Genomic DNA, 106,188 nt, shown 5'->3' on the forward strand with positions numbered 1-106,188 from the left:
TGGGGGCACCCGAACCATTTTCTAATTCACACACACAAAAAAGTGATTGACACGGGGGATTGTTTTTGTACTTTTAGTATCCAGAAGGTGTCAGAGTGCATAAAACAGCATCGAAAATAGAGCTTGTTTATCAAAAAAGTGCCAGTGGAGGATCCCCCACACCCCCCGACAGAGGTCCTAGCTAAGGCCCTAATGTCCTAAAAACCTAGAAATATGCTAAAATCCTAGAAATGTTCTAAAATCCTAGCAAAGTCCTACAATCCTAAAAATGTCCCAAAATCCTGGGAACATCCTAAAATCCTAAAAACGTCTTGAAATCCTAGAAATGTCTGAAAATCGTGGAAACGCCATATGCCTTTATGGCGTTTCCACGATTGTCCTAGAAAAGTCCTAAAATCCTAGAAATGCCCTGAAATCTTTAAAATTACCTATAATCCTATAAACGTCCTGAAATCAGAGAAAAGTCCCAAAATCCTATAAATGTCCTGAAATCAAAGAAATGTCCCAAAATCCTAGAAACGTCCTAAAAACTACCAAACCATGATGTTTTTTTTCTCAACCCTACAACGTGCTTTTATTTCTTAAATTAGTAAAGTAAACCTTTTTTTGGACAAACATAAAATTAAATGTCAGAGTCCATCAAATGATGCCATCGGACCCAAAATGACTTTTTCCAAAAGACTTACAAAAGAAAGAGACATCTGTGAATGAGTGGAAGCATTTTTTGGGGTTTATAACCCCTGCAAAATTATTTGACTCACTCTTAGATTTTTATCCATTTGCCCTGATAATATTTTTTAAAAACTCAGTTGAGTGGAAGGCTAATGGGGAAGTTAGCCGCTCAGCTCACAAAAGTCTGCAGTGCTGCTTCTCTGTGCAACTCATGATGTGCAAGATCCAGGTAATTACCCCGCAAATCGAGCTTTTTTGGCTTCATGCAACTCTGAGCAACTTTTATTTCAATGAACGAGGCCTGCCTCCAAGCCTGTATCCAGTTCTCCTTATATATCCATTGCAAATACCTGCAGAAGTAACGCCAAAAACACCAAGCAGCAGTGGACTGCAGCTTGCAGCAACAACTATATTTTTCTGCAGCTGTTGGAAAGTGGAAAGAAATTGTTTTATAGTGTAGGTCAACATGTGACAGGACTTACAGGACTCACTGCGAAAAGTTTAACAAACCCCATTATTTTTATCCATTTTTTAAATTTTTTATTTTAATTTCTAACTTAAAAGGATTTCTAGCGGAAGGGCCACTCGCTGGTAATTTTCTATACAATTTGGCCGCATCTCGTGGCCTCTATCAGTGGATGTAACTTAGCTCAATCGTTTTTAGGGTCTGTCCAATGCTGCGCTAAGATTGGCCAGTCTGCACTGAGGGGTGGGACTTAGCAAAGGGTCAGCATGACATAATGATAATTTGCATGGCAATACTGTTTTGATACACAAAGTTTGGATTATTTTGTTATATAAATTAGTACTACTGCAAATATAAATAAAACTTTTGATAGCCTTCTTAATAATGAATTCAAGTGCTCTTTCAGTCCACTAGTTTAATTTTCTGCAATAAAAACGACTGAAGTGGAATTAACAGATTTAAAACTTTATCTGACGAGATAAAACAAATTATGACAAAGGTTTTCTTTATAATAAAAAAAGGTTAAAAAATAACAGTATATGTTATCACAAGAAGTAGCATTTAAAATCACATTTATATGGTATTAATACTTAAGTATTGGGATAATATCATACTTTGGTGATGTGTATTATTTTATTGGTTGGCTTAGATATTAGATATCAGATATTTGCATAAATCAAAACTGCAGAAAACACTTTAAAAACTTTATTAAATTATGGAAAAATTTTAACTGACATGGTTCATTTACACAAAACATTTAGTCTGAAAAGGTCGTTTTTGAATGGAGGACTTTTAACCATAATTGAGTGTATTTTTTTTTGACTGAGAAAAAGATGTCAATACTAGAAACCAATGATGCGTTTTCTGATCCATTTGTATTTTTTATTTTTAAAAAAAATTAACTTGATGATTTTGTACAACATCACATTTTCATGGAATGGGTGCAGATGTCTGAGAAACACTATTGATCGTGTGAGTATTGGTTATTGGTGAACTTGTTTTAATCAGTATCCACAAGAAGTCGAAACGGCTGCAGAAGAAAAAGCACCGTGAAAAACGAAAGTTACAGATTTGAACTGAACTGGCTCATGGAGATAGATCTCTATTATATTAGGGTTCATATTTTTTAAAGTGTTGTGTGATTTATTTGCACAAATAATTTATGTTTGTCAAAAAAACATTCTTTTTTAATGATTAATTTATTAATTTTGTGCGCCACAAAATGTTTTCATGGAACAGATATGGATGTCTGGGAAACTATTGATTACGTGATCAAAGGTCATTATTTATCGGGTTGCTTTTTTTCACTGGCATCCAAAATTGGTCAAAACAGCCGCAGAAAATAGGCGTTTGATTCATTTGCACAAATTATCCTTGTTCAGTCTAACACAAAAAACTTAAGATTTTGAATGCAGGAGTTTGACCTGTTATTGATTTTTGTTTTGTTTTTTTACTGAGATAGATCTCTACACTTCTTCCATCACTAGAGACAAATCACTAATATACTGTTTTTGATTCATATCTACTTGATGATTTTGTACAAAATGTTTTTTCCTTGTTTTTTTCTTCCACTACATTTCCAATCTTTCAATGAATGCGTCAGTGACAGGCATCAAAACTACGTTGCAGAGATCTGCATGTCAAACGTATAAAATCTGTCTCCATTCACAAAAGCATCTGCGTAATTGATCACCAGCGATCTCCTCAGACCCGCCCAACAGTCGAAGGTGTCAGCGGCGTTTTAAGCATTTAGCAGGCCAGACTATAGGAGTGACGGCTGAGGGCGAAAAGGTGGCGACGGGTCTGAGTGAGGCGCAGACAGCGGGGATGATCGAGTTGGTGTCATGCGGGGAATGTAGCGGTGGAGGGCGATGCTGGGGGGCTGCAGAGCGGTGGGAGGTCGGGTTCATGGTTCTGTCAGAGAGACGGGCTGGTGTTTTCTACTCGAGCCTCTGGAATGTTCTAAACGGCAGGTCCGAGAAGCGTGTGGCCTTTCCTCACTATGTGGCAGCATTAATAACTATATGTGTATGTTTACATGGAGTTTGATTCATAATACTGAAGGAGTAGTAGTAGTTTGTGTGGATGGATGCACCATCTGGCTGTGTTTGAAGCGTGGACCGAGAGTCCGTGTCGCCCCCCACAGAGACTGTTTGTGGTAAGATTTACTGCCTGTCACGAAGGTTTGACAGATATAAACATACAGTATGCATTACAATATGCCAAAAGTATTACAGCCATTGCTCTATACTCTTTAAAAATCTGACACTGTTAGCGGTATTTTGAATTATTACACAGAGAGAAATACTGTAACATTCATTAAACCTGTCTAATCAACTGTACAAGTACATTTTTTCAGTTAGTATACTACTGAAGGACACTTTTTTTAGATAATTGTACTTCATTTTATGTTACTTTATACATCTACTCTTCTATTGTAGTTTTTACTCCACTACATGTCAATATTTTTCACAGAAACAGAATCTTAGCTTTCTGTGTCCCTCTGTAACATTCTGTGTCCCCTCTCTAAGATTTTTGCAGGTCCATAAACAAAGCGCACAACAAACTGCTACATGATGCAGCTGCAGATGCAAAGCTGCAACTGGAAGAGGGGGGGGGCTTTCATATAGTGACTTTCATATTTCAGTCAAATCAGATCTTCAGCATTGGTTAATGTTACATTTTCAAACTGTAAATGGTCAAAATTAGCTGTTTCCTGATCAGACTAATCATTCACCTCATTAATTATGGCACACTGCATTCCCCTTCATTTAAGTATAAAAGCCATTTTTAATCATTTTAAAAAATCAATACAGGTATCGAAATCGGTGATTCTGGCCCTGCATCACTCTGTATTGGATGGAAACTAAATTCTTTAGTATCGCCGACCCCTCACAGAAATGTTAATGTCCTAAATCAGCTCACATCTGCAAAAGCAAGGCCGTATTATATATATATACTCCTTTGAATATTTAAGGTGGGTTTATCACTGGTTGTACTATCATGAGGAGAGTCCTTTAGTAAACTCCAGGTCAAGTTGTGTCTTTGTTATTTTAATAAACAAATGACATTACATCTGATAAAAGTTTAGATATGGTCTGCTGGTTCACACCTTTTTCATCCGGACCTTTTATTCTGGGCGTTTGGACTGTAACTGGTTAATTTTACACACAGAGGGTGAAGTGTGTGATTGGCTGAAAGCCCCATCATACTATTTTCTAAATGCAATAAAACCTGCCGTTTTATTTTGGCTTTTGACTGAACTTTATCTTTTTATCTATCGATACATTTTAGTCTGTTTCACTGTTTTACTACTTCATATATGTTTTTAGTAGTGCTGGGCATAGATTAATTTTTTTAATCTAGATTAATCTCACTGCAATCCTGTAGTTAATCTAGATTAAAATTATAGATTTGAATTTTGCCAAAGACATTCAAAATAATATCTATCTATCTAAATGATGAAAATGCATCACAAACTGCTTGAGAAAGCTGTGCTACTATAATATTTGGTAAAGAAAAATAATGTTCCATAACATTTACTTTGGTGTTTAACTTTTTTTTATTTTGTTAAACACAGACATTTAGGAACACAGGTTCTGTCTCCATGTGGAAAAGCTTTTTCCTGCTAACTGGAATGAACAGCAGAGGGTGCAGCCTCTGATAACATGACCCTAACTGAACTGTGGGCCTACATTAGAGGTCATGAAGAAGACCATTAACGGTCAGCAGCTTTGTGACACGGCTTGAGCCAATCACTCCAGTCACTCAGGCAGACCAGCTTCCGCCTTGTTCGCGCCCCCTCCGCGTAATTCGACCAGGTATACATCCGCGCTTAAACAACAAAGTGAAATTGGTGCCTTGCTCACTGTATAGACCCAACTTAGTGAATAGTTTATCGCGCGATAATTTGCTTATCGCGCGATAAGAATCCCGCGTTAACGCAGCACGTTAACGCCGTTAACGGCCCAGCACTAGTTTTTAGCATTCATCTATTATTTTATATTGTGCTTTACCCTATCATTTACGTTTTATTTACATTTTGAGTATTTTACTTATTTATCTTTTATTATTACTATTATTATTTTTATTTTTATTTATTTATTTGATCTTTTTATTTATAGGTTTTATCTTGCCTCTGGTGTTTCCTCACTTATAGCAGCTTTTCCTCAGCTCCTGGTTTTCAAGAGTACTCATATTTTTAAGTGCTTTACTTGGCACTCTGTGTTACACTATGTTTATATGAAAAGTCCTGTACAAATAAAGTCTGATTGATTGACAACGAGGATTTCAGAAACACAAAGGCACTAAGTTTAAGTAACCTGTTCAGAGCCAAATGTGCTGAGGGAGGATGAGTGTTGCATTCCTGTTTCAGGAGGGTGAGGTTTTTCACTGTCAGATTTTTGGGAGCTTGTAGTAGCATCTAGTGGCCATGTGAGGAGCTGCAGCTGAAGACAATCACATCGGACTGATGGCTGCTGCTCTGTGTATACATCAGTGCCCACACATTTAATCATGTAAGGAACAACTTTCAAAAAGTAAATGTCTAATAACTGACAGAATTTATAGAAGTATATGAGCTGTGACATTAAATGACACCGACGTCCTCATCATGTCCCTCTGAGCGGACTAACATGATATCTTGTTTAGACCAAAAACTTCTCCCAGCAGGTGCTCCCAGTATGTGTCTGATGTCAGTTTCCACCTTCAAAAGAAGACGCTCACCTCTGTTTTAACCTCTGCCAGCCCTCTTAATCGCCTCAGGTTGGTCTTCATAAATTCAGCGCTGCTGAGCAGGAGGATCTGCAGTGTCCTCTGAAATGTAAATAAAAGTGAAATTTATTTAAGCTGTTTTGCCAATTTTAAAGATGTGAGAAATGTTCTTAGTTCTGGCATGTTTCACCAACATAAAACCAGGAACATTACACACCATCAACACAGCAAGAGTCTCAGAACAGAACATTTAAAGCGTGGGAAAAAATGTAATGGAGCATCTAAAATGTCTTTGTGATGGAGGCGCTGGAGTCTTTGTCACATATTTGTCACATTTCACAGTTATTAAACATAACTGTAAAGTAACGCTTTAACGCCAACACTTGTTGCAGCATTACAAGTGTTACAGGATGTGACAATCAGAGCAGCTGATTTCACTGATTAACAGCCGTCTTTCAGACAGGAGGAACTAATCAGGGAAACTGCAGGTTTTTTGTGTTTATTTTCTATTCTGTAGCTCTTTTTTTTTTACTGCATTTAAATGTTATTTTATAATACGTTTCTTTTGCACTTTGTCTTTATGCTGTGTATGCATTTGCATTTCCTACATTTATTGAAATAGCTACATAATGTTAAAATAATGTATTTTATGCCTGAATTCCATCAAGCTCAGAAGGCTGAAGACAGTTTTCAAAAGTCAAACAGGAAAAATAAACTTTATGGCTCTATTAGAGCAGCAAAGTTCCTACAGGGTCACCCTCTCACTGAGAACATAAATGTTTATAACCCCTGAACCCGTGCTCACCACGGCACCCCAAATGGCCTTGTTTATTGCTGACTTTTGAATGTGCAACCGATTCAAAAAACTGCAGCTGTGCCAGATGCAACCTGAGAGCCGAAATCCTGCTACCTGCTGCACAAATGTGTACTGAGCTTGACCTTTTACATTCAAGATGATTGTCATCTGCACAACACTGACAGAGAGACACGTGTTGGCAACGAAAGTCTCACATCTGTGTCTTCAACAGTATCAGTTCAAGTACAAAAGAGAATCTAAAATCTAAACATAATAACATTGTGCAAAAGTTCAAACAAAGAGATGAAATAAAACATTTGTTAAAAATAAAATAATGTCTATCTTGGTGGATGGTAAATGCAAAGTGAAAGAACGCTTATGTTACAGGGATGTAAATGTATATCTGTAATGAGAAGTTATACAAACAGACATATATGGATCAGCTATGTAAAGAAGACACTGTTCACTATTTCACATAGGTTGACACTGTTTTTTTTCTTGGCAGTGATGGGGAAATTAACAAACAAATATTTTTCAATAACTTCTTATTGGCTGTCTGGCTTTTGGTTGGTTGGCCATATATATCTGAGTTATGTTTTAAAAAGGGGAACTTTTTTGCATCAGGTTTTGTCTTTTGGTTGGGACAGAAGGCAGAGAGTTCGTTGGTTACTGAGCGATAAGAAAACATGCATTTAGGAATGATCACGGCAACGATATAATCAGTCAGTCAGTCATGTACATTATGGCCGGTGATGCATTGAAAGGAAATTTTGTGGGGCGGGCAGCACTCGTCAAACAACAGTGTCACAGTGTCACAGAGAAACCATATTTTCCAAAACGCATCAAAACTTGAGAGATTTGATACAATAACATGTCAGTTTGAAGTAACTGCTACTTTTGTAGTTAACTCGTGTTTTATCTCTCATCTCTTCTAACCTTTTTTAGTGGAAATGATCCTCAAACTGTCAGCTGCTTCTTACCTGGAAGTCTTGAAGACAGTTTTCATTCATGTTCAGGGCTCTAAGATAACCTTTCACCTCCTGCCTGAAATAAAAAAAAAAACGTATCAATAAAGAGTAAAGAGATGTTTTTCTGAAGTTTTCCACATTATCACAGTGTAAAGTGTCTTCCCCACAGGTCAACAGCACAGCGGCCATTGTGAGAAGCAAACTGCCGCAGCTCTCTCTCTCCAGACGGCCCTCCTGCTCTGTTCACTCATTTCTAAATCTGGCTGGTGTGAGCCGAGGAGAAGAGGCAGCTGTTATCTGAGGATATGATACAGCCGTCAGCAGGGGTCATATATAACCTGCATTAACTCTGAGGAATGACATGCCAAACACAAGACATTGTTGAGGCTGTTTACTGTTTAGAGAGGTGTGAGCAAAATGGGAGCAACGAAACAAATCATAAAGATTATTTACCGCCCGGTGAGCCATAAAGCAGAGGCTGTTTTCGACATGTCGATATTACCTGTCAGTGCAGGTCAGAGGCCGACGTGATTCACACCGTCATGACTCGAGCGCTGTAACATTGTGCAGTAGAGATCAGGACAAACTCAGGCCTCTGGACTGAATCTGGCTTCATATTCTACAGCAGGGAGCCTCAACGTGCTTTGATTAGAGGGCACTCTTAAAAAATGACAGGAGGCCAGTTGCAGCAGCCCCATATTTCTAGAATTTTAGGACATCTTTTTATTTTAAGTACATTTCTAGGATTTCAGGATATTTCTCAGACTTTAGGACATTTCCAGGATTTTAGGACATCTCTAGGATTTTAGGATATTTGTTGGATTTTAAGACACTTCTGGGATTTAAGGACAATTCTTGGATTTTAGAATGTCTCTAGGTTTTTCGGACATTTGTACATTTTTTAGATATTTCTGGTAATACTAAAAGTACAAAAGAAATTACTAGAGTGAATCACTTTTTTTTCTATTTGTGAGTGAGATAATGGTTGGGGGGTGGTTTGTATTGTAAGATGAGTAACGCTGTTCCACAGGCATCATTATATACAAGATATACGACTGTTTGTTCAATACAGAAACAAATCATTATTTTTACAAGTTGGGAAGCCAACCATTGACAGGCCAAGTCCCCCACCCACCTTCTGCACACTGACTTGTAATTTTAATCTGTGACACATCCACAAAACACTCCATCTGTCTTTATGGTACTGGAAACAACTGCACCTCTCACACCCAAAGAACGGAGCAGCTGAAACTGAAACCAGCACCCCCTCTGCATACACAGAAATAACTTTTCGACATTGTTATGCTTGTTTTTTATTTCACTGGCTGTCAAACCACAGGAATGGCTTCAGATTTATGGTGTAACTTACCAAAAATGACCCTTACTGTTAACCTGTTATATTTTTGACTTTGTGTATATTTTTTTACACCATATATATCCACTACTTCCTACTTTGTACTGCAACTGCTGCACAACAATTTTCTTCAGAATGAATGAAATAATATTTTATCTGTCTTATCTAACTGCAACAAGAAATTGAATAAACATACCTCTGCAGAAAACCATGCCAGGTCACATTTAAGTTAATCTGTAAGCAAGAAAAGAGAAAACCAAGTAAATACTGTGGGAAAAAAAACACAATTTTTAACATACACAAATGATGTAATAACTCACCTTATCTGCTCCAACTGGAAAAGGGTATATACATTTCCATTTATAGGTTTGAACCAACAGCAGATATATGCAAGGGCTTAAAAATAAAGAAACAATAATGAGGATTCTGCTGTCACAGATAGTGTCAAATTTTCTCTCAGTATCACAAATGAAAAACATACAAGTACTGGGGGCTCTAATACATTAACTGGACTTTTACTTGTCTAAAATAAACTTTATTTGCATTCCTATGAAGGTTATTGTTTTTTTACAGGAATACAGTTACCAAGTTTGCATAAAGATTGGCACCAAAATACTTTGTTTTCTTCAATCTTCTTCATAATCTGTTGCTCATGCTAATGGGTACAGGTTTGTTAATGGTTAGCTGCAGTATGAAAACCTTTCAAAAATAGTAATAACAAAATTTTAAAAAATCACAAATAATTAGCATTGTATTATATTCTGTGACTATACATTTTAGCACAAAATCATTTCTGTCTCTATTGATAAATAAAGAGTAATGTATTTTACAGATAGGCCTATCTATACCTGTATTGCTCATGCTAACGGTTACAAGTTCAGTAACGGTTAACTAAAATAATTGAGTGTAAGCTTAAGTAACCTTTCAAGAATCTTAATAAGATATGAAGAAAAAACTTTCGAATTATTACAATGGTTTTATCTTCTGTGACTTTACATTTTTGGTACGACAAGACTTTCTGTTTTTGTCGATATCTGTCTGTTGCTCATGCTAATGGTTACAAGTCTGCTTATGGTTAAAAGTTCGCTAACTGTTACAAGTTTGCTAACGGTTACAAGTTCCCTAACAGTCACAAGTTTGCTAATGGTAAAAATTTCGCTAACGGTTACAGGTTTGCTAACGGTTCAAATTCGCTAACGGTTACAGGTTTGCTAACGGTTACAAGTTCCCTAATGGTCACAAGTTTGCTAACGGTTAAAAGTTCCCTAACAGTCACAAGTTTGCTAATGGTAAAAATTTCGCTAACGGTTACAGGTTTGCTAACGGTTCAAATTCGCTAACGGTTACACGTTTGCTAACGCTTAAAAGTTCCCTAACGGTTAAAATTCGCTAACGGTTAAAAGTTCCCTAACGGTTACACGTTTGCTAACGGTTAAAAGTTCACAACGGTTACAGGTTTGCTAACGGTTACAGGTTTGCTAACGGTTACAGGTTTGCTAACGGTTAAAAGTCCGCTATCGGTTCGCTTACGGTTAAAGGTTCGCCAGCGGTTGGAAGTTCGCTAAAGGTTACCTTTATGCAAAGGAGTGTTAGATTATTTATGTAAACCTTTCCAAAATCCTGACAACGGATGAAAAAAAAAATCACAAATTATTAGCATTATTTCATATTCAGTGTCTTTAGGATTTAAACATTTTGGTACTAAAATATTTTTTGTTTTCATAGATATCTGTATGTTGTTTATGGTTACAAGTTAGCTAACTTTTACCTAAGGTAACCAAGTGTTATCTGTGTGTTAACTTTTCAAAAATCCCAAATTGTAAGTAATGTTACACAGTCACAATTCATACATTAAAAACGTCTAAATCACATCACTGAGCTACTATAAATCACAATGATCTTCTCCATCATAAAATCTCATTAGCTACGGTATAGCATAAAGTTAACGTTAGCATAACGAGCATAGTAGCCTATTAAACCGAGGGCAGTTCAATTGCGCCGAAAAGGAGAACAACCGGTAATTTAAGCAAATAGTTATTTACCAGTCGTCCTACTGTACAGAAGCGTGGTGGATTTAAATGCCTTTCGACTGCTACAGGTTCGTCTTCACATCCGCTGTTTTTACTGATGGACAACTTCACTGTAGCCATTTCCGCGATATCGAGTTCCGCCCATACACCCAGCCGACCAATCGTGAGCAGCAGAATTGAACATACGCACACTGATTGGCTTCCACCGCTGTCAACCAAAATGCTTTTTCTAGCATCTTAAAGCTAATCAAAACCAAACGTATAAGAAAAACAAACACTTAAACAAACATCAGGGCGTCAGAATCGATCTTAAATGACTGAAACTATAGTTGTAAAAATGTATTTGACGTGTATTTATGCGTTTTTAGTGTGGCTCGTGTCCCATTGGCTAACGCGGAGGGGGCGGGTTTATGACCTATTCTGCAGCCAGGCACCAGGGGGCGATAGAGATGTTTTGGCTTCATTTTTTGGTGGCTGTCACGTCTTGTCATACAATGATCAGCTCATGTGCGTCGTTACCTAAGGGACTGTTGGTTATTTATGTGAAGGAGGGGGTGGTGTAAATACGGGGAGGCATATATTTTTGAAAGGCTGTATTTTTTGACAGATTTCTTTTAAATTCTTTTTTTTAAGAAAACATACCTTGAAGTAAGAGTTAGATGGAAGCAATTAAATCACAATTAATGTCAGGTGGATTTCATGCTTGTTTAATGTTCTTAAAAGTCCTCATCTGTACAATTTGTTTTTTCTTCTATGTGTTTTCTTTTTAATGAAGCCATATTAATTGATGTATTGATTTGCTGTTTATCCCTCGTGTTTTGGGGTTAGGCTGAGTGGATTTGTGTGCTGGATTGGTGTTCATTTTTTGTTTTGTGTAATTTAAAAAAACAAACAAACAACTAAGTCATAAAAAGAAAACATGCCTTCAAAACTGCTGTTTTCATTAAAAAATCACCAAAATTACAGTTTTTCATACCCAGAATCTATAAGTAGAAAGGAATTTAAAATTTCTGAGTTTACTTGGACAAATTATGCAATGAATGGTTACATCAGAAAAAAAATCGTAACCAAATCTGGGCTTAAAACAGTACTGTTTCATCAAAGTCGCTTTATTCTACGTCTCATTTAAGCCAAATCAAGTGGTCCAAAATAAACCACTTGCACTGATTAACCAGCATGCACGAAAAGAGTGAGGTTTTTTTCAGCTCCATGATTTCATCTTCAACTTTTAACTTTCAAACATCAAACACTATTTAAAAACCAAATTCATGGTGGAGGGATGGTCATGCATTTTCTGCCGGCCACTCAGGGAAGATAAAGAAAAAACAATATTTGTGGAGGGTTAAAAATAAAACAAAAAAGATATGAAGTCAGACCCAGCCAAAATGAACCTGTGCGTACTACACAGCAAGCAATGTGTTTACAAATTCAACAAGACTATGAACAAGATGAACATGAAGCTTTTTGTATTTAATGTGACAGCAAGAAGAAGAGAAAAGTACATCACATTTCTGTTTGAACAGTTTAGAAAAGACGACATGATGCCGTTTAGTACAGACTGAAGGCTGAATTACACTCCTGCAGCAGAGAAGTCGTTTCTTTGAAGGTGTAGCGATATTTTTACGCCGCAGCGTAAGTCAGCCTTCACAGAATAAAAGCAGGTTTGATTCACCACGTACTAATACTGGCATCAGTACACAACTTGGAGTACAAATACATCACAGTACAGTGTAAATACAGGCAAAAGCAGAAGGAAGCTTAGATTCAACTGGAGAGTTTTGTTCCAATGACAGATATCCAGAAACGACCCAAACACTGCCTCAGGTTTTACTACAGGTTTTCTATATTTGAAAATAAAGTGTTTAACTCAACTCTGTCTTTGGAAGAAAAAATGGCCACATTAAAAGGTAAAAAGATTTTAAAATCCTGTAAACCAACTGAGGAGATTATCATTCATCACTTGCGGTACCAAATCAAAACACCATCTTTTTTTGTAAGATGTGTTGAAATATTATTCAACTGTTTATCGATCAAACCTCCACTTCAGTCATTTCTTATCCTCACATCTTATCTTCAGTAAAAGTAGTTCTTCAGTGGATATGCAGCTTTTTTTGGGAATAAAACTCTTCAGTTACAAACGACATCAGACCTGAATTCTGTCCTGAAAAGCGCTCGTTTAAGCCCAACAGTCGATGACGGATCACATTTAACTATCAAACATCTTCTTCCTATCAGACTTGTCTTCGATGTTCTTACGCCAGTCGCCCACATCGCGCAGCTGCTTGTCCTGTGAACACAGACGATATTTCATTTAGACCAAAGACAGAGAGAAAGAGGCGGCGAGTGTATAATAATCAGGGCTTCTACAGCTTCAGGCATGTTAGATTTAAGACTTTTTAAGACTTTTTTAATATCACCAGGGATGAAATTTAAGAACAATTTTACAGTAACCAAAATAAAAAAAAAATTTAAAAAAAATTAAATTAAAAAAATAATTATTTATTTATTTAAAATAAAAAAAAAGTAGTTTAAAAAAAAGTAATACATTTTTATTTTAGATTACAGTCAATTTCGTCCAAATGTTTATTGTTAAATGAAACATTCAAGTCCAGCGAAAAAAACTGGGAAATACCTGGCTTTTGTTGGCGAGTTTTCTTTGTGACTTTTTTTAAAATAGATGTTTCCATGTATTTTGAGATATTACAATGCAGCGTAAAAAAAAAAATTGACTCATGCCATGTCTAAGCATTTCTAATATTTTTGAAATACTGATTTAAGACATTTGAATACCAATTAAGGCCTTATTTATAAAAGAATGAATTCAATGCCTTTTAAGACTTTTTAAGGATTTGCGTGAAATATGATATTTCACACAAAATAGTGGCAAGCTTTATTTTTGACGGTTAAATCTTTCAGTATCCTCGGCCACAGACGTTCTAATATGAATTGAATTTCAGGTTTTAATCGTTATTCCCGGTCCCGTGGCGTGTAATAGCGACTCTGCATGCACCCCGATATCTCCTTTGACACGGCCGGTTCATGGCAGGATATCACGCTGTTAAAAAATAACCACTGTGAAGTAGATCGACTTCTCTCGCCTTTAAGCCGGCGGCGAAGTTAATAACAACGCCAAACTGAGGTCTATGTGGAGTTTTTGACGGCGATTTAAAAAGCAGCTGATGACAGCAGTTAGCAGCTAGCTCAGCGGACGTAAATGTCCGCAAACACAATGACAATGAATAAAGTGCTTTTGGGGTTTTGTTACTCTTGAAAAGCAACAAGTAGCAGTGAGCCGCTAACGTGAAGAAAAAGAAGATCAGCAGCCGTACGTAAATGTCCACAAATTGGACCAACATTGCGGTCCAGGACGAGAGGACGAGATCCGCCGCCACATAACGGGGACGCCGAATGGTTGTTACGGACATGTTGATGTCATCAGCTGTGTTTGAAACTGTTCACCATCACGATAATAATGCACTATATGTTGTGTTTGCCAATATTTGTAGTCGTGTTCAAATTCTCAGTTTCATCCACTATATAGTGCACTATAAAATACCCACAATGCAAAGCAAATTAGAACGTACGTATGATGTACCGTACATTTAACTCCCAATTCTGAATCATTTCCAGTATAATCTAAATATATTTACAGATTTCTTGCAATTTGCAGAGGATTTTTTTAAGCTTATTTTTTTCGAGTTTCTCATTGCCTTCCAACACGTTTTTCTTGCTCGGGAACCAAACGCTGAAATACTTGTGAAAAGCGTCTGAATGCAGCACAAAAAAGTGACGTTAATCAAAGGGTTAAAGCTGATGTAAAGGCAGGATAATAAAAAGGGAAATGAGTCAGAGGACCATTGAAGCTCACCTCCTCTTTCACCTCCTTCTTGACCTGCTTCAGGTTGGCCCTCAGGTCCATGTTGACGGTGTGTTTGGAGCCCAGCAGAGCCTTCAGCATGGCGTCAGCAGACATGCGCACTTTCTTCAGACGGGGCCGCTTGAATTTTCCCCTCAGATCCACAATCTTTATGTTGAGGTCTCGGACCTTCGGGAGGATTCGGGATTATTACAGGTCAAATTATCATACGTCGTTACAGGCGTGACAAAATAATTTAAGTTCTCACACAGAGAGGTGTTTGACTGCTGACACGTAACGTCACGATACATTCACAATTTATTTCAAACACTTCCAGACAGTGGCGAGCTGAAACACGACATAAGAGAACGAATGTCAAAGTTCCTGAACAAGAAAAAGATCCTATGTGAGAACAAATTCACCTTAACACGGTGGAAAAATAATGTTTTAATCAAAATATTACCTACTTTTTTAAAATAAATTTAAATATATATATATATATATATATATGTATATGTGTGTGTGTGTGTGTGTGTGTGTGTGTGTGTGTCATTCTGGTGTTGTTTGTCTTGCTTTTATTTTATTTTGTTCATTACGCATGTTTGAAATAAAGAACAAACTTACTAAAACAGCACATCAGGTATTTTCTTGCCCTTTGAGTGAAGTTCATGTACAGAAGTGAATCACGGTAAACACCTCACAGAGCTGCACTATATTAACCCTTTGAAACCTGAGCAAAGTGACTTGATTTATTCAGGAAGTACAGAAATACGAAAAGGAGACAATAAGCAACATCACAAGAAAAGGCCCAAAAATGTGTGAGAAATCTTTAAAACAAGAAAATTTCCTTCAAAATAAGAAAAAGTTTTAAAGTAAAGTAAATTAAAAAGAAAAAAGAAATGAGTGGATTACCTTGAAAAACTGCTTTATTTTTTTCCCTGCAGCAGAATTTAAAATATATAATAATAAAAAAATATGAATATAGTTTTCTTGGCACTTTTTCCTTAAAAAAAACCCCCAAAAACCCTAATAATCTCCCAACAGCTAATTTTCAAGTTAATTTCTTGTCACTTTACACTCATTTTTTGCAATTCACTGGACATTTGTTGCCAAGTTACTCATTGCCTTTTTTTTCAAGTTTTCAAAAACCCCCAATTTTCTCAGGTCCCAGAGGTTTTAATGCTTCAACAAAACTGCCGTAAACCCAGTGTGTAAAGGGTTAACTTCAGGCGCAGGGGAAAGTGCTGTGAAAAGCGGAGAGTCTCACCTCATTCAGCACCATGTTCAGTTTGAACTCTATGCAGTATCTCTCCTCCTCACTGATGTCGATCTGCTCATGGAGTTTCTTGCAAAGTTCCTGCAGAGAAAACGATTTTTAAAAGTCGTCATTGTTGCACCTGTGAGCTGATGCAAGCTTTTATTATTAATTTGACTTCATTTTGACAAAAAAAAGATCTTTAACAAGACTTAAACCAACAAAACAGCCAAAACTGAGTTAAAATGTGTCTCAGGATTTCCTCTGCGCTTTTGTTTCGGCAGGTTACAAACGTCTGAGCAGTGATGTACGTGAACTCTTTTCCTCGTAAAGACAATGCAGAGTCCAGTTTGTGTCTCACCAGGAGCTCGTCCCTCGAGTACGGCAGCTCCAGAGGAGGACACTTGTCTGCCAGGAACTTCTCTCTCTCGTCCACCTTCATTACTGATTCGGCCTCCAACAAGTTAGTCGCCACCAGCAGCATACATCCCTGTTAACGAAATTTAGCATTTTCAGCCAAAGATTTCAAAACAGCATTTCTGCTCTTTTTTGTAGAGAATAAAAAAACTAATTTCTTACCTTCAGAGTATGCTTACGCCGCGCAGACAGTCTCTTTCTGCAGGTGAAAACGCAAAATATCAATCATTTTATTCACATTTTTTAAGTCAACAAATACAGACAAACCATTAACATACAAAAAATGTTTAACAAAGACTATATATTTGTATAAAGCTCGGCAGTTAATTACTTATTTTTTAAATAATTTCTGAAGTTGTTTTTTTCAAGTAATTTCCTTTTATTTAATTTTAATGTTTTTTTTCAGGTATTTTTTTACACACACACACACACACACACACACACAAATATATATATGCACATATACACCAGTGATGCATGATAATGATCATTTCAACTGATACAATAAACCGATAATTTCCAGCTTCTCGTGACCGATAAGATACCGATAACCAATCATTTCTTTTTGTTTGTTTTTCATTACCTGAGGCTATAAAAGGCTGAGATGTGGTCATTTCAGACAAAAAGCTGGGACAGTCCAATTTTTGTAAAAGAGCAAAATCAATTTGATTTTTATATTTTTGGGTTGTTTTTTTTCCCTTCAACTTGAATTGTACAAAAATAATGCCGAAAATAATATTGTCTTTGAGTTCTAGTGGATCTATAGAGAGGAACGCTCCCCAAAATGTCAGGAAGCAGCAGCTACAGAACTTAATATGACCACACACATCCTTTTATAAGGACAACCATAGAAAGGAACTGGCGTGGAACAGCGAAACCATGGCAACACGGGCGAAATCAAAGCCATTTCTGCTTATCATTATTGGTTCTATTTATCAGCCAAAAATGTTGTAATCGGAATTATCAGTATGACGTCATAAGTTCCATTATTGGGCTGATAATTATCGTGCATCCCTAATATATACATATACATATAGGCTATATATATATATATATATATAACTATAACTATATAACTAAGTAGGAAGAAATATCAACACACTGTCAAAAACAGTATATGACAGTAGCCTATATATGACACGCTGCTAACTAACTAACTAACAAAACAATAAGCACAGTGACACAGATCAAACTGTGAACTCACTCAGTGGCCATCTTAGCTGCAGGATCTGGATATTATCTGAAAAAAAAACAACAAAAACACACACAGACACACACACACACACACACACACACACACAAAAGATGCCATTAAAATTACAGTTGTACCTTCACATAGGCCTATGTGACATTTAAGTGTTTCTGCAGCATAAAAAGTAACACACATCACATACATGACCCCATACGTTTTAGTGTTGCCAAGCAATAAATTACCTCAAAAAAAAGCAACAAAGGAGAAAAAAAAACAAGCAAGTGGCCTGGAAAACATTCTTTAAAATTAAAATATAGAATTATAAAAATATTTTGTTATTTTTTTCCTGTAATTTTATTATTACAATAATTCTTTTTTTTTGGACATTAAATATAAAATTTTCTAGTAATCCCATTTTTTAAGAAAGTTTTCAGGAAAAGTTTCTAACACACAAATTTATCGCAGTTTGCTCTACATTTCTTGTCAAATTGTTTACCTTTCCCCCATGTGTTTGGAAAGAGTAAACCTTTCTGCTCAGTTTTCAGAGGTTTTAACGTTTGTTTCAGGCGTCTGAAAGCAGCACAAGTGAATGTGACGTGATGCAGCTTTTCTGCCGACGGCTGTAGGAAAAAGCATCAGGTTGGTTTTGTTTTTTTCTTATAAAGTCTGTTTGTAGTTTCACAGAAAGGTAAAAGTTAAACTCGACACGTTCACTTTCAGCTGTTCTGAGCTCGTTCTGATCCCATCCTGCTGCAGAGACTCATCTGTCTCACATTTCATGTTTGGATCATATTAATTCTATCTTAAGACTTCAATGTTGATTCCAGGACATTAAATGCAACTGAACTTTGAAACTGAGGCCGCGTTAATGCCTTAAAGGACCAGAAGGCTATTTTTAGCTACGTGGCTCTGGGGACGGCGGTCCAAAATCTGTTTGTGGTGCAGAGCAAATAACTCCACAACTGTGAGATGGACTGGCACGAAATTTACTTTCAGACGTTTTAGAAACCAGAGGATGACTCGTGACGGCTTAATCCTCTGACTGTTCTTTCAGCGACACCAACAGGTCAAAACTCCTCACTTCATGGCAGGATAAATAATCCGGATTTTTTTTATGATGGCTTTTTGATCCATGCAGGTTTTGCATTTGTAAAACTTGTCTCAAGCACAGCGGAGCCAGCGGGAGAAACACTGCTGCGTGTGTTCAGCGGGCAGCGCACAACAGCAGTAAACCCAGAAACTGTGTTTGGCATGTGCACCAGGTGAGCAGCTGTTGAGCGATCCAGGGGTCCAGTATGTACTTATTATTACACCCAACCAAATGAAAAAACTCCCCCACACTGTCCGCATTCAAAAAGGTCCTCGAAGCTCACCGCAGCTTTAATATTCACTTTATTTTAATGATCACATTAAAGAAATGACTGTTTTTTCCTGCTGTCTTTTTCTTATGTATTTATATCTCATTTGAGGAAAAGAAAAGCACTATATAATTCTGATTTATTGTTATCGTCATTATTAATATTATTAATACTAGTTATGCAGTACGCAACATAGTTTTCTGGACACTTTTCCCAATTTACTTATTTTTTGTTATATTTTTCTAATATTGCTCCCTTCTTTTTTTTTGGGTCTTGGCATTTTTTCCTATTTTTCCACAAAGATCTCCCACAAATTAGGTTTCAAAAGGTCAAAAAGCTTGTGAAAGGCATTTAAACGTACACAAGAAAAACTATGTTGATCCAAACAAACAAAGCAAACAATAGCATGTTAGCATGTTGTCTATGCTATGCTAGTTCATAATGCTATAGCACATATAGCAAGGTAGCATGCTATTGTTACCATGTTACAATTAGCCTCAGTTAAGGTTGAAGGAAATTCAGTCTAATTTTAGAGGTTCTCTGCCATGATGAGAGAAGTTAGCATAACATGCTAAATTTCAATAATAGATCTTAACAAGCTAAATGACATTATGGCAACATATGCTAAATAACATGTTAGATGTGACATGCTAAAATGTAGAATTGTAGTAAACTAAATGCTACATATTAAATGTTAGCTTGATATCAGTTTACATTTCAGTCACTGAACTCCTGCTTTACGTGTACTTTGATTCAATTGCTAACATGACATGCTAACATTAGCATGTTAATATGCTAAACGTTACCTGACTTTCTAAATTTTATGTTGCTATAACAAATATAGGCAAGAAAGTATGTTAGCAAAGGTAAAATAAGCATGATAGAATGGTAGTTATGTCAAAATAACATGCTAAATAACATGTTAAATTTGACACATAGCATTATAGCACAGTAAATTCAACATAATACATGCTAGCATGATAACAGTCATATTTTTAGCATTTTAGAGCGACGTGCTATTAGCAAACCAAAATTAACACTTCATTTAATGATTTAATACCTCTAAAATTCAAATCATGAATGCTAACATGGCATGCTAACACTAGCATGCTAAAATGCTAAATGCTACCTGACTTTCTAAACCTTATCATGTCACAATAGCAAATATAGGAGAGAAATTATGCTAGCAAAGTTAAAATTAGCATGATAGAATGCTATTTATATTGACATTAGCAAATCTAGCATGCAAACATGCAATTGTGCTATATTAGCATGAGCACAATAACATGCTAATGTTGCTCACATCTGTCTGGTGTTGTTAGAGCATCAAACAATCTTGTTTTGAGGTTTATAATTAGCATTTTAGCCTCTACAACCATGTAGTTTTTGTGTCTTTTTGTACTCTATCAACTATTAATGATCTATTCTAAACAGTAATACTGACCAAAGGCTAATTGTTAGATTAATTTCTAACTGTTCAGGGAGATTTCGATTATGTTTCAGTTATTCAGCCGGTGTGAAACGTGGACGTGAAACGTGCCTGCGAGGTAAACATCGTGTCTGCAGCTGCTGCTGTCAGTTCTGTTATTGGTGCTTATTTAAGTCTGCATGACCACACAGCAGTTACGTAATCTTAAAAACGGCTTTTCAGTTTTTTCTTTTGATACGTGGGAGCAAAGATTAGACTGTGCCTCTGTGCATGTTACTGTCACACACACGCCAACCACTGCAAATTTAAAGATATGGAAGATAAACAATGTTTTTCTTCAAGCACCACAAAGGAAATGACATTCACGTTTGGGGATAAAGCAGAAATCTGACTCACAAGTAAATAAAACCAAAATTTTGATCTTTTACTTGAAGTTAAAGAACCAACGCTGCAAAAGTAGATCTAACTTAACCCTTTGAAACCAAAGTGAATGGGCTTAATTTAAGTTACTTTTATTTAAACACCAAAAAGCAAAAGCAAAATAAAAAACAAACAAGAAAATGACCAGAAAAAAGTGCTTAAAAATTATAAAAATTCTGTGCCATGTTTTAAAAATGTAATTATGACAATTACAAATATAGTTTTTCCCAGGCTTTTTTCGTAGTAAGATCAACTTGTCAGATTTGACAGTTACTGTGACAATATGAAAATACTCCTTTACAAGTAAAAGTCCCGAATTAATTAACTTTATTGGAGCGACATTATTTTCTTGTGCTGCTGTCAGATGACCTTTGAACCTTGAGAAAAATGATGCAAATTTCTTTCAGAAGCCTGAGGAAAAAGACAATGAGCAAATTGGTATGAAATGTTGCACATTTCGCAAGAAATTGGTAGATTTTACAAAATAATTTTACAAAAGCTGGAGAAAAAAGCTAGGGAAAAACTATGTACAGTTGTTGTAATTATGTATTTAAAATTATTTTACAGAATTATAAAAAATTTTGAGCGCTATTCCAAGTGTTGTTTGCCTTATTAAAAGAAAAAACTAGGGAAAAACTATAATTATAATTATCATAATTATGTATTTTAAATTATGTTGCAGAATTATTATAATTAAGTGCTATCCCAAGTCTTGTTTGCCTTTTTTTGGTATCCCCCCCCCACATCATTTTCCTGTACTTTTTTTTTTACTAATTTAATGCTAATTGGATGATTTCTTCTTTGGTTGCTCATTACCCATTTTTTAAAAGAAACAAAGACAATTTAAAAGGTTTCAAAAGGTTAAAAAAAATCCCTCTCAAGTAAAATCATGGAAATATTAGTAGCTACATACACTTGTAGTATCACAGTAAATATAAACTCAGTAAAATATCCCCCCATAGAAGCATAAAGTAGCATCAAATGGGAATATTTAACTGCCAAATAACTCAAATCAGTACAGTGCTTGAGTCAATAAGTTACATGCCACCCCTGTATCCAGCAGACGCAGTAACAGGATGAAATAATGTAAATGGACCCTCTGAGGCCGAGCCCGGAGGACTTTGAGGCCACTTCCAGAGGTACCAGGAGGCCAGACCTGCTGTAATGTTTAGGAGCTGTGATGGAGCGGTGGATTAAAGCTCTATTCCTGGAGCCGCAGCTGTTCCCAACATCTTCATTATGGAGAAAAAAATAAACGACAGCAGGCTCGTCTTAAAAGAAAAGACGTCTGACAACCAGCGCAGGCATCCTACAACACATAGCTGGCCCGGGAACAAATGGCTGTAAACCAATAACGGGCAGGGGGCATCTCCGGGGCTGACGGGGTATTTTTAGGACACTCGAAACTCGCTGGACATAACAACATGTTGCTCTGGAGACGGGATAATATCTAAATCTGGGGCCTGATTTTGTCTTAAGTAAGTGCGAGTGTGTGTTATGTGCAGGATTGTCTCCAGAGGGACGATGAACGGGTTCACAGTAACTCAACACTGCAGAACATCCCTCAGGCGGACAAGACGCTATTGCAAAAATAACTCGCTGCTGGGCTGACGTCAGATGCATCTGCTTCACACAGACAGAAATACAGACAAGAGAGCACAATGGCATTTAAACCCCGTGCAAAAAAAAGAGCTGAGAGAGAAGAGATATCGCAGAGAAAACGTGCTGTTCACGTCTGTGAAACTACGAATTAAAAAAATTTAAAAAGCTCCTCTATTGAAATAAAATGTTTGACAATCTGACAATTAACTCTTTGAAACTGCATATTTTCTTTTTTTTCAAAATCTAGGTAATTAGCAACTTAAGAAGAAATTAACCCAAAAATAGCAAGAAAAACTGCAAAAAAAGACTCTAAAATTTTGAAATGAAAGGTTAAAAAAACAAACAAGTGAGAGTGAGAAAACAAAAATAAACAAGGAAATTACTTAAAAGTTCCTCAAATGTCCACTTGCATCAAGCTCAAACACACAGTCAGTCCCCAGAGACCTCCATGTAAAAACGGCCAAGAAATAAACACGTTAACAACCTGCTACAAAAAAACGTTTAAGATGAAAACGGCCAAAATGCTAAATTTGAGTCTTTAAAACTCGGCCCCTATAAGTGCACTGCCTTAGAGGCCAATTTCCGTAATGGCAAAAAAGCAGAATTACAACTCTAGAGTCCGTCACTTTATGCCATTTGGCCCAAGAAGATTTTTTCCCGTTGATAAAATAGCAAAAAATTTCGAAAACTTTTTTAGTGTCACAGTCTCCACAAAATGTCTCTTATCTCCGTCAGAATTTGATGCATCAGGTTCGATAACATTTGGAAAGTCTGAAAAAGCCACAAGATTAAATCAGTTTATTTCCATTCAGATCAGAGTGTTAAACTAAAAGTAGTCAGCTCGAGGGTTTTGGCTTCGTGCATCACTGAGCGACTTTCACAGGAATGAACATGGCCCCCCCACCAACGCTGTATCCACGTCTCTGAAACAATCCACGTTCAAAACTAAACCAGCAGGTGACATCGTGGAAGTTACGTCTTTATTTTCAGTCTGCGGTGTAGACCAGTGGTCAGAAGAAGTCTAGCGATCTTTTACTCAAGTAAAACTAACAATAACACAGTATAAAAACACTGCATTTAAAATGCCGCCCAAGTAAAAAAGTCTAAGCATTAAACAGTACTTATAATATCTAAAATAAAGGTACTGCTTATGCAAAATGACTCAAGTAAAGTACTTGAGACTCAAAAGTACTTCGCTTTATAAATTAAGTTCTTGTACATTACTTAAGATACGCGCTTGTACCTTAAAAGTGTACACAGATACAATACTTAAATAAAAAGTTGCATTCAACAAGGTTCAACGAGGTTTAGGTGAGGTTTCCCTCCAAAGATTTGTCACTAATTACTGACAATTTAAGTCACTCATTATTTTCTGTTTAAGGTTTGACTGGGATTTAAGGAAATACATCATACGTACATTAATTAGATTTTTCTGTATATAATTATATTTTAAAAAACTAATCTCTTTAGAATTAAGACTTGAAATGACGACAGGACTTGAGGGCAAACGACAAGGTATTAAAAATTGGAAACCATCCTATGTGCTTCATGTTTTCCTCTTCACTTTGGGTTTAACCCTTTGAAACCGGAGCAAACTGGCCTGATTTCTTGAGCAACAAAAGACGAAATTACCCAAAAAATGGCAAGAAAATTGTTTAAAGGGGAAGAAATTTAGAAAGATTTTTTTAAAAACACAGAAAAAGTGCACAAAACTTATAATGATTTTGTAAAATAATTTCAAATATATAATTACAATATTTATGAATATAACTTTTCTGTACCCTTTTCCCCTAGCTTAAAAAAAAATAATTTTCTAAATCTAGTAACTTTTACTAAAAAGTTTTTCAGGGTTCAAAGGTCGAAGTACTTGTGAAAGTCATCTGAAAGCAGCAAAAGAAAAGTGATGTCGCTGCAGGTTACAAAAATCATTAAAATTTTCTCTTTCTAAAAAATTAACCAAAATGCAGACGATGTGGAAGATCTCAGGTGTAATCTTGAGAATAAATATGAAACAAAATTTTCATCATCATACTCGCTGAATTAAAATCAAACACCATTAAAATGCTCCCTGAAAGACTGAGCAAAAAACAAAAATTAAAAATTAATGTTTGTCTACAGAATGTACTTTTTTGTTTGCCTGTCTACTTATTTTTTTTTTTACCTTTATTTTATTTTATTTTATTTTATTTTATTATTTTTTATCTACCCCCCCCCCCCCCATTTATTTGTATTTATTTTATTTTATTTATCTATTTATTTTCCATTTTTAAATGATTGAAAGGTCCTCCTCATGTTAAAAAAAATACTGTCCATGTAATTTCTTTCCATACAACCTAAAGCTACAAGTTAAAATAAAAAGAAAAGTTGCCGTTCAGGGCAGACGGAGACAAACTTGGTAATAAAAGCTCCTCTGTTAGGTCCTTGTGTAGTAAATCACAGCTTTAACATCTGAACGCTTGAGAAGAAAACAGTCTAAATTTGGTGAGCGGGGATCAGAGTGAAGACGGAGACCGGGTTTGGCAGCCGCTGCAGATTACCGCAGGGTCTCCGCTGAAGCCCCTCGGCGCTGACAGGAGGATAAACACTGACGGGTCCGCTTTCACGTTCATGCCTTGTCGTGGTGTTTCCTTTCAGCGTGCCACTATCACCAGGCCGTACATCACCGCTTTGCTACCACAGCACTTCTCCAAAACCCGCACAAAAAAACCCTAATCCTGAAGAAACCAAAAACTTCACACTTTTTCACCTGATTTAACAACAAAAGGACATGAAAGTAATAAAATATCTATCAAACGTCATCTAGAGAGCGTGCAAATTGCTTTAACGCTTCCTAAAATCCCCCAAAACATCAAACAGTCGTGAATATTTGGCATTTTACCGTCACAAACACATCAAATATCACCTCCATAACAAATTTAACAAAACCAAATATTCAGCAGACTTTTTTTTCTAACTCACAACCGTCCACTGACAAAAGATTTAAACATACCGACAACATGAAGCACTTACAGCTGCTGCCCTGCAAACACTGCGCATGCAAACCAACACACACACGCACTCACACACACACACACACACACAAAAAGAGGTCTTACTCGAAGAGAGCAGAGCGGTCGGCTTGTTAGAGACGCAGACTGAGTCCCGGACACACCGAGTGTTAAGAAGGTATATATTGCAATCTGTGATAGCCTCTAAATCCTCCACTTTCTCTTTATGGAAGTGGATTACTGGTCAAACCAATGAGCTGGCAAGGTCATGAAATACAGTACAGTGTCATCTGCCCCCTCTCTCTGCTGCCTCATTATAAATAACCCGCCCTTTAAGATTGTTATCTGTATTATCTTCCAGCTTCTGACGGACGCAGCGCAGGAAAAGTGATTAAACCACGCAGGCATTTCCTAATCAACAGTCCATAAATTAATGTATTAATGTTCTCTGCTGTTGGAAAGCTTGTAATCAGCTGTTATATTTATTATTTCCTTTAAAAATAACCACGTCATCGGCGATAAAAACTGTAATTCAGACATCAAGTGTAAAATTTACGCCTGCATGTCACATCACATGTAGTGTTTTATATATAGAGAGATTTACAGGAAGGAAACGCTCGCGGACACGCTGCTGCATGAAATCTGAGCCTGCGGAGAGTCCTTAACATTTTCATACTTTAGGATGTTTCTAGGATTTAAGCACATTTGTTCTTAATTTTGGGATTTCAAGACATTTCCAGGATTTTTAGATATTTCTGTGATTTTAGGATACTTCTAAGATTTTAGGACATTTCTGGGACATTAAGACAATTTCAAGTAATTTAAGCCTTTCCCGGGGTTTAACCACATTTCTACAGATGCTTCAAGGATTTTAGTACTTTTTTTTAAGGATTTTAGGACATTTTTAGAATTTTAGGATGTTTCTAGGATTACTGGACATTTCAATAATTTTAGCACATTTCAAGGATTTTAGGATATTTCTAAGATTTTAAGACATTTACAGGATTTTAGGACATTTGTAGGACATTAGAACATTTTTAGAAATTTAGGCCTTTGCTGGGGTTTTTAGGACATTTGGAGTACTTACAGATGTTTGTAGGATTATAGGCAGTTTTTTTAGGATTTTATACATTTCTAGGATTTTAGTAAGTTTCATGAAGTTAAGGATGCTTCTATGATTTTGGGACGTAAGTGTCTTAGCTTTAGAGTTTGATCATGGTGCAGCACTTTTTCTTCACATTTAAATCACAGACTGTACCTTTAATAAAAAAAAGTTGCACTCACAGTTGTTGTTGCAGCTCAGCAGCAGAAACTGAAACACTCATCTGAATACCTGAAACGCAAAAAAGAAAAGTGAGACAAAACAGACGACATCTCCTCGATGTAAAGTCATGAATCAAACTAAAACATATTAAAACAATAAATAATTTAAGACTTCACTAACCTCAGATCTGTTTCTCCTTTTCTGATTCAGTTTGTGTGTTTGATGTTCAAGTTCAGCAGCAGGAGGATAAATACGTTCAATTTAAGTTGAAGAAGTTGAGAAACTTTAAAAGAAATGATTCGGGTTCATATTTCTCTGCGTCTCCATCAGCGACGTGCTGAAGAGGACGCGTCTTAGTGGGAGTCCAAGCTTCACTCCGTCCGTCTGACACCATTCGAGGCTTTGCACGTCATAAAACGGCAGAAACTGCAGCTCAGTGACACACACACACACACACACACACACACACACACACACACACACACACACACACACACACACACACACACACACACACACACACACACACACACACACACACACACACACACACACTCATTCATGTCCATCAGCCCGCTGTATCGACCCTCGTCTTCAACACTCACAGATTAATTGTGCACAAATCATCCAGGCTGGGACTTTTTTAAAATTTGTTTTGACAATTTTGATTATAATTTTTGTTAATTAAAAACAATAAAAACTATTGTTTTATTTTTGTGTCTCTACTTATTTTCTACCCTTGTTTTATTTTTATTTAATCACCCCTCCTTTTTTCCATTTTTCTTACTAGTTTGTTCATTCTATTTTATTTTTTGTTATTTATTTACCTTTTTATTTGATTTATTTCTATATTTATCTGTTTATTTATTTACCTTTTTTTTCTCTTTGCCTCCATTTGAGCTTCTAGCCGACGTTACTTTCACAGATTCGTTATGATGCTGGACATCAGTCACATTTCAATCAATTTTAAATATTGATGCAAAATATTTCACATTTAAGAGGGAAATTCCACATCTCGTTTGAAGTGTTGACATTAGCGTTTGTCGGTGTGTTGAGCTGCTTCTGCTTCACGCATTCATAAAATCCGTAAAAGCGACGATGATGATGAATATATAAAGCGGATTGGAGTAATCTGATTTTTTTTTTAGTACTGAGTCTCCATGTAAGCATCACAAAACAGCTCCTACACCCTGTTTATTCAGCTTCTGCGGCTCACAACAATCGTTTCATTCGTTTTATCTAAATGTGTCTGATGTGATCAAACCGATCAGCGACAAACCGCCGCAGCTTCGTTCAGAGCCAATCATTTAAGCCTCGGCCTCAAACATCTTCTTCCTCCCGTCCATGCCGGCTTTGTCTTCGATGTTTTTACGCCAGTCGCCAACGTCCCGCAGCTCTTTATCCTGAAACACCAAAATCGAGCAAAAATCTCAGCTGGACCGTCAAAGTTTCTCTGAAAATCACAGATCTGAACACACCATAACGGATCTGCTGATCCGACTCTCCGACGCCTCCTCACAGCTGATGATGAGGACTCAGTTAGGCTCAGTTTGGCGCCATTTTTTTAAAAACCGTTTTTCTTTTTTTCTTAAATCTCACATATGAAGTAGAAATAGAAGCTGTGAATCACAGCTGATGGAGCAAAAAATATGATATAATGTTTGTTGTGAAATACTACGACGGAGGATCAGGGCCATGTTAAATTTATTAAATTTTATTTTATTTAGTCTATATTTAACCAGGTTGGTCCCACTGAGATTAAAAATCTCCATTTCAATTTTTAAAAAAAAAATAAAGTCATAGTACGAGAAAAAAAACTTTTATATAATGAAAATAAAGTTGTTATATTATGAGATTAAATTTACAAAAAAAAAGTCACAATATTACGAGGTTGAACTTGTACGTTTAGGTGAAAAGTCAGAATATTATGTGATTAAACTCGTAATTTTATGAGAAATAAAGTTGCAGCTTGAGACTGGAGAGTAGGGTTACACAAATGATCAGAAGTGATGGATGAATGGTCAAAATTATGAGATAAAATGTTGGAATTATTAGATAAAAAGTGGAAAATAATCTTCAACTTTATTCCTCATAACAGGACAAGTTTAGTCTCATGAAATGCCATGGTTGGTGCCGCTGGATTCCTCAGGTCTTTGAGTCTCATGTGTATCATCACTCTAGCTTTAAAAATCAGCCTGCTGCAGCCCCTAAAAGACACGAATGTCGGCCGGTATCGCCGGAAATAAACGTGATTCGACCCTTAACTGCATCACGATTAACACATCAACACAGACGGCCCTAACCCCCCCCCCCCCCCAAAATCTTCTGTTTCTATTCAAATGTGCAGAAATTCAAAACAAAAGCAGGCGAATACAACACACTTACAAACCTTTACTCTTCTTATAGCTACTGTTTTGTCTCCTCCTCCTCACCTCCTCTTTCACCTCCTTCTTGACCTGCTTCAGGTTGGCCCTCAGGTCCAGGTTCACCGTGTGTTTGGAGCCCAGCAGAGCCTTCAGCATGGCGTCGGCAGACATGCGCACTTTCCTCAGGACGGGCTTCTTAAATTTGCCCATCAGGTCCTGAACTTTGATCTTCAGGTCGTCAATCTGGAAAGTGGAAATTATTCAAAGGTCACAATGGATGAAAATAAAGTCAGCTTCAGGGTTCCCACACATTTTCATGGACAACATCTCATTTCCATGACTTTTCAAGGAACCATATTTTTTTCCTTGGCCCACTTGCCCACCATTTTTCAAATATATAAGATTCAAACTCTATTTTAACATAACTTCAGCTTCCCAAATGATGTGTTGAAGGACCATCGAAAACTAAACTTTGCTTTGTTTCAATACGTAGTGTAATTTGGCCAATTTTTAAAGAAAGCTTGCCTTTCAAACACCTTTTCTTGGGGGGAAAAAAATCACCATTTTTTTTTCCAGTTTTGAATAAAAAATGAAAATGCCGAAAAAAATCAGAAGAAAAGAGAAATCACCAAACATTAATAATAATAATAATAAGAAAAAATCAAGTACTTTTAAAGAAAGATATTTGATATGAATTGAAATTGAATTGAATATGAATATGAATTTGATATTTTTTTAAAGAAAGATTTATTGATTAGGGTTTATTTATTTATTTTTTTAAGTAAGCAAAAAAGGTAAACAAGAATTACTAAAAAGAGCGCTGAAAATAAAAAATATTTTTATTTATTATATTTATTTTATTATAATATATATTATTATAAATGCAAAAAGAGTTTTCAGGACATTTTTAAAACTACTTTTAGGCCATATTCTTGGCAACTTTTCCTAATTTCTTTCAGTTTGGGGGACTTTTCTTGTTATGTTGGTCACTGCCTTCTGACAGAAATCAAACCGAGTCGTTCAGGTTTTCAAAGGGTCAAATAACTTCAGTATATCAGTAATTTCCTGACGTACCTCCTTGTTGGTTTTATGGACCTTCATGTCCAGGTCGTACCGCTCCTCGTCGATCACTTCGATCTTGTGGTGGATCTCTCTGCACAGCTCCTGAACACAAACATCAGTAACATCGTCACGACACCAGAATCACGGCGAATCGTCGCGCCGAGCTGAGAAGTGAATCACAGGACACACCTGCAGCTCCTGCATGGTCCTGGGCATGACCACACGAGGACAGTTCTCAGCCATGTACCTCGCCCTCTCCAGCTCTCGCTCCCGCTCCTCCTCCTCCAGTAAACCTTTGGCGATGGACAGCATCAAACTCTGCGAGACGACAGAAACGCAGTGAACATCTGTGGTTAACTCTTTGCAGCCAAAGGCATCTCTCTCGTCTTGTGACTGCAAAGATTTTTGTACGTTGCTGCTAGGGCTGGGGATATGGAAAAACGTCTTTAAACAATAATTTTTCACATCAGTCGATATCAATATATATCACGATACACATCAAATCACTATTTCTGTCGAGCTTGAAGGTTCCCTTTGACTCCTAAGTGAGATATGAAGATATCATCAGGTTAATTTTGGTTTAAATATGCATTTTCTGTCAGACATTGAACATGACAAATATACTGTAGAACAGGCGTCACCAACTGGAGGACCTATTCTACTAAAACTCACAGAGGTCCAGTTACTAAAATTTCCTCCTAGCAAAGGACCGAGCCACATACCTAAAATCAATATCACCATCAAACTTTCCAGCATTATATAAAAATGAAAAGCTCCATCTTAAACAAACTTCAGGTAAATTTCAGCACATTGTGCTGATAATAGGCCAACCTCTCCTGACTGCAGGACTCTGACTTCAGCTTCTATCAAACTTCTGTGCTATTAATCATTTTACTCAGGAATTAAAAACTTTTGAGTCGGCCTACTTCTCCTATAGCTGCCAACAGCCTGCCAACATTCACAGTTTCAGACACTTTGGTGCTGTGAGGAGAAGCTGTGCTCTGTGCGTCTGTCTCACTGCGCTGCTGTCGGACCATCAGCTGTTTGATCCGCCGTGATGAAAAGCTGTGGCTGTCAAACACTCAGCTGTTCTACAGTCAAAGTCCTTCACTGCATTTGGTTCTCCGCGGCGCTATTCTTATTATCATTGGCTGTTCGTGTTGTCTGTCAAAACATGGCTGGAATTCGTTCTATCGACATTCAATCGACAACGTCTCATATTTTTAATCGAGGAAAAGTTATACTGCAATTGATATCGTTTTCCTTTTATCGCCCAGCCCTAGTTGCTGCAAACATTTTTCATATGCACATTCCTAGGATTTTAGGATGTTTCTAAGATTTGAGGACATTTCTTGGTTTGCAGAACATTTATATGATTTTAGGATGTTTCTATGATTTAAGGACGTTTCTAGGATTTAGGCACAGATTTGGCCCGTAGAAGATGTAAAGGAATCTTTTACCTTCAGATGATGCTTGCGACTCGACGACATCTTTTTCCTGAAGAGTGTGAGAAAACATCCATTTGTTATGATGCATTTCTAATTAAATTATTATATAGTTTATATTGATAACAAACCCAGCATGCAATTTAACTATTTCTTAAAAAAAAAACCAACAACCCTGAAATCAATTAATTTTTAGAGGAAAAAGTTGGAAGCAGTTATTTTTTACTTATTTTCCAAAAAAATGCAAAAAGGTTTTTGGGACTCCTTCATGGACTAACTGTGATGACAGTTCAAAAATCACTTTAAAGATACGTGTGTTTTGTTTTGTTTTTCAATATAATATGTGGTTCTTCCAGTGGGATAATTCTATAAATATTAAAACATTCTGTAAAAGTTTGACGTGGATGTGGCATTTAGAAATGTTGCTGTGTTTGTGATTAAAAAATGAAATAAAATTGAACATATGGATGAAAGAGGCCCAGAATTACTCACTCTGACATCTTGGCGTTTGTTTGGCTTCAAAGCCTGCAGAAAAAAACCAAAAAACATCTTAAAATATTGTAAAAGTAAAAATGTCAGAAAAAAAGAAAAGTCATTAAGTGCACAGCTGAAACAAACACGGGAACATGAAACCAGGTGAAGGTGGGGTCACACCGAAGAGGAATTCCTCTTTAAGAAATAATAACTCCACTTAGAGGAAACGGGACACCGAGCATCGGAAAAACATCTCGTCTATATTAGGACAAGGATCTGGAGTCCCCAGTTGTCCCCCCCGGGCATCCCTGTCATCAAAGATCTGTCTTCTGGAAGATTATCAGAAAACACCGGACACCTCCTCTGTTAGTTCAAACATCTCGGACATGACTGAGACGGGATACGACTTCTCTGAAAATAGAGACAGTCCAGAACAGTCCAGAACAGTCCAGATCAACCATCCGTCCGCCCAAACCGAAAACTGAAGGCTCTGCCATCTTTGTCAAAATGTCTTAAATACTGCAATATTTTCTCCGCCATGATGTAGAGTCAGTAAACACAAGGGGTGTTGACGTCATGTTTTCTTTTAACAATGATTATCTGCCAAAACTGTTACGGAGTTTGATCAATTTTTTCTTTTAAAAAACAGTCAATCTATATTTTAACCCTTTGAAATGTGGATCAGCATCATTTTTCTGCTGCTGCTTTCAGACGCCTTCACAAGCATTTTAACCTTTGAGCAACATGGTTTGTTTGCTTTTTTTAAAAACATAGGGGAAAAAAGGCAATGAGCAGCCTGGCAAGAACTGATCCGCAAATTGCAAGTAATATGTATATTTAGAAATTTATTTTTAAAAATGCTAGGAATAAAAATTCAGAGAACCAAATTCATAATTATTATAATTACATATTTAAAATTATTATTTTCAAATTATTATTTAACACTGAAACCTGGAGAATGTCGAGAGAACTATATTCATAAATGTATATTTAAAGTTTTAAATCAACAGAAAAAAATATTAATTTAATTTTTAGCACTTTTTCAGGTAACTTTGTTTTTTTATTTTTTTGCTTATTGTCATATTGTTTTTTTTTTTATTGTTGTTGTTGTTTTACTTTTAATTATTATCTTGATAATTTTTGGACCATTTCTTGAGGAGCTCATTGCCATCTTCCCATAATTTTGGAAGAAATCAAGCTTATTAGAAGCTAATGGGTTTAAGGCTGTAATAGTTGATTATATATAGTCATATTTGCTTTAACTGTTGCTCTATTAGGAAATGTTCCACCATTTGCAGAAAATCAGTAGATTTAGAAAATTAATTTTAAAAAAGCTAGAGGAAATGTCTGTAGAAAAAGATGTTTAAAATTATGTTACAGAATTTCTTGCTTATTTTTTGTAATTTCTTCTCTGATGCTCATTGCCTTCTTCCCATGATTTGAAAGAAATCAAACAAATTTTCTCTATATTTCCACAACATCACTCACTGTCCCAATATCAGTTGAAACCGCTGAATGATTTCAGTGGAGACCGCTGGTGATTAGCAAGCCAGTGGAATACAAACATGCACTAACATGCAGAGAAGCTCGTATCACGACACAAAGACCTGAAGCGCGACTTCATTCTCCGCAATATCGTCACATACGTGTTACACATGTAATAGTGTTTTGCTGCTAATAATGCCCTGAATATCCCATAAAGCTTCTTTAAAGATACACTCCCTGAACTTTTGCAGAAGCAGAAAACAGTCACTTTCCCAAATTTCCTGATCAACACCGATGTTCAGAAACTCAACCAAGTTCACAATGAAATTTTTAAACATTAACAATGAACTTTTGATGGAGTCGGGGGGCAATGTCTCAAAATCAGAGAAAATATTGTCCAAAAGACCATCAGCTCAGTCCAGATCACAGCTTCACACACAACAGAAGAAATTAGACAAAAATGAGCCAGAACACGACATTTTTAGTGATTTTCTTCTTTTCTTTTTTGTGGGCCATATAGAAAATTTTAAAATTTTTGGCAATTTTGCTTAATTTTTAGGGGTTGCTTTTATTGAAAACTTTAATATAGAATGTAGAAAACATAAAAAAAGAAAAAAAACAAGGGTTTGGAAGCCAAGTTTTCTTTAAAAAAATGTAGCTTTTCTTTTTCCTTTTTTAAGGATATATATGTATACATATATATATATATATATATATATTTGAGGGAGAGAGACAATCATGATCTTTTTCTTAAATATCGATGTTGTAATGATATTGCAATGATATTCAATAATAATACTTTCATATTATGCTCACAAAATGAGGATTATGATAAATAATTAGTTACAATATGGATATTATGACTAAGTGGGCACAGGGAAATAATAAAACAGCTTGGATAGTGGCTTTGGTAAGTTCAGAAAGAGCCTTTACAAACAGGAAAACACAACACACACGTTACCATATCTTAACTCTAAGACAATAGCTATTCTCAAATCACAATACTGATAAAATATCAAATCATTGCCCAGACTTGAAGACCATTTTATAAATCCAAGCCATCAGCCTGAGCTCTGACACGTTAAATCTATTCCAACAGTTGGTGGTGACAGCGATAAACACTGGGACTATCGCTTTCCAACTCCAGAGACCATTTACAACAACACACCTCATCATGCTTCACTTAACACCTGCAGCATCGACCGCTTCAACCCCAAAAATGAACCGATTAACATCAAAAACTGGACATCATCACCATCATGCCACCGTTTCACCAACCTGTCGATAACAGTTTTAAACATCCAAAAACAGCTAAAAGAAAACAAACTAAAACTTCAAAATCAAATCTGTGCAAAAGCAAGAAAAGAGAGAAGCTTTCTCACCACAGAAACCGAGCGGAGCGACAGATTTGGGAAGCAGCTCCGTTTTGGCATTATAAGTTGGTATATATTGCATTCCCCAAAGGCAGAGGAAACCCCAGCTTTCTGTTTATGGAAGTCGATTTTCTCACAGACCAATGGGCTCACCATCACGTGAAATATTATATCTGACCCCCCCTTCACCCTCCTATCTCCTCCCTATCTGACCATTATAAATATAACCCTTTCCCTCTAGATTGTTTCATTACATTATTCCCCAAATGACCCCCCCAAAAGGTGCTCGAGAGCCTGGAGGTGACAACAAAGAAAAGCAGAGCGGAGATCATATAATCTGACTCAATATACAGATTATTAACATTGATGAACGCTGTGTGAAGCGTGGCATGATAACAGAAACCGGCGAGCGGCAGTGATGAAAGTTGAAGGGATGGCAGCTGGGAGGGAGTTTCAGGGCGATCATTTCAGAAACACAAGCTAAATGGATGCTATTAAGAAGCTGTTAACAGAAGCCCAGAGAGAGAGAGGAGGAGGAGGAAAGTGAGAGGAGGGAAACTTTCTGACGAAGATCACACAGGATTTTCTGTGCAGGAGGCGGGTTTGTAACCATGGCGATGGATGTTCAAAACATTAGCAGCTTTATTTCTACAGCAGCCACCGCACTCTGCGTCATTATTTCAATCCAAGGCCCCATAGGCGTGTTATGGAGCCATGATGGAGCATGAGCGATAAACAACGATAAATACGTTCTTTCCGAGGAGCACATGGAGGCAGCATGAGGGATGATTGATTTTTCGACAGTCAGAAATGTAGCAAAGAGTAAAAAAAAGTTTATAAACATGCAACAAATATATAGAATAAACAAAAATATAAACATGTATAAAGAACATAAATAATAAACCAAACAAAATGAAACAATACTGCTGCACCCTGACAAAAGACGAAAGATAAACCTGTTTTACTTTAAAGTGACGCAGCAAAGATCTAAATACAGCTGTTATTAATATTATTATATTACACGAAAAGCATTCGCTGTGGTGTTTCTCTAAGAGTGGGGAGAGCCGGACAGACGGAGGTCAGTCATGGCTGCTGGTGACAGACGAGCTGCAGCATGTGAAGCCGCGAATAAATAAATGATGAGAAAAATAATTCTTAAACCAACATCCCCTCTAACACAGCTCATCACGGAGTCAAAGCTTAATTACACTGGAAAATGTGACGTGTGCCTGCTGCTTGTACGAGGGATCTTTTTGCTCTGAGCAATATTTTTCCATTTATCATCAGACATTCAATGAGGCACCAAAAGCACTTTTCTTTACTTTAATACGGTCATTAATTTTTCATTAAATTTAGAAGTCCTCATCTGTAGAATTCACAAACTAAACACTGACGTCATCTTCTTCCTTAATCACTTTCAAAACTCATTCAAAAAAGTGCATATATCTAAATGAATTAACTATATGCAGTGCAACTCTTGCACACTTAAATTATTTATAGCATTTTCTTTTTCCATTTTTTAAATTTATTTTTTCTTGATTTTTGTTCTATTTTTAATTTACTAGGTTTTAATGACTTGTTGATTTGAAATTCACTTTGTAGTTTTACTATTTAATATTTAAATTGTTAAATTTGTGCAAATAAACCAAACTTAACAGTTACTGCTGCACTTTTGAATTGTCAGCTGGTGAGTCTACAGGATGTTTGTGATGATGTTTGTGGTTTTTACACGTGTTTCAATGCATAAATTGTTTGGTCAGTAGTTTGATGCAAAGTGTTTTTTAGGACTATTGGAGGACAACTGCTGGAGCGATTTTAGTTAGTTTTTCAAAGCGTTCCACCCCTGCCCAGGACTAAATCCATCAAATCCTGTACCAAAGACGCGTTGAGGGGACAAAACCAAAAATAGAAAGAACAGATGTCACCTAACAAAGTGGATAACAAATTACAGCGATGACAGAGTTAAATCTGAACTCTGCAGCTCTCTGATACTGATTTGAGGGTACTGAGCTATTTCCACTTACAAAAATAAGGTAAAATTCATGATTCATGATTTCTTCCTAAAAAAAGCATCAAACTAATACCCATAACATAGAATAGAGTACATTTAACAAGTTAAAGTTCCCTTAAACATTTACTTACCAAACAAGCAGCTCCTCTGATGTCTCTGTGTCAGCATCGTCCCAGAAAACACCTGCACCTGCAATCTGGACACAAAACCACGAGACTGCATCTGTCTGCTGCATCATTTCAAACATCTGACTTCACTTTCATTTTTTTAACGATCACTTTGGTACCACGAGCTCTGTTCCACGTACTGCAGTTAACTGTAAAGACGAGTACGCTCAAAGTATTTTACTGCGTCTGAAACATGTTTAACCCTTTAGGGCTCACTTTACTATCACACACACTCTGCGCACAAAATGTGCTTCTCGAAATCAAGCTTTAAAAAATATTACACATAAATATTATTTTCTACTTTCATTTAGTTATTTTTTTAAACCAAAATCAGTCCTAATCATAAATATCTGTTCATTTTCAGAATTTTAACCCCTAAATTCTAGGTTTTTGTCATGATGCCACTTTGATTTTAGATGAAAAAAAAAATTAATTATTTTCCATATACTACATGCTATGTAGATTATTATTTGACTATCAGGCCTGGGACGTGATTAGCAGCAACATTGATAGTTTTACATTATTTTTTATGCAATGTCAAATATTCACATTCATACCGCTCTGCAAACAAATTGTGCTTCTCAAAATCAGGCTATAAAAATATTATTCCTTCATATGATTTTCTACTTTGAGTTCATTTTTTTAATCCAACATGAGTCCTAATATCATTATCAAATGTGAATTAACTTTCAGAATTTTAACCTTTTGAAGGCAAGGTTTTTGTCAAGATGCCACTATGTTTAAGAAATGAATGTATGTAAAAAATTAATTATTTTCAATATAATAAAAGCTGAGATTTTTTTGTTGCTGATGACAGTCTGGGGATACGTCAATGATGAGCAGCAACGCGGATTGTGGCAGTGCACCGTGTGGAAATAGCACGTATTTTCTCAGTATGTCAAATATAGTAAAAATGATGTTATCAAATTACATATCCCAAGTCCAAAATGACGCCCAGAAATAATACAAGTCGTGTTTTTCTGCTCTGATGGCTGTGGGATCAAAAATGTCAGTTTGAATGGGTTTCAATGGAGCATTTTTGACCTTAACAGTCTGAATGTAACTATTTAGTTTCCACAGTGTATTTTAGACTTATTGTAGGAGCTGAGCTGGAAATTCACTGATTAAACAAAAATACAATATCTTGACAAAATGTATGCCATCTGCATGAACACAGCCAAAATGATCAAAAATGGAGTATGAAAAAGCGAGTAAAATGCGCCAAACAGTCACCAAGGGTTAATGAAGTATCCTGTTTTGTACTTTTACTGCTTTGTCCTGCGCGGTCGGTTCGCTAAGTCATCACCAAAACAGCAGTTCAGTACATCCTTTTTTTTTTTTTAATATTTCAACAGTACAAATTATATCCGACTTACGAAACATGACATGAGAAATACATCGCTTCACATTTCTGAATATCATATTCATTGAGAACATTCTGGGCCACTGAGAAATTACCTGAGTGAACGAGTTAAGAAAACCTATTCAGTTTGATATGACCTTGCCTTGGAGCACGGAAAAACAAAAATATGCTGATACTGTTTACTACGGTGCCTCGCATGAACATGTCGAGAAATATATCGGTTTCTTTAGTCTTATCACCGCCTGCATTAGTAAAACACCGGTACTGTGTGACTAGCAAATATATTACAGCAAAGACCACTTCACAAAAATGTCATGTTCCTACTTTTTCTTTTTTTTTGCTCAAAATAAAACACCAAAAATATCCCACATTTTACATATCCAGAGGAGTTCAAGTCATACAAAGTGTGCAAATGTCACCGTACGGTCACAAGACGACTCCAAATGAAGGCACCATACTTTCAGCTTCCACTCCTCCCACACTGCTGGGGGTTAATGTCACGAATATTCGAAATATCCTGTACAACTGATTCTCACTGAGGCTGCCCGTGAACTCAAAACACATCAAAATAAAAATAAAAAAATCCAATTAAATCATAATTTCAGTATTTGCATGATCTTTATGGTCCAAAGGTTTTGTCACGCGCTTAATATCATGATGTTCAAAATTATTAGATTCAGAATTTTTTTTAACATTAGGGATAAAAAACAAATGTTAGGGAAAGACTATAATTAACATAACTACATATTTCAAATTGTTACATCATTTTAATTTTTAAGCATTATTTAAAGTCCTGTTTGCCATGTTGCTTTTTTTTTAAACTTTCATTTTAATTTTTTTGTTTTGTTGTTTTTCTAATTTTCAGGGTTTTGCTTTTTTTTGGGTCATTTCCTCATATCTCACTCAGTGCCTTCTTCCCATGATTTTGAAAGCTAAGGAAGTTAGGAAAAAGTCAGGGAAAGACTATATTATAATTAGCACACTACATATATAAAAAAAATATGTTAAAACAAAATTATTAGAACTTTTAAGCACTTTTCCCAGGTAATTTCCTTTTTTTTCAATTTTTCAGGTAATTTGCTTATACCTTTTCACCAATTTGTTGCAATTTTTTTAAATAGCACCCTCCAAAACATAAAAATTGCATTTTCAATTATTATCCCTATGCAATTATAACAGCATGACAAGCCATGATAGTATTTGCAAAGAGTCTGATGCATAAAATCAATCTCTCCTATTAGAGTACAGGCTCAAGAGCTAACCTTACTAGCAGCTAATAACAGCATCCCACAAGTTAACCCTTAGAAACCGGGATCAACATCATTTTTTGCGCTATGTTCAGATGCCTTTTACAAGCTCTTTGACCCTTTAAAAACTGAGAAAATTAGGGGGAAAAAAATGACCAATATGGTGACAAATATCCTACAAATTTCTAACTTTTTGTTTTTTAAAGAGGGCAGGAAAAAATAGGCAACAATATCTAAAAAACTATATTTTTAATAATTTATAAAAATTAAAAATAAATCCATTTCATTATTATTTTCTGCTTTTTCTTTTCTTTTTCACTTTTGCTTATTTTCAGGCAATTTTCTTCTAACTTTTCTACGATTTTTTGCTCATTTTAAGTTGCTTGTTGCCTTCACACTGCATTTAAAAATAAAACATTTTGCTTAGGTTTGAAAGGGTTAAAAAAAATATAAAAATCTTTGTCATTATCCCTTTCTGTTCTCTAGCCGCCATCCGAACAGCATCGCTCTTGTTCTGCATCAAGTTCTTATTTAAAAAGGGGGTTTACCTTCTAACTGTGAGGAAAAACATTATCTCAACTCAGAGCCCTACGATCCTCTTCACCTCCAGACTCATGCTGCTCTGTCTCACCGCCATTATTTGGCACCATGGCTGCTCTCACCTGGACAAACAAAAATAAAGCAGGATGAGTTTAGAGTTGAGATAATCTGGTGTAAAAAAAACAAAACACAACTAACATGTCATTTTCAAACAATTCACTACAGATAGCTGAAGTTTAAAAAAAAAAAAAAACATCCAATGTGAGGATTTGCCGATCTCATGTTTTATATTAATCTAAGTTGAACATTTTGGGGTTTGGGGCTTTTGAAGATACCTCATTAACTGTGAGGGCCATTTTTTTCCTATTTTCTGTCATTCTCTTCACCAAGATACTGAATATGTCATGAAAAAAATAATAAATCGTCTAGTCAGCACTGGTTATGTGTGACCAAAAATCAGCTGTATAAAAAGAAACATGTTTGTATACAGAAAAGTCTAAGACTAAAAAAAAGGATTATGGTCTGAATGAAGCGTGTATTTTTGGGTGGCGGGCCCACACATCAAAAAAAAAAAAAAAAAAGTAAACTCAGATGATCAGGGATATCATAAAAAAACATGTAAACACTTTAATTGTACCAGCTATCCTAATAAGCTTGTAAACATCTTCCTTGTGTGAAATGTCATGAGCCATACTCCCAAAATAACAATAATTCAAACAATATTAAAATCAAAGGCAATAATTAGCATGTTGGACAACCCTGTGAGTAGTGCAAAATCATCTCTTGCAGTGTAAACCCTGGATCGCAGTTCAGTGGCACGACACTATAATACTGATAATCCACAGAGATGCACGTCAACCCAGCGTCACTGCATACACTAAAGTTCAAATTCACAAAGCAACAGTCTGAGCACCACCGAAGAGATTTAACCAAACAAACTGTGGCTGAAAATGGGGCTACAGTCTTCCTCACAGAGGACAGGTTCGGCCGTTCACCTTCCAGCGACGATGACCTCGGAAAACACACACACATAAAAAAAGAAAAAATGGCGTGAAAAGGTCACAGAAGAGAAGCAGATTTAAAATGTGTGTCCGTGTGCAAAGTTCCCTCCTGCGATAGAAGCAGAGTAACCAGTGATGTAATCCTGTCAGTGGCGATCGATCCGACGGTAACTAATCACATGTGCGTCCTCCAATCTTCAGAGTGTCAGCAGCAAAGTTGCCGCTTTGTTTCATCAGGAAAACAGCTCCTTTTTTTGTTTTTTTTGTTTTACCCACCGACCACAACGGCTAGTACATCCACACGACCATTTTACCAGCAAGATAGATTTTTAGGAAGAAAAACAAAGCTCCAAACAAATGGTGGACAGTTACTTGCTTCAGATCTTTGCAGACTGTGTCAAAACTCATCAAACTGTTCACACCTGGCATCAGAAATATTTGTAAAATGTATCTCTGGTGAGAGCTTGTGTCAGTTTTACTTAAAATTTTTGTTTTTTATCTGTGAGGTCCGTAAAACTGCATGTAAAACGGTATTCAGCATCAATAGGAATACAGCCAGAGAGGAAGGTTAGGCTGTGTGATAACTCACTTAAGAAGAAGATCTTTATTTAAGATACAAACTCAAAGGTGCTCTGAGCTGTTTTTGATCATGTGGTGCTACGGAGCCATGTTTTGAAGAATAGGTCCTTGTTTTATTTCCACACAGTGACACTAGGAGGGTTCCCGTTACAGATTTGCGCAAAACTTATGCGATATTTTTCAGAATGTCGATAAAATGCAATTGCGAGATGACTGCTTTTCTCCTCTGGTGATAACATTTCAAGAAGCATAGCGATGGATGTTCAGAACATTAACAGCTTTATTTCTATTGCGGCTAACCGCACTAGCTGTCTTTATTTCCAATCCAAGGCCACGTAGGCGTTTTATGGAGCCATCATGGAAAGACAAGCCCCTTATACGTAGGACCAACTGGATTTGTGGATTCAAAACTTCCGGATGATCCGCTCAACTTCCTCAGAGTTATGTGATGCAATAACAGCTCAATAACTTGTAGCTCCTGCTGCATCATGAGGGAGCCAGTTCCTACTGACAAGCACATAGCCATAGCATCATGTGACCTAGAAAAACGAGATAATTTTTGTTAAGTTTTTACTGACTATTTGAAGGCAGACTACATTTATGTGGGCATTTACGACTATAACACTTATTTTGTTGTAATTATGTATTCTTGAATTTAATAAGAACATTATCTCAATATTTTTGTCAAGAATATTGTTATCGGAAACCCTGAAATATGATATTACTTTACAGCCATATTGCCCATCTCCACTGGATATATTTCCTAACCTTAGGTGCTAACATAGGCTGTATATAAAGATGGACAACATGAGTTCACCCAAAGTGAATCGTTGGGAGTCAGTGTCGCCCCCTGGTGTTTCCCAAAGATGGTTTCTGTCACCGAAGGTAGTTCTCGTTATTCTGATGTTTGTGCAAGTGTTTGTTTATATTTTAAGTACTGATTTAATTCTACAAAAAGGGGATTTTCCGCCATGATTGACAGCTGGGACGGGACAGATGTTTTGGCAGGAGCTCCCCCACCACGGATATCGCCACTGCGCAGACTCTGGCTCCGAATTATGTCACCAGCGCACAATGGCAGCAACCTCATCCGGGATATTTTAGCTTTACTTAAACATGGTGGGGGGAAGTGGGGACTCATCATCAATCTTTTTATACAGTCTGTGGGTGCTACACACACAGCTCACAAAGACGCATTTTAGTGCCAGGTGTGAACGGGGTCGCAGACTAACCTCATGAGTAACCTCCCACCCTGTGCTGGAATGACATCAATAATCTCCTGAGATCTCCCGTTTAGAAATTCCCCTGATATAAAACACCACTACGATGGCATGGCACAGAACTGAAGCAGGACTATATCAACTATACAGCCAACACGATCACATCGTTATACCGAGAGAAGCCGAGTATATTACAGTGAAGTCTATTGCGTCTACTGTTGTGAGAGGGGGGATCGGCGTCACAGCCAGGTCACATTTACAGGTTTGAAGAGGAAATACATCAAATTCCTAACTTTTACGACCACTGAACTCAGGTGGGGACGATAACATCCAGGTGATCAGTCTACAAGGGAGAGTACAGCTGCCCTGGGTTGTCATGAGGAAAATATCTAACACCGTGGGAGGGTGGAGGAATAAAGAGAGCAGCGGCCGAGCACGCTGGGAATCAGGTCCACGCCACTCTGCGGGAGATGGCCTGTTTGAAGCACTCGGGGTCGACGTTGCCTCCGGGCCGCAGCGCCCTCTCCAGGCTCACCAGCACGTTTTGGTGGCACTCCCTGATGTTGACCGGGTACTTGGCCCTCAGGAGCTCGTAGGCGGCGATCAGCCTCATGTTTTGTTTCACCATCAGGTATTGGATGATGCACGTCGGCGCCAGAGAGAAGCCATCGCGACAGTGGACCAGGACGCGCTTCCTCTTCTCAGTGGAGGCGTCGATGCATTCGTTGATGTCCTCGAAGCAGCGCTGCTTCAGCGCAGGGCCGTCACCCAGAGCGTCCGGCACATCTCCGATGTCCACCTTGAGGCGGGACCAGCTGTGGCGGGCGCCGCGGGAGCAGGTGCACGGTATAAGGATGAGGCTGGGGCCCGGTTCTCCCGGCACACTGCTCATGTCAATGATGCTGTCAATGTTGTTGCGGCACAGGGTGCGCCCGTTGTACGCCGCATTCAGGTTGCCGACATAGATGTAGTCCGTCACCTTAGAGATGACGGGTTCAGAGTACTGGAAGTGTTCAGGGCCGCTGGGTTTGGGCTCAGGTGTATCCGGGCCCCTGGCACCTGCCGGCCCCGTGGCGGCTCTCCTGCTGTAGTTACGCAGCTTTTTCGAGCCTGAGCGGGAGGGTGGGTTGGAGTCGGACTCGGAGCTGCTGTTCCAGGGCGGAGAGAAGAGAGAAAAGCGGCTGGAGGATTTGCTCTTGTTGAGGATCTCCACTGGGCTGGACAGGCCCGAGCTGGACGCTGTGGTGGACGCTGAGGCGCAGAAGAGAGACGCTCGCTCCAGAGATCCTGTGCTGCTGGCTGCTCCCGCACTGTGGGCCTGCTCCATCTGCAACAAACACACACGCCCGACATGTACGCAACTGAGTTTCTCACGCTTCATGATCCAGTCGTGACAGTTTAATGACCCAGCAGTCAAAATGTCACAGTTATCTGAAGTTAATTATGGCACAGTTTTGCGTTCCACTTTTAGGAGCATGGAGTGAGCTCGTAAATAACTGCTTGGACAGGCGAGAAATCTTACACAGAGTTATGTCCTCCAATAACATTCAAATAAATTACCAAGGCATGTACTTTAACCCTTAGGGACTGTTTGGTGCATTTTACGTGCTTTTCATTCCTCTTATTTTGATCATTTTGGCTATTCTCATGCATATGGAAGAGTCCGCTCTGAGTCCTAGTCATAACGTCAAATATTCATTAATTTTCAGACTTTTAAACCTTTTTTTTAAACCTATTTTTGGGGCTTTAATTGCCTTTAATGGACAGGACAGTTTAAGCATGAAAGGGAGAGAGAGTGAGGGGGCGACATGCAGTAAAGGGTCGAGGCCGAAATTGAACCCGCGGTCGCTGTGGCGAGGATACAACCAGGTGCCCCAGACTTTCAGGCCTTCAAATGTCAGTTTTTTGTCAGTTTTTGTCTATTACAGCCTAGAATACATCAATAATTAACAGCAACATTAATTTTTATACTTTATCATTTAGTGTCAAATATTACACTCATACTGCTGTGCACACAAAACATGCTTTTTAAAATCAGGCTATAAAAAATATTATTTTCTGCTTTCGGTGAGTTTATTTTTTTAACCAACGTCAGTCCTAATCATAAATATCAAATATTCATTATTTTCAGAATTTGAATCCTCGAAATGCGAGGTTTTTATCATGATGTCACAATGTTTTTAGATTGAAAAAAAAAAACCAAAACTGAATTATTTTCAATATACTAGATGCAAAGTAGATTTTTTTCAACTATCACAGTCTGGGATATGTCAGTGATTAGCAGCAACACTGATTGTGACAGTGCACTCAGTAGAAATAGGACATTTTTTCTCCATATGCCAAATATGGTAAAAATGACGCAATCAGGTGCAAAACAGTAAAAATTACAAATTGCATTGCAAAAATTGCAGTTTTTAATTGGTTTCAATGGTGAATTTGTACTCCAGCGGGATTTTAAACTTTTCTATGAACTTTTTATTATGTCTATCTTTTTTTTCCAATAGTTACATGTTTTGCTCAGTTTAGTCCTGCTGAGGACCAAACAGGAGCTCAGCGACAGATGTGTTTGGACATACCTGAGCTTTGAGGTTGTTCTTCCACTCCTGTGTCTCCAGAGCTTTGAAGCGTCCGCTGCTGTCGGAGGAGACCGACATGCAGAGGGGCCGGTGAGCCCTGGGGGGGAGCTGGGGGGTAAGGGCCACAGGGACGGGCCTCCCATCGACGTGCTCGCTCCTACTCATCATCAGATTTGGACAAGAGCCTGCGTCACACAGGAAAGACAGGTCCAACATCAACAGCCAACACACAGATCATCTGTTCTTGGTGGATCAATCAGTAAAAAATGATCAGCCTTAATTTTCTACAGTTACATACAATATTTAACCCTTGCTTGTTTAGGACAACATTTTGCCAAATTTGGAAAACAGCTGTAAAAATGTATAAACTTAATTGATATTAAGCCATTTACATTACAGCGACGACACTCACTGGGCCTGACTTTATAGGTTCTTGACCCTTTGAAACTGGAGCAAACTGGCTTGTTTTCTTCAAAAAAACAAAAACAAACAGGGGAGCAACAAGCATCTTAACAAGAAATTACCCATATATTAACAAGAAATGAGTAAAAAGCTACAACAAAATTACCAGATAATAAGAGGAAAAATATTATTAAATATTGTTTTGCTTTTTTACTGTATCATAATTTTAGATATACAATTAACAGATTTTTTATACAGTTTTCTATTTTTTTGATAATATCTAATTCATTAGATAGCTCATTTTTAGATACGATTTTTTAAGTCACCTTTTATAACTTTTTTTGAGCCCCAGGGTTGTGGGACATTTCTTGCCAAGTTGCTCATTATATCTTTCATGTGTATCAGAAAGAAATCAAACCGATTTCTAGGTTTCTGAGGTTTAAATGCTTGCCCATCACACTGAATGCAGCGAAAGAAAACTGATGTCAATCCAGGTGTTAAAGTGTTCGTATAGAAAATATAGCTTAAAATATTATATTACACAAGCCAGTCATTTTAGACCTAAATCATGTCTTTACAAGTTTGGTTAAGTTGCAGCTGGAAATTACAGGTGTCTTTGTACAGCGTGAGCCACAATTAGAAACTTTTATTATCCATCAGTATCTTTCCGCTTATTATCTTTTTGGAAAGTCCCTTTGTATCTATGGCAACTGTCAAACAAACAATTATATCAAAACTCTCTATAGTTAAAGGCAGACATTTAACACCTGAGTGCACTGTTATACAACATCATCAGCAATCAAGAATTAAGTACAACAAAATGCAAATGACAGAAAATTTTATGCTCAGCTCTGTGACTTGAATGTAATACATGAGAGGCACAAGCTGGCATGAAACCATCAAGTTGGCGTCTCCCGTAAAATTATTCTTTAAAATACTCTGACACAGATCTCACAGGCCTCAGATAATGCTGAATTTAATCGCTTTATGTCTACAGCTGTCGATATGGAGACGGATTTGTCTCGATTTTTTTTTTGTGAGGACATCAACAATCCCTGTGTGCATGTTTTGAGACCATCGAAGAAAAAAAATCCTAAATCCTAGACATGTCCTAAAATCCTTAAAACATCCTAAAATTTGAGAAACTTCCTAGAATCCTAGAAACATCCCCAAATCTGAGCAATGTCCTAAAATCTGAGAAACTTCCTTAAGTCCTTTTAACAACCTAAATTTTCAAAATCTGTTAAATTCCTAGAAACATCCTAAAGTCATTGAAATATCCTAGAAATGTCCTAAAACCTTTGAGATATCCTGAAATCCTAGACACATCCTAAAATCCTAGAGACATCCAGAAATCCTAGAAATGTTCTGATATCCTAGAAACATCCTAAAACTTCAATTTAGAGTCCCAAAAACCAGGACGTTTTTATTCTGTATGCCACTTAGGCAATGGACACAGGATAATTGTACTAGGAGAACTATTATTTTGTAAGATGTGCTTTCTTGTACTATTTATTTATATTTATATTAATTGTTGTCTCAACTGCCTGTTTGCACTATTTTGTCTTGTGTATTGTACATTTGTGTTTTTAATGTTGTATAAATTTCCACTGAGGTGGACAACAAAGTCTATCTATCTTTCTATCTAAAATCCTAGAAATATTCTAGAAATCCTTGAAATGTCCTATAATCTATGAAAAAAATCTCCAATAAACGTCCTACAATCTAAGAAATGTCCTAAATTAAGTGGTTATCAGTTGTTTGTTTTTGATGCCATAGTGAATTTTACCTACCAGCACATTCTGAGCGGGTGATGGACTGAATCTGCAGTTTGTTTTGGGTTTTCAACAGGCTGTGGAGAGTTCGCACTATACCTGCGGATAGAGAGGTCACCTTGCAGTCAGCGTGCATGGAGAGATTTAGGATTATTTACATTTTGGAGAGAGGAGCATCAGTCTCACCGATTCTGCCATTCTGCTTGCAGAGCACCTTTTTATCCAGCAGTTTGTGTGCGCTCAGGTCTTTCTTCCACTCTTCCTCGGCTTCCATGTTCTGCCTCCTGCTGACAGAGGCACAAAAACCCGGCTCAGGCGGCCCGTCATCTTTGGCAAGCCGAGCGACGGTTCAGCTCCATCGGACAGACATCACTCAGCGGCTCGTAGACTCGCACTGCTGCTAGCAGAAGTTAGCCGCTAACGGGCAGGCTAACCCCAGCCCGGCTAGCTCACTGAGTGTGAGTCATGATGTCGGGCTGGAGGAGGCGCTAACTGTCGGTTATTTCTGCCCCGAGGGGAGACGTGAGGCCGCGGCGAACTGAAGCACACACACCGGAGGACGGAGCGAGCATGACGACTCAAGCAGATGTGCGTTAAATGTTAGCTGCTAGCGAGCTAACTAGCCGCCGCTGGTTAGCATAACCGCCCGCCGCTGCTCTGCGGGCACGCGGCTCACTGCGCGTGCACACCGACTACCGCCGCATCTCGAGTCCCGTTAAACACAAACACAGCGCCGGTTAACGTCGCGGAAAAATACCCCAGGACAGTTTTTATTTACCGGAGCTCCGGTGACCAGCCGTCCGGCTAGCAAACGGCTTCAGCAGCATCGCCACCGTGAGCGCGAGCCCGACCCCCTGCCGCGCGGACTCAATGCGGTTTGAGAAGATGAGCTTTTCCCCCTGATCTGAGCCTTCCAGGTTGTATTAAACCTCAATTAAATCTATTAAAACACTCAGGTAAAAAGTTATTAACACGGAATGAGATATGGCTCGAAATTAGGACTTTTAGGTTAGTATGATAAAAGTAGAATTGATAGCATTTAGAGAGGGTAAAAACTACCTTGAAGGCTAAACTCGGCGCAAAAAGACTCATATATTTAGTGTAGCTCGATAAATTCACTGGAATCTTTCAGACGGGCGGATTTAGTCCGTTTCTTATTAAATTGTACTTTACGGATGATACAGAACAATAAAACTAACGCTTCTCTAACAATTGACGTTTCACTTATATAAACACACTCAGACTGGTGATCATTTTTGATTTCTTATTAAATACAAATATTTAGCAAGTACTGATTATCAAAATACCACTATTTTATATCACCACTGTAGTAAAGCGACTCAGGAGGAACAACAGATCATTTTTTTTTATCATCATTATGACTTAATATGACACTTTATTAATATATATGTACTTAAAAAATATTTCACATGCCTTCCCCCTTTATTGCACCACCAATAATAATAATAATAATTATATGTCCAATACTGTAAAAAATAGTTATTTGTACTTAAATCTGTACACGACCAGCTGTAGTCTGGTTTCATGACCATCAGTGTCATTAAAGTGTTCTTAACAGCTCTTACATTAATTTATACCAAATACATTTTTCCTTTTCCCCTTTAAACTCAATTTACCGAACCAGCTTCAATACATTGTCACATAAGTTGCCTGTTTAAATAAAAAAAAAACATACTTTAAAGAACCATTTGATGAATAATTAAATCCCACATTTGTGTTTAAAAAAAAAAAAAAGCTCGAACATTCACAGCATCAGAGTCGTTAGTGTACTCACCTTCTGTGTGTGTGTGTGTGAGGGTGTGTGTGTGTGTGTGTCCGGCTGTTTCTCGGTGTGTCAGCAGACCGACTGAAGCAGCAGCAGCTCAGTCTGAAAACAACAATTATCTGGGAGCTGATTTGGAGCCTGTTTTTTTTCCTCTTCTTCTTCTTGTGTTTAATTGGATGGCCGCGGCCTCTCTCCAGGTATCCTGGTAACCCACCGACCTGCTGATGTCACTGCTCTCCATAATGAAGTGTGAGTGTATCTAGCTGCCTTTGTCAATAACCAGGCAGGGAAATTCACAGGAGATAAGGCCGGCAGCGAAGGCCACGTCTGCCTGGACAGGACACGCTCGGCGCCTCTGACGATTATTATAACAGATTATAACCTCAGATTATTTCATTCTTATGAAATATTCTCAGTTCTAGTCTCTTTTTTTTACATTCAGATCCCCTTCAGACAAACAAAACAGCACATTAAAGGACCATGCTGGTGGTTTTTTGACAAGCTTTACCACAAATTATTATTTGTATTTATTAATACATGACTTTAAACCGACCAAAGTGCACATATCATCCTCCCTTTCAGGCTGCCATCAGTTTTCATTCCCCTTTCTCACTAAAAAACTAAAACTCTTAATATTTTACCGTAAAATTACACAAAACATACACTGAAATAATGCAATTTAGCTTTTTTTAAATGGGTTAGGGTTTTTGTGTGGGGAGTTGATGTTTAACAGGTAAGTAAATGGATTATATTGAGGTTTTTTTTATGATCATTTTTTGTTTTCACTCAGTAAATCTGTGAGCAGTCAGCAGGACAGTGTGCAGCAGTTTCTCTCTCTTAAGATTAGACTTAAAAAAAAAAAAACATAGCTAAGGTGACGGGGAGCTATATTAATGGCCCTGAAAGCTATTCGGGTTTAAGGATAAATTGTGCATATTTGATATATATTTGCAGATCTGGAAGACTTTATCAGCACAGTCCTTTAAAACAGGTTTTAACCACAAAATAATATGCTGAGTCTCATCTGAAACTCATTACACTAAAGCCTCCAGCTGAGAATAATATCATTATTTAAAATAGCTTTAAAAATGGTGTTAATTGTTGCATCAGAGCCGGACGGGTGGGTGGGACATTTGCATTTCAAAGAGACCTCTTGAGCTCCTCAGCGCGTCACTGTTGGGTCTGTTGGACCGTCGCTGACCCTTTAAATCCTCTCTGATGCTGCCAAACACCTGCTGAGGTAACAGCAGCATCACCGCACCGAAAGACACATTAATGATCAGCACGCAGCAAGAAATTAAAGGTAAATACACCAAAATACAGCTTTGCTTTTCTCTGTGATCTTGACAACAGTGGCATGAGAAGAGTTTATCCTGAGCGTGGCGCCAGACAGAAGATGATGATGTAATTTAATCAAAACCAGTGGCAGAAAATTCAAAAAGTACATTTATTCAAGTACAAATTTGAGGCACATATAATTAATTTGAGGGTTTAAACCCCATGCTCCACTACATTTTAGAGGCAAATAGTATATATATTTACTATGTTTAACTGATTTTTTTTCGTTTACACCACAGTTAATCCAAATGTTTAAAATGTTCCTTGTTTGATTTTTGGTCTATTGTCTCAAGCGTATTTATTTGTTTATTTCTTTATTTAAGTGGGGAAAATATTCTGCCTGCATCCACAATGTGGAATGAAAATTTCTTATAGAGAGTTTTCCCCTACATTTTTCAAAAAAATTTCCTAAATCTACAAATTTTTGTGGAACATTTTGAACCGAGTTGCTCATTGCGAAAGGTGTCTGAAAGCAGCACAAAAATGCTTGAAAATAAATTTTAAAAAAGAAAATAAAAGAAATCAGATAAAATGTTATAAAAATACAGTAACATAATATTAAATGTGTAATTATGATAATTATAAATATACTTCCTTAGTTCCTTAATATTTCCTTAGCTTTTCTTTTTTCTTTATACATTTTCCCTAGCTTTTTTAAAATCATTTTTTCCCCTAATTTTTCTTATTTCTTGCAATGCCTGGAATATTTTTTTACCAAGATGCTCATTGCCTTTTGTTTTTTCTTTCTTTTTTTGTGTATTTCTTTTTTAAGAATTTGCACCTCTTTGCTCAGGGTTCAGAGGTTTAAATGCTTGTAAAAGGTGTCCGACAGCAGCACAAGGAAAGTGATGTCGCTCCAGTTTTCAGAGGTTTAAAGTTTTCTGGGGTTGTCTCCTGTTAGCACGGTTATTTCCTGCTCCAGGTAAGATGAGATCACGTCGGCATCAGGTGCAGACAAAGTAAAAATCAGTTTCGCTCAGAGCTCAGAGAGACTTTAATGAGGCTGATCTCTGGAGGCCTGAAGCTGCAGGAAGCTGCACCTGCTGAACTCAGCTTGATTGGTCTCAGCTCTTAATTTGAATCCTTCATCTTATTTCCGGCTGAACGCAGAGCACAGAGGTGAGGCTTTGCTGCTTTTGAATAATGATTTTAATTGGAATATATTTGTAATATGTTGAGCTTTAAGAAAAAAGAAAAAAAACTTGAATTCTTGTCAAATTATTATTATTATGTTGCTTTTATTATTTATTTGTAGGCTTGTTTTAATCTGAGATGTATTTCAGTATGTGGAGAATATTGTGCTGTAAAGTTATAAAATCGATTTTTTAAAAAAAAGTATTAATGCTGAAGCTGTGACTTTGGACTCTGCCTCATTTTTGACAAACATTTTTCACCATTTTCACTGTTTTTAAAAAACAAACGAACTCCAGTAAAGTATAAGTACCTCAAAGGTATACATAAGTAGAGAACTAAGCAGATGTACCTAATTATATTCCACCACTGAGGAGAAATTACACTGATTTACGACTCCGCATCACATCCTAAAACTTACCGCGGTTATTGGATGCACGTCAGACTGTGAATTTGAGCCGCATATAAGAGACTGTTCTTTTAGAATATTCTTAATTTTTAATACTTTGAATTTAAACTATTTATTTTATTCAATTTTAATGTAATTCTAGCTTATTTATTGGTGTTCTTATATATCAGCTTATTATTTTACGGTTTTTATTAATTATTTTGCACTGAATTAGTATGTGGTGGATGTAGCATAGAAATGACAAATAAAAGGAATCCGAATCTGAAACACTTTTTGGCTTTAACAAAGTGATTTTGAAGACATGACATTTCTTTTTCTTTCCTTTTTTTATAGTGGAAATGAGAAATAAACTTCTGTTTGAAGAGGTGATTTCATTTAAAGATAAAATGCTTTGTGTTGGGGTTTTTTGGGGCTGAAAGTTAGAAATTATTTGTCATCAAAAAGTGTGATGATTAAATTTTAAACACTTTTAAAAAGTATTTAAGTTGTAACAGAACTTTTCTTTTTTTTCCTTTTTTTAAATAGCAGAAATAAGAAATAAACTTAAGTTTGAAGACGTGATTCAGTTAAATGATAAAATATATATTTTTTATTTTATTTTTGTTTTGCTGGGCTGAAACTATTTATCATCAAAAAAGTGCCATAATAAAACTTTAAACATGTTTTAAAAAAACATTTAAGTTGTGTCAGATCTGACACAAACAGACGTCGCTTCAAATAAATAACTTTCCAAAAATCTTTCAAAAACCTGATTGCATAAACATTTGAAATCAGCTGAATATTTTTAACAAACTGATTACATGTTTACATTTTACAGCAAACTTTATAATATTATAAGTTTGAGGGTTTTTGTATGATACAATTCATACAGGAAGAGCAAAGTGCTTATAGGTTTGAAATTAAAAAAGGATTTATCTCTTAAATTTCACACTAAAATATAATTCTTAAATGTAAAATATAAAGTGATCAGGTAGATTTGAGAAGAGCAGCAAAGAAATTATGTTTGAACATTATAAAAATCTTGTACTGACGCATCTGAAATGTTTGGATGTCGGCGTGCGACGCCGTCAGAGGGGCAGTTTGGGCAGTTTGTGCTGGAGGGGGATCTTCTTCTTCAGGGTCAGGGTGGAGTTGACCTGCTCGGACGACAGCAGGCTGTGCCACTGAGCGACCGGCCGCCGCGGGTTGGACAACATGTCGGCCCAGTGCCTCAGCTGGTTCCCCGCCGCGTCGCAGCCCAGGAAGATCTTCCCCATGGCGTCGTTTCGGGAAATGGCGTCGTGGTCCCACACGGAGATCACCAGGTTCACCCTCTGTGGACGACAGCAGAACAGATCACAAGTTCCTAAAATTGTCGTGATAACCCTTTAATCCTGGAGCTCGACACTTCTGATGCGACTTTTTTCAAAAACACAGGAAAAAAAGGAAATGAGCGACTAAAAAATGTTCCAGAAATCGCAAGAAAGTAGTAGATTTAGAAAATATATTTTTTTAAAAGCTAAGAAAACAGAAGAAAAAGACAGGGATAAGCTATACTTGTGAATATCACAACTTCACATATAAAATTATGTTACAGATTTTTTTAAATCAAATTTTATTTGATTTTGTAAACTTTATCCCCCATTTTTCATTTTCTTTTTTAAAAACTTATTTTCAGTCACTTTTCTTGTGCTGCTTTCAGACACCTCTCACAATAAGCAGCTTGGCTAGAAATGTTCCACAAATGGCAAAAAAACAGTAGATTTAGAAAATTATTTTTGGAAAAGCTAGGATGGAAACTCTTTAAAGCTAATTATCAAAATTATATATTTAAATGTATGTTAAAAAATATTTTAAATATTGTTATAGCTTTTTATTTGTCTTTTTATTATTATTTTTTGTCCAGAAATCTATATTTATAATTATCATAATTACATTTTTAACTTACATATTTAAAGTTATGCTAGATAATTACTGTCTTTTCCCCAGTTATTTATTTTATTTTATGCTGTTTTGCTATGTTTTTTTTTTTTTTTTTGCAGGTTTTCCAACATTTGAGGCTGTGCGCATCTACTGTTTGTATGTATAGCTCTAAAAATTAATTCACCAGAATTATATATAACCCACAAAAACATTATAACAGCCACCCTCAGATTATGTTTTAAAACTCAAATTTTAAGATATTAAAGTTTAAAACAAACATTATTGCATCTGTCATGATCCTGTTCACTCACCTGGATTTGTTCAAATGTCACGTCGAAGGTGAAGGACTCGTTCCAGTACGGGTTTAGAGACTTCTTTTTAATAGACGTCTTCCTTTTCCTCCACTTTCTTTTGTCCAGAGCCAACTGCACCTTCACGTAAGGATCTACAGACACCAGGCGCGCGTTAAACCCACGCATCGAAAATAAAAAGATGACGTAAAATTTGCTGTAAAAGATGAAATGTGGCTTTACTTGTCTTAGGAGTTAAATTGTCTGTAAATACAACGAAAAACAGAAAAATACACATTAAAGGTTAAAAAATAATTTGAAATATTTTTTCGATTTATACCGAAAACTAATCATTTAGACCAAACTTTACTCTAAATTTAACTAAAATCTGCTGATAGATTGCCGAGAAATTAAAAAATCAAAACATCCCCTTGCTGGAGGCGATAATTCATGTCTTTGCTTTAACTCACCATGTCAGACCACCACGCAGTTATTATGACCCACAGCACAAATTAATGAGTTCAATTACGAAAAAAAAGATACTTTAAAGGTCCGGTGTGTAGGATTTAGTGGCATCTAGTGGTGACATTGCAGATGGCAGCAAACTGAAGTTTCAATTGCGTGCTAAGCGTGCCAGAGAACAGAGGCTGGCACGAAAATGTGGATGTCGCTATCAATGCCGTACACAAGGTTTTAGAAATACCGAGGCCCAAAAACTGAGCTTTCTAGTGGGGTTTTGGGGAAAATTTTCTTGCATTTCTACTGCAGAAATGCAGCAAATTTAATTTTTTTGTGTGTTCTTGATATATCATATTCACAGTTCACACACCATTACCTACTTGAATGTTTGTGCCAAATTTGAAGAAATTCCCTCAATGTATATCTGAGATATCGTGTTCACAAGGATGAGACTGATGAGGTCACAGTGACCTTCACCTTTGACCTTTGGCCACCAAAATCGAATCAGCTCGTGCTTGAGTCTACTTGAACATTTGTGCCAAATTTAAAGAAATTCCCTCAATGTGTTCTTGAGATATCACATTCACAAGAATGAGACTGACGAGGTCACAGTGACCTTCACCTTTGACCTTTGGTCACCAAAATTGAATCAGCTCACCCTCGAGTTCGAGTGAATGTTTGTGCCAAATTTGAAGAAATTCCCCACCGGCAGGACCAACAAACAACCCAAAACATAATTCCTCAGGCCTCGGCTGATGCTGCACAGAGGCATGCAGATTTGTAAATAATTAAATTTTGTTTTTATTTATTTATTTTATACAGCGTCCCAACTTTTTGGGAATTGGGTTTGTGTATTTTCTTCAATTTCTGCCTATATATCCCCTAAACCCTACACACTGGACCTTTAAAGGTATAAATTAAGACCAGTTTGAGTGAAAAAACATGATTTATGATTTTGTTTTTAAATTAATATTATCAAAATAACCCAACACCAGTTTGATTAATATTTCCTGCATTGCTCAAAAAAAAAAAAAAACAGATTAAGAATAATTATTGGTAAGCAGCGGTGGCTGGTGATTGATTACCTGGTTTGGCACTGAGGACGTCTGCTAACACTAAACAGTTTGATGCACTAAGATTCAACTACAGAAGACTGTTAACGTTACATTTACGAGAAAAAAATCAGACACACTAACAGCTGCAGATTGTGGATAAAACGATAAAAAACGATAATCCCGATTATTTTGATCAAGACTGAAATCACGATTATTCATCTCGATCATTTATTGTTTTTAGGGATGAAATATTTTCATTACACTAAAGTCACTAAATTAATTAAGTTATGCTAGACGTTTATTATTACTATTGAAGCACTTTTTTCCAGGTTATGCTCTTATTTTATTTTATTTCGTTTTGACTAATTTTCTGGTAATTTCCATGCACTTTTTACTCATTTCTTCCAATTTGTTTTTTTTTTTTTTAATTTAGCCATTTTTTTCAGGTTTCTTCCATGTTCTGCTACATTCCTGCTTCTGTAAAATTTTTCCAACATAATTCGAGCATTTAGTGCGTCTCGTATGGATGAATATCTACTGATGGTTTTTTGTTTGTTTTTTTACAGCTGATTCAGAGAGCTGACTGTAGTTATGTTATTATTATTTTTTAATATTATTATTAGTTTGTTTGTTTTGTTTTTGTTTATTTGTGTTGTATTACGACGCAAAATAAATATAAACGCTGACAGTAAATGTATTTCTGTTTTAAATAAACATAATAAAACGCTTTCTTACAGTCGGTTTCATTTTCTGCTTCTGTGATTGTTACAATAATGCAAATATTCATCTACATATAAAAAGTGTCAGTGTTTCGTGTTGTGTTGTCGCCGCCTGCTGGACCTGTCGAGCTGGAAATGGCTGACAGTGACGAAAAGGTTACTGGGCGTCCTACAAAGGCTCCCAAAATACTTTCTATTAGATGTAAACATACAGAAGCTGAATAAAGTACCACAGTTTTACCCCCTCGTGTTGATAATAATAATATTTGATCGAGTTATTGCTTAATTTCTTTACAGAGCAGGTAGAAGTCTCTGAAAGACTAACTTTTGTGATTAATTTCATGAAATAAAACTTGTGTTTTTGATATTAAATATTTAAAATAAATCATTATTATCGTGCCTTTTGTTGCCTGAGGGTGACCCTGAACTAAGTGTTTGATTTGGATGTGAGATCTGGTCTCAGTCTGACCTGAAGCTCCTGCGTAGTCCATGCTCTTCAGGTTTTTGGCCTCCAGGATCACCACGGTCAGCTTGGCGGCGGTGGGAACGTATCGCAGAGAGAAGCAGATCTCGCCCAGGTTTTCTTCCTGCAGCACACACAAATCTTTACAGCGACGATCATCAAACTGTTCACTGAAAAATGAAGTGATTCTTCTGCTGTGGTGCTTTTTTGTGCTGGAAGTCGTTAAAAAACACATATTAATAAGACATATTCCATTTGTGTGTGAGTGTTGGAGGGATATAATAATAATAATAATAATAATAATAATAATAATAATAATAATAAGAAGAAGAAGAAGAAGAAGAAGAAGAAGAAGAAGAAGAAGAAGAAGAAGAAGAAGAAGAAGAAGAAGAAGAAGAAGAAGAAGAAGAAGAAGAAGAAGAAGAAGAAGAAGAAGAAGAAGAAGAAGAAGAAGAAGAAAAATAATAATAATAATAATAATAATAATAACAACAATTCTATTACTATTATAATAATCAATAATAATAATAATAATAAATATAATTATTACATTATTATTATTAATAATACTATTGATATAATAACAACAACAACAACAACAACAACGACAACAACAACAAAATATTAAATACGTTTGAATCTAACTGAAAAAATTAATTAAAAAATACATATTAGAGGGAAGACAGAGGATAATGAGAAAAACATGTCAATAAAATAATGAATAATAATAAAGGTGAATATAATTAAAGCAGTAAACACAGTAAATAATAATAATAATAATAATAATAATAATAATAATAATAATAATCAGCAGGATCAAAACAGAAAAGAAAGATCAATTAGAAAACAAAATAAAATATAAAAGATGGTCTATGACAAAGTTTTAAGAAGTGATTTAAAGGGAGAAACTGATTCTGCTGGTTATTATGTTATCATGTTAATTATTCTTGCTGGAAAACACAAACATGAGTGACGTCTGAACGCCCCTCCAGCTGCCGTAGTTTGCATCGAGAGTGTGAAAAGGGAAGAAAGACAAAGAAACCTCAAACTTGGCGGGCCCGGCGAGGTCCCGCCACTCCTCGATGACGTGGTTCCAGTCGACGTTGCAGAGCTGCAGCCGCAGCTCGCCGATGATGTTGTGTTTGGAGAATCTGTTAAAGTCAAAAACCTGCATCACCACCGTCGACTTCAGCAGGGAAGATTTAGATATCTGCCGAAAAGAATGAACACGGTCAGAAGCAGGAACAAATTTAGGTTTTTAATCACCTGCTGATAAAACAGGTTAAACATTATTTTAGTTTTATGTTGGCAAACTTTTCTCCCTTTTTTTTTTTTTTTTTTACAGTTTTCAATATATATATATATATATATATATATATAAATATTTTGTGCCTTACACTGCAATATATTATATATATATATATATATATATATATATATATATTGCAGTAATATATGTATTATATTACAAATTGGAGAAGTAAAGAGTTGAGATCGTTCAGTATCTCCAAAACACAACATGCTGACCAAACTTAAGACTTTTCAAGACTTTTTAAATTCTTAAATTCAAATATAATAAATAATAAAATTATAAATAAATAATTTAACCCTGAGAAAACTCCATTTCTTTCAAAAACATGGAAAGAAGGCCATGAGGTGTTAGATAAGATATTAGTAAAAACTTACAAAAAAGTGACAATTAGCAGAGAATAAGGAGGGTAAAAAAATAGCTAAAATAAAATAAAAATAACATAATAATTCTCACTATAATTTTCTGGAAATTTTCCCCTATTTTGTTCTAAATTTTCTCTGCCTCTCTCTCTAATTTTCGAGGAATTTTCTTTTCACCTTTTTATATTTTTTTTGCAATTTGCAAAAAGTGCTTGTGAAAGCCGTGTGAATGCAGCACAAGGAAAGTGATGTCAGTCCAGGTTTCACCGTGTTTATATTTGCTTCACAGCCATTCTGTCCAAAATCTGACATATAAAAAATAAATAAAACCTGTAATTATTCATCATTATATCACTTTTTTTCAGCACTTAGTAAAATACAACAGCAGTGACCTTGACTGGATCTTCTCTGTGTAATTTATAGATCATAAATTTTTCATAAATTTTTGATTCTTGACGTTTATGACACCTGTTTTTAAGTTTTTTTTTCTGTTTATTTTATGCACTAAAACACTGAGGCAGATTTCTTGCCGTCTTTATAAACCTGCGTGTGATTCAGCACCTGCGTCTTCTCTGCACCGCCGCCTCGTACCTGGAAGCTGAACTGCTCGTTGAAGACGGGGTTCAGTGTGTTTCTGAACACTTTGGTCTCAAAGGTTTTGGATTTGTTGGGGAGGATGTAGACTTTGACGTACGGGTCCGAGCTCCCGCCCAGGTCCATGGCCTTCAGGCTGTCGGCTTGTTTGATCCCGACTGTGAGCTGTGAAGACAGACGGAGAAAAACGCAGATGGGTACCGACTTTTAGAGTTAAAGGGGAACCCTAAAACTCTTAAACGTCAGCGTGTTTGCTGGTGTTGAAAATTGGTCTAATTTCTTTAAAAGCAACTTCCCAAAACAAATGGAAAAATATCAGGAAATTTGTAAGAAAATTAAATGAAAACAAGCACAAAAAAAGACCCCAAAAAATTGTTAAAAGTGCTATATTTTTAAAAACATATGTATATTTTTTCTGTAATATAATTCTAAATAAAAAGTTAAAGTAAACATAAATATAGATTTCTGTTTAAACATTTTTCTTTTTTTTTTAGAATATTTTTCTGACCCTCCATTCCTTGTTTCAACTAATTTTGAGGTGCAGTAATCTAATGAATCAGAGCAGTAATCTGATGAATCGGTGCAGTAATCTAATGAATCAGAGCAGTAATCTGATGAATCGGTGCAGTAGTCTGATGAATCGGTGCAGTAATCTGATGACTCAGAGCAGTAATCTGATGAATCGATGCAGTAATCTGATGAAGCAGCGCGGCAGAGTGGAGCTGGATTAATCACCTCAGACTGAGCCGCGTTGTAGTCCAGAGAGTAGAGCAGCTTCCCTCTCTGCTGTTTGGTCGAGCCGTAGCCCACATCCGTCACATCGGGCTGAACCTGCCGGAGCACAGGAAACACATCAGGTTTGGTTAAACCAAAATTGAACCAACAAACCATCTACCACTTATTTAACCCCGAGGGACTGTTCGGCACATTTTAAATGCTTTAAATTCTGCTTTAAATTCATTCATTCAGTTCTTTCTTTAAATTAGTACATTTGATATTATTATATGATAAAGACTAATGTTGGTTAAAAAATAAAATTCAATGAAAGTAGAAAATTTATATTATACTGTACATATTATAAATTTTATTTTATTTTTTAATATATATTCTAAATAAAATTAGAATATATTATATGCTACACAAAAAATAATAATGTATAAGAATCAATGTTGCTGCTAATCATTTACATGCCCTAAGATGTTATAATAATAATTAAAAAAATCCACTTTGCATGTAGTAAATTGAAAATATTTATAAAATAAATAATATTTTTTTGTTTTTTTAAATCTGAAAAACATAGTGGCAATATGACAAAAACCTGGCAATTAAAGGGTTAAAATTCTGACAATCAGTACGTATTTGATTTTTACGATAAGGACTGATTTTCAAAACTGCACTTTTATAGAAAAATGAGTTTTGTTGTTTGTTATTGTTGTTTGTTTTGTTGTTTGTTTTGTTGTTTGTTGTTGTTTGTTGTTGTTTGTTTTGTTGTTTGTTGTTATTGTTTATTTTGTTGTTTGTTGTTGTTTGTTGTTGTTGTTTGTTTTGTTGTTTGTTGTTATTGTTTGTTTTGTTGTTTGTTGGTTTGCACTGACCTGCAGCTCCGCAGGGATCTCACCTTTTTGTCTTCATGTACTGTAATACAGTTATTATACTTTTAGGATCTCTGAGGAATCCTGAATGCTTCTGAAGTTTCAGATTAGAGTGAAGCTGCAGGATGAAATTATTTGTAAAATTATTTGTAAATTATTTGTAAGTGTCGGGGCTCGTATTTACCAGCTTTGATCGGGTGTTCCAGTTCACACGTCCAATTTTACTTCAAATCATGTTTGTATTTACGTTTTTTATGGACTGGTGAATAAACTATGATTTGTAGCAGACAGACGTGGCGAAATCTCTGACCAGAGCCGTGGTGGTTTTTCCGTTCACTCCGTTCAGACTGATGTTCTCCTTCTTCTTCTTCTGCCGCTTCTTCTTCTTCCCTTTGCAGCAGCACTTGATGTAGATACACAGACAGCACAGCAGAACCAGCAGGACGCCGGTCGCAAACAGGAAGAAAACCAGCCATTGAGGCACTGCGGGAGGCAAACGCAGCACATCGCGTATCTTATCACACTGTAAAAACACTCAAAGCACAAATTACAAATAAAACTACTGCAATGAAAATATCCGGGAATAAAATCATTGCTAATAATACTTCTGTACTGTAACTTAAAGGTCCCATATTGGACATTTTAGATCCTTAATGAATAATTATCGCCATCAGCATGTAATTGTTTTTATCAATAGCTCTAATTTATCAACCACATTTATTTATTCATTCATCTGTTATCATTTTCATTATAATTATAATTATTATTGTTGTTATTATTATTATAATTATGATGAATATGTATTGGTGTTTGTTCTGTTGTTTTTTTTAATTGATTGTGTGTGTCCTGTCGATGAAATGCTATGTATATACACTCGGTGCCATAAAAATAAGAAATAAAATAAAAGGGATATTGTTTAAAATAAAAAAAATACAGAAATGAACATAAATAAAATGCTTGTAGTCTGACATGCATTTTGATATTGAAAAACATTTTAAAAGAAAATATTTTCAAAAAATGCATGTTACCCTCAGACAACAATGCACCACTGCAGAGCTGCAGGCTGAAAAAATATAAATATATTTCAGCAAATTTTACAGTTTATCAATTGAGGTTGTATCATATGAGTGTAAACAGCCAAAAATGGTTATGTTACCTGGAGGCAACATGGTATTAGAAAAAAAATAAAATAAAAATTTTTTGTTACTGTAGCTGTAAAGAAACAAAAAATCTTCACTTTTTTCCAGAGTGAGGACTTAAAAGTGTTACTCATCTTTATACATCTGTTCAGTTTGTTTGTTTGTTTGTTATTATTATTATTATTATTATTATTATTATTATTATTATTATTATTATTATTATTATTATTATTATTATTATTATTTAAAAAAAGGATTGAATTATTTCCTCCAGCACTGATTTTGTCTCTTTATTTTGGGGGAAACTTTGAGTTCACTCACAGGGGATCCTTCTCAGAAGGTTGTGGAGGAAGCCCTCGATGGCGGCGGCGGCGGGGTTGGCGGTGGCGTTGGTGAGGGGGGGGATGGTGAAGATAGAGACGTTGGTGACGGGGCGAGGGCTGGTGAAGGAGGAGAGAGACGAATCTGGTGTTGAGTGATTGACGGTCGGCATGATGAGGAGAGGAGCTGTGGACGAGAGAAAAGAGAGTTTCAGTCTGATGAAATAAATAAATAAATAAATAAAAACCAACGTCAGTTTCAGCTTGGCGTCAAACATGACGGACGTATAACCAGCAGTGCAATAAATACTCGAGTACTGTACTCACACTTTTAAGGTACTTTGCTTGAGGATTTGCATTTTTTGCTGCTTTACACATTCACTCAACACTTTGGAAGCCAATATTTTACTTTTCACACATTTATCTGACAGCTTAAGGACCTACAGATTCAGAATATTAACCCTTTGAAATCAGAGCAGACTGGCTTGATTTGTTTCAAAAACACGCGAGGAAGGCAATGAGCAACATAACAAGAAATGACCCAAAAGTGAGAAAGAAAAAAAGTACAAGAAAATGACCAGAAAATTATCACAAAAAACAAACAAATCAACAATCAATCAATCCTTTATTCCAGACTCAGGGTCCATAAACTAAAAAAATTATTTTAAAAAACCTACCTGGAAAAAGTGCTTAGATTGTAATAATAATTCTCTAACATGACTTGATTAAAATATAGAATTATGTTACTTATCTGGACATTTTGCCCAGCTTTTTAAAAATAGATAGATTTTTTGTGGTTAAAATGAATGAATAACTAAACAAATAACCTGGAAAATTGCATAAAAATTGCAATAATACTGTAACATAGTTTTAAATATGTAATTCTGATAATTTGCTATAAATATAAATAAATATAAATATATATCTTTTTTCCCTCAGACATTTTCAAATCATTACAGTCTTCCAGGTTTTGTGGGTTACATGTGAATTCTGGTCAAATAACTAATCAATTATTTTTTGTAGTTCTACATATGAACATTGCATGAGAACAGCCTGAAATGTTGGAAAACCTGCAAATCTGAGAAAATGTCCTAAAATCCAAGAAATGTTCAGACAAGAAAGAAAATAAAAGAAAGGGACAGGAAGAAAAGAAGAAAGAAGAGGAAAAAAGAAGAGGAGCAAGAAAAGTATTAAAAGTGGAAGAAGATGGAAAAGGAGAAAAAAGAAAGAGAAGACGATGAAAAAGAATAAAAAGGGGGAAGAGGAAAAACTCAGCAGTAGAGGATAAGTTATATTTGAACTCCCCTGAAGTCCTCCCGGAGGTTTCTTAACGACAGTGACGTCTGAAATCAAACAAACATCAGAGCCGACATGACTGAGCGAGCGAAACTCCACCATGAACAAACAGCAGCAGCTCATTAACCCTTCGTCTGATTCACTCTCTGATAACAACAACAAAGACTCAACACTGCAACCAGCCACAGGAATCCCTCTGATGAAGTCCACAATCCTGCAGGGAGCAGGAAGACCTCCACTGCTGCACCGCTCCCACTATACTCGACAAATGTGGCCCCAATAGGGCCCCAGGTGGCCCCCCAGATATTTTCTAATTCATTTTTCTAATTCAATTTTCTAATTTCTAATTGTGAATAGTTTTTGTCCTTTTAGTCTCCGTAAAGTGTCAGAGACATAAAACAGCATCAAAATAGAGCTTGCTGATCAAAAAAAGAGCCAGAGGAGGATCCCCCACACCCCCGACAGAGGACACAGCTGAGACACTGATGTCCTAAAATCACAGAAATATCTTAAAATCCTAGAAATGTCCTAAAATTTGAGACATGTCCTAGAATCCTAGAAATGCCCCTAAATCCAAGAAATGTCTTAAAATCCTAAAAAGGTCCTAAAATTTGTGAAATGCCCTAAAATGTTTTAAAATCCTAAATCGAGTAATCAAATCTAAAAAAAATGTCCTCAAATTCCAGAATCGCGTTCAAATCATAAAAACGTCCTTAACCCCTTTGAAAGCTATATTGGCTTGATGTCTTTCCAAAATATGGGACGCTCGCAGAGAGCAACTTCAAAAGGAGTGACCAAAACTTTTACAAAAAAAAATAAAATAAATAAAGCAACCAAACAAGAACAAAAACACATAAAAATGATCTGAAGAAAGCGCTAAAAAATATACAAAGTATTTGTCAAATGTATAATTATAATAATGATACTTTTTGCCCCCCCCAGCTTTAAAAAAAAAATCCAAATCTACTAATTTCTTGTAATTTGCGGTAAATTTCTTTGCTTTTCCTCCTCGTGTTTTTGAAAGAAAGCACACATTTGCTCAGGTTTCAGAGGTTTAAACATTTGAGAAAGTGTCTTAACGCAGCAGAAAACAGTGATGCTGATTCAGGTGTCAAAGGTTAAACACACCATACTGGTGATGAACCACCAGACTCTGCTCTTACTGGTCTGAACTGGTTTGAGAAAACCTGCCAGATTTCCTCCAACGCTCCTCACTAAAGTCACTTTCTGAAAAGTTTCCCTGAACATTCACGTCATAAAGTGCCGCATATTTAGTTTTAAAGGAGCAGCCGGTGATTTTATTTTCACGCTTTCATGAAGTCGTGAGACACACAAGAGACGGATTACAACAAAAACGGTTAAAATCGAAGCAGCAGACGCTGAGATATCCTGACGTTAATCACAGTCTGCATCTACCGAGCGACTCATTAATGAAAGCTTTAGATATTTTACTCACTAATGACGAGTTTTACAGAAATCCCGACTCGCCGGCTGGAGTGTTTCTGATCCGTACGGCTCAGAACAAAAAAGGGAGTCGTGTTGGAGGAGTGAGGAGGAAGGAGGTGACGTCTGCGAGGAGAGTTTCCCTAAAAACAACAAACTGTTTGATCAGAGAGAGGAAACGTCTCCTCCCTCCGTCTGCACCCACAGATTTCACTGTAATCAGCAGAAAAAACACCTCAAACAGTCCGACAAGTAAATGTACCACCAGTACCACCAGTACCACCAGTACCACCAGTACCAACAGTACCAACAGTACCAACAGTACCACCGTACCTGTACAAATATTCTATTACAAGGAAAAGTCCTGCATTCAAAACCTAAATTAATCCAGATTAAGTCAAGACTGCCTCCTGGGGACAGAAATGTCCTCTTAAAACTGCCTTTAAAAAAATCTAATAATATTATTTTTCTTTTCTTTTTTGTTTTTGTTTCCATGTTTTAAGTAAATTCTGTCACAATAATAAATATCATTATATTATCATTAATTTTCAGAATTTTATATCTTTAAATTTCAATTTCTTTATAAAATGCATTTTTTTGCCATGACAAAAACCCAGAAAATGAATTATTTTCTGGGTTTTTGTCATCAAATAAAGAAGTTCCTCTTGTAAGCCAATACTTCTGTAGTTGAGTAAAACTCTGAATGCAGGAATTTTACTAATAATGGAGTATTTTTATTCTGTGGTATTACTACGTTTCAGTACTACCTTTCACCACTGCATATACTGATATAATGAGCACTGGGCGGGAAATTTAACGTGAAAGAGTAAAAACAACCAGAAAAGTGCATTTCTGGAGAAAAATGAGTACTCTGGGAAAAAAGTGAATGATGTTAAACTAGAAGAAGAAAGGAAGAAGAAAGAAAGAAAGAAAGAAAGAAAGAAAGAAAGAAAGAAAGAAAATTTAAAGAAGAAAACAAGAGCAGGAAAAACAAGAAAACAGAAGACAGAATGAAAAAAGTAAAAGACAAGAACAAATATAAATATGGTAAACACACAAAATTAAAAGAAAAAGAAAGAAATAAAGCAACAGAAAGAAATAATACAGAAAGAAAAGGACAGAAAGACAGAAAAAAGTCAGAAAATAAATAAGAAAGAAAGAAAGAAAGAAAGAAAAGGACAGAAAGACAGTAAGAAAGAAAAACTTAATACACAAAAATGGGGAAAGTTTGTAAGAAGAAATGAAAAAGACGAGAAACAAGAAAGAAAGTTAGGAGGAAGATAAAATTTAGGCAGAAAGAAAAGGAAAATGGAACAAAACTCAGAAGAAATGTTGAACAAATAAGAGGAGGATGACTGAAAAATGAAGAGATGAAAAATGTGACAAAATAAAGCAACAGAAAGACGGACAGACGAGTGAAGTTGGTGAAACAGTGAGAGCGGCAGCTGTGTGTTTTTGGGGGATTTGAAGACAAACGGAAGAAGCAGCTGCAGTTCAAACAAGCTGATCCAGTTTCTGACACAAACTGCTGCAAACTGTCAAATAACTCAAAAACACGAAGAGGTTCACAGCTAAAATAAAGACGTAAGAGAGGAGGCAGACCTGAGTGTAGCGATGACAGTTTCCGTCCACAAGTTTTATTTCCTTTTATTTGAATCTCATTTCTTCTCCTTTTGTTCAGTCGGCTGTTAAAATCTTTAAACGTTGAGTCCTGCTGAGCTTCAGCCGGCCATCTTCAAACTCTGAGACTGTCGACCTGCAGACGCCAACACACCTGCTAAAAGCACGCGCACACACACACACACACACGTGCACACACACACACACACACACACACACACACACACACACACACACACACACACACACACACACACGCACACACGCACACACGCACACACACACACACACACACACACACACACAGTAGTTCAAACAGAGGTGGAGTCACTGCTGCTAAAATACCAGTTATTCAAATATGTGTCATCTCGACTCACTGAAACAAGAATCCAGCCAGTGAATTAAGAGCCTCCTTACAATACTTCACCTCCAAAATTATTGTGTATCAGTTGCTCACCGCATTTTATGTTAAATATGTGAAGAAAATGTTGTTTTTCTTGCATGCATCTGTGGATTACAAAAAAAGTTTAGTAATATATTATAGATATTAATAAACATGGGAAAAAGGCAACCAGAGGCTTAAAAAAATGCCCCAAAATTAGCAAGAAAGTAGTAAAAAGTTACTAGAAAAAGATATGAAAAAAAAGCAAGAAAACACACAAAAAAAACCAAAAACATTACCAAGAAATTGGTAAGAAAAATGTTTGAAAAAACAAAAAACATTAGCAAGAAATTAGTTTTAAAAAAAAATCAATAAAAATAAATAAAAAACTACAAGAAAAATGTCTGAAAATAAGCACACAAAAGAAACTACACACACACACACACACACACACACACACACAGAAAAAGGAAAAAACAAAAACTAAAATCTGAAAAATATTTAAAAGTATATACAAATTATTTTAATTTTTTTAGGTAATTTTCTTTTTGACTTCATTTATTTTTCTTATTTTCAGGTAATTTTCTTTTAATTCATTTTTCCCTCTTATTTCTTTACAATTTTTGGGCCAAGTCTTTTTCAGTTGCCGGTTTCCTTTCCTCCCATGTTTTTGAAAGAAAATTTGTTTTTAAAGGATAAAATATGTTTCATGGTTTTTACATTTTAATCCGTTCATGTTTGAGTCTTGAATAATTTTATGAAATGATGCTGTTTGTTCGTACGGTTCTTTATGGATGGAAATGTTCGTCCACCATCCGTCAACAAATACTGGACGATGAAACGTGTTTCACACATTCATGCTCTCCACCTCTGACCTCACCTGGCACTATTTCCAGGTCGACATTTTAACCCTTTGAAAACCTGGATCGACATCACTTTTCTATACTGCGTTCAGACGCTTTCACGGGAATTAAAACCTTTGAAATTTGAGAAACTGAATCACTTTCTTTTGAAAACAGGAAAAAGCAAACTGACAATAAATGTCCTGCAAACTGCAAGAAATTAGTAGTTTTGGAAAATTTGATTTAAAAAAAATAAGGTAGGGAAAAATGTCCAAAAAACCACACATTTATAATTATCATACAGAATTTTTATTATTTTGGGCATTCTTTTCCAGGTCATTTCCTCACTCACTGTTATTATTATTATTATTATTATTATTATTATTATTATTATTATTATTATTATTACTATTTGCAGCTGTTTTCTTGTTGTTTTGGGGTAATTACCTGGTTGTTTTTTTTTTTATTTGATCAGGTGACACAGGGTTAAAAATAGAGTTAATGACATTCCCATCAGCCTCAGCTGAACTTGTTTTTACTAATAACTTGACTTTAGTACATTTTGATGCAAATACTTCTGTGGTTTCACTTGACCAGGATAATTTTAAACAAGTGTTTAAACCTTTTTTTTAATTTATAAAACATACTTGGGACCTTTTTTTTATTACTGAATATTTTTTTATATTTGTAATTATTATTATTATTTTTTTAATATTTGTATTGTTCTTTTGCTGCTTATTCTGCACCTCATAGCTGCTGTAACAATGCAAATTTCCAAATTTCCCCACTGTGGGATTAATATCTTATTATCTTATGACTTTTACTTGAGTGTAAGATCTCAATACTTCAGTCGGTCAGCAAAAAAACCCAAAACATTTACACTCCGCCGTCTTATTGAACTGAAACTGCATTTATTGGTTTAAATGGTGAGATAAGCAAGAACAGGCCAGAGCCAATCACAGCGAAGCAACCAGAGCAGGAAACCCAGCGACTACAGACGGCTTTTCCCAAAAAACTGGAGTTTTAACATCGACCTTTAGAGTTTAAATCAACACTGAAAACTGCTGCAAACACTCGAGCGCCTTAAAGCCGCCCTGTGGAGTTCCTCCTGCGCATGAACAAAAGTGATGTTTAGTGTTTCACCAAAACACCGAGTGAATCCTGGACCTCCAGCAGAGGTGCATCTCCTCCCTCATAAAACACACATTCAATATTTCAAACCCTGATTGTTTAATTCACGTTTACCAGGTTGCAGTCTTCTTCTTTGCTGTCTTTGTCGGTGCATCGCTGCATGCCTCGGGCGAGTCACAGCCACCTGCAGAGCAGCACAAGATACAGAAAACAGGATCCACTCGTAAAAAAGCGGCTCTTTGGTGCTGAGAGGTCTAAAACTCCACAGAGGAACTGCACAGCCAACGCCTGTTTCATAAATGAGCCAAAGACATAATTCCCACAGCGGGGACGTTAAAATTAGTGTTCTCTGGTGCAACATCAGGAGGAAAATTTCTGATAATTCATGCATGTTTTATCTTCAACTTGCTCCCTCAATCCAATAATTTGCATCCTCGTATGACTTTATCGCCTCCACTGCATTTATTGTCTCGCACCACAGGATTTTAGACTTTGATTTCTTAAGTTCAGGTGTTTTGTTAAAGACTGAAACAGGTCTGAAGGTTAATTTTCGAAAGCATTTCAACCTCTGAAACCCAAGAAAACTGGTTTGATTTTCTTCAAAATTAGTTAAAAGTGACAAAGAAATGACTTGAAAATTAGCTAGGGAGGATTTTTAGATTTTTTAAAAATTATTTAATTTCCAGAAACTAAATGTATAATTCTTTTAATTATATATTTAAAACTATGATACAGAAAAAAAGAAAAAATATATTTTAGCACTTACTTTAGGTCATTTTATTGACTTTTTCGTGCTTATTTTTAAGTAATTTTCTTGTTACTTTTTCCTAAGTTCTTGCTATTTTTTGGGTCATTTCTTGTTACGTTGCACATCATCCTCTTCCCATGTTTTTGAACAAAATCAAGCAAATGTGAGCAGCTATCCAGAGGTTATAAATAAAGGTTTGAATTGCTAAATTCAGTTGCGAAGTTCTAAAAAATGTCTTCTGCATTTCTGATTTTTACACTAGATTATGTTGATAATCACACCTGCCGTGACTCGGCCGACTGAAGCTCAACACGCTTCAACGATTCGACGCGTAAAGAGCAACTTTAAGAGTTGATTTAACCGTTAAAACTTTAGCCGCCGCTTGTTTCCTGCTCTGGATACACATCATGTTTGTGGTGTTGAATTCTGTAAAAAACAGAAAAACAAAAACATTTCCTTCTCCCCTCACAGGAGAAAGCACAGCCGCCCAGCCAAAATAATATTTATATCTCTATGTGCTGTAAATGAGTGAATAATATTCTCTCTGATCTTTTAACTACGCGTTTGGAGAGCAATAAGACTGATCTGCGGTCAGCGTTTTGTTTTTTTTTAACGCCCAAACCATTTTTGTTTTTTGTTTTATTGAGAACATTTAAATAACATTAGAACTAAATGTGGTACAGGTTGGATGTACACGGAGGATCCCGCTGGGTTGGATGAAGGTTTCGACGCAGAGACACACAGCGTTCTCTCGTTATGTACAGTGAAGGTGCGACAGCGGCCGGCGGATCAGAAGTTGATGGCTTTGCCGAAGGAGGCGGCCAGGTTTGCTTCTCTGAAGGCCTCCGACACCGTCTGCAGCAGGAGGAGGAGGAGGAGGAGGAGGAGGAGGAGGAGGAGGAGGAGGAGGAGGAGGTGGAGAAAAGAGATGAGAGTAAAGAAAAGGAGTTTTTTTTATCTTTTTGTAGCATCTTTAACTCATAGTCTAAAGTGCATTTCTTATTGAAACTGTGCATATTCTGTGTGTGTGTGTGTGTGTGTGTGTGTGTGTGTGTTGCAGCAGGACATACAGGGTGAGCGTGGCAGACTCTGGCGACGTCCTCACAGGAAGCGCCGTACTCCATGGCCAAAGCAGCTTCATTGATCATCTCTCCGGCTCCCTGCAGGAAAACACGAAAACACAACCGTATTTACCAAAGCGGTCTGAAACTCAAAAGATTTTTTTAAATTACTTTTTATTATTATATGATTATAACAACAACAACAACAACAACAACAATAATAATAATTATTATTATTGTTATTATTATTATTAAACCTGCGGCCGCTGCAGCGAGGGCGTAGCCTCTGTACGTGACCCCCAGAACATTTTATTTTTTGGCCATATTAGCAGTGAGAACACCTTTGACTGGTTCGATCTCTTCATGGTCTCACTTGAACTGCATTAAAATGTGGCGTTTGCAGCGACGTCCCTGCAAACTTTTAACCTGTGCAGCTAAAATGAAATGAATCAACTAATTTGGGATCGCCAGCAGGACTGAAAACGACCGCTGGTCCTCTGCCGGTGATTAAATTCATTCACGGTGAGTCGTGTGCGGTCCGGCTCTTACAGATCCGACGATGTGAGCTCCCAGCATCCTGTCCGTCTCCTTGTGGCTGAGGATCTTCACCATGCCGTCAGTGTCGGCGTTGGTTTTGGCTCGGCTGTTGGCTGCGAAGGGGAACTTGCCGACTTTGTACGGGACGCCCTGAGGAGGAGAGAGGAGGAGTACGACTGTAAAAACACCGAAAACCCACAAGGAGGCTCGGCTACACCGGAACATCAGATTCAACAGCGTCAAAGATCGTCCGTTACTGCTCGTGACTGTTAGTGTGACATTTGAGAACTGAAATTAATCTCTAATTTTAAAAAATGTTGGTAATAATGTGATTTGACCTCTCTGTCCTCTGCAGTACAAAAACATTCTGTGATGTGAAGGAAAACTTAATATTTCAAACACAACAAAAATACACACAATACAGAGTCCAGGAGTGTTTTTATCTTCACTTTTTCAAGTTTGTATTATTCACATACTCAACAAACCTCTGAACTGTGCAGTGAAATACTCAGCTGCCCCCTCAGTACTGTGCTCCATGTAACAAATATACACAAAAATAAATGAAAATATAATATAGACACCAAAGATATATGTGCCAATATGTCATGTTGTGCAGAATATTTTCACTAGAACAGAAAAAAATGATTAATTAGTTGATCATCAGAGGATTAAAACAAATTTGACTAATTTATTGATGAAATCATTCATCAAAAAAAATATATACATCTATAAATAAATAAATGAATATAAAAGAAATGGCTCAACTTTGATGATTTGGCTCTTTTCTCTATAAATAATCACGGTAACCTGAATTTGTTTTTTGGTTTTATTTTGGACTGTTTGTTTCGACCAATCAAGACATCTGAAGGCACATTTTTGGGAAATTTTGGGACATTCGGTCAACTTCTTAAGATTGAAAAAATTACTGATGATGAAAATGATTGTTAGTTACATCTTTTGTTTTATCTATGTGGCGAGTTGACTGAAAAAGATTTTAAACAATCAGCAATGTGATGATTATTTTGAACATTTAATTTTTATTTCTGCTGCAGCTGAAGAGTCGCAAAACTGACTTTTGTTGTTTTTAACAATGACAATAAAGATCTGACGTATTAAAGTGATCACTGCAATCCTAAATCTTGTTTGTGCTGCCCCCAAAGTGGCAAAAAAAATCTGCTTTTGCAGCTGCAGCAGGAGACGAGGTGCACAGTGTTATCTGGAAACACCTCCTGCAATTTACACGTTGCATCGGATTAATTTAGCGGGAAGCTGATTTCTTTTTTTATCCTGGTGTTCTCGCTGCGTCTTCAATGTGCAAAAACTTTTCCATTTCCAAATGAATCCCGTCACCGTCCTCACCCCCCCGTCGTGGCTCTCACCTCCTCTTTGAGCTGCTCCTCGGTCTTGCCCACCCAGGCCACCTCTGGGTGTGTGTAGATGACGGAGGGGACGCAGTTGTAGTCGATGTGCACGGCGCCGCCGGCCATGCCCTCCACGGAGATGATGCCCTCGTCCTCGGCTTTGTGGGCCAACATCGGGCCGGCGACCACGTCGCCGATCGCATAAATACTGAGGGAGAGACAGTTTGAGGAGCGGACGTTCAGAGCTCTTATTCATCATTTTATGAAGACTGAATGGTGAAGACGAAAAACAAAAATGTATTTATTCTAATTATTTCATTAAGTGGTGACAGTCACCTGATGAACAGCTTTACTGCAAGTATCTGATTAAGATTCAAACAAAAAAAATCTGTATTTTAACCTGTTAAAAATTCTAGCTCTGTCTCCAGAAAATGTTATTAAAAACTAATGTAATAAAAATTATTATTAATAAATGTGTCAAGTAGCTCTATTTATCTACAGATAATTAACAGCAGCACATCAGATAGATCTTTTTTGCATTTTTTTCATATTTTCGGTTGCAAATGTTTCTATTTTATATTATGTCTTGTGACTTCTGCACTATGGCTAAGGTCTATTTATCATTTTATAAGCTACATTTTTCTTTATTAAATTTTATTATTTGCTATCTCAACATTTTGTCATATTTTCACTGTATTTGTTGATGTTATTGTTATTCTTTAATTTCCGGTGAAGTGTATTATTTTCTATAATGACACACTTAAATGTCAGCTGAACATTTTGTGGTCACAATTTTTCCACATGAAAAAAAAATCGGAAATTTGAAAAAAAATCCCGGCCAGATTTTAATTATTACATTTTTCCCAAAAATGTTAATTACAAGTTGTCGACATGTATCAGACAGCTACATTTCATGTTTTATTAGACCTTTTCGAGATACTTTTTTGGACCAAATTTAAGACTTATTTTTGGAGAAATCATCTCTTTCTTATTTACGCACTGCAGGTCAGTATAAATGTAAGGAGAAGTTACGTGGTCCTGTACAGAGGTAGTGTTTACGCAGGTTATCAGTCAGTAAGATTAATATAAATTTTCCAAACTGGTAGATTAAAGTTAAAAAATACAGTTTAACATCAGAAATGTGAACTTTCACTCAGAAAAGCTCGACTCATTTTGACTAATACAAATTAAAAGATGGATAAATGAAACATTTGGGTCAATTAAGACCTCACTTCTTCAAACCCAACACTATTTAATTGCTTTTCAGGCCTAATACTTAATATAATATTTAATTTAAGGCATTTTAAGGACCTGCAGACGCGTCAGACAGACAGAGGTTCAGCTGAGACTGGACTCAGATGTTAAACCCTCTCGGGAGCGTTTCTCTTTCATTTTCAGTGTAAAAGGATCAGGATGAACTTGTTTTAGACGATCAAAAAGCCGTATGAAGGTGTAATTACGACGCCGTCTCTCAGGCGGCGGCCTGAGCTCGCTGGTACCTGGGTACTTTGGTCTGGAAGCGGTTGTTGACGGGGATGCGGCCCCTGTTGTCCAGCTCGATGCCGACAGTCTCCAGACCCAGGTTCTGGGTGAAAGGTCGTCTGCCGATGCAGACCAGCAGCACGTCGCACGTCAGAGTCTCGGCCTTCCCTCCGGCCGCCGCCTCCACCCTGAAACACATCAGCAGTTACAATCGGCTGCTGCACTTTAGGCTGTGCAATTCATTTTGACTTCAGTTTCAGCAATTTCAAAAACTATGTAATCGAGAAAAAACAATTATTTTTCCACATTACGTTCTTCAAGTGTACCCTTATTTTGTCTCGAGCATTTTCGCCCCTCGTTCCCACTCAACACCTGCAGCCGCTACCTGCTACCGACGAGGAGAGTTGTGTCAGCGCGAGGAAAGTAACGGAGGAAGAAGAGCAGCGTTTGGTGAGAAAATTTGGATTCGAGGCATCTGACGTGGAGCAAAAAAAACAAAAAAAACTGCAACATCTGCTGCATGGTGGCGTCTGCACCGCATGGCCACACGTCAAATCTTTTTAATCATGTTTAAACACAAAGTGGCCAAATAATAAAGGAAAAAAAGAAAACCCCATCGACATTACACAAAACAACTCATGAATTAAATTAAGGGATTAAAAGAAGCTCGATGGGAAAAGTATTTCAGGAAATGAAAATTCAACTGTTAATAGAAGTTTTTTATGTTTAATAAATGCAACACATTTACAAAGTCAGTGAGTAACTGTGGAAAATAATTTAAAAATTGGCCAAAATATTTATGATTATGGTTTTTGCAAAAATCGAGCGGCCCTGGCTTCACTTTACATTTTTACATCCAAACGTGAGCTGTGTTCGAAACTGTCCCCTCACTCACTCACTCACTCACTCACTCACTCACTCACTCTTCACTATGTAGAGAGTATTACAGTGTGTATTACAGTGTGTATTACAGTGTGTATTACAGTGTGTATTACAGTGTGTATTCATGTTAGGCTAAATCAGTTTTTATGTGTGACATTAACACACACTGGACTGGATTTCTTTACACTGATATTTGCACGGTGACTCTACATCACAATCCCTCCACTGCACCTTTTGTACACACATTTTGTGTTTATATTCTATTTTGTCATTTTATAAATTTAAATTGCTCATATATTTTTTTTTCTTATGTCCTTTTCTATTTAAATTCACTATTTTTATTCTTCCTTTATGTTAAATCTTTTGCAACAACCAAGTCACATTTCTTGTATATGTAAATGTACTCAGTAATAAAACCGGATTCTGATTCTGGTATTAAATATGAACTATATAAGGAAGAACCAAATAAAATTTCGGACACTGCGTTGGACTTTTTACCCCCGGAAATGCATTGAATTGTGTTATACAGGAGTTAAATGTATGTTACATCGTATGCACACTCAAAATTTGCTGTGCATTGAGTATTTTATCGTGTACTATATAGTGAATGAAATTAACCGCCGAGAATTCGAACACGACTACAAAACGGCGAACACACTATATAGTGCACTAAATCCGTGATGGGGGACGATTTCGAACACAGCTGGAGTCTGAGGGCTCGGGCGGTTTTTACTCACGCCACGTCGATCTTGCCGTCGGGCCTCTTGGTGGCTCCCATGACTTTGGTGCTGAGCTTGAACTTGAGTCCCTGCTTCTGCAGGATGCGCTGGAAGTTTTTGGACATCTCCATGTCGATGCCCATGCCGCCCACGTGACCCAAAAACTCCACCGCTGTGACTTTGGAGCCCAGACGTTGCCACACTGACCCCTGCAGGACAAACACTTTACAGCCGCTGGCAGCTTCAAACAGTAAAAATGCACGAATTATATCAACGTTGACTGTTTTATTAATTTTGTTTTATTCTGTATTGTGTCATTACTTTGCAAATCGTACGTAGATTTACAGTTATTTATGTAGTCTGACTCAAACTTTATCTTTTTAGCATTTTTTTTCCTCACATGTAAAACACAGCGCTTCAGTCAAACACAATATAGAACACAAAATTATATGATACTAACGTACCCAAAATATTACTCATAGTACTCAAATAAACCTATAAAGCTGGCAATGCAATCGAGAGGGGCAAGACTCCCTCATTTCGATATTCGAAATATCAGATTCACTTGCCCAGCTCTTAATACATGGACGAAAGTGAAAAATAAATAAAAAATGTAAAATAAATGAATAAATAATAACAATAATAACACAAAAAAAGGAAAATTAGGCTTTGATATTTCATCCCTGATGTAATAATACTAATAATTAATATTGCATAATTTACTGTCAATTACTTTTACTTATTTTAAAGACGGCCCATCTTTTTGGGAACAGCTTTTCGTTCTTGGTGATTTTGTAGTTTACCTCTTTATTCTTTAAATGTCCTCGACTGTTTTTAACCCCATATTTACTTTGGGAGGTTCTACGTTTTTCCAATTCCTCGTTATTTGTTTGAGTGCTGTAAGTCTCAGAATGCAAAACAAATATCGTCCTTCTTTTTGCAGATTTTAAGGACTCAAATATCCCCACTTTCCCAAAAATCTTAGATCTTCAAGTAATTTTTGAAGTATCTATAAAAATCTAAGTGAAAATAACAGTTACCAAATATTAGAAAACCGAGTTCCAAACAGCTCATTTTGAAGATAACAGCATTTCTCCAGACTGCAGCAGATCACGTCTCCACGACGACAGCCATTTAGTGTATTTCACTTTAGTGCATTTTTAATTTCATGGCTTGTATTCTCTTCTAAATTGTCACGACAACAGAGAATCAGACTGAGGAGATACTGACCAGCTCCACTCCGATGACTCCGGCTCCGATCACAATCATCTCCTCTGGAACTTTCTTCAGCGAAAGAGCTCCCGTCGACGACACCACGCTCTCCTCATCGATCTAAGAAATTAAAAATAAATAAATTCAAGACTGTTTACATCACAGGGCCTTATTTTCTTACTTAACAAATGTAGATAGAAACTTCAGACTTTGCATTTACGGGTGCAGAGGCTTGATCTTGTCAGGTGGTCAATGCGTCGTCTGAAAACCACTAAAACCTAAAACACTCTGAACTGCAAAAATCAATGTCTTTATATGAACGATGGCTTAAAAAATGGTGTTTAATATGAGAGACGTTAGAATGTAAACAGTAAACATCTACAGCAAGGATCTGAACACTGATGCTACCACTCACCATTTCTAATAAGACCGAACGCATTTAATCTCCTGTTTACTAAAATATTTATATTTATTAATCCACTTTAGATCTCAGAGCTCAAAAGATTCAACACCAGACGAGCAAATACGCATGTAGAGAGCAATGCATTTATTGTGTTAGGATATCTTTTAAAACTCTTTTTTTTTTTTTGCATGTGCCATCTGCTTATATTATTTTATGTTTGATGTGCTCTGTAAAGCAAAAATTTTTTTAACATTATTTCCAAATAAGCCCAATGTGTTTTCTCTCTGCCTGCACTGCATTTTTGGTCATTCTTATGCTTTTTTTTTTTAATTGTGAAAAAAATAAAGCTTGTTATTTCAGTTTATACCAAAAGTGCAATTTTTCACATGTGCAATTACCCTCCATGTGTAGTTGGTGTTTTTATATATATTTTTCCAGACTGTTGAGTTGTTGTGTTGTAATTTTGTGTTACTATTTTTGCACCTTGTTTGTTTATTATTTAATATTTATAATTATTTTTTTTTACAATTGTATTGTTCTTCTGCTGCTTATCTTGTACCTCATAGCTGTTGTAACAATGCAAATGTCCCCACAGTGGGGATTAAAATAAGGGATTATCTTATCTGATCTGGGTGCTGCAAGATGACTTTCTTTGTCTTTTGTGCAATTTGTATAAATTACAATTTAGAGAAAAGTACAGACATTTTTTTAGGAAAAGTCAGGAACCAGCGGCCCTGTCGTTTTTAATTCAACAAAGTTATAAGACATGTTTATGTGAAAACGGTCAAAATGACCGTCGTGGCCGTTATAGTGCTAAACAGCGGCGTACCTGGATGCCGGGGAAAGGCGTGACCTCGGAGCCGGTGGCGATGAGGATGTTCTTGGTGTTGATGACTTGCTCGCTGCCGTCTGCTGCTACGGCCGTCACCTGGTTCTTGCCGGTCACCCGCCCGAAACCGTTGACATGGGTCACCTGAGGGGAGAGATGACCATTTTCTTAATGAGATTTGATGGAAACGTTAAAATAAAAACGGAGTGAGAAAGAAGGAGGACTGACTTTGTTCTGTTTGAATAGATGTGCGATTCCTCCCGTCAGCGCTTTGACGGCGCCGCTCTTCTGAGCCATCATCTTCTCCAGGTTCAACGAGATGCCTGAAACTGAGAGACACAGACTTCGAATCAGCATTTTTATCCTGAAGAGGCCTTAAATATTCAGAAATGGAGAAGCAGCAGTTTTTATTCACACATCTGCAGCAAACTACCAGAGAACTGCAGATCTGCTCTGAAATCGAGGCTGAAAACTTTTTCTCCTTTCATTATATAAAATAAATATTCATTTCTATGGTTATTTTTATGTTGTACGAGATCTGGTCTGATGGTCTTTTAATAAAACTGGGCTGTTCATGCCGCAGAAGTGTGGTCGCGATCCAACAGTGGGTCCATTCTGAACAGACTACACGTAACATAAAAGCACGTCTGTAATTACGTAATTTTTTACCCAAAGACAGTCTGCATTTAGGTTTAATGTGATGCATAATCGATGTATGTGGACCAGTAACCGGATTTAAATGACGCGATTCAACTCGAGATGTAACTGAGTGTTAGCATCGCGCTGGTTCCCTCGCCAAAAACATTATGGGATTTTTGAATGGGATTTTTGATTATCGCCAAAAAAAATTGTCGTGTGACAAACACGAGTTTGTGAGACTTACACCTTTTGTTCAGAGTGATAATCTTCACAGATGAACACCACTTTTGTGTGTTTTGAAGCGTAAATGAAATCACCAGAAGCAAAAAGCTGTTGTTAGGCGACACACGAAGTACATCGCAGTCACGCGACTTAAACATCACAACTACAAACGCTGTAAAAACACGTTAAAACACGGAAAAATATTATTAACAGATAAATCTACAAGTCTGAGTGCGATTCTGTAAAGCTGTAAAGGCGGCGAGTGGGTTTAATGAGTTTCAGTGTCCGCTGTGATGACGTCTAACGACAAACACTGTCGTCCCATTTAGCAGTTTGTTAGCAATCGCCTTTTTTAAGACGAGTAAAACCTTAAAAGTTCAAAAAAACAGGTTTAAGCGGATGTAATTTATGTTGCAGAACAAAACGTCTAAATATCTTTAGCCTGTGTTAAACACAGACCTTATTTAAGGCATTTTACCAAAAACCCAAAAAACCCAGAGACTTTGAGACGAGGGAACCGGAGGAGCTCAAAGACTAACGGACGTCCTCGTTTTAGGACTCATCACCTCACAGCTCTCTGTTACACGAGAGGACCCACGGGACTCGACAGCAGCATCGATAGGCTCAAATGTTATTGATTTTAGGGTTTTGAAAAAAACAGAACTGGGTTTTCAACAGAACCGGGTTTCCATCCCTTCTTTACAGTCCAGAGGAGTTTCTTACTTTCGATGCCTCTGCTCTCGAAGTCCTTGCCGTGAGCCATGTGGTACAGGTACGAGTTGTTCAGCAGAGCCTGCAGACACAAAATATCAATTAACTCAGCTGCAGGGAGCTTTTTAATATTTTTACTTCACATTTTTTTAAACATTCATTTTATTGTTTTACTCGTCTTATTTCCAATTACATGCAGACATTATGCCGGAAAAAAGCTTCCCTAAAATGACAAAGACTGACGGCAAAAAAGATTCAGTTCAGTTTTTGGATCATCACACCTGAGTTAAAGGCCGACTCCTCTAAGGCTGAGAAGTAAAACTCTGCAGCTTTGCTGACTCTAAATCATTTCTAAATCTGCTACATGTGATAAACTGATGTTCAACTGAAGGCTGAATCACAGACACGTACTTTAAATTTCAGCCCAAACTACTACAGGGACGCGTTGATGGACATTAAAGCAGATAGTTACCTTGGAGGGGATGCAGCCGACGTTCAGACACGTCCCGCCCAGCGTGGGATTTTTCTCAACACAAACTGTCTGTCGGAGGAGAAAAACCCAGCAGAGAGGTCGACGTTAATGCAGAATGTTAACAGAAGATCTGAATTATTTATCATTAAAATAAACTGTGAATAAGATGTTTTTCTATCAGACAGGATGGAGAGAAAAAAAGGGTGGGTGAACACCAGAAGTTGAGCAGCCCGATTACAGGAGGAAAATATATTTTTTCTTTCTTTTTTTATATTGTTTTTTGTTTGCTTGTTGATTGTTTTTAACGTCTTTGTTCATATTCGGCATCAACTGATTCACTGAGGTTAAGGTAAAGGCAAAGGTTTGAATGATTGAATGAATAAATGCTTGAGAGTTGACTGTTTACAACATAATTTCTTTAAAAAAAAAAACTATTTTCCGGCGACCATGCAGCACGACGACACAACTGTCACGCAACATCATCATAATAATAATAATACATTGGATTTATATAGCGCTAAAATTGTTTCAAGATATCAAAGGACAAATTTTTACTTCCGTGTTTGCAGATGTTTTACGATCATGATCTACAATGAGCAACACAATGAATAAATGTTTTATTCTGACTGAATCTTCAAAAAAAATTTCGCCTTTTGCAACCTAAAACTGCAAAAGCACGAGACAAGATTTTACACCAAAATATCTACTTCTTTTTCTTTCTACATCTTTGAGTGCATTTAGCTGCACTTTAAAATCAATAATCAGAACCGATTGATCACGGTACTGGATTTACAGGATTTCAGCATCAACGTGATGACGGTCTTTGATTTTTCAAAGCTTTTAATGACACAATTTATTGACAATTACTGACAAAAACAAACATTGTCATGTGTTGGTTTTTCCTTACGCAATTTAATTTTTTTTAAAAATCCATGAAGATTTTATCCATATTTTTTACCCCTAATTATTTCATTTTAATATAAAAAAATAAAAAAGTTTCAATATGCCCTGCAGGCAGCTTACCTTAAAGCCGAGCTGTGCGGCCTTGATGGCGGCGACGTAGCCGCCTGGACCGGAGCCGACCACAGTGACGTCTGCATCGACTGCAGAAACAACACACACACTTTTATCAGGAGTTCACAGAGATACGAAACCACAGAGATTTTCATTCATTTTACATTAAATTGTATCTTATTTTAGGCAATTTCAGAGTCACATTTAGACTCCAAATCCATCTAGATACAAAAAACCCTTATTAAAGCTTAAAAATTGACATAATAATTTTAACGCAAAGTATTTTTACATGACTTGTATGAGAAGTTGAATTCTGTTACAACATTTGTGAAAGCCGCGACTACTTTAACATGTGGTTCTTGCATGAGGTCCAATGTCTGCTGAATGTGGAGAAAAACCATCGCACATCTGGCTAAAGTTCATAAGAGAAACGGCCATTAATGAATCGGATGATAAGATGTAAGAGTTATCTTACTTGCTGCTTTGTCAGCGTAAGTTCTGACGGAAACGGCTGCAGCGCCGTGCAGTTTGCAGGGGAGGTGGTGGCTCCGCTGTGAGGTCGATCCAAAGAAAGTAAGTTAAGAAAAACTAATACAGTCAAACATAAAACACTCCTCGAGAAAGGGATTAAGGGTGGGGACGAAATACAAAATTATGAGGCATGCAATAATGTAATTAACTCCAGGGTCAGTGGCTTATTAAATGCTTTAAAACAACATCTGAAGAGTCTTCATCAAATGATTTCCGAGAATTAAAGTTAAAAAAAGTCAAAGTAATCTAACCAGTTCCACTTCTGGTGAAAAGAAGTATTTGTTCATGAGCCAACTCCCACAAACCAAAAGTATCAGTTTAAGTATTTTTCAGGAGACGCTCACTCAACAATACCCTGCTTGTTTGTTTTTTTTATTGTTTTTTTTTGTGTATTTCCTTCACAACATTTCCTTGTGAAGCCACAAAAATGTGGAAATACACAGTGGAAACATATTTTGTGAAGATACAAAGTCTGCCAAAACATTTCTTACAAAAGCATGAAAGAACTAAACTAAATAAGACACGGCCCAAAAATTAGCAAACAAATAGCAAAAGAAAGTGACAAGGAAATACCCTGAAAATAAGTTTTACAAAAATCACCTAAAAAAGTGCTGATAAAAACTATATATCATATATAATTTTAATTAAACACAATAAAATCATTATTTAGACAAAGAAACAGTTAGTAATTAGTTGTAGTAAAGTTCATGAGAATAAAATCAGGGTAAAATGTCCTGAAAATTGTTGTTGTAGAATATTTAATTTATATTATTGCCTTTTTTATTTTTATTTTGTGCAAAATTTCTTGTAATTTGTAAAGTCTTCCCATGTCCTTGAAGAAAATTGAGCCAATTTGTTCAGACTAAAGAGTTGAACTTCTTAAAAGAGATAAATAATCAGGTAATAATGTGTAGTTTAGCTGGTGAAGCTGTGAGACGACACAGACATTAGTCGTTGAGCCTCTGACATAAGCTAAAGTTAGGTAACTAATGCTAACTATCTTAGCATGCTAACATAGCTCTAAGGAGGTTAGCTGTCAGCAGAAACGTCAATTAACTAGTGACATTTATTTCGTTAAAAGTAGCATATTCATATCGCGTAACGCTGTCTAAACTGTTTTAATTTATGAACAAAAGAGCCAACATTAGCTGTTTCCATAATGTGTTTACACTAGAGAAACTGTCAACAAAAGTCGTGATTTGACGTAAATTTTGGCGTTTATCCTCATTTTAATTAAGCCGAATTAAAGAGTGGGAGTTATCAAATTAAATTATGTATAAAAAACCCACGTAGCGACGTATTTTTTCCACCAATATCCACATAAACATTGAACTGTACGTTTTTCCTGTGGAGTCTGGCGGTACGTGCTCTCCGTACGGACCGGAGCGGTTAGCTCACCCGCTAGCCAGGCCCGGGCCGCGGGTGTGAAAACACCGGGATCCCCGGGACCTACAGCCGGCGGGCCGGTCAGAGGCCGCTCCGGACGACATGTGCTGGTTAGCAGGTTAAAATGTCCGTCCTTACCGTGGCCAGAGAGCGGTATAACTGAGTCCAGCTCTGCATTTTGTCAGTGTCCCTTCACCGGATCCGTAACCTACAGCAGGCCGACCAGCCAAGGACTCCTGTCATTGCGCATGCGCAGTACGGATCCATAAAAACACGCCTGTAAGTCGCCTCTATATGACGTTTATGGCCTTACTTAACCCTTAGGACCCGCTTTTCATAAACAAGCTTTAAAAAAAACCAAAAAACATTTATGTTATTTTCTACTGTTATTGAGTTATTTTTTATTCAACATCAGTCCTAATTATAAATATCAAATGTTCATTCATTTTCAGAATTTTAATCCTTTAAATGTCAGGTTTTTGGCATCATGCCACTATGTTTTTAGATGAAAAAAAGAATTACATATACATTATTATTTTTTGTGCAGAGTCAAATACTCACTCATACCGCTCTGCACACAAAATGCGCTCTCATTCTCCACCGCTGTCCCTGCCGGTGTCCCTGCCAGTGTCCGCTCCGCTCTCATTCTCCGCCTGTGTCCCCGCCGGTGTCCGCTCCGCTCTCATTCTCCACCAGTATACCGGTGGAGAACACTCATAATATATAAATGGATCAGAATATATAAATAGATATTCATACAGCAGAAAGCTATTCTATCTGTCTATGATACATATCATATATAGTTATTCTAGTACAAAACATAAAGAGTGAGACTTCATCTCTGAGTAGGGCTGAAGAGTTTTATTAAATCTGGTTGCTGTAAACTCTCTGCTGTGTTGTCGACCTGATTATTTTCGGTGTAATTATTACTTTAGTGAGAAAACACCAGTGACAGCTGAGCTCTTCTCTTTTGCTAAAAAAAGATCTGCAAGAGAATGCAGCATCTTACATGTTAATTAGTTTAAGTTTACACAAAACAAGCATTCATTCCTTCATCCAATGTTATTTCAAATTTTCTTTATTGATTGAAAACAAATGCTGTGTGATTACTTACTTATTCATACAGTTTCTCTCAGTAACTGAACCAAAATCTAACACTTTCTACATTAGTGATTAAAGTTTAAAAAAAAAAGAACTGTTGGCAATGCATTGTTGATTAATTGCACTTATGATTAACTTCTTAATAATTACAGTATTTGTGGTGCTTTGTCTCAAACAAACAGGTGGAAATCATTAGATAAGTAATGTAAACAAGAAAATAGCTAAGAAAACAAAGACAGTCATAACATTACAAGAATATACAGTATATATATATATATATATATATATATATATATTCCAGGTGAAAGACCAGGGTTTGTTGGACCCATCCACCGCTCCTCCTGCCCGCACTATAGGGACCTTTCTGCTCCTGATATTACAGCGGCATATCATGCAGACTCGAAAGGTTTCGTTCAGCCACGTCTCAACTGACGACACCCGGCAGCGTATCAAACAGCATCCTTTGCAGCTTCTAACTTCTAATGGTCCATATTGGCTTGAACCTTGGATTTGCTGCTTGTGGGTATATTTTACATTGTTTTTACAATAAATGGCATGTTTATAGAAAACTGAGCTGTTATTCTACTTAGTTTGACTGACAGGAGAGATGATCAGAGGGGCAGAGTTTTTAATACCATTCTTAACACTGGGACAGAGGAATGGGTGGAGGTTGTCAGTGAAGGAGCAACCTTTAAATGTGTAGATAAGAGAAGCTGTATCAGCATCATAAAACGACACCAGACCCACCTTAAAATCCACAAACACCCCCACCTTCTGAGGCTGAGGGTTCAGAGACAGATAGTTATTAGAACCAGTATTAGCATAGTAGTAGTTATCTCTCAAACATATTGTCCAGTAGCCATTCTGAGGACTCACTGCGATGCTTTTCTTCCTGTTGACCGACTCTTCGGCCACTCCTAAAGTCCATTCAGTCTTCTCTTTAACCTGAACCTCATAATAAAATCTCCCTGAAGAGAAACTCTGCTTGGCTAAGACATAAACACACATATCAAATCTCTTTGGGTTGTCTGGGACACTCTCCTGTGTCCCACCATGTTTAACTTGTTTTCCATCCTCAGACAGGATCAGTTCAGGATGTGCTGTATCAGGATCGAGTGTCACATCCACCGCACACCGCTGGATCTTCTTCAGCTCGACCTTGGCCAGCAGCTTCTTCATCTCTACGCTGATTGTCTTCTCCAGCTGATTCACAGCTTTGCTCACAGTCCCCTCATACAGTGGACGGACGTTGATTTCTGTCCAGTTCTTGGTGGTTGGAGCAGCATTACGGGACGGGAAGCTTTGCAGGACATGGAAGTGGTCTTCAGAGCGTGAGAGTGGCTTCGCCTCAGTGCTTCTCTTCCTCAGCTCAGAGATTTCCTGCTCCAGCTCCTTGATGAAGCCTTCAGCCTGTTTCTCCGTCTGTCTCTGCTTCTCTTTGATCGTATCGATGAGCTCGGCCTGTTTTCTCTCAACAGACTCCTTCAGAGCGGTGAAGACCTGAACACCATCTGCTATCTCTTTGTCTGCTTCTTCATTACTGAGCTTCACTGAGCGTTTGATCTCCTGAATCTTCAGTTGTCTCTTCTTGATCATCTGCTGCATTTCAACCTCCAGCTCGACTTGCTTTCCTTCATATCCTTCTTTCACAGGGACAACATCATGTGTTTTATGGTCTGAAACGTGGCAGACTGCGCAGACACAGGTCTGGTCCGTCTTACAGAACAGCTCCAGCAGTTTATCGTGCTTCGCACAGATCCTGTCCTCCAGGTTTTCCACAGGGTCGATCAGCTGATGTGATTTCAGGCATGAAGCTGTCAGATGAGGCTCCAGGTGAGTCTCACAGTAGGAGGTCAGACACACCAGGCAGGACTTCAGGGCCTTCAGTTTGGCTCCAGTGCAGACGTCACAGGGAACTTCTCCTGGTTTGAACTCTTGTTGCTTTGAGCTGCTGCTGCTGGTTTTCTGTTTAGCCGACTGTCTGAACTGAGCAGCCATCTCAGAGATTAAAGTGTTGACCCGCAGTTGAGGTCTTGGATCAAAAACCTCTTTACAGTTGGGACACTGACACTGGTCATTATTATCCCAGTGGTCAGTGATGCAGGTTTTGCAGAAGTTGTGTCCACATGGTATGGCAACTGGATCAGTGAAGACATCCAGACAGATGGAGCAGAGAAACTGATCTTCAGTCAGCAGACAGCTGGCAGCAGCCATATCTGCACTCTGAGGACAAAAGGTGAGGAAAAAAACAACAAAACTGAAATTATTTTTTAAATAAAATTACATTATGATGAGAGGAATATTAGGAGAGTCATCTTTAATGCTGTTGTCCTGCACCCGAAACCCACTAAGGAAATGCTGCAAAGCAAATATTTGCTTTGTCTGTGAATTAACTGTCACTGCATCTACGTAGCTTCTGATTATTACGACATTTTGCCGTCAGGTCCTGGACTGTGCTGTGAGTTCAGGTTTACTCTGGCGGGCAGTTTAATTGTGACACTTTAATGAGATCACCAGGCTAATAAAACAAGTAATAAGACAGGGATCTTTATTCCAAACATTTAGTTGCCTAACTTTAACTTTTAATGTGCAACTGAAGCTACTTTTAAGTATATATGACAATAAAGCAGAAGTTGAACCTCAGTTAAAAATGCGCTGAGTGTAAGTTCCTGTGTGCGTAGAGCTCAGGTTATCAGTTTATTTTGTCGTTGTTGGAAGTAAATATTATCACCTGTATGGTCTAATAAAGACAGACAGCAGTCATTACAGAAGCAGAGTTGAAGAGAAAGAAGGGTTGAAATTCAAGGCTGGTTACCAAAGTGTGTCAGTTATATTAGCTGTAAAACATCAGTTTGAGCTTTTATATTCAATCACATAAACTGACACATTAGACAGTGAATCCACAGGAAATCTGAACTAGGCCTGTTAGCTTTTAGCATGACTCATTTAGCTGCTGTTTCTGTCTTTATTGTGGATTCTGGTTTTAACTAAACTTTGACCAAATATTTAGTCGCCTCTTGTCTCTGTAGGACAGTGTACTCACCGGAGTTTGTTGTTGGTCAAAACCTGCTGGATTCAGATGAAGAGACACTTGTCTCGACTGCAGCTCTGCTGTCTCTCAGACAGACTTTAGGTTTCGTTTCAGGAAATGTGACTCACTGCTCTCCTCTTTCACTGATGCTCCGCCTCTAACACAAAACACTTCCTGCTCCCATCAGTCAGCATGTTTTTTATTGTCTTGTTACAGCTCGCCTCTCTATCAATTCACTTGATATCTTTTTTTTTTTATTCTTTCCAAAATGGTGTCCTGTAATATTTGGCAGAATGTCCTGTTTATTGATCTGTTGTAGCTGAAGGTTTAGATTAGATCCAGACAGCCTCTAAAATATGAGTTTAAATGAAGCTGTAAACCAAGAGCAGCGCTTAAAAATGTGTTGCTGTGTTTGTCTTGAGTGAAGACGAGCTGGTAAGAGACAGAGATGCTCTGTATGTGGTAGAAAAGCTTGCAGTGACCCCTGCTTGACAAAAATGGGAGTAGCACTCAAACAATCTGCTTTTTGGTGTAACGAGAGGAACGGACAGTTTACAATTGTGTGTTCTTGAAAAAAAGTAATTGCTGGAGTTTTATTTATTTTTTATTTTATCAGAATAAAAGGAAGAGTACTTTGATTTCTGATGATCAAGTGTCTTGGAGAAAGTTAAAGCAGTTATTAGAATCAAACAGTCTGCATTAGGGCTAGGTGATATGGGTTTAAAATAATACTGTGATATTTTTAGGCAATATCACGATACACAATATATATATGGATATTTCGAAATCTCCTCTTAACTACTAAAATACAAATTACTAAATGAGCTACAGTTACAAATAAAGTAAGCACTGCCAAACATAAAGTTACATAAACTACTGTTATAATTAAGTGAGATAAAATACGATTACATTCAATATTACAAATCAGTGCTGTAAAATTGGCAAAAAGTGTTAGTAAGTAGCAATGTGACAAATAAAAGAAAATAATTACAGAAAAAAATACAAAATGAAAGAAAGAACAACACTGACTAAAATCTGATAACAATGGAATATGTTACAATAAAATTCGATATAAAGATACAAGAGAATCACATTTGGAAATTAAAAGGAGGAATGAGGTGTGCCACATTACTTGCAGCCCATTCTCATTCCAAAGTCGCCAAATACTGCTGCTTTTGCTGTGATTTTTAAGCAAGATACCGACGCCAAGAGCCATATTTCGCACATGTATGATAATTCTGGGTGTTGTCAGCTGAGAACGCAGCTGGACAGAACAGGTCGTGGTGTTACGGTATGCCGCCTGGTGTCTGAATGGCACCTGCCGCGGCAGCATGATACACAGATGAGCGGTGTCAGTTGAGAATGCAGCTGGACAAAATTTGTTGTGTCTGCATGCTATGCCACTGGACAGCGTCAGGTTGAAACGCTGCTGGTAACGACATAATGTTAGGACCACAAAGGTCTCTATGGGTGGCTGGGAGGGCCATGGATGGATTCAAAGCGTGAGTCCGGTGCTCGCTTCCTGTCTGAATGTGATGTTTTTGTTTTTTTTAAACATTACCATGTGCATCTTTTGCCTAATCCTCACCAACCGTGCCACCATGTTCTTTTGTTGATATCTCAACATTGGTTGTCATGTGCTTTTGTTGCCAAAATATAAGCACATGCTTTTGCAGAATAATCCAGAATAATCACCACAGTCTGCTCTTTTCGTACATGTAAACAGCAGGCACAGAGGGACGCCTAAAACTTAATATGCAGATGTTTGAAGTCCACTGACAAAGCGATGATATGTGACGACTTGGGATGAGAACAAGTTGTTATATGACACTGAACTTTAGTGCTGATAAATGTAAAATGTTTCGACTCATTGTAATACACAACCACTGTCGCTGCTATGGATTTTAACACCATCATTTGAACAGGAACTGAAGAATGGGTAGATTTTCTCAGAGAAGCAGCAGCCACTAAAGATGTAGATAAGAGCTGCAGCATCAACATCATAAAAGGAGACCAGACCCTCCTCATAATCCACAAACACCCCCACCCTCTCGGGCCGAGACTTCAGAGAGAGACAGACTCTTGGGTCAGCAGAAGCAAAGTACCAGCCTCGTTTGTTATGAAATACAGTCCAGTAGCCATTTGAGGGGCTCAGTGTTATTTTTTCCTTCATGTTGGTCAACTTTCTGGCTACTCCCAAAGTCCAGTAAGACCATGTGTCAACTGGAACCTCAAAGTAAAACCTTCCTGAAGTGAAAGTCTTCTTTGATAAGACACATTTACAGTCATTATCCTGATTTCCCTTTTCTCTCTCATTAGACTGGGTGGGTTTGGGATGCACTAGTTTAGGATCAAGTGTAACATTCACAGTATACCGCTGGACTCTCATCAGCTCAGCTTGAAACAGCTTCTTCATCTTTTGACTGATCATCTCCTCCAGCTGTTTCACAGCTCTCACCACAGTCCCCTCATACGCAGGTGGATGGACACTGACTTTGGTCCAGTCCTTGGTGGGTGGAGCGGTGTTCGGAAATGGTGAGCTTCGGAAATTATGGAGGTGGTCTTCAGAGCGTGAGAGCTGCTCCACCTCAGTGCTTCTCTTCCTCAGCTCAGAGATTTCCTGCTTCAGCTCCTTGATGAAGCCTTCAGCCTGTATCTCCGTCTGTCTCTGCTTCTCTTTGATCGTGTCGATGAGCTCGGCCTGTTTTCTCTCAACAGACTCCTTCAGAGCGGTGAAGACCTGAACACCATCTGCTATCTCTCTGTCTGCTTCTTCATTACTGAGCTTCACTGAGCGTTTGATTTCATCAATCTTCAGTCTTCTTATCTGGATCATCTGCTGAGTTTCAGCCTCTGTTTTTCCCAAGGCCTTCAGTTTGGCTCCGTCACAGGGAACGTCTCCTGGTTTGGAAACTTGTCGCTCTGAGCTGCTGCTGCTGGTTTTCTGTTGAGCTGACTGTCTGAACTGAGCAGCCATCTCAGAGATGAAAATATTAACCTGCAGCTCAGGTCTGGTGTTGAAAACTTTTTTACAGTAGGGACACTGACACTGGACATTTAATTTCCAGTGGTCAGTGATGCAGGTTTTGCAGAAGTTGTGTCCACATGGTATGGTGACCGGATCAGTGAAGACATCCAGACAGATGGAGCAGAGAAACTGATCTTCAGTCAGCAGACAGCTGGCAGCAGCCATATCTGCACTCTGAGGACAAAAAGCACAAAAAAGCCATAACTGTCATTGCATATCTCTGGCTTATTTGTTTTATAAAATGAAATTATGATGTAATAGAGAGAGCAGCCACACTGACTCTTAAATGTGGTTAAAACCTGTGGTGTTTTTAATTGATTTGTTTCTTTATATGGGCGCATATGAGTGACAGGTACAGTGGATTGTTTACATGACTTAACAGAAATAGAGAGAGATAAAGAGAAACAGAGGAAACGTTAAACCTCAGTTTAACATTTGCTCTGGGAGGAACTTCCTGTCTGAGAAGAACTCAGTTTTTTTGTTTATATCGGTTGTTCAAACACGAATCTTTTTATCAGCTGCGCTGCCTTGCAATAACAGACAGCGGTAGAGTTTAGAAAAAACATTCAGATACAGCCTAGTTTGAAAAATCTCAACGGTATCTAAGGTAGGGCGGTTAGCTTTTAGCAGGCCTAGTTTAACTGGTGTTTTTTTTCATTGCTGTGGATTCTGGTTTTAACTTGATTAAGCCCAAAAATGTCATTGCATCTTGTCTCTGCAGGACAGTGTACTCACCAGAGTGTGTTGTTGATGAAAATCTGCTGGATTCAGTTGAATGTTTCTTTAGAGAAAAAACAGAGAGGCTTGTCTTGACTGCAGCTCTGCTGTTACTCACACAAACTTTCACTTTTGTCTCAGGAAATGTGACGTTGTAGTTCTCCTTTTTCATTGTTTCTCCACCTCTATGTCAAACTGTAAGAAGCATCTTAAAAAGACATGGGCTAAAGATGAGCCAAAAAATGAGTAAAAAAAGTTTTAAACAAGAAAACAAGAAAAAAATTAAATCAAGAAAAAAGGCAAAAAACAAACACAAAATGACCCAGTAAAAGTGCTGAAAATGTATTTATTTTATATATTTTTATTTTATTTTTTTTGCAACAATTTTCTGTCCATAATATTGTTATAATTATAAATATACATTCTCCTATTTTTTGCACTATATTTGTCTTTCAATTAAACCTCTTTCCTTTTTAAAACACATTTTTTGGTAACATTTCTTGCAATTTGTGGGACATTTCTAGTCAAACTGGTCATTTCCTTTTCTCTCCATGTTTCCCACAGAAGCCAAACCCATTTGCTCAGTTTTCAAAGAGGCAAATAGCTTGTTAGAGCCATCTGAATGCAGCACTTGAAAACTAATGTTGATTCAGGCTTCCTGAGATTAAGAGCAGGTCTTCCTGAGGCCGCAGGCTGCAGTTTGTTATGAGATGCATTACTGAGCGTCCTCAGATTTCACTTAATCTACAACAAGCAGCACTGGGTTACAGTTCATACCAGCTGCTTAAACACAGCTCAAACCTTAAATCACACCACATTACCTTAAACTACAAACCATCTCAGATGCTGATGATGTTTTTAATGGTTTTGTTTTTTTAAGGAGGTATAAGCAAATCAATTTAGCCATATTCATGATATGCCCCTCAGTAATTTGTGCCATAATAAAGCATAATTTAAATACACAATGATCAAATAATAGAAGATTTTTCCAATATGGTACCCAGACAGCTACAAAATTTGCAAACACTATGTGTATGCTTGTATTGTTTTGAGGTGATTTAGCAGTCTTGATGGCAGGTGATGCAGTTATTAAAATATCTCAGACTATACAATAGATAATATCAATCAATGTGGTAAAATCAGTGTATTTGACTAGCAGGTAGTTATGTGACACATAATAAAAGAAGAAAATGACATAAAAAGGGGAAAAACACTGATCAAAAGTTGGAAAAAAAAACCCATCTCAAATATATGCCTTACCTCCCTGCCTTAGTTTATTCTAGTCAGTGTGATTAACAACAGATATGATCAGAGGGGCAGTGTTTATATTATTTGAAAAGACATCACTGAATGGTTGCAGTTGTTGGTAACAAGGACTGAAGTACGGGTAGAGTTTTTCGGTGAAGCAGCAGTCAGTAAAGGAGTAGATAAGAGCTGCAGTGTCAACATCATAAAAGGAGACCAGACCCTCCTCATAATCCGCAAACACCCCCACCTTCTGAGGCGGAGACTTCAGAGAGAGACGGACTGAGGGGGCAGCGTAGTACTCATTTTCATACCTCAACCATATCATCCAGTGACCATCCTGAGGGTTCGGTGTGAAATCGTCCTTCCTGTTGATCGACTCTCCGACCACTCCTAAATCCCACTTAGTCTTCGTTCTAACCTGAACCTCATAATAAAATTTTCCTGAAGAGAAGCTCTGCTTTGCTAAGACACAGGGATAATTAACAAATCTCTCTGGATTGTTTGGGAGTTTATAGTTTTCATCACCATGTTCAACTTGTTTTCCATCATCAGACAGGATGAGTTCAGGATGCGCTGTCTCAGGATCAAGAGTCACATCCACCGCATACTGCTGGAGCCTCTTCAGCTCGGTCTCAAACAGCTTCTGCGTCTGTTTACTGAGCGTCTCCTCCAGCTGACTCACAGCTCTCACCACAGTCCCCTTATATGAAGATGGACGGACGCTGACTTCTTTGCAGCTCTTGGTGGGTGGAGCCGCATTCAAGGACGGGAAGTCTAAGAGAAAATGAAGGTGGTCTTCAGAGCGTGAGAGCTGCTTCGCCTCAGTGCTTCTCTTCCTCAGCTCAGAGATTTCCTGTTTCAGCTCCTTGATGAAGCCTTCAGCCTGTATCTCCGTCTGTCTCTGCTTCTCTTTGATCGTATCGATGAGCTCGGCCTGTTTTCTCTCAACAGACTCCTTCAGAGCAGTGAAGACCTGAACACCATCTGCTATCTCTTTGTCTGCTTCTTCATTACTGAGCTTCACTGAGCGTTTGATCTCCTGAATCTTCAGTCGTCTCTTCTTGATCATCTGCTGCATTTCCGCCTCTGTCTTCCCCAGCTCTACCTTCTTTCCTTCATATCCGTCTTTCACAGGGACAACGTCATGTGTCTTGTGGTCTGAAATAGAGCACAGCATGCAGACACAGGTCTGGTCGGTCTTACAGAACAGCTCCAGCAGTTTATTGTGCTTCGCACACATCCTGCCTTCCAGGTTTTCCACAGGGTCGATCAGCTGATGTCTTTTCAGGCCTGGCTTTGTCAGATGAAGCTCCAGGTGAGTCTCACAGTAGGAGGTCAGACACACCAGGCAGGACTTCAGGGCCTTCAGTTTGGCTCCAGTGCAGACGTCACAGGGAACTTCTCCTGGTTTGAACTCTTGTTGCTCTGAGCTGCTGCTGCTGGTTTTCTGTTTAGCCGACTGTCTGAACTGAGCAGCCATCTCAGAGATTAAAGTGTTGACCTGCAGCTCAGGTTTGGTGTTGAAAACCTTTTTACAGTTGGGACACTGACAGGGATCATTAATATCCCAGTGGTCAGTGATGCAGGTTTTGCAGAAGTTGTGTCCACATGGTATGGCAACTGGATCAGTGAAGACATCCAGACAGATGGAGCAGAGAAACTGATCTTCAGTCAGCAGACAGCTGGCAGCAGCCATATCTACACTCTGAGGACAAAAGGTGAAAAAACAAAACTGTAATTAACCTTTGATCATTTTTTTCAATAAACTCAAACAATGATCACTGAAATGTAAAGAGTGTCTGTTTTTAAGTTGCATCCACCTGAAGGCAAAATTTACTGAGAAATAGGCACAAGGCAAATATGAGCTGTGGTCATCAATGAACTTCAACCAAAATCTGCCTTTATTCAGTCTCTGATTTACAGACAGCTCAGCTAGATCCTGGTCTATGCTCCAAGTGTTTTTATTAAATATTAATAAGCATTGATTAATGCATGTTTCTGGGAAATAAAAAGGAGATATGACAAACACAAGGCAAAATTTAGAGAAGCTTTTATACATTAATTTGGTACTTTACATGTTGCTTTGCTGATTCTGATTAATAGTACAACATGGAAGTAAACTTTTACTACAGTCTGTTGTAACTGACTCAGCTATATGTAAATTAGCTTAAAATGTGATTCACCTTTACCAGCTGTAATATTAAAGTGATCAACACATGAAGGGATCAATCATTATAATCCAATATTAAATTTAGCCAAACATTTAACACTGATGGAGTCAGTAATTTTGATTGATGTTCAAATTCATATGAACACAAACCAAAACACTCATCCAGTATTTGTTGGCATTACAGTAATCGGGCCCGAGCACTGACTGGTTCAACGACTGTGCTGAAATGTATTATTATTTCACAAAAAAAATTATTTTGAGGGCCTAGAGGTGCTTAAAAACTCACAAAACTTTGCACAGAAGTGATGAAAATGTTGATACTTTCCAGGTTTTGTGCTTAGGTGTAAAAAGATATCTTTTTTTTTTCAATTCAGTTTGATTGACCATTGTATGCTCCTTTTTATACTTTAACTTCTAACTGTTTTCATTTCATTGTATTGTTGTTTTATTGCTGCATTCTTTTTATCTAATTCTTTTCTGAAAAGCACTCCTTTTTAAAAAAGGTCCTATATAAATAAAATTTATTATTATTATTTTCTTTAACTTTTTATTTATTTAATGTGGAAACAGAAAACATGCACATACAACATACTGCAGATGTTTACAACGTAATCACATACTTATCATATATATATATATATATATATATATATATATATATATATATATTTGGTCCTTTCATGTTTCATTTTCAGCATACTAAGTAAAGAAAAAGAGCACAAAAACAGAGAAAGCACAAAAAAGAGCACAGAAAAATACAAATATTAAAAGTTTATTATTATTATTATTATTATTATTATTATTATTATTATTATTATTATTAGTTGGCAGGAAGTTGAAAGGGCTTCATTGCTGTTTGTAGCTTTTATTAGATATAGCGTTCAATAATAACTGACTGCTCAGTTTTCTCTCTAATCATCTGTATTCAGTCACATAAAGGCGTATATTTAATTCATGTATACGACTCACCATGTGGCTCCTGTAAATCCATCTACACTGTGTTCACAATTGTGCTGGACTTTAATGTCTCAGTGAGAGAAAACAGGGAGAAAACACTAACTGAGGTATCTGTCAATGCCTCTGTGCCAGACTACCGTCCAAAGTCCAGAATGAGTTTGTTTGTTTGGTGTTTTTTTGTTTTGAGACTAAACAAATAGAGGCGGATCCCTCACTCCTCACTCTGGAGTTTTTTCGTCGTTTTTGAAGGCTGCGCCTGGTTTCTGCCTGCTGACAGTTACTTTAAGGGAGATTTCAAAGTAAAGTATCAAGACATGTATTATCATTATGTAGCCAAAAAAATATAGCAATATTACTTTCAGTCCATATCAACTAGCCCTTTTTCAGACATATATAGATCTTGTCACAGCCCGTCTCTCATTCCCCTCCTGTCACTCTGCTCAGTACTTTTCCACTCACCCTCCGTCTGCTCCGCTCTACCTGCAAGCCACGCCCACCTCCTCAGCCAGCTCAGCTCACCTGCCTCACAGCTTCAGCTCATCATCATCAGTCCTGCATGTAAGCCTCTCCAGCACTCTCACTCACTGCCAGATTGTTTTACTGCGTCATGCGAGACTTTCCAGCTTTCTTCTACCAGATCTCCCGAAGCCGACTCTGCCCGTCCCCGACCTGCTCTCCTCGTCTGCCTCCCGGTAAACCTACCTGCCTTCTGTCTCCGACCACGTGCTCTGCTTTGGCGTTTCTGGAATCGGACTGCTCTGCTAGCGACTTCTCTGCCTGGCCTCGACAATCCTCCTGCCTGTTCCCCATCGGTACTCCTGCCTTCGCGGACTGCGCAGCTGGCAACGAACCCCCAGCCTGCCCCCGACCATCCCTCCGCTCTCTCCCCGACCGTCCCTCCGCTCTCTCCCCGACGGCACCTCCGCTCTCTCCCCGACCATCCCTCCGCTCTCTCCCCGACCATCCCTCCGCTCTCTCCCCGACGGCACCTCCGCAGGAACTGCCGGCTCGTCGGACTACGGAGCTTCCTCCTCGCCGCCCACGGTTGTAGTAAGCTTGGTCTCTTCTCGTCTGAGCCCCAGAGACTGTGTGCGGGCTCTCCGCCTGAAGAACAAACTTTACTCGGTACTCATTCATTCTGCTTCGTACCTTGTTTGTTTTGGTAAAAATAAGTTATTACCAACGGTTTGAGTGCCGGTGTACTGCATTTTGGGTCCAAACCCCACCCGTTTAAGATTTATATTCAAATGTTATTTGTCATCGCGTTTGTTCTAACAAGCTTATATTAGCTGTTGTTTTTTTCTTAGTTTTAGATTCTGGCTTTATCTAAACGTTTAATAAATATTTAGTCCCCTCTTGTCTCTGTAGGACAGTGTACTCACCAGAGTCAGCTGTTGATAAAAACCTGCTGGATTTAGTTGAATGTTTCTTTGCAGAGAAACAGATTTGTCTCGGCTGCAGCTCTGCTCGCTCACACAAACTTTCACTTTCGTTTTTGGAAAAATGTCGTTGCAGCAGATGTAGAAATGCAGACAGCTCATCGGTCAAGATCCGCTAGTGCGCAAATACATGTGTGTTAAGAGATGCAGATTTGCACATGCAGAGACATGCAGGCTTAGGTTTGAGAATGAGCAAAGTACATTTAAGTTTAACTCCGTCCAGATATGATTTACAGTTTGAGTGCTTTAAGAAAGTTTTCCACAGAGGTGTAATCAAGTGTTGCTGTGATTGTGCATTTTTATTGGCTGAATTGTATTGACATGTGTATAATATTGTGAATGCAGCAGCATGGCGTGTATTTGGGTTCCACAGCTGTCACTCATTGGTGGTAATTGTGTGTGTGTGTGTGTGTGCGTCACCGGGGCGGAACCGCACGTGAGTAATATCACCTGAGCACCTGTTAGTTATCAGTTCAGTCTGCAACAGAGATGCTGAGCAGGGTGCTCTTATCAGATGATTGCTGTTCTTTACCCAATTGACCTGCAAAAAACCCTCAAAAATAGCTTAAAATGAAAAAAGCTTTATTTTATGAAATGCATACCTTGATGATATTTTAGTGTTTTTTTTTTTTTAATTTTAGTATTTTACTCATTTTTAATTCTTCTTTTTTTGATAATTCTGGCTGTGTTCATACATATGGTATACATTTCTGCAAGACTGTATTTTTGTGTAATCTTGTAATTTGCAGCTCAGCTCCTACAGTAAGTCTAAAATACACTGCAGAAACTAATTTGTTACATTCAGACTGTTAAGGTAAAAAATGCTCCACTGAAACCCATTCAAACTGACATTTTGATCCCACAGCCATCAAAGCAGAAAAACAGGACTTGTATTATTTCTGGGTGTCATTCCCTTAAAGGCAGCCCAGCGGTTCGTGCACGCCATGAAAGCGACACTTCTTTGGGATACCCTACCAACACAATTAAAAACACAAACTGAGCAGAAAACATTTAATGGAAAGTTGAAACACTGACTGACGCAAAACCAAACCTGTGATCACTGATTACTGGTTATGCACTTACACAGACAGGGACACAGACAGTGTAACTGACACTGACAGACAGATGGACAAACATTATTTTTTAAAGATCACACACTCAAAAAAAATGTATACTGTTAATCTCTAGTAAATATACAATTATTATATAATAGTGAGTTGGAATGTGAAATATTTACAGAAAGGTAGAATAGTGTATACACCGTAAATGTACAATTATTACATTAAATACTAGTTCATCTTTCTGAAAAAAATCTAATGGTTGTCTTACTGAGTGTGACTGACGGGACAGATGATCAGAGGAGCAGAGTTTTTACCAACATTATTACAAGGATTAAGGAGTGGGTAGAGTTTCTCACTGAAGCAGCAGCCAGTAAAGGAGTAGATAAGAGCTGCAGCATCAACGTCATAAAAGGAGACCAGACCCTCCTCATAATCCACAAACACCCCCACCTTTTCAGGCCGAGATTTCAGAGAGAGACGAACTGCAGGACCAGTACAAGCTTTGAACTCATTTTCGTGACTCAAACACATTAACCATAAGCCAGACTGAGGGTTCACCGTAATGCCTCCCTTTCTGTTGACTGACTCTGTGACAACTCCTACATACCATTGAGTCTTCTCTTTAACCTGAACCGCAAAGTAAAATCTGCCTGAAAAGAAACCCTGCTTTCCTAGGACATTTACACATGAATCAAATCTCTCTGGATTGTTTGGGAGATTTTTCTTTACTTTACCGTGTTTAACTTGTTTTCCATCATTTGACAGGATCAGTTCAGGATGTGCTGTATCAGGATCGAGTGTCACATCCACTGCATACCGCTGGATCTTCCTCAGCTCAGTTTCGAGCAGCTTCTTCATCTCTTCACTGATCATCTCCTCCAGCTGACTCACAGCTGTCCTCACAGTCCCCTCATACAGTGGACACACACTGACTTCCGTCCAGGTCTTGGTGGGCAGAGCCAGGGACAGGAAACTTTCCAGGACGTGGAGGTGGTCTTCAGAGCGTGAGAGCTGCTCCACCTCAGTGCTTCTCTTCCTCAGCTCAGAGATTTCCTGCTCCAGCTCCTTGATGAAGCCTTCAGCCTGTATCTCCGTCTGTCTCTGCTTCTCTTTGATCGTATCGATGAGCTCGGCCTGTTTTCTCTCAACAGACTCCTTCAGAGCGGTGAAGACCTGAACACCATCTGCTATCTCTTTGTCTGCTTCTTCATTACTGAGCTTCACTGAGCATTTGATCTCCTGAATCTTCAGTCGTCTCTTCTCGATCATCTGCTGAATTTCCTCCTCTAGCTCCAACTTCTTTCCTTCATATCCGTCTTTCACAGGGACAACGTCATGCGTCTTGTGGTCTGAAATAGAGCACAGCATGCAGACGCAGGTCTGGTCGGTCTTACAGAACAGCTCCAGCAGTTTATTGTGCTTCTCACACATCCTGCCTTCCAGGTTCTCCACAGGGTCGGTCAGCTGATGTGATTTCAGACCTGGCTTTGTCAGATGAAGCTCCAGGTGAGTCTCACAGTAGGAGGTCAGACACACCAGGCAGGACTTCAGGGCCTTCAGTTTGGCTCCAGTGCAGACGTCACAGGGAACTTCTCCTGGTTTGGACTCTTGTTGCTCTGAGCTGCTGCTGCTGGTTTTCTGTTTAGCCGACTGTCTGAACTGAGCAGCCATCTCAGAGATTAAAATGTTGACCCGCAGTTGAGGTCTTGGATCAAAAACCTCTTTACAGATGGGACACTGACACTTGTCATTAATATCCCAGTGGTCAGTGATGCAGGTTTTGCAGAAGTTGTGTCCACATGGTATGGCAAATGGATTGGTGAAGACATCCAGACAGATGGAGCAGAGAAACTGATCTTCAGTCAGCAGACAGCTGGCAGCAGCCATATCTGCACTCTGAGGACAAAAGGTGAAAAAACAAAACTGTAATTACATATCTTCCATGGTTTCCAACACATTCATTCATTTGTAGCAGACTGCCACAAATAAAATGCCAGCCACCACAAGCAGATTTTCTTTTTACTGCTGAACTGTTAATTAGGAGTAATTTTGCACTACATATGCTGTTTAGTTATTTATAACGCCACTCTGTCAGAGCGCAGAGCGCACTCTGGGATGAGATGGAGCAGCAGAACATCAGGCGCAGTGCACGTGAAACTTAACCATGTAGAGCCGAAGAACACACTAATGATATGTCATCTTGCTGTGCATCATTTGTAAACCAAATCACACCCATAAAATATCAACATTTTTCCAGTTCTGATATGCGTGCAAAGTTTGGTGAGTTTTTGAGCGTCTTAAGCCCCTTAAATCACTCTAAAATACTCACTATAATAAAAAAAAAACAAAAAATACAAGGTATCTCTGAGATGCTTATGCATATGAACCCTCAAAGGCCCTCAGATAATAGGGGCCGACCTACTGACCGTCCCCAGAGCTAAAGAAAAACACGGTAAAGCAGCGTTTTATTATCATGCAGCACAAATCTGAAATAACCTCCTAGATTATGTAAGAGAAGCCTCAATCAAATCTAAAAACTGTCCTTTTTCACACTGCCAATCCGGCCCACTAATGACTGCAAACTTATTTTTAAACTGGATTTTGAATCATTTTGAATAATCTTGTTATCTTCGCACCTCTTGTCTGCACTTTTGCTATTTTTAATGATTTTTAGATTTAAAAAAAAAAGATTTAGTGATTAATTTTACCTTTTATATCTTATCCCTTTACTCTGTAAATCTGTATCCTTTAGTATGTTTATTATACATATATTTTATTGCTCTGTAAAGCACTTTGAATTGCTCTGTTATATGATATGTGCTATACAAAACAATGCTAGCTTGCCTATAAAATGCCCTCAAAAAGGCCAAATAAAATTTTAAGAGGGCGTTATCGTCCATCTGTGTCCATCTCAGCAAGATATTGGTGAAGGAGGCCTATTGATCTGATCAAATCTGATCGAATGGACACATCAATTATCCACCTGATGATTCATAAATGTTAGAATTTAAGGAGGGCACACAGATTTTTTTTTTTAAAAAAGAAACGTACAATTTTTTTAAAAATCTGAAACACAGTAAATATTATCAGCTGCACTGTCTCACAAAGTCAGACAGCAATAACTACAGACACGGTGAAGCTGAGGATAAAAAAATCTGATACTATATACTACACTATACATTACATACATTTTATCCCAACAGGTAAACCTTACAATGTACATTATATATGTTACACCCCAAGAGGTACGCTATGCACTGTACATTATATACACTTAGCTTGTAGTATGAGCAGTTAATCTGGTGTTACTGTCGTTGTTATGGCCTCTGGCTTTGACTGAATCATGACCAGGCGTTTAGCTCGGGTTGTTTGTTTTGTACTCACCGATCTTTGTATTGTTAAAAAACCTGCTGGATTCAGCTGATCGTGTCTTTGGAGACAAACAGAGAGACTTGTCTCGGCTGCCTTTTGTTGTCCCTCAGACATACTTTCACTTTCATTTCAGGAAAAATGTCCACCTCTCCTCTTTGACTGTAGCTCCTCCTCTCACTGGAGCTCATTGAGTGAGGTTTTGTTGTCTCATTGGGAAATACCTTAACTTTCAGACAAGATGAGTATTAGAAATAGAAGTATTTAGCAACCAGTAGTTTGTCATTGGTGTGAAAATCAGTCTGATTTATAGTTATTAGTGAAAAGCATGTATCAGGCTGCAGTTTGCAATATTCTCCACCAGAGAGCGCCCTCAGCTGTTATTATTCCCTACACTGGCTCGTGATGCATCCTCTCAAACATTACTAAACATTACAACAACTTTATGTCACATTAAATCCCCTTATGCACTCTGAATTATTTGTCATTACACTCTCAGTCTGTCCTTCCAAACTCTTAAATCATGCAAGTGTTTGGTTTTCAAAAACAGATGAATTATTGAGAAGCGTCGACCACCTGCTGCAGGTTTTGCTCTTGTTATGTGTTTTAATCACTGCTCGACAAAGGTTGATGTCATCAGACAGGATGTTATGCAACAGGATGCAATAAAAAATGTATATGTTTTTATAAGAGCTACTTATTCACATATTTTATACTTGTATTTTATTCATTAGCACAAAACACAAATCAAAATTTCTCTAAATGTGTCAGTTTTAGCCATCAGGCTTATTTTCAACTGTAGTCTGTTGGCGAGATGTTTTGAAATCTGTAAAATGATGAAATTCACATAACAACAACAGCAGGACATCATAAAGATAAAAAAAAAACAATAAAACAAACAGAACAACAAGCCAAGCGAAGCAACAAGAAACAGCAGAACGACAGTACAAAACAATAGCACAATAGCCACAAAATAGCATTTTAGCACAAATAGTCATGCACGCAGCATGAAGCAATGACACACACTAAGCATAAGATGCAGACATGCAGAGCAGCAACGGTGACAGGAAGCAGCAAAAAACAGAACAAGAGATAAAATAAGGTAGACCCTTGATAAAATGTTTAAAGATGCAGTTACAAGTTTTTACAACTAGTTTTGTGTATTTTTGATGGTGTATAGTACTAGACTAGACTAGACTAAACTAGAGACTAAACTACAGTTTATATTTGCATTACTTCATTTTTTCTAAAAGAATATAGGCCAAGTTTTGTGCAGCGATGGGGCCGCAAGGCAGTTTAGTGTGGAGTATATATGGAGTAGATTTGTTTATTGAGATAGATTATTTTATGTTTTATAGTAAAGGATCCAAGAATAAATACAGTGGGAATTGTTGATATATAATTAATAATTCAACTATTGGCGTCCTTATTTTTTAACAGCCATTCAGAGTACCTTTCTTTTACCGTTTTTACTAAAAACAACATTCATTGTTTAAAAGTTTGACTTCAACAGCGTGTAAAAGCCATTTGACCTTTTTTTTTTTTATGTTTGTCCCTGGTTTTCTTCAGCAGGATCCCAGAAGATCGTTTTCATAATAAGCTTGTTTGGGCCCCTTTGAGACCCGCTGACAGTCAAATTCAATTAAAACATGATGCCAACATCCCGGCAAACACTCCCTACCACTCTGAGAGAAACGCCGGCTTTCAAAGTCAATTGTGTCCGATGTGAAGAGCCGGCCTTCATGTCCCCGTCTGGAGCCTTTTCACGTGCTAAAATAAGAGTTTCCCCCTCTTTCCCCGAGTCGACATGAGCAAAGTGAGCGCTGTGAAAGGCCCAGAGAGAGCTTCCATTTGACGACTGGCAGCCTCAGGTCTTGTGTCTGTGTGACACTATGGGCCACGACAAAAGCCCGTCCTTTCTGCTGCTGCAGAATAAAACTGAGAGAAAAGAAAGGAGTTGGTGCATGATGGGGAGGAGGGGGGATTTTAGAGGAAAAAAGGGGGTCTGGCTTTTGAAACCGACCCGGCGCAGATGTACGGGGCAGGAGGATTAGGCTGCGGGTGTTGGTGACGTTCACCCGGCTCGACTCTCCCTCCATCGTGGCCCTTTGTGGCTCCCAGCAGCCTCGCGGTGGTAAGCTGCCTGCCGGCGTGCCAACGGGGCTCAATGTGCGCCCGACAATGGTGAAGCGACCCCCCTCCAAACTCCACCAACCTCCGACTCCCAAATCCCTGCAACTCCTCACACAGAGGATGTGATAGGGGAGCTAATGTCACCCCATCTGACCAGACAACTGTGTGTGTGTGTGTGTGTGTGTGTTCATGGATCCATTACAATGTGAGAACAACAACCTGTTCACACACCCACATTGCGGGGACTCACCTTCTATCTGGGGACAAAAAACGTGTCCCCACAAGGTGACATGCAATATTTTGAATTTTTAAACATTAAAGTCTGATGACAGGTGTTGGGGAGTATTACTGTGTTTTAAAGGCAGTAAAAAGCTTTTAGTACTGTGATACTCAATTTATGGCTTGAGGGCCTAATCTGACCCCCGTTAGGGTGCCAGACTTGGCCCCACAACCATTTTCTAATTCACAAAAAAACTAATTGATTCGTAACTTTAATATACAAGTTGCCAGAGTGCATAAAAAAAGCATGAAAAAAGAGCCAGTGGAGTATCCCCCTCAGGCTCCGACAGTGGTCCTAGATAAGACCCTGTTGTCCTAAAATCTTAGAAACGTCCAGAAACCCTTCAAATGTCCTAAAATCCTAGAAATGTCCCAAAATCTGAGAAATGTCCTAAAACCTTACAAAAGGCCTAACATTCCTAGAAACATCCTTAAATCCTCAAAACGTCCCAAAATCCTAGCAATGCCCTAAAATCCTAGAAATGTCCTGAAATCCTGTAAACCTTCTAAAATGCAAGAAATGTTCTCAAATCCAAGAAACATCCTCAAATACTTGAAATGTTCTCAAATCCTAGAAATGTTACGAAATCCAACAATGTCCTAAAATTTGAGCAATTTCCTAAAATCCTAGAAATGCCCATGAATCCTAAAAATGTCCTAAATTTCAAGACATATCCCAAAATTAGAGAATGGCCCTTAAATCCTAGAAAAGTTTTAATGCTCACATGAGGTTTCAGGCAATTTGAAAAAGCCATATTTGGCAAAACTGCAGTGGAAACACTTTTTTAGTCTTTTCTGGGTCACATGATGCTGTGTCTATGTGCTTGTCAGTAGGATCTGGCTCCCTCATGATGCAGCAGGAGCTACAAGAGCTGTTACTGCATCACATGACTCTGAGAAAGTTTCGAATCTACAATTCCTCTGTGAAATCGTGGACTATCAGCTCCCAGAAATCCCTCATACGTGGCCGCTCCCATGTATGAGGGGCTCGTCTTTCCATCATGGCTCCATAACACGTCTACAATGTTTTCGATTGGAAATAATGACGGCTAGCGCAGAAGCTGCAATAGAAATAAAGCTGCCTGGGTTTTGAACATCCATCGCCATGGTTACTGGGATGTTATCACCATAGCAGAAGTCGCAGAACATCACTTAACGGAAACGCAGTCATCTCGCAATTGTGCTTATGGACAGTTTGAAAATATCGCATAAGGTTTCATGTGAATCTGTAATGGAAACCCGCCTGCTGTGAGCATGTTTGTATGCTGAAATTAGCACTTAAATCATTTCTGTGCAGCTTCACACCGCCATGGCTGCAGACTCACGTCTCTTTTATCGTCTTCATTCTCACTTCTACGCGATTTGTTTCATTTTGATGCATCAATATATCACTTCCTGATGCTCACACATCATCCTAATACATCACCCGTGGCTGAAAGAGAAGAGAGAGGGAGAAGGAGAGGGACAAGCGCATATTCTCAGAGGGCATTGTGGAGAGGAATGCCATTGAATTTGGGTGTTTTTTCATGCGCCAGCCTCTTTTGTGTGCAGCCTAAGGAAGTCCATTGTGCGGGCAGACACCCTGAGAAAAGAGGCGAGCTTGGAGCCGTTGTCTGCCGGTGCTTCTGCAGCGCTCGGGCCCTAAAAAGACCTGAATGAAGCTCTGCCATCGGAAGCAGCCGGCCCGAACCGAGAGACAATGCCACCGGGCAACTTTGAAGAGCGGCAACAATTAAAAATGCAGCTTCACTATATTAATTATGCATTCATGCTTTTGTCTTGATTTCTTTTTGTTTTGTTTTTTTTCTTGGGAGGGGAGAATGGGGGGTTTAAGATTCAACAGGTCCGAGGCAGAGTGAGAGATTACAGTGAAAAAAAACAACATGCAAATGCTTCTGCCAATGCTGCTGCTGGAAATTCATTGAGGGAGAAATGTGTGTGTGGTTGGATGTAAGTTTTTAGGGGATTACAAACACAAACAGGAACTCGAGCAATAAAA

The 106,188-nt window shown here is 37.6% G+C and overlaps 8 protein-coding genes across 16 annotated transcripts; all 8 read right to left on the reverse strand.

The window, feature by feature from the left end:
• Positions 1-12,448: 12,448 nt before the first annotated feature.
• On the reverse strand, positions 12,449-26,819 carry LOC121956908 (troponin I, fast skeletal muscle-like). 3 transcript variants are annotated; one of them, XM_042505345.2, is made up of 7 exons: positions 26,800-26,819; positions 17,732-17,767; positions 16,690-16,726; positions 16,472-16,600; positions 16,123-16,212; positions 14,868-15,044; positions 12,449-13,286 (listed from the first exon to the last, which is right to left on the reverse strand). In XM_042505345.2, the coding sequence occupies exons 2-7, from the start codon at positions 17,740-17,742 to the stop codon at positions 13,206-13,208; spliced, it is 525 nt and encodes a 174-aa protein (XP_042361279.1). In that variant the 5' UTR covers positions 17,743-17,767; positions 26,800-26,819; the 3' UTR covers positions 12,449-13,205. The 3 variants fall into 3 exon arrangements, with proteins under 3 accessions (XP_042361279.1, XP_042361277.1, XP_042361278.1); XM_042505343.2 differs by lacking the exon at positions 26,800-26,819 and adding an exon at positions 25,624-25,751; XM_042505344.2 differs by lacking the exon at positions 26,800-26,819 and adding an exon at positions 18,216-18,458.
• A 1,141-nt stretch (positions 26,820-27,960) lies between these two features.
• LOC121956907 (troponin I, fast skeletal muscle) lies at positions 27,961-40,361 on the reverse strand. The gene is made up of 8 exons (XM_042505342.2): positions 40,321-40,361; positions 37,127-37,191; positions 32,145-32,177; positions 31,668-31,704; positions 30,397-30,525; positions 30,220-30,309; positions 29,212-29,388; positions 27,961-28,182 (listed from the first exon to the last, which is right to left on the reverse strand). The coding sequence occupies exons 3-8, from the start codon at positions 32,150-32,152 to the stop codon at positions 28,087-28,089; spliced, it is 537 nt and encodes a 178-aa protein (XP_042361276.1). The 5' UTR covers positions 32,153-32,177; positions 37,127-37,191; positions 40,321-40,361; the 3' UTR covers positions 27,961-28,086.
• LOC121956890 (uncharacterized) lies at positions 32,144-48,768 on the reverse strand. Its single transcript, XM_042505319.2, has 6 exons — positions 48,052-48,768; positions 47,884-47,964; positions 45,689-45,873; positions 40,321-44,439; positions 37,127-37,191; positions 32,144-32,177 (listed from the first exon to the last, which is right to left on the reverse strand). Exons 1-4 carry the CDS (start codon positions 48,137-48,139, stop codon positions 43,558-43,560), a joined length of 1,236 nt encoding a protein of 411 aa, XP_042361253.1. The 5' UTR covers positions 48,140-48,768; the 3' UTR covers positions 32,144-32,177; positions 37,127-37,191; positions 40,321-43,557.
• A 3,355-nt stretch (positions 48,769-52,123) lies between these two features.
• syt8 (synaptotagmin VIII) lies at positions 52,124-67,323 on the reverse strand. Of its 2 annotated transcripts, XM_088079618.1 has the most exons (10): positions 67,075-67,323; positions 65,486-65,615; positions 62,735-62,920; positions 61,585-61,757; positions 60,418-60,513; positions 59,680-59,847; positions 58,460-58,627; positions 57,424-57,541; positions 54,743-54,876; positions 52,124-53,842 (listed from the first exon to the last, which is right to left on the reverse strand). In XM_088079618.1, exons 3-10 carry the CDS (start codon positions 62,904-62,906, stop codon positions 53,597-53,599), a joined length of 1,275 nt encoding a protein of 424 aa, XP_087935744.1. In that variant the 5' UTR covers positions 62,907-62,920; positions 65,486-65,615; positions 67,075-67,323; the 3' UTR covers positions 52,124-53,596. The 2 variants fall into 2 exon arrangements, with proteins under 2 accessions (XP_087935744.1, XP_042361251.2); XM_042505317.2 differs by lacking the exon at positions 65,486-65,615.
• A 1,882-nt stretch (positions 67,324-69,205) lies between these two features.
• Positions 69,206-83,933, reverse strand: dld (deltaD). Its single transcript, XM_042505314.2, has 14 exons — positions 83,795-83,933; positions 82,215-82,290; positions 81,749-81,828; positions 80,726-80,794; positions 80,266-80,335; positions 78,910-79,010; positions 78,682-78,825; positions 77,468-77,569; positions 76,256-76,446; positions 74,654-74,824; positions 73,173-73,362; positions 71,806-71,943; positions 71,266-71,355; positions 69,206-71,050 (listed from the first exon to the last, which is right to left on the reverse strand). Exons 1-14 carry the CDS (start codon positions 83,831-83,833, stop codon positions 70,985-70,987), a joined length of 1,527 nt encoding a protein of 508 aa, XP_042361248.1. The 5' UTR covers positions 83,834-83,933; the 3' UTR covers positions 69,206-70,984.
• A 778-nt stretch (positions 83,934-84,711) lies between these two features.
• On the reverse strand, positions 84,712-87,951 carry LOC121956327 (E3 ubiquitin-protein ligase TRIM21-like). Its single transcript, XM_088079616.1, has 2 exons — positions 87,801-87,951; positions 84,712-86,980 (listed from the first exon to the last, which is right to left on the reverse strand). The coding sequence occupies exon 2, from the start codon at positions 86,969-86,971 to the stop codon at positions 85,340-85,342; it is 1,632 nt and encodes a 543-aa protein (XP_087935742.1). The 5' UTR covers positions 86,972-86,980; positions 87,801-87,951; the 3' UTR covers positions 84,712-85,339.
• Positions 87,952-88,374: 423 nt separating this feature from the next.
• Positions 88,375-91,668, reverse strand: LOC121956886 (E3 ubiquitin-protein ligase TRIM39-like). The gene is made up of 2 exons (XM_042505316.2): positions 91,552-91,668; positions 88,375-90,990 (listed from the first exon to the last, which is right to left on the reverse strand). The coding sequence occupies exon 2, from the start codon at positions 90,979-90,981 to the stop codon at positions 89,656-89,658; it is 1,326 nt and encodes a 441-aa protein (XP_042361250.2). The 5' UTR covers positions 90,982-90,990; positions 91,552-91,668; the 3' UTR covers positions 88,375-89,655.
• Positions 91,669-91,865: 197 nt separating this feature from the next.
• Positions 91,866-102,161, reverse strand: LOC121940737 (E3 ubiquitin-protein ligase TRIM39-like). Of its 6 annotated transcripts, none has more exons than XM_088079611.1 (2): positions 101,793-102,160; positions 91,866-94,486 (listed from the first exon to the last, which is right to left on the reverse strand). In XM_088079611.1, exons 1-2 carry the CDS (start codon positions 101,892-101,894, stop codon positions 92,813-92,815), a joined length of 1,776 nt encoding a protein of 591 aa, XP_087935737.1. In that variant the 5' UTR covers positions 101,895-102,160; the 3' UTR covers positions 91,866-92,812. The 6 variants fall into 6 exon arrangements, with proteins under 6 accessions (XP_087935737.1, XP_087935736.1, XP_087935741.1 ...); XM_088079610.1 differs by lacking the exon at positions 101,793-102,160 and adding an exon at positions 97,291-97,443; XM_088079615.1 differs by lacking the exon at positions 101,793-102,160 and adding an exon at positions 97,291-97,411 and having other exon boundaries at positions 91,866-94,479.
• Between the last annotated feature and the right edge of the window lie 4,027 nt (positions 102,162-106,188).

Source organism: Plectropomus leopardus, chromosome 7 (assembly GCF_026936395.1).
Source record: "Plectropomus leopardus strain MGB_pleo_1.0 chromosome 7, ASM2693639v1, whole genome shotgun sequence".
Classification (NCBI taxonomy): Eukaryota; Metazoa; Chordata; class Actinopteri; order Perciformes; family Serranidae; genus Plectropomus; species Plectropomus leopardus.

Coding starts and splice junctions, on each gene's coding strand:
- LOC121940737 (XM_088079611.1), bottom strand. CDS start 101,894: ATGTCTGAGGGACAACAAAAGGCAGCCGAGACAAGTCTCTCTGTTTGT. Junction 94,487..101,792: donor TTTTAACAATACAAAGATCG/GTGAGTACAAAA, acceptor TTTTGTCCTCAG/AGTGTAGATATGGCTGCTGC.
- LOC121956890 (XM_042505319.2), bottom strand. CDS start 48,139: ATGGAAGCCGAGGAAGAGTGGAAGAAAGACCTGAGCGCACACAAACTG. Junction 45,874..47,883: donor CACCCGCTCAGAATGTGCTG/GTAGGTAAAATT, acceptor TGTGTGACGCAG/GCTCTTGTCCAAATCTGATG. Junction 44,440..45,688: donor AGAACAACCTCAAAGCTCAG/GTATGTCCAAAC, acceptor TGTTTGTTGCAG/ATGGAGCAGGCCCACAGTGC.
- LOC121956907 (XM_042505342.2), bottom strand. Junction 30,526..31,667: donor GTCGCAAGCATCATCTGAAG/GTAAAAGATTCC, acceptor GTCGTCTCGCAG/AGTTTGATGCTGTCCATCGC. Junction 28,183..29,211: donor AGAAGGAGGTGAAAGAGGAG/GTGAGGAGGAGG, acceptor TTGGTGTTTCAG/GATAAAGAGCTGCGGGACGT.
- LOC121956886 (XM_042505316.2), bottom strand. CDS start 90,981: ATGGCTGCTGCCAGCTGTCTGCTGACTGAAGATCAGTTTCTCTGCTCC.
- dld (XM_042505314.2), bottom strand. CDS start 83,833: ATGCAGAGCTGGACTCAGTTATACCGCTCTCTGGCCACG. Junction 82,291..83,794: donor TATACCGCTCTCTGGCCACG/GTAAGGACGGAC, acceptor TCGACCTCACAG/CGGAGCCACCACCTCCCCTG. Junction 76,447..77,467: donor GAGTCATCGGAGTGGAGCTG/GTCAGTATCTCC, acceptor TTTGTCCTGCAG/GGGTCAGTGTGGCAACGTCT.
- syt8 (XM_042505317.2), bottom strand. CDS start 62,906: ATGCCGACCGTCAATCACTCAACACCAGATTCGTCTCTCTCCTCCTTC. Junction 61,758..62,734: donor CCTTCTGAGAAGGATCCCCT/GTGAGTGAACTC, acceptor TGCCTCCCGCAG/TGCCTCAATGGCTGGTTTTC. Junction 53,843..54,742: donor TGACATTTGAACAAATCCAG/GTGAGTGAACAG, acceptor TGTCGTCCACAG/AGGGTGAACCTGGTGATCTC.
- LOC121956908 (XM_042505345.2), bottom strand. Junction 16,213..16,471: donor ACTCGAGGGACGAGCTCCTG/GTGAGACACAAA, acceptor TTTTCTCTGCAG/GAACTTTGCAAGAAACTCCA. Junction 13,287..14,867: donor AGAAGGAGGTGAAAGAGGAG/GTGAGCTTCAAT, acceptor CTGTGTTCACAG/GACAAGCAGCTGCGCGATGT.
- LOC121956327 (XM_088079616.1), bottom strand. CDS start 86,971: ATGGCTGCTGCCAGCTGTCTGCTGACTGAAGATCAGTTTCTCTGCTCC.